General features: G+C 40.4%; 11 protein-coding genes, 2 long non-coding RNA genes and 1 pseudogene across 20 annotated transcripts; 4 read left to right on the top strand and 10 right to left on the bottom strand.

Moving 5' to 3' along the window:
- The first annotated feature begins 25569 nt into the window (after positions 1–25569).
- Positions 25570–27820, top strand: LOC115756947 (aluminum-activated malate transporter 12-like). Its single transcript, XM_030696942.2, has 6 exons — positions 25570–26061; positions 26161–26301; positions 26472–26744; positions 26851–26960; positions 27082–27225; positions 27356–27820. Exons 1-6 carry the CDS (start codon positions 25776–25778, stop codon positions 27686–27688), a joined length of 1287 nt encoding a protein of 428 aa, XP_030552802.1. The 5' UTR covers positions 25570–25775; the 3' UTR covers positions 27689–27820.
- Positions 27821–32975: 5155 nt separating this feature from the next.
- Positions 32976–39342, bottom strand: LOC115756936 (leucine--tRNA ligase, cytoplasmic). Of its 2 annotated transcripts, XM_030696921.2 has the most exons (4): positions 39133–39342; positions 38950–39047; positions 37605–37685; positions 32976–36498 (listed from the first exon to the last, which is right to left on the bottom strand). In XM_030696921.2, exons 3-4 carry the CDS (start codon positions 37652–37654, stop codon positions 33222–33224), a joined length of 3327 nt encoding a protein of 1108 aa, XP_030552781.1. In that variant the 5' UTR covers positions 37655–37685; positions 38950–39047; positions 39133–39342; the 3' UTR covers positions 32976–33221. The 2 variants fall into 2 exon arrangements, with proteins under 2 accessions (XP_030552781.1, XP_030552782.1); XM_030696922.2 differs by lacking the exon at positions 37605–37685 and having other exon boundaries at positions 39133–39341.
- Positions 39343–45915: 6573 nt separating this feature from the next.
- LOC125315589 lies at positions 45916–46512 on the bottom strand. Its single transcript, XR_007198770.1, has 2 exons — positions 46370–46512; positions 45916–46305 (listed from the first exon to the last, which is right to left on the bottom strand). It is a non-coding gene; the product is annotated as an uncharacterized LOC125315589 (long non-coding RNA).
- A 266-nt stretch (positions 46513–46778) lies between these two features.
- LOC115756951 (protein trichome birefringence-like 11) lies at positions 46779–52441 on the bottom strand. Its single transcript, XM_030696949.2, has 5 exons — positions 51982–52441; positions 51306–51898; positions 49149–49538; positions 48330–48488; positions 46779–47539 (listed from the first exon to the last, which is right to left on the bottom strand). The coding sequence occupies exons 2-5, from the start codon at positions 51752–51754 to the stop codon at positions 47182–47184; spliced, it is 1356 nt and encodes a 451-aa protein (XP_030552809.1). The 5' UTR covers positions 51755–51898; positions 51982–52441; the 3' UTR covers positions 46779–47181.
- A 3280-nt stretch (positions 52442–55721) lies between these two features.
- Positions 55722–58544, bottom strand: LOC115756965 (small nuclear ribonucleoprotein SmD1a). The gene is made up of 3 exons (XM_030696971.2): positions 58382–58544; positions 56135–56326; positions 55722–56019 (listed from the first exon to the last, which is right to left on the bottom strand). The coding sequence occupies exons 1-3, from the start codon at positions 58470–58472 to the stop codon at positions 55958–55960; spliced, it is 345 nt and encodes a 114-aa protein (XP_030552831.1). The 5' UTR covers positions 58473–58544; the 3' UTR covers positions 55722–55957.
- A 7663-nt stretch (positions 58545–66207) lies between these two features.
- On the top strand, positions 66208–68333 carry LOC115756937 (probable aspartic proteinase GIP1). Its single transcript, XM_048282016.1, has 2 exons — positions 66208–67595; positions 68321–68333. The coding sequence occupies exons 1-2, from the start codon at positions 66208–66210 to the stop codon at positions 68331–68333; spliced, it is 1401 nt and encodes a 466-aa protein (XP_048137973.1).
- A 14020-nt stretch (positions 68334–82353) lies between these two features.
- On the top strand, positions 82354–88001 carry LOC115756939. 4 transcript variants are annotated; one of them, XM_048279663.1, is made up of 9 exons: positions 82354–82424; positions 83227–83290; positions 83607–83772; positions 83934–84829; positions 84916–85089; positions 85172–85288; positions 86162–86341; positions 86440–86486; positions 87350–88001. In XM_048279663.1, exons 2-9 carry the CDS (start codon positions 83243–83245, stop codon positions 87738–87740), a joined length of 2019 nt encoding a protein of 672 aa, XP_048135620.1. In that variant the 5' UTR covers positions 82354–82424; positions 83227–83242; the 3' UTR covers positions 87741–88001. The 4 variants fall into 4 exon arrangements, with proteins under 4 accessions (XP_048135620.1, XP_048135624.1, XP_030552787.1 ...); XM_048279667.1 differs by lacking the exon at positions 87350–88001 and adding an exon at positions 86610–86727 and having other exon boundaries at positions 83925–84829; positions 86440–86539; XM_030696927.2 differs by having other exon boundaries at positions 82355–82424; positions 83925–84829.
- On the bottom strand, positions 87097–87394 carry LOC125315229. The gene is made up of 2 exons (XR_007198555.1): positions 87256–87394; positions 87097–87220 (listed from the first exon to the last, which is right to left on the bottom strand). It is a non-coding gene; the product is annotated as an uncharacterized LOC125315229 (long non-coding RNA).
- Positions 88002–89676: 1675 nt separating the features above from the next.
- LOC115756953 (small polypeptide DEVIL 14-like) lies at positions 89677–90286 on the bottom strand. The gene has a single exon (XM_030696951.2). It carries the CDS (start codon positions 90088–90090, stop codon positions 89935–89937), a length of 156 nt encoding a protein of 51 aa, XP_030552811.1. The 5' UTR covers positions 90091–90286; the 3' UTR covers positions 89677–89934.
- Positions 90287–97187: 6901 nt separating this feature from the next.
- On the bottom strand, positions 97188–101626 carry LOC115756949 (probable glutathione peroxidase 5). Its single transcript, XM_030696948.2, has 6 exons — positions 101427–101626; positions 101240–101316; positions 101049–101110; positions 99971–100089; positions 97710–97877; positions 97188–97590 (listed from the first exon to the last, which is right to left on the bottom strand). Exons 1-6 carry the CDS (start codon positions 101478–101480, stop codon positions 97558–97560), a joined length of 513 nt encoding a protein of 170 aa, XP_030552808.1. The 5' UTR covers positions 101481–101626; the 3' UTR covers positions 97188–97557.
- A 4631-nt stretch (positions 101627–106257) lies between these two features.
- On the top strand, positions 106258–107582 carry LOC115756966 (EID1-like F-box protein 3). The gene has a single exon (XM_030696973.2). The coding sequence runs from the start codon at positions 106390–106392 to the stop codon at positions 107293–107295; it is 906 nt and encodes a 301-aa protein (XP_030552833.1). The 5' UTR covers positions 106258–106389; the 3' UTR covers positions 107296–107582.
- A 4537-nt stretch (positions 107583–112119) lies between these two features.
- On the bottom strand, positions 112120–121907 carry LOC115731228 (mediator of RNA polymerase II transcription subunit 33A-like). Of its 4 annotated transcripts, XM_048274494.1 has the most exons (13): positions 121453–121907; positions 120393–120503; positions 119184–119260; positions 118913–119102; positions 118424–118743; positions 118228–118319; positions 117302–117659; positions 116807–117017; positions 115943–116057; positions 115672–115833; positions 114532–115192; positions 113819–114025; positions 112120–113511 (listed from the first exon to the last, which is right to left on the bottom strand). In XM_048274494.1, the coding sequence occupies exons 1-13, from the start codon at positions 121737–121739 to the stop codon at positions 112394–112396; spliced, it is 3909 nt and encodes a 1302-aa protein (XP_048130451.1). In that variant the 5' UTR covers positions 121740–121907; the 3' UTR covers positions 112120–112393. The 4 variants fall into 4 exon arrangements, with proteins under 4 accessions (XP_048130451.1, XP_030517729.1, XP_048130454.1 ...); XM_030661869.2 differs by having other exon boundaries at positions 118913–119260; XM_048274497.1 differs by lacking the exons at positions 120393–120503; positions 121453–121907 and having other exon boundaries at positions 118978–119102; positions 119184–119249.
- Positions 121908–124892: 2985 nt separating this feature from the next.
- Positions 124893–132193, bottom strand: LOC115756961. The gene is made up of 7 exons (XM_030696960.2): positions 132054–132193; positions 130184–130335; positions 129963–130096; positions 129595–129833; positions 129163–129369; positions 126314–126394; positions 124893–125669 (listed from the first exon to the last, which is right to left on the bottom strand). Exons 1-7 carry the CDS (start codon positions 132095–132097, stop codon positions 125414–125416), a joined length of 1113 nt encoding a protein of 370 aa, XP_030552820.1. The 5' UTR covers positions 132098–132193; the 3' UTR covers positions 124893–125413.
- A 1403-nt stretch (positions 132194–133596) lies between these two features.
- LOC115731024 lies at positions 133597–134947 on the bottom strand (annotated as a pseudogene).
- Between the last annotated feature and the right edge of the window lie 7045 nt (positions 134948–141992).

Raw genomic sequence — 141992 nt, 5'->3', positions numbered from 1 at the left:
TTTATAAAGTGCTTCAGTGAAACGAAATAAAGGATGAGGCTTAGAAGTGGCGTACCCGGAAATTTGTTGTTGCGTATTGTCGATCTCCGCTTGCGTTGGATGTTTTTTCGTCAAATGCCGACGGAATGTTTCGTAGCCGTCTCCTTTCGTGAATTTATATATTTGCGAACAATATTTACATTTTACATTATACTTACCTTCGACTTCATCACGTACCTTGTCGAAGTGTAGCCACAAGTCCGATGTATTATCTCGGCCCTTTCGTTCCGACTCATTTGCCGTTGACGTTTCTTCGACACCGGTGGGAGGATGAAGACTTTCTTGTGTTGGGATGTGCTCGACGTTCGGAATCGGGACATAGTTGATATTATCGTCGTCGTCTTCCCAACTTGCATACTCACGAGGATCGTATTCATGAATGGGATACTCGGAATCTCCCATAGCCATCTTGCCCTTGTCGGCATTTCTGCTTCCACTTGCCATTTTTGAGAGAATTGATCGGAAATCCGATTGAGAGAATTGAGTCGGGATTGAGAGAATTGGGAGAATTTGAGCGATTTGAGAGGATTTCGGAGAGAATTCGAGAGATTGTTCAGAGAATTTGTGACAAAAATGAAAGGGGAAGCATATGCATTTATAGGCAAGAATCATTTTTAATTCTTTTTTTTTAAATGTAAAGCAACGGCCCAAAGGAGGGGGGAGGGGGGAGGGGGGGGCCCAGGCCCACTTTTTTTTTTTTTTTTTGGGTTCGGAACCGTGGGCCGGTTCCGGGCCCACGGGCCCAAATGGCCCCCTCTAGGTGTGGAGCGATTAAGGGTGCGCATGAAAATACTTGAGAAATTGCATTTCTCTGCGGGAAGCTCATCTAGTAGAGAAATGTGTTTGATAAAAACTTAATCGAAGTAGAAATCCGTTTGGTAAAAAAATTGACTTATGGTAGGATTTTTCACTTACGGTAAGATTTTTCACTTCTAATATGATTTTTGGCCAATTTTGAGAAGTAAAAAATTTTAACTTCTCGGCTCCCGAGTCACTTCTTGGACCACACCCGCCTCCGTTGACCATCGTTGCTGTGACCGCTGGCCGTTGGCCGCCAACCACAACCGTCGTCGCCGTCGCCGACCACGCCGACCGCCGCCACCAACCACCGCCGACCGCGACCGCCGCCTTCGCCTACCACTATTCTTGTGACCGCCGGCCACCGACCACCGCCACTGTGGCCGCCGACCACCGCCACCGTCAACCATCGCCGCCGAAGATTTTGTTAATAATGTTTCAAAAGTAAAAATTTTCAACCGTTATTAAACGAATTTTTCTGATAAGAAGTCAATCTAGAGCAGAAATAGAAAAATCAACTTCTACTTTTGAGGAGAAGTAGAGAAATCAACTTCGGATCAGAAGTTGATTTCTCATGGAGAAGTGTTTTCATGCGCACCCTAATATACCATAGCTGGCCCATAATTATTGGCTTAAGTTTTTTAGTGAAGGTAGGTCTAATTGAATATGTTGACGGGCTTGAATTTGGGCTCCCTTTTAATGATTTCCCCGAGCGAATGTATCATAATTATGTTGCGCATTTCCCAATAAATGATATCAAAGTTGATGGTTGATTGGTGGACCCCCAATTTATTTAGGTACATGGCGAATATCTCAAAAAATGAATTTGTTGACCAATGTGATTATCGGGGTGTGAGTATTGTGGTGTAGTAATGCGAGCCGGATGGCAACTATCATGATTCGGTCCGAAAAAAGAGATCGGGGATGAGGGTAGGCGTTAATGGAGATTCAATTTGAGCTAAATTGATGCAGAATGATATTTGAATTAAGGTGGAGTAAATCTAATACTGAAGGTCATACGTGAGGGGGGATTATTGAAATACACATATGAGTTGTATTTGAGAAGTCTCATATCGAAGAATTGATATAGTATGGAGTAGTTAATATACCATAGTTGGCCCATAACTCATTGGCTTAAGCTTTTGAGTGAAGGTGAATCCAATTGAATATCTTGACGGGCTCATACTAGGGCAGCCTCTTGGTGATCTCTCTAGGTGAAGGCATCGAATTATGTTGCGTGCTACCCAACAAATGGTATCAAAGCCGATGGTTAATTGTGGACCCCCAATCTATTTCGATGCTTGGCAAATATCTTAAAGAATGAATCTAGTGACCAATACGATTTGCGAGGTGTGAGTATTGTGGTGTAGTAACGCGAGCCCGATGGCGGCGTTCATGATTCGATTTTGAGAAAGAGAAAGCTTTTGAGTGAAGGTGGGTCCGATTGAATATGTTGACGGGCTCGGATTTGAGCATTTTCTTAGAAATATCTTAGGTGAAGGTATCGGAATTATGTTGCGCGCTACCCAACAAATGCTGTCAAAGTCAATGGTTGATTGGTGAGCCTCCGATCTGTTTCGGTGCTTGGAGAATATCTCAAAGAATGAATCTGGTGGCCAATACGATTTTTGAGGTAAGAGTATTGTGGTGTAGTAACACGGGCTCGATGACAACCTTCATGATTCGGTCCGGAGAAAGAGACCAGGGATAAAGGTGGGCGTTGATGAAAATTTAAGTTGAAATATATTGGTATAGAAATATACTTGAATTAAGGGGGAGCAAACCCAATGCTGAAGGTCACACGTGATAGGGAGATTGTTGAGATACACATGTGAGTTGTGTTCAAAAAGTCAGACATTGAAAAATTGATATAGTGTGGAGCGGTTAATATACTTTTCATTAGCTTAAGTTTTTAAGTAAGGGTGGGTCCAACTTGCTATATTGATGGGCTCGATCTTGGGCTCTCTCTTGATGATATGTGAAGGTATCAAACTAATGTTGCGTGACCCAACATACTCCATAATAGTGCATTTTGTTCAAGATTCAATTCAAAATAAAGCACTTTCCTTTTGTTTTATGAAGAATAGTATTTTATCTCCAAAAATTATTAACAAATTGTAAGCAAGTTTATATCATCATTTATGGGATACATGAAAATTTAAGTTGTTTAATTTTTTTAAGAGTGCATGAGTAGTAAAATTAGCTTTCTAATTATATTAAAATGACTGATTTGACTCCTCATTAGGCATGCCGCCTCCCAAGCTCTCAACATGTGAGCGCAAGATGGCTCATGCACTTGTAGTGTCGAACTTAAGGGTCGGGTTTTCTCCAGATTGGAAAAAGTAGGGTGGATATATTTACGAGCCTTAGTTTTTCCTTTTGGATTGAGAGTGTCCATATGAGCTGAAGAACCTAATAAAAATAAGGCATTTCCTAGCATAATAATTTTTATGTGACTGTGAGAATAATTGTATATTGTGGGCCACAAATTCTTGAATGAGTGGACCCTACAATAATTTTTGATTGTTTGTTATTTCTTTTTATTTTTGTGGCCCAAAACATGCTATTATTCTTATAGTAAAGTAAGCACTGTTACATAATCATTTCTTTAAAAATAAAAGATGGGGAGAATTAGCAAAGTAGTGTTAATCATATTATAATTGTGCCAATTTAGTCCTTTTTTTTTCCAATTGAGTCCTTAATCTTTTACATTTATGTCAATTCAATATATCCGATCAATTTTGATCGGAAATCGTCGATAAGGATGCCGGTCATCCTACGTGACACAACCGGCTCCGACGTAGACAAGTTTTACTAATATTTTAATTTGTTCGATTTTTTTATCCTTTTTTTCTTTTTCTTTCTTCCCTTCTTCCTTTTTCCTTTAGCCGGCCACCGGACCTCTAGGACCGGCTAGAGGCAAGGGCCTCCTCGCCGGTGGCTAGATGAGGTCGACCTCGCCAAGGGCTAGGCGAGGTAACGACCGGCTAGAAGAAGAAGGAAAAAAAAATAAGTAAAAACTAAATTTTTATAAAAAATTGTCCACGTCGGTGCCGGTTGCTTCATGTAGGACTGCCGAGGTCCATGTTAGCAATTTTTGGTGAAAATTGGCTAGTTGGACCGAATTGAAACAAAGACAAAAAGTTTAGGACTCAATTGGCCAAAAAAAAAGTTTATGTCCGAATTGACATAATTGCAATATATTTAGGATCTTTTTGGTAATGTATTCATGAAAGAAGTTCCTGAAAAATAAAATAAAAATTTATGTCCGAATTGACATAATTGCAATATATTTAGGATCTTTTTGGTAATGTATTCATGAAAGAAGTTCCCGACAAATGGTACTTGTCGAGATTAGTTCTGTTTGCTTTAATCTGCTTAGCGAATACTCAGAAACATACCCACACCGCTGATGCTAAGATTAACTTCTCGTTAATAGGCATATGGCCCCGCTAGTAAAGACAATGAGGGTTGAGGATGCTAGTATTATATGTGCGGGGTCCGACCCCCATGCTCTGCAAAGAGGCAGAGTAAAAGTCAGAGAGATGAGAGTTAGAAATATGACCAAAAAAAAAAAAAAGATTAAGGCCTTTCTCGAGTGGTATGAAAGTGTTAATTGGTCAATTCTATACTTAAACTGGAGCTTTTTGGATGAATCACTTTGAGAGCTACATTTAGAAGAAATCCACTTTTCGGACCTTTGTTGAGTTCAAACCATGTTAAGTGCACTTCTTATATGTCGGTCACTAGTTAAGTATGCTACATCTCGATTCGTGTATTACTGGTAAACCTTATGTTGGTGTTAGAATATGTTGACCCAAGCACATACTTCTCCATATGAATAACATCATCATTCCATAATACCACTAAAACCAGAATAATTGGGAGTATCATAATTGCCACTTTGATAGTGAATCATGAGTTAAATTCCTTATTATATTACCAAATATTACACTTCATTACATCGAATAGTAATTTATTTTTGAAAATTACTTGTTTATGATTATAATTTCATGTTAAAAGCGTATCATGTTATTATCTTAGAATAATTACGAGAAAATCATGAGTGTAATACCCTGTTTATCTATTAAAAATTATGCTTGTGATTAAAAGTTGACCGTCTAGTGTGTAATTATAGTAGAATTCATGTCATACCATTACATAATTAACAGTATGATTGAAATGATAAATGCGAATCAATTTGGGCATTAACGGATATAATTAGCAATTGAGATAATCATCTTATTATGCAAAATTGCATTTAATTGAAAGTTTACAATAATCATACTTATCCATGAGCGACTAACGTTAATTATTGCACTTTGAATATCTTTCTAAGAATATATAATTTAGTTTTCTAAAGATAACATAGTCTAGTGAATTAGTTATTACCTATCATTAAATATATTACTCTCGATTTTTTTTGTCAAAAGAAAATTTTCATTTCACTTAAAAAAGAGGTACATAATTTCAAGATAAAACCAATCACAAAGTGTTATAATTCGGTGGAAATGTAAAAAAAATAGATCAACTTGGTGTAACCTACAGCAACTCTCTCCTTCCACAAGAACAAATTTATCATAGCTTCATAGCACAATCTGCGGCAGATTACCAAAACTTGCATTGTCATCGGTGATGAGCACATACTGAAATATTCATCTATAGTAACTATGGTTTTGCCAAATGACAGTGCATGCCTAAGTTCTATGTCTCCAGTACCATGAGCCTACAGAGATAATAAAACTAATAGGTTGAAAAGACACAAATAACTTCTTGTAAACTCCATATCTACATTTAGATCGAGATAGAAGAACTCCCAAATTTTGATCTAACTCTAACTAGAGAGAGAAGTGTAACAAAGCAGCTACAATTGATCAAAACACTCGGATAAATTTACCGTTGAATGTAGTGAGAAAGGAGTTTCGGAGACTTGCGGAACGCTTGAATGACGTTCACGAAATCACCGAAGAAGTCTTGAAGATTCTTAAAGATGAAGAATCGGAGAAATAGATAGGGATATATAGAGGAAGAGACAAGGAGGAAGAGGGAGTCTCCCTCTCCCTCTCCCTCAAGGACAATCGTCAATGGAGGAGGCTTGGGGTTGGCGGCTGAGAGAGAGAACCCTATATTACTCCCGATTCATGATTAGTTATTATATTGACTTTATAATATATGTTTATGTCAAAATAATTGCTGAGAGTGTCATTATCATTATTCAAATAATATAAATACACGAGCTATAATTAATATTGATCTCTTTATAGTTAGTATGATCTAACATTTGTAGGGTATGTAGGAGAGGGCCGGGTGTTTTTGGGATTAGATATTAGAGTTAGATTAAAACTATTGCAGATCCGGCGGAAACTGAGATTACATAGGAATGACAATTAATGTAGTTTGTAATAAACACGTAATATAATAGTCATTGTCGTCCCCAAGTGTGGATATTGCATTATATTTCTTTATGTAATTAACAAATTAGTAGTGGTCCCACTCTTCCACTCTCCTCATTCTCTCAATCCCTCTTCAATCTTCTTTTACTTTATTGAACTTCGGGCTTGCCAAAACCCAACCCAGAATTGGCCCAATCCAATTCGATTCGGGCCGATATATCTTGCTTTTGTTCGGGCTAGCCATCCATGTTGAGATACATGAGTCCGATGTGGTTAAGCCAGGCTAGACTTTTACCGGGAGCCCAAATTTTTTGTTTACTAACAGGCATTAATGGTAAACGCCTAAAGAATGTGTTGACTAAACCCTAAGACTACGCTTGAGTTATAGGACTACACTAACGAGAGGAGGAACCCCAATCGGAAGCTGAACTTGAATTCTATAGACTCTTGAGACTTCCAAAGACATTCCAAATCAAGCGGTAGACGGAACGAAGGGAGCTTCGGGATTTGGATGGAGTCGAGAGAGTAGATTCGGTTAAGACGTGTTGGTGTGAAAGAAAAATTGGAATTGAAGGAGGATAAGGTTACCGGATTAGGTTCACAAATGAGGAAGGGATTTGTTATCACGTATGCGTGAGTGTGTTAGTGGCACAAGAAATCTCTTTTTCTCATTGACGGGGAGTGGAGCGTTTAATAAATCTATTTGTCTTATAATTGATCGTAAACATAGGACTAATCGGATGTTTTGACAAGCTTGGCTTCAATCTTCCTTTCGGGTTTCTCTTCGAATAAGGTGTAGCCCCTCTATTGCTAGTCCCATCATAGTGCTTGGACGGGTTTTGCAGCTCACGTAGGTTGCTAAGAGCACAAATGAAATCATTATGTTTATCTTTCTTTGCTATTTTTCTATTCTCGAAAATATGTTCGGAACATAAATTTGTTTGGCAAAATAATTTTATGTTTCTGTTCTTAGACAAATTTTTAGCCTTGAAATGAGTTTGGAACATAAATGGACATTATAAATTTTATACTTTTCTATTTCTGGAATAGAAACAGAAATAATAATTCTTCTTATTGCTCACTCCATCTCTCTCGCATCCCCGTCACCCGTTAAGGCCCGGTGGCTGACAACCGTAGAAATTTTATGCCGTTATCAAACGAATTTCTATTATTGCAACAGAAATTTTATGTCGTCATCAAATACGTTTATTTGCTTAGAAACTCATCCAGAGAATATCAATAAAAAAATCTATTTCCGGCAACAAAAAAAAAATGCTCCCGAAAACAAAATGATTTTAATTCGCGCCTAATACTGGTCATGAGTTGTCCCCCGCTTGGTAAAGAAATGAAGCATCTATGTAAATTTGTTAAGCAAATAGTTTTTGATATTTTTAAGCATGTGGAACGCTTGTGAGGTTCTTCACTAGACAAAATACTCATGTCTAATTATAATTACTCCACAAATTCTAATTGGAAATATATTCAAGTTGCAATGTGTTAAGTTGTGAGGTAATTCGGGCGCACTTTTCCTCCTCCTATTTGTGCATATGAGTTGGATAATAGCAAAAGATGTCCATCAAATGAAACCCGTCAAACGGGTGAGTCGGGTTAGGTGGAAAACAGTCTAACCCAAATTGATCAATTTTCATATAATACAAATCTAGTGACTTATAGTCAACTCATCTCCGACCCTACCCATATTTCTAAAACACTTTTATATTTGATCAAATCTAGAAAAACTCATATACATAATAAGAAGAGCACACACGAGAGAGAGAGAGAGAGAGAGAGAGAGAGAGAGAGAGAGAGAGAGAGAGAGAGAGAGAGAGAGAGAGAGTGGATCTAAGTAAATTATCAACCCATTTAACACGTAGATTATTTTGGGCTTTACTATTCTAAACCCATTTATAACTCATTTACTAACCTATATAATGTCTACATCATATTCGTGGAGGGACAATTTTCTTACTCTATTAAATTTCCTGATGTGATAAAGAGAGAGAGGTCGACTGGATCTAAGTAAATTGTCAACCCATTTAACACGTAGATTATTTTGGGCTTTACTATTCTAAATCCATTTATAACTCATTTACTAACCTATATAATGTCTACATCATATTTGCGGATGGACAATTTTCTTACTCTATTAAATTTCCTGATGTGATAAAGTTGCCTCTAAAATATATTAAGGCTGGTTTCCTGGGACAATCCCATAAGTCAACATATGTTATTGGTAGACTTGTCAAATGGGTCCAAACCTCATTTAATAACAAACCAAGCATTTAAATAGGCTATAGATGAGTTATAACAAACTTAGCACATCATAATAGGTATACAAAATAAAGAGATTAAAATAAGTGGATTATATATGGGTATATTATGGACCTATTTACAACCCACTTAAGATAATTTATTTAAGAGGCCTCTACCCTTTCACTATTAAATGGACTTCACCCATTTAAGAGACCCAACAATTATGTATTTGTATCGAAGTGTAAATTATAATAGAAATAAGTTTTCTTAGGTTGTGATAAATATGAAAGTATATTACCAATATGGGTCGGGTTGGATATCCGTTGGGTATAGGTCGGGTCGAGTATGTGTCAATAAATTTACACTATTAATAAATGTGTCACAAACGGATTAACGAGTTAATTTGCGTCGGACCATTTATGACCCAACCCAAACCCGATCTGATCCATCTATTTGACAGGCCTAGTTGTCTATATTGATAACTTTCGACTTATTAAACTTAGAGATCATGTCCCCCCCAAAAAAAAAACAACAACTTAAGAGATCAAGAGCAAGTCCACATGTGTCATAAGCCCACGAGTGATCACCATATCATCTTATTTCCACCAGAAGATGAGGCCCATCAACTGAGCCCATTAAATCTTTTGTATACAACTAGGAATTACGGGTGAGCACTGAACATGGACTGGGCTGATAGGGCCTGAATGGTTTGTTGGCCCCAGTCGGATAGACCAGGCCTGGTCTGAAGGTGTAGTAGCCTGGTCCTTGAAAATTTGGCTCGGACCGAATTAAATCGGTCTAGGCTGAGCCGCTTCATACCCAGACAACCCCTTATCCGGGGACCTCGGATCCGAGGTTGTTTTGTGTTGGACCGTGCAGTCCGATATCTTTACTCGTGAAGATCGTCAAGAGAGGAGCTTTTGATATTTTTCGCATAGCCAACAGAGTTGTGAAAGAGCAACTATGTTGCACGGACACGGCCCGAAAGGCAATTTTTTTTTTTCGCGTGTTGACCACATGTCGATGTCTGACACACTAAGACACAGTCAGGTAGACACAGCCGGACACCGGCCGACACGTGGTCAACGCGTGTCCGAATGGACACACGGTCAATGAATGGGACACGCTGCAACTCGCCTGTCCCAAAATTAACTTAGACAATTTTTATACTTTAAAACCAAAATCTGCCATAGCATCAAAGGCCTTTCCATGGTCCATCGAGCCCACCACGCTACTCCAGTCACTGAGCCGCACCTTTATACAATGCTTTCTCTCTTTTTCTCTCTTATTGGCCAACGTGGGACATGTTTTGCTGGTCCTGACACTAATAACAGCCCCAGTAGATTTTAAGCCTTGGGCGACAGATTGCAAACATTGGATTAAGAACTTCCTCTGCCACTAATTAGAATTCGCGCTGCTGCTCCAATTTATATGCCCTAGACTCGTGAATATTAAAATCAAAAACTCATCATAAACATATTACACAGAACCAAATTTTCCAAACCAAAAAGGACTCAACAACACCCCCAACATGAAATCTCTCATCAGTCACCACCAACCATACACCGTCCGTGTGTACCTATCCTTAAGCCACCTGAAGCTCTTCCTGAAAGACCCTTTCACCTTGCCTTCAACCCCATACATCTTGTAGCTGGCCACCCTCTTCTTCCTCGGCAATTCAGGGTCAGTGACGCCCCATGACTTTTGGGGTTGACCCACATGTGCTCTTCCCTTTCTTCAACTTCAAGTCCATGGTGAAGTTGTCGTCGCTGTAAGTCCCTATGGGATACATAGAAATATACATTTAATATACAACGTGTCGCAATGTGTCGGAATTATCTATGTTTTGAGAAATCGCGTGTCGGCGTGTCTTGTTGTGTCGTGTCCCGTGTCCTATGTCGTGTTGGTGCAATATAGGAGAGCGATACAAGCGTCATGCTGTCAAGCGAAGCAGTGGAATGCTGCACTTGTGTATTTTTCCTCGGTGGATGGCGATGGTGAAATTCCAATACATTGGCAATTTTCTTTTGCTGCGATAAGGCAGTGGAAGCATTTGTTTTCAAAGCAGCAACTACCCAAAGTTGTCTTGAGCAAAAAAGGGTAAGTGGCGAGAGCAACTTATCTAATAAGTTTAATCACCGCTGATAAAGGTGCACGAATACGTAGTGGTGTCGCCACTTATGACTTGTCCTCACTTCACCTATTTTAAAGGCTTGGTCACAAGAATAGCTGCATCTATAAAAGAAAAGAAAAGGAAACAAGACTAGCTGCTCTTGTTTAAAGTGCATCTTGGGATCGAGCTAAAATAGGAAGTTACATGTTTTGGATGTAAGAAATTTGTTACTCTTTCTTTTTTGGGCGGTGCTATTTCCACACCCGTTTTGTCTAATACACTCCTTTTTCTTGTTAAATTACCCAAATATCCTCTTCTTCCTCTTCAATTTATTGTTTTTTTTATATGGTTAATACATAAAACTGCCTTTATTTTTGTCATCTCTCTCGTTCATTTCACAATACAAATATTCCATTACACTCATCAATATACTAATTTACCACATCTCATTAACAATATCTTACCTTTCTTTTCTTCTTCTTTTTTTCCTCAATTTTACTAAAAGAAAAATTTACCCACATCCCTTCTAAACAAATTTTGTCAGCTGATTCTTCCATACCCATTACATTTCAATGTTTCTTTCTTGTTTTAACTTATTCTTTATTTTTGTAATCTAAGCAAGCACTAATCCCATATCATAATAGAGAAATGTCAATTTTATCTACGAAATGCTTACTTCTTTTCCCTAGATTATCCTCAAGATCGTGATTTTTTTTTTTTACTTTGGCTTCTAGTACAAATTTGCAAGAATTTAGTCAACGATTCAATATTGTGGTTTATGTATGCACTGTACACAATTTACTCAAAGATTATCTTCTTAGTTGTCCTTAAATTATTTTTTGAATAATAGTTTCCTCATAAAAAAATATAAGTAATTAGATTTTTTTTTGTTAGAAACACAATAATTGGTTCCAAACGGAGAACGAAAACCAAAAAACCAAAAAAGAAGGCAAGAATTAGTCTTAAATCAAGAGTGAACCCTAAATTTAATCTCAATAAATGTTGTTTCAAAGGAGTATAATAGTTTCATCTCTAGCAAAATTAAAACAAAAGAAAAGGAGAAAAAAGGCAAGAAAAAATATCGTAAATCAAGAATGAGACCCATTAAGAATGATATAGTCAATTCAATGTATAAGGGGTGTCAGAATTATCGGAGAATACTCTGAAATACAGATGTGCATGATTCTAAGATTATCTTCATGAAAGTCCTAGGGTTTGGTAATTTACCCTAGATATAAGAAGGATCTAGGCATTCGTGGGTTATTCCGTCGCAAGAATGCTCCGGTCATTTGTGCTCGACCGTGAACCTCCCCCCTCCATGACGAATGCACCTTCTGATCTGCCCTTCCTTAGCACTGTGTTTGCATAATATCTCTTTCCTCTAGGTCTGATAATTTCTTTATTGGATCCTCTAGGTCTTGTGAATGTGATGCATCCAGCAGCATTCGTGCCCTCGACTATCCGTGTAAGAGACGTGTGGATCCACCATGGCATGCTTTCCACGTTTCTTCAGGTCTCTCAACAAGAACATGGTGTGTGATTTTAAACTTGAACAATAAAATCTAGAGAGAGAGAGAGAGAGAGAGAGAGAGAGAGAGAGTACAGTTCCCGTACTGTTGGAATCTGGATGATGACTGTGAAATCAACTAAAGATTGGACCCGACATGAATGGGCCATGAAAAAAGCTGTTTTTTTTTCGGACAGAATCAAGAGCTCAAAATTAAAAGAAAAGGGGTACGGACCAGAAATTTCCGTGCCACGGACTTGGGAAAATTAAAACTGGCTGGGGTCTCAAATTGGCTCGTCCGCGGAATCATCCAAGTGCGCCTTTACGCACGATGACGTCGATAATTAAAGCAAGAGGAGGCAAAAATGTGTTTGTCCTTGTGTTTTGTAAGACTTCTAAAATGGAAGGGTATAATTTTATTTTTATGGCGGCTATCATTTTTTTTTATCTCATTGGATTTTAATAATTAGATGAATTCTTAAAAAATTGTGTCACCCGTGGTTACGTAAAAATAAGATGCACAATCAGTGCACCTAAAAATTATTTTACAAGACAATGAATTCTAACAAGTAAACTGCGTCACTGCAAAGTGTGAATTCTAATGACATGTGAATGTTTACACTGGAGAGTGTGAGAACACCAGCTTGTACAGTCACCTAATAAACAACAATGTAATCCTTTAGCATTGTATAGCATCAGCTGTACCTATTATAGAGACATCAATGTTACTGTTAAGCAAGATGCAGTATATGTTGAGTTAAGAGATAAGCAATATTGAATCGACTCGATCACGAGTTAGAAAAGTTCCCATACTTGTTGTGCTAAGGGCGCAAATAACAACCATTATCTTCTCGGGCAAATTTTATTTCTATTTCTATTGCAAAAATAGATTTTTATAATTATATTCCATGGACGTGTTTCTGAGTAGAGACACGAGTTTGATAACGCACAAAATTTTCGGAATAGAAATCCGTTTGATAATAACATAGAAATTCTACGGATTTTGACTGTTGGGCCTCAGCGGGTGACTGGCGGATTGGAGACCGATAGCCGACGATCTGCAGATGGACGGAGACCGGCAACGGGGATGTGAGAGAGGCAAATGGCGGCGTCAATAGGGACGCGAGATAGAGGGAGACTACATGCGAGAGAGATGGAGTGAAAAATGAGAAAAATTTTATTTTTATTTCATTGCGAGAAATAGAAAAGTAGAAACTTTCTACTTATTGTTTATGTTTCAAATCTATTTCTCGAACAAAAATTTATCCCGAAACTAGAAAAATGAAATTGCGTTGCCAAGCGATTTATCATTCAAAACCTGTTTCGATACGAAAAAAGAGAAAAAGAGGAAAATAAAACTGTTGTCATACAAAGGTCGAATTGAAAAGTTCTCTAATGCCGAATCTTCTTTTTTATATAGAAATTCGACAGAATGAAAAAATTCCATACAGAGCTTGCTCGTAACTTATTTCAAGTAAATATGATGCTATGAACTAAAATACATATGGATGCTATAGCCCGTCTCCGTAACACTTGGCCAATAACATCAAATACTATGAACTATTTTCTTATACCAAGGTTTGTTTGTTTCATGAAAATTGAATGATTTGACAAATATTTTTTTCAAAAAAGATCGCTTATATCACTTAAACAAATGGATAAACGAAAAATATTTTTTTCATTTACGAAAATGTTTAGACATAAATTGTTGTCGGTAGCAGAGGTATTTTCCATTCACCAGAGGTAGAAGGAGAAATTCATTGTAGAGAGGAGATTTGTCAACACTATGGATGAAGGAAACCTCTGGAGTCCTTTTCTGGAAGTTAAAAGTGTGCCAACCGTTCGTTAAGAAAATTTAAAGCGTCTAGAGAACGAAGGAAGCATACTTTACATCTTGATATTTCTAATAATCCTTGATGTATAAGCAAGAGAAGAACTATTCACTTTTCCCTTTCTAATCCTAGGCAGGAATTTAGAAAGTCAGGCTACCGAGAAGGGTAGTGACACCTTATAAGGCTCGTAAATTTAGGCCTTTGGGATGTGCAAGTGATTTTGACATAAAAAAGTCTGCATGTTATTCATGGATTCATGGTACCGTTTAGTTCTCGAGCTGGGAATTCCCTAACACGTTGAGAAACCATTGATAGATTAATGAAAGTAAAATCAAATTTGAGACAGCTAAATCCTATGTCATATTGCATGCAGAAATATTTTCAAAATAAAGAGAGAGGTACCAAGGCGCTAGATCAATCTAGCATAACCAAGTTCCCATATTCAGAATATCTGATTCGCAAAGATAAGATGGACTCTAGTGTCTTACTTGGGTGTCTAATCAATCTATAAATGCTTTTAGTGGCAGCTTCAAAAGGTAAGTTTAATTATGAGATTGAGTTGAGATCTCAAGTTGCGATTGGTATGTGCTTGGGAGAGTCCATTCTAGAAAACATCACTCTCTCTTTAATGAGCAACCGTTTGTGTCCGTCTTCTAATTTGCTTTCCCTTGGTGATTCACCTCGAAGAAGGTTGCGACAATATGCACTTGATGGAATTACTACATAAGTGTGGAGTAGGAATAAACTAGACACGCACATGGCCTATTAGTACAAAGCTAATTCACAAAAAAAAAAAAAATCTTGGTTCATTGAAACTTCAAACTTCACCAATAATTCTGTGAAGTATATTTCATTCTTTCTAAGTCTAGTTCATAACCCAAAAGACACTAACTTTGAGGCAATACATTAAATTGAGCTTAACCCATCATAATTATTCCCTTTCTTTTCAAAACCTTATGAAATATGTGGGGGATTGTTACATATTTGAACAATTATGAAAATTGAAATACATTATTTTGTAGTGATTTTGAAATGCTGCCAACCACAAACTTGTGGCTGGCAAATAAAAAAAAAGAAAAAAAATATATTGTGATAAATTTGTATGGCAAGCATATCACAATTATAGCCATATGACCGTCGACTTATCTTTTCCCATTTTGAAACCTTTCTGACAGCCATTAATATGATAACTATAAATTATTTTGTAGCAGTTTTGTAATGGTTTTGATAGCTATCAATTTGATGAAAAACTGTTTGATTTTTACACTTGGTAAATAAAAGATGATGCAAGAATTGATGAAGGACAAACGGCTCGATTTTTAAATATCATAGCCAACTGATTTTTTTTTTCGCCAATCCTCTCTCTCATTTGCCAATAAATAAAAACCCCAAATCCTACTCTAAATAAAACACAACTCAAAAAGAAAATTTCCTCTTCTTCTTTCGTTTCTTTCTCCCTTTGCTGGATTTTACACGTACTTTTATTGTTCCTGCCTTCTCTATCATTCCGTGCAGAGTAGCATGGAAGGTTTATTATATTTTGGGAGGATAGTGGATAGAGCCAGTTGCATCGAGTTTCATATTTTGAGGGACAGAATCATCGTTAAGGATAATGGTTATATTTCTTAGACAGTTGATCTTATTTTCATTTTCTCTAAATTTTTCCACTAAACAAGTCGGGCTTGCGAGAGAGTGGACTTATAGTTTGGATGTATTCGAAGGGTAGTTTGGTCTTTGTAGCTCGTGGATTTTGTTCCGACATGCAAATGAAAGAGTTTTAAAGCTGAAAATGTAAGTAGATATGCAAAGTAAAATCAGTGAAGATTCTCGAAATTTTTTCTAAAAGGAAAGTGCCCCTCTTTTGACAAATTCCCCAAAGAAATTGCCATTAGACTTTTCGAAAAACGGGTTCCTGTCAACATCAAAAGATGATCTCTCCCGGATTTCGGGTAGGACAAAGCACCTCTCGAAAAAGTTTTAGAGCAATTCACACATGTCACTCCCCAAATTAGGACGAATTGACTACTCGATCGCGAATGAAGATATGATTACTTTACCTAATAAATTTGACTATTCTCCAACCTCCTCCATCGAAATGGGTGGTTTGAGTACCACATCAGTTCGTACCATTTTCGTACCCAACAAACGTTGATGATGATGAATCGTGCTTAAATAAAATATGTAAGAGTCCGGAGCCATTGCATTCCACTTGCCTCGTTCACACTCGATGGCTAGACTCGTGGAAATAACACTCGATGGCTAGACTCGTGGAAATAACACTCGATGGTTGGAATAGACCTCAATTTTTTTTTTAATGAGATGAAGGTTCATCTTTGCAAAGTGGAGAGTACACCTTCGATGAAAAGGGTCTTTTTCGTTTATTCATGATAATATGAGATTCATTTGCTAGTCTAGGAGGAACTCCCGCATGGTACACATCATTTTCATGCATAAGTTGAAGGTAGGTACACGACTAGTTTTGTGATTGTTAAACGTGCATTTCAAGCATAATTCGAGTCAGAAGGAAATCAATATCTAGATTAAGCTTAATTGCTCGCATCTTGAGGTCTTTTCAAATTAGATTAATTGAATTGACGCGATCTACCCATCCATCGGGACACATAATCATGGGAGAAAAAGGTCACAGGAGGATTGGGTATGTGCATGGGCGCACATAGAAGTACAGAAGTTGGTTATGGAGCAATAGGCGTGGTAATGGCATGGTGGTCGCATTGCTCAAGGAAGAAGGAGGAGAGAACAAGAAGAAAAAAAAAGCAAATGCATCTCCGCCGTTGAAATCCAATGTGCTGAAGAATCATATTTTCAAAAAGATTGGATTTTTTTTTAATAAAACCATTAACTTAGAGGACCTAAATCAATTATAAACGACTTTGCTTCACGCAAATTTAGTTTAGGATAGCCAGATTTCTCTAGAAAAGGAAAGAAATTTCTTCAGCAATTTGTCTGGCGATGATAAGTGGGTAGATGATATTTACATTGGGTTTATGCAAAGACAGCACACCACTAAAGAGATTCCATACAAGAAAAAGCAGCAGCAAACATGATCACGTAAGGACAGTAGCGAGTGGCCTATCTGGAGATAGCGACAGCCCACTAAAGATTGCAAGTGCTGTAACTAAGTCGCTATTGGCCTCATCACAATTTTAACTATCTATATAAACTAATGATTAATTAATTCATCAGTATTATTCATCTTAAGATACCATTTATTTGGCGAAAAATAAATAATATGAAAAATATTTTCCTAAAAATGCTCGTTTGTATCACTTAAAATAATTATCAATGAAAATATTTTTATTATCGATAACAATTTATGTCTAAACATTTTCGTGAATGATAAAAATATTTTTCGTTTATTCATTCTGTAGGCGATATAAGGAATCATTTTTGGGAACTTTTTTTTTTTTTCAATTCATTCATTTTTCGCTAAACAAACGAAACTTTAAAGGTCATTCAACATTTAGTAACTTTTGTCCCTTGACTTGCTTTCAGGTACTTTCCAAGGTTAATATCATAAATGATTACAAGCATGAAGAGCTTAATTTACATTTTGACTTGTGAGATTTCTTTGTTGATATGGCATGATCGTAAATGACAGAAATTAAGGCAATAACAGTCAAATCACTTTCGCCACAAGATGAATTACTTCAGATCTGCAAGGAAATACCGTCCTAGAAGCATTCTTGGCATATTTTTGTAATTAAAAACACAGTACATGAAGATGATGGACATGCATGAACTGTGGTAAGATAGACACCACATCGGACACATGATCATTTAGGTTTTCTAATCCAATCGAACCAGCGACTCCAATGCCGATCTGCTTTTTTCTTTTTGTGAAATGGATAACATCAAGTTTTGCATTTTCGTGTGGTCATCGTGACATTAGAAGGGTAAGATCGGAGACTATAGTGGACAAGATAAGTGGTTAATACTGATGCTTAAGATCCAAAACGAGCAGGGACCGATCGTGGAATAATAATATCAGGAGGATAAAAGTTAAAGAACTAGTTGATGCCAGCCCAAGGATAGCACAAGCAGAAGAAACTAAAAAGAATAAACCTTCAACTAATGAGCATAGCAAGTAATAAGTTACGGGGGTGATTGATTTCAAGGTAAATAAATTCCGGTCTGTCAGATACGATTCTCTTAAGAATTGAACAGGCTAGTTCCAAGTTTGACCTTTCGAGCTGGGCCTACATTTTAGGAGAACGACTTTAAGTAATATCACTATTGTTTTACGAAAATATACAATGTATCCAATAAATAGCATAATTGTTAAGACGTTGATGAGTTTTAGGCTTCCCACGTACGAAATGCCTCTCCAGCATATTTTTTCTTTTATTAATTAACGCAGTATGCTTTACAATGGACAAGGTTGGAAAGTGACTAATGAGACGGTTGAGGTATAAGATTTTTCCTCATGTGGACTATATTAAGTAATATTGAAAATTTTCATTTTAGGAGATTGATCTAATAAATTTAGATTTGAAGATTCTTAATTAGTCTAATACGACTTGACAAAAAAAAAAGTCTAATATGGAACTGGCTAGTGTGGACCCACTAAAACTCAGCCATTGATGAGAGGGTTTATGCTTGAAAACTCTATAAATAGTTCTCAAGTGTCTCCTCTATCTTGCCAATAATGTAGTGGGTAATAGAGAAAAAACACTTGAGTCTTAGATTGTTACTATTCCGCATTAAGAATTATGGATTCCAAATTAGATTTGCACATCCCATTTTCTTCCATTATTGTGTTCTGGATGCTAGCTATGGAGATCTTGGGAAGCCGTTTTCGCATCTTAAATGTGGTATCGGAGCAGCCATGCTCTAAGTTTCAAACTTTCGTATTCGGAATGTTTTGTCTAGTAAAAATTAATATAGGTCACATAGACGGAAAGATCTTGTCAAGAAGAGAAATTTGATGGGTGGTGCACATTTAGGGGATGCCGCACGCATAGCTACACGTGGCCATGCGTCACTGCGGTGTTGGCGTGCATAGGCGACGCACTAGGGCTGACATCATCACTGACATCAGCTATCCACCGACGTGGCTTGGTTGGGGATCCGACCCAATTGACTGCTGACCTATCAAATCAATTGGACTAGTCAATGGTTGGACCGGTGACACAAGCCGAATAAGGTCATTGAGCGAGCACTTCATGTGTACTTAGGCAAAGCATGAAGGAGCAGGGCAGCTCCTATTGGAGCATGCTTCATACCAGCATGTTCATATTGCCATGCTCTACAGTGTGGTAGATTTATTCTTCATGCTTTTAATGATATGAAAGTGCATACAAGACCATATATATGAGTATTTTTAGGATATTTTGCTTTTTTCACATATAGAATGTGTAGAGCGTGATTCGGTGATGGCATGTTTAAGGTATAACATGCATCAAGGAATGAAATAATATAATTGTCATAACATGTGATTTTAGTAACAATTTGTCCCGGTCTTCGAGCGTAAAATTACATGTATATGGTAAGTTAGAGACATAAAGTTTATATTTCTAGTATGAGAGAGTTTTCAAGATTCAATTGAGTTGTGACCGCTAAAGTGGCACACTTGATTGGGTTATTGAAATATCGGTTTCATATTATGGTGGAATGTCTCCTGTTTCAATGCGTGATCATGCTTCGAAAGGATATGATTGTATATTGATTCATCGAGGGACTCATATACAATATATTTGTGAGGAGTGACCGATCATTGTGGCTCATAAACCAAAAGGTGGTGAACTCATGAAGGTCGGAATATATTCTCTTGACCGCTGTCGTGTGGAGAGTATACAAATGCATGTAATATATTTTGTCCAAACGTGATTATATGATAATGCATGTAATTATCAGATTGTGTACTTATACGGTTTCAAGTTACACAATATCACATTATGCGAATTGTATACATTGTTCTTTTTCAATTACATTCTCTATAAATGGAAACTCCATTATGATTGAGGTTCTTCTTGGTTCAAACTTTAAGAAATGGAGAGGATTTTCTGTTTCGAATGTAGCTTGTGGATGTTCATATTTCTCTTATGGATAATAAGCTGACAAATCTTAATGATGCTAGTACGGACCCGAAGAAGTCGCATTTTGCTACATGGAAAAAGAGCAACCGAATTTGCCTGTTATATGTGAAGCAATCCATTCAGGAACACTTGAAGAGTGATTTACCAACTAACTACACCGCTAAATAAATGATGACAGTGTTGGTGGCTAGGAAACGTATCTTGCCTAATGCTGAGATTGTGACAAATTTGCAAAGACTCTTTAACAAGAGGTATGATGGTTCGTGGGGTTAGGGATCACGTCCTAAGGATGGTAGACCTGCAAATATAACTTCAGGCTCTTCATGTTTCTATTTCTGCATTATGCATCAAGTTCTAAACACAATTCCACATGATTTTGGGATTATCAAGACTAATTACAACTCCCAAGACGAGACCCGATCAATTAATGACACGATAACTGGGGTGGTGGAAAAGGAAGTGAAACTAAAGAAAGAAAGAGAGAAACTTCACGGTATGTCTCTAGTTCCAGCAATAAGAGTATAAGAGGTCCAAAATTGTGCTTATAAAGAAACTCATGATACCATCGGTCATTCCGATAGTTTGAGTCACAAGAAAGCATCATTCAAGAAGGATGGTGACCGTTACTTCTTTTGTAAGAAGAAAAGCCACGTAAAGAAATACTATGCAAATATAAAAATTAATTGTCTAAGCATGAGATTGAAGGGATTCATAAATTAGGGGCAGAGAAATCATGATGAATTAAAGCTCACCATGGGAAACAATAATAAAGTTGACGTTAAGTTTGTGGGAGATGTCATTACATTTTTAGATTATGGTTTTGAGTTGATATTAAGAAACACATTTTATGTTTCTTCCTTCAGATGAAACTTAGTTTCCGTTCTGCTCTTTCGAAATAAAGAACAATATGACTCTATGCTTTTTTAATTCAAATAAGGTTGAATGCCACAATATATTCAACGGATTTTTAAGATCATGTTTAACTCCCGATAATATGAATGTTGCTTCTACGGTTGAAAATATTATTTCCAAAAGACCTCTACCTAAGTAACAATCTTATGCATTGTGCTATAAATGACTTGGTCACATCTCTAGGGAAAGAATAGAAATTTTATAATCTTGCCTACTCTTAAACCGACCTAGAGACTTGCGTAGACCGTTATAGGGGTAAGATGACTTAGATAAAGAAGAAAATTGCAGTCCGTAGCTACGGCTTGCTAGAGGTCATTCACATTGATATTAGTGGACTCTATACAACAATCTTGTGTAGAAATTTTCATTTCATTACATTTATTGAGGACTTCCCTATATGGTTATATGTACTTGATTAAGGAAAAGTCCGAGTCTCTTGAAAAGTTCAAGATTTATTGGACTAAAGTCGAGAAATAGTCGTGAAAAGTCATAAAGGTTATTGGATTTGATCGGGGTGGTGAGTATTTTGGAAGACATATAACGCTGAACAGTTTAAGGGATCATTTGCTAAATATTTGGAGAATTTTGGGATAGTAGCTCAATTTACTATGCCTAGGAGTCTTCAACAAAATGGTATGGTCAAAAGGCACAATTGCACCCTTATGAAAATGATGAGGACTATGATTAGTAGAAACAATTTACCTCATTTTCTATGGGGTGGAGCTTTGATAACATTCATTTACATGGTAAATTGCGTTCCTACCAAAGCTGTCTTATTGACTCCATTCGCCTTATGAACTGGATGTAAACGTAGTTTGAATAATCTTAAGGTTTGGGGATGCCCTGTAGAAGATATGTTATATAGTCCAGCATTAAGTAAGTTTGGACTCTTGAACCACTTGGTGTTATTTCTATCTTGTCTAGATTATTTGAAAGGGTATCGATTTTATAATCTAAATGGAGGCATAAGAATTGATGAATCCTAGATAACGGCATTTTTGCAGTTTGAAGTGGCCGAAAAAGGTAGCTGCTCACGGACTATTGAGGATAACAGTATAGTGGGGACTATCGTGTCTTTTTCTCTACATATACATTCAATTGTGAAGACTCCCACAACTTAGATTGAAACTGTTGAGGTCCAGGCTCCTATTATTGAGATAGCTCCTGATGAAGTTCCTTAAGCCCCTTAGGTGTAGGATGAGGTTGAAATAGCTCTACCCGGGAGATTTATCAAGTAGAGATGATCAACTATACCACAAGATTATATAGTCTCTCCGGGAGGGCATGACTACGCTATTGGCTATGTGGTTGATCTAGTAACTTAGACAGATGTTGTTTTTTATCCCCAGTTAGATCCGTGGTTGGATACAATAAAAGAGGAGATGTAGTCTCAGAAATATAACGATGTTTGGGAGCTTGTTAAATCACCTAAAAGTTACAAGCCCATCGACTAAAAATGGGTGTATAAGACTAAAATGGATTCCAACGAAAAGATATAATTTTAAAGGCAGAATGGTAACTAAAGGTTTCAATCAAAAAGAAGAAGTATGCTATCAAACAACTTTTTCTCCAATCTCTTTCAAAAGATTCTTTTAGAGTAATCATGGCATCGGTAGCTCATTTTGATGCAAAGTTTCACCGGATGGATGTTAAAACTGTCTTCTAAATAGAGAGCTTGATAATGAGGTCCATATGGTGCAACCCGAAGGATTGCAATAGATGATTCAAGTAAGTTTGTGTGTAGACCGAGAAAGTCAATTTATGGCCTCAAGCAAGCTTCTAGACAATGGTACTTAATGTTTCATAGAATTGTTACTTCATTTGGTTTTGTTGAGAACAAAATGGACCACTGCATATATTGCAAGGTCAGTGGGAGGGAATTAATTTTTCTTGTACTTTATGTAGATAATATCTTGCTTGCAAGTAGTGACCTTGGATTATTGCATGAGACAAAGCAGATGTTGTTGAAAAATTTTGATATGAAGGACTTTGGCGAGGCATTATTTGTCCTTAGTACTAAGATCCGTAGGTATCATTCTCGCTGTATATTAGGTTGTTTCACAGGACATATATTGATCATATTTTGAAAGATTTAGAAAGCAACATTGCAAGCTATGAATTACTCGTCATTAAGGATCATAATATTGAGAAAGACCAGATGAAGAATGTACCTAATACTAGAGCACTTAAAAGTATCATGGACGCTCAAGTTTGCACCAAACTAGACATTACTTTTGCAATAGGACTTCAAGGTAGATATTAGTCAAATCTAGGATACGATCACTAAATTATTGCCAAGAAGGTTTTGAGGTACTTAAATAAGACTAGAGACTATAAGTTGATTTACAGACATGTTTAGGACCTGCAGCTAGGCGATATTCCAATGTAGATTTTGCTGGCTATCATAATGACGTGAAGTCGATAACAAGATACGTCTATATGTTTGCAAGATGTGTTATCCTGAAAAAGTGAGAAACGGAAATCTATATCATCCTCTATCATGCAAGCAGAGTTCGTAACATGCTTTTCGGCCACTCCTTGGGCTATTTGGCTCTAGAACCTCATTAGGGAGTTAATTGTATTTGACTTCGTGGATAGGCTCATACAATTGTATTGTGACAATAACTCTATAATTTTGTTTATCAACAACAACAAAGATATCAAGGGTCTAAGCATTTGGTGGTCAAGTTTTTGACCATAAAAGAAACAATTCAGAATTGTGACATTGCGGTAGAGCATATTTTCACAAATGATATGGTTGTAGATCTACTAACTAAATGTCTTCGTTCTTGTGTGTTTGAATGACATATTATTATCATGGGATAAAAGCATCATAAGATGTTGTTTAGTGAGAGTTATTTTGTTTTTGCTCTAATAAAATTTACATCCGTGTTTCTTAGACTTTGTAACATTTAGACATGTATCAACTCTTTTGCACTCAATAAAGTGTTTATGAATGTACTGTTATTATATTGAATACATTTGCCCGATGAAAATCCCAAGGTATTGTGCAAACCTTAACTAAATGTTATGGCTTCGATTATCAGCCTTAAAGATGTGCCTTGTTACACATAAAGTAAAGTTAACTATGAGGCTAAGACATATGTGGGTTCATTGAAACCATAATGAAATTATCTGGTGATGCATTAGGTTTTGTGACACTTAAGGAGAGAGAATGTGGACTAACAAAGGGGATGACGAATAATTATCTCTCTCTATGAGGTGTTATCTATTTGCCACACTTTCATATGGAATTCATATTAATATAGTTAAAAGCACTCATGACCATGGACGACTCTATGTCTATTGATACAGTTACTACTATTATTCGATGTTTGAGATTTTATGGGGTCGGATTTACTGTTAAGAATAATCTCTAGACCAACATTAGGTGCACATATACGGTACAATTTTTAATATAGCCTAAGTGGGAGAATGTAAGAGTTTTTCTAGGGTGGGCTATATTAAGTGACATTGTGATTTATCGTTTTACAGGATTTGTCTAATAAAGTAAAATATAAAGATTCTTAATTACTCTAATATAAGACTAGCTAGTGTAGGCCGAGTAAAGCCCATCCTGTAAGTAGAAGGTCTGTAGCTGAAAGCTCTATAAATAGTACTCAAGTTTTTAATTTAACATTGATGCACAAATAACCTAACGTAAGGAGCAATTATAGAACACTATTCGTGAGAGGGAGTCTCATTGAGCCAGTGATACAAAAGGTAATAGAGGAGAAGCATTTGAGTCTTGGATGGTCGCTATTCCGCATCAAGAACGATAAATTATAAATCATGTGCACAAATCCCTTTTTCCTCCATTAGTGTGTTCTAGATGCTATTTATAGAAATCTTGGAGTGTCAATTTCCTCCATTTTCGCGACTTACATAATGCATATTCACAGTGTTGATGACGAAACCACGAGACTAAAATTCGCTTAATTTGGTAGATTATTACATGAAGCGGACATAGATTGATAAGTGCAATTCATATCGTTATGCTTTTAGCTGTACACTTATGAATATTTTCAATGAAGATGGTACAAGAACCTCAAACAAAGAAAAAGCAAACGACAAATCTAGTGGACTCATTATATAACATTTCGATGTGGGATATTACAAAAAATTGGTGCACACAAGTACTCTCTGATGTCCCTCTTCCATCTTCGGTCCTTCGTACTAGCGCAATCCACATAATCGCGCACGTACTAAGACATCTCGCATGACGCAACACCGCATGCCACTCATGCAACCCTTAGCGCACACAAGCCGATTGCAATTTAGAGTTGGCTCATCTTTTGAAACACCTTAGTGTAGTTGCGTCAGTCGGGTCATGGTCCCTGCTTGCGAGACCAAAATCATAGCTCAATGGACCGAAATGCTCCCGCGGGGTCTATCTTGAAACCCTACTTGCAGTAGTTCGGCAAACGTGAAATCCAACTCCTCGAACCAAAAGCTCAATTGCGATTGGACGCTATTTGAGCAAATTGGAACATTTCGTGTGTGTGGTGTGAGTGTTGCGAAAAGACAATCGTCCACGCAAGCGTGTTCCACTACGTTTCTGTCACTAAAAGCTTCGCGAATAATCAGATAAATTTATGGGGACACGAAGAATTTGCTTCCGTGATTCATGTTATTGGGCTATTTCCGGTGGAGAGAAGTGCAATGCAGGCCTGCGTCCACTATGGAGTTCGAGATATAAAGTCATATTATCTTTCTTGATTTTTCCTTTGGATATTTGTCCATGGGAGCCCAAGCTTTGTGTGTATATAAATGGACGATCACCAACTCAAAATCTCATCACCGTCAGCCAAGTGAGCATTGCATCATAGAGGAAAAAGAGTGCAGAAAGTTACGAGAGGGTTGCGTTGCGCGATGAGCTCTTCCGTGGTTGTCCCGATTCAAGATGGAGGAGAAGGGGCCACTCCGAAGACGGCGGTGAAAAAGGGGAGCCTTGAGAATAGTCTCTCGGTCGCCGTGAGTTCCCTGAGAGGAATGAAGGGCGACCACGATGTGAGAAGAGTGGTGCACAGTGTCAAGGTCGGGGTCGCGCTCGTTTTGGTTTCGCTTTTCTACCTTCTCGATCCCCTCTACGAACGAGTCGGGGAAAATGCCATGTGGGCTATCATGACAGTCGTCGTCATCTTCGAGTTCTTCGCAGGTTCGGTAACCATTATTTTGCTTATGTGTTTGATGAACTCCGCGCTCATGATGTTTGATTGGTGTAGGTTCTAATGAGATTGATTGTATGATTTATCAGGTGCGACATTGAGCAAGGGATTGAATCGCGGGCTGGGGACTATACTGGGTGGCGGGTTGGGGTGCATAGCGGCGGTCTTGGCTCAAGAGATTGGCGGGGTCGGGAACGCCATTGTCATCGGCACTGCAGTTTTCATCTTTGGTAAGACTGTTCAGAATATTGAAATAAACGTGACGACGTACCACAATTTGTTAGCAAGAAAGTCACATAACATTAGTCCTACGTACTCTTATTGTACGTAAGTATGCATCTGCAATATTTTGAGAGTTTTAACAGCTTTGTTTATGGTTCAATAAAATGCTAAATCTCAGGTGCTGCGGCTACGTATGCTCGGTCGGTTCCTAGCATAAAGAAGAAGTACGACTACGGTGCCATGATCTTCATCCTCACCTTCAATCTGGTGGTTGTGTCCGGCTTACGAGCCGGAGAGGTCATGGGAATAGCCCGCCAGCGCCTCTTGACGATTGTGATGGGGTTCGTGATCTGCATTTTCACGAACTTGCTCGTCCTCCCTAATTGGGCTAGCGATGATCTTCACATATCTACTGCCTCCAAATTCGAACACCTTGCCTGTTCAATTGAAGGTAATCAAATCGTGACTACATTCGCGATGCGAGTTTAAAAAATCTAGTAGCATGGGGCTCGTAACGTCACATATGACTGACTATTACCTGTCGACTTTAATGGCAGGACTATTGGATAAGTACTTCGAGGCGGTGGCGGATAAGGAAAACGAGGCTGACAGAAGCTTCAAAATCTGCAAATCGGTTCTGCATTCGAAAGCAAAGGACGAGACCCTGGTAAGCCTTCTTTCGCCTCTTTAATTTCGCAATCTGTTGTAGCTGGGTCAATTCATCGCAAGCTTACTCTAGCACGCTCGCTCGAACTTGAGGATTTGGCAAATTCGTGATGCTATTGCAGGCGAATTTTGCGAAATGGGAACCGTGGCATGGGAAGTTCGGGCTATGTTATCCATGGGACAAGTATCTGCAGATTGGAGAGGTTCTTAGGGAGTTAGCAGCCACCATCGTTTCACTTGAAGTTTGTATTCGGTCTCCTAGGCAGGTACTTCACCTAACCCTCAACTATCTTCTTCTTCTTCTTCTTCTTCTTCTTCTTCTTCTTCTTCCCATGCATTGACCCCATATTTCTCGAAAGTTTCTCGTCTTGTTGAACCAATCGTTCATGTCATCAGCCGACCGCCAATCTAAGACAGTTGATCAAGGAACCTTGCGAGACGGCGGCGGCATCCCTCACGTGGACTCTCCGAGAGCTTGGGGAGAGCCTCCTGAAGATGAGAAGATGCCAACCAGAAGCACTACTCTTGCCACAGCTCAAGTCGGCAAGGCATGAGCTGAGGCATCTCGTGTCTCCCTCCGAGCTCGGGCATGTGTGCAACTTGGGCGAGGACCTCGCCGTCTCGACCTTCGTGTTTTTGCTCGCAGAGATAGTGGAGAAGCTGGAGGGGCTGGCGAAGGAGGTGAAAGAGCTCGGCGAGCTCGCAGAATTCAAGACTAACGATCTGTAGTCGGGATATATTCTATAAGGATCTAATACCCGATTAACTATGACGATTCAAACGAGCATTTTGCCAATCGTTTGCGCCGTGTTTCCCTAGGTATATGCATACATACGAGGAAGATGATTAGAAGGAGAAAAACCAAGTGTACGGTGGAAACTCTTCGTAGTTTTTTGTGAGTGCGCGAAGACGCCCGAATATAAATTCTAACCTTGTAATCTCACCAATGATGATGTGATACTAGTGGTTGTTATATGCAATCTTAATTGCAGCCAAGCAGGCTGTAGCTTTCGCTACAAACTTAGGGCCTATTTGATAATCCTATCTGGTGCTGAAAATGAAAAATTCAGCCATAACCTCATTTCCCCTTAAGTTGGCGAAATTGGTCGGAGTGTTGTCGGTAAAATTTTCAGGTTAAAGAGTCGGAGGTCATCTATTTAAATCTCATCAATTACGTGGAAACTACTTAGGATCATGGCTACATGCACGGGCTAACGTAACCGAACTTAACCAATTCATGGGGCTTTGAGGGTGTTTCGTAAGCCTTTGGATAAACGGGTCTCTACGCTCGTATCCCTAGGTCATCAAAAGAAAAGCTCAGTGGTTAATGAATTTGAGTTTCTCCGACAACCCTATTCATCATATTCGCTTGGAAGATTCAAGTAAGAGAGAAATTCACTTAATGTGTTAATTATATGAAAAATGGCTTTCTAATTCGTTCACTTAAAAGACAACTTGATGATAATTAGACTCTTCCCGATTGTATTGTCAAACCTATCGACAGGAACCACCATTCTATGTTTGGTAGTAAATGAATGACATTCAGTGACAAATTTTCAATTACACAAAAGTTTTAATGCCTAATCCTCAAGGAAACTTTGTGAAAATTAGCCAAACCACAAAACTTCCTTAATAAATTTTAAAAAAATGAATTTTTTAATGTTGACAATCTTAAGTGCGTAAAAGTCACCAGTTTTAATGTCATCAAAAAGGCGATTGTCCCAAATTACTAATCTAATCAAAAGGAGAAAATAACATTGAAGGAGCACGTCATGCAAATCGGACTGTAACATTCGAACCATGACTTTCAACCTTCGACAGTTCTAGACTGAGAATCACCGAAGCATCTAAAAACCCAGCTTTCTTGCACCAACTGGGGCTTCATGGTCATTTTCCTTTTTTCCCCCCACTTCTTATTACACAATTTCTTTTTTCTAGAGTGAAATAAAAAGTTAATCTTAATTGCTCCAGTGATTAGTCGTTAGATAGTACTAATGTTCTGCTAATAGATTCATTCGTAATTCGCTTACGGAGAACTCAGGAACTCTAATCAAATTAGGATTTTTGTTAGGTGAATATTAATAAGACAATTAGCTTTGGGGGCTTTAAAAAGAGAAATTCTCATGCAAATAAATATAATGGACCGTACGATTTAAAGTACCATTCTGTACGGTTTTTGTCTATATCAAAAGCCAAGAAATATTGATATTTCTTCTTACATATGGTAATTAAACTCGTCAGTAATGAAAATCAAGTAATCCTTTAGGACTAGGTATGCGAAGAAGTACGTACCCTTCAGTAGGATTCTAGCTCTTTCATTAGAATAGATTAAGGAGTTACATATTCGAGAAGGAAAATTAGATAATACACCATCAGTGTCATAAACACTTTGTACGGGTGATATAATCCATCATTAATTTGTGGGTTTTAATGCCATGAGTATATGATGTACCACCTTTTCACTGAAAACGATGTTCATTAGGGAGATCTTCAGGAGATATGGTGATTAAAATTCAATGATCTTAAACGATCCTTCCTTGGTTCTTGCCATCATGGACAAATGTTGGTTGACGAAGGCACGCCCTCACCTGCGGTCGATGAAGATGGGCAAGCGACCTTGCCGACTCAGAATTCGAAAATAAAAAGAAAATAAAATAAAAGTAAAATATCAAAAATTTGAAATTAAAAAAAAAATCAAAATTATTCACGTCGGCGCCGGTTGTGCCATGTAAGACAGCTAATAAGGATAATCAATTCCAGAGTGGGTCGATTCACATCCTAAAACCTAGAACCGAACCAGGCAGAGTTGATTCCCAATTTGTGGAACCAAGAACTAGCCCACCCGGTCTCAATCCGGTCCGGTTCCTTAGTCGGCCCGAGAACCGATGATATTCTTCTTTTTTGTTTTCTTGTATTCCCTACAAGTGGATCAAGAGAGAAAGAGGAGCTGTGCTAAGTCTTTATTTAATCCATTCCCATGAAAGCAAATTTAGCCATGACCATGACAGCCAAGTAAAAGACCGCCTTTCATTATTTTAGATGCCTTCGCTAGTTAAAAGGAAAGGTTCCCTTTTTATATTCATTCGGATACGCAATAAATCTAACAATTCTTATTTATACTTTTACTTGTGGACAACCAATTTTGATCTTGCCAAATTTTGAGTCTCTTTTTTGACTTTTCTGCCTCCCATATTGAGACTGCACTGGTTTATGAAATATTGGGTTAGTTATTCTAAGATTGCTTGACTCGGATTATTCATTACATCACCGACCTTTAGTATTAGCCATACTATTTACCTATCCTTTTATACCCCCCATATATTAAAAGAAAAGAAAATTCTAGTTAAGATTTGGTTCGTTCTCTTCTATGCCAATGCTTTCAACTTTAGGGTTCCGTTTTGTTTCGCTTTTCCCCAAACAAGCGAAGCCTAGTTCTATGAGACATGTTTGTTAGCGTGCAGTTACCGACCTTTTTTCCCTTTTGATTACGACTTTTCCAACAATGGAAAAAAAAAAAAAAAGATTGGCATCAGGTTCCAAAAAATTAATAGAAACTATCGTTTTACATGTCCAAATTTGAACATTTTAAGTGGTTTTATTTAGTGTTTCACCCCAAATAAAATTTAAAAAAAAAAATCAAATAAAAGTATAAAAAAAAAGTGATTTTACTGCTAGCAACATTGCAAATCAAAAGCACCGCACTTGTTATGCGCCCATTTGTTGCCTTGTTTTTGTGTCTGTAGCAACTCAACGCTTAGCTATCTTAAAGTCATTCTTCTTGTAATTATCTCCATAAATAGCCAAATTACATTAGTCAGCTAAATCCTACTGCCATTATTTTCCTTTTTCTGTTCTTCTATTCTATTGATTTTAAATCACTGGCACTAACCACATATTCGGAATGCTTCCTTAACTCTATCGAAGTTTTTTTTTTTTTTTTGGTCGAACTCTATCGAAGTTGAACTCTAACTTATCGCCAATCATTTGGCTGGAAAATATAATTGATTAATTTTGCTTGGGCTTGAGAAAGTTAGATACACTTGTGACCATCCATGCACTTGGCTTTTCGTAACGTTCATTTCGATCACGACAAGAATCGCGACCTTGTGTCAAGGTTGTTTCGTGGTCGCAAACCGGGCTACCTCAGATTGATCAAGGTTTGAGGTGTAGTGTGGATTCTCACTTATACGGTTTTTTTTTTTTCTTTTTCATACTTGTGACATAAACCATTCTTCAGACGTGAATGGAGGCATAACTGCTGACCCTTTTCACATGCATTTTTCTTTTATTGCCGGGAACGATGCTTATTAGGGTTTTAAGGTTGTGACTTCAAACACAAATTGGTTTCCCTATTGGTTGAAACGGCGATTGTCTTAACTGGGGATTTCAAATTTAATTGCGGGTACCAAAAGGACGGAAACAATTGCATTGGCACGCCCTATTAGAGCAAGAATCACGATGACAATACCACCTACTCATGACGACTTCCCAATTAAAAATAATACAATCATAGAGTCTTATTTCTATGTATGAAAGTGCATAACTGCTCACCTCTCCCATTTGGGGGACAAAGCCATCCATACGTATGAGGACGAGGGAGCTTACCTCTATCCGCCAGACGGATAATGCTCGTATCTCATCCTGCAATCCGTGAACTGGACCTGAACCCCGATGCTGGTGCTGCAGTTATAATAGATCCATTCCTGCGCCCCCGTCAGACAGTCAGCGCCAATCGGATGCCGAAATCTTCCCATTGCACGCCGCGTGGCCGTAACAGGCATCGGGACCAGGTTTGGGAGTGTCGTCATGAGGGCCATAGGAATGGCAATATGAATTGTAGCCCATATACGGTGTCTTCTTAATCAAACAAGCCTCGACGTTGCTGACTGTAGTATCATAGCCACTCCATACCCCGTACCTTTCTCCATTGCATGTGCTGCTCACGTATTTCGTGCCCGGATCACTTCTCCCATCGTTGCAAATCAAAAGAATCATCACACTTGTCGTGGCAGCAATTCTTTGAAATCTGGCCATTTTGTTGCCTTTGAATCTTGTATGTCTTTTTCAATCAACTTGGCTATATATACGATGGTCAGCGTTATGCCCAGAGACATTATTTGTAGTTTCCAACGTAATTTGATATTTTCTATCGTAGCATCTAGCTAGCACTTGAGGAACTCACATACACTAACGACAACTGCATATCCTCTATCTCACCGCCTATATTAGTTCATTCATCTCAGTCCGTTATTTCCCTCCCCTCGTGTGTTCCCTTTTGATAAAGGTGATGAGGCACAATTTTAGCTCTATAAAATTTTGTTTGCTAGTGTCCACTTTTCAACATTTTTCATACACTTCTGATTATGACATCTATCAAAATAAGATAATGTATATATCATCTATCTTGCCAGCCTAGGTTGGAATAAAAAAGAAACAAAGAAAAGAAGAAAAAAAAAAAGGAGAAAGAACAAGAAAATTAATGATAAAAAACTACATTAGCGTTGGTTGTGATACGAAGGACGGTTGGAGGACAATCGACGCTAACTAGACTTCCACATAAGCTAGTTCGTGTCAAAATCGGTCAAAATTAATTGTTGTCTTTATTAAACCAAGAACGTCAATTCCCATAATATCATGCCCACCCCCAATTTATCGTTGTATGAGAAAACAAAAATAATCTATAATTACTCTTTTTCTCACCACAAATATTGTAAGCTTTACTACCATGAGCCTTTGGCATTTGACCCTCTTGTGAAAAAACTTTCCGACTTCTAATACAACGACGAACGAGCTCGTCAGCCTCGGACCTTTGGTGTCACCAGCAGACTTAATGTAGACATGCCGCGAAGCGCGTGAGACCTTTTAGACAAAGAGGACTCAAAACACCGAAAGCTTGGGAAAATCCATCGCTTCAGTGAAAAAAACTTGCGAATTAGGTTTGTGTTTTTTTTTAATCCAAAAAAAAGAACTTGGGTGTTTGGAGAGAGAGAGAGAGAGAGATGGCAAACTACAATCATGGAGAAATTTCGGTCGCATTGCTGTTTGAGGATAATAAGGACAACCATCAGAACTATGAGTATGTAGTTTATACCAAGGGAAAATCAATAAACCCAATACAAAAAGAGGAGGGGGAAGTTCAGAACCTATGATTTTCTCTTGTAAATGCATAAAACACAAATATTCAAATCCCAATCCATCACTACTTTAAAACAAATTGGAACTGCTCAATCTAACATTGTATCACAATATTCAAAGCGCGGCTTTATCTAGCCAAAAAGATGGCGGTAGGATTTCCAGGAGTTGGCGGATTCTGTTGCAGCAGCGAGACAAGATTACCAGCCATTGTTAGAGCATTGGGGTCCGTCGCCGACAAAACTTCCACTTCTTCAAGACCAAGCTGCCTTCTGATTAAGTCCAGATTTTCTTGAAGAACTTCAATCTCTCCAAAGGGAAGCTTCAGATCCAGTGCTTGAGCACCAAGAGTTATTGCTTCATCTTTCTTGTACTTCAAAAAGGGCATGCAAAGCTTTTGGATTTTCTTGAAATCGCTGGACTGGCCTACGCTGCTCTGCTTCAAAGCATCCATTATCTCGCCATCGGGTGCAAAGGAACGTGTTGTCCTGTTGTACTTGTTCTGCAGTATCCTTAGGCACTCAGCTTTCCATCCATCATACTGCTCGTTTACGTAAATCAAACCTCTCAGCTTTTCTTCAGTTAGTGGGGTCACTGGGGCTCCCTTATTTGCCTTCTTCGAGCCAAAAATCTGTTTCTGAAGCAGCTTCCTCATCAAGACAATCGAGTCTTGCAGATACTTATTAGCACTCTTGAGTGTTAGATCCGGAAACTCGGCAAGAGGCCAGCCCGCTTTCACCACGAAACCATCCTTTTTGAGAAGTACCCTCCACACATACTCTGCATAATGAGGACAAATAGGAGCGATAAGCCGTGTTTGCACATCCATAAACCTCCAGAGCAGATCTCGGTTCATGCCACCGGTACCACAAGACAGTCTGTATTCATCTCTTGCAGCCTGAAGATCATAAAAGCCAGACTTTAGAGCTTCACGGAACATATAATCCTGGTAATGCTGCTCAGTCAGTTTGACAGCAATATTCATTTCATTTGCAAAAACTCTATCTGCATAAGTAGATGCCTGACCAGTCCTCAAAGAGGATTCTACATCGAGAACTTCTTCCATCCATGAAAGTTCCTTCGTAAGCCTCAAAATTGCAGCATTTGCGGTCTCAGACACAAAGTTGGCATCATCAACACCGTCACCAGCATCAGCCAGAGAAAACCGTGTGGCATCTGCAGAAAATTCCTCAATGGACTGGCGCAATGTTTTGAAATTCCCTGTAGACTTCGACATCTTTTCAGAATTGAGCATGAGGTGGCCGTTGCACCTGAATCCACGAGGCCAATGTCGCTTAGACATGATTGCTGTGTGATTGTAAATGCAGAATGTCAAATGATTCTGGATGAGGTCCTTGCCAGATACTCTTAGGTCAAAAGGATACCAATATTCAAACTCCTGCTTCATCTGGTTAAGCAAAGATGATGGAATATCGGATGATTGAGGGTATGGACCACCACAGAAAACAAACTCCCACACCTCATCGGTCATTTGTTCAGGTTTCATTGAAGTGCTAGAACCACACATGTCATTTTCATGTAAGAGGTGGGCTATCGTGTAGTAAGCCATGTAAATAGTAGAGTCGGATAATGACTCCACAAGGAATTGCTCGTCCCAAGGGATGCGAGTGCCAAGGCCAAAAGATCGTGAGCAAGCCCACTGGTTAAGCCAGCTCAATGTATGCTCAAAGCCGTGTCGTGTCTCATCAGAATACAGATTCATGTTAGATAGGCATTCCTCAGCCAACTTCTTCCATTCAGATTCCCCATAAGTGATGTACCACTGATCTGTAAGAGCAACAACACATTCATCACCTGACCTCGACATGACCCTTTTTTCAGGTTCACTGTACATAATGGCCTGTCCAGTCTCTATAAGCATGCTTCTGATCAATGGCTTTGCTTCTTGCACTTTCATTCCTGCATATTCCCCCACAAGCATAGTTCCTTCAGTAAATCCTTTCAAATATGTCTTCTGCTTTGCTTCTGCAAGCTTATCTTTTTCATTCTGACTCTTAATTTTCATATCTTTGCAGACTTTTTCCGCAGCTTTATCTCCATATTCTGGAATATTAATGATTGGCACAATCTCAAAGGGCAATACCCAGTCATCCTTCACACCGAACTTCTCCCTGAGACCTGGCTTTGCTTTCAAATCATGCAACGCCATGTAATCGTCAGGAGCATCACTGGGTACACTGGTCACAATCCCTGTTCCTTTGTCCATAAGGATAGTCAACATCGGTAAAGCATGGATAATCTCATTAAATGAAAGTGGCGACTTCAAGGGAAGACCAATAAGATCATAACCAGTCAGCTCTACCAAGCAAGTAGGCTTCTCTGGAATCTTGGAGAATCTCTGGTAGGCCAAGTTAAGGGCTGCCCTCTGTGCAACAATGAACACATCAGTATCATTGATTTCAAAAGCTCCGTATTTTCCTTCTGGCAATACCCATGCATTTGTTTGCCCATACATGGTCTCCGGTCTCAAAGTTGCAGCAGCCAGGAACACTCTTTTCCCTTCTAAAACTCCCATTTTTGGTGGAAATGGCGGAACTACCTCCATCTTGATAAGAGTGTAATCCTGAGGCTGAACTCCTTCACCAGTTGCCCGGTCATGATCTGCACATGGTTGGCCATCTAGAGGAGAGTAAATTGTGTACCGCAGATCTTTCACAATTTTACCCATAGATTTCAACTTCCTCATCTGCCACCTCACAAAGGAGTCAAAAAACGGGTTCATATCTGTGGTGATGAAGGAACGTCTCCAATCACAACTCAACCCAAAAGCCTTGAGATCATCCACAGCAAATGGAGGAAAGAAACTCAACCAGTTATAAGGATCCTGAAATTTTGATATTTCACTATCTGAGAGGCCAAGACTACGCATAATCTCCCACTGATACATCTGCCCACCCGATTTTGATGCAGCCTTAGATTTCTTCCCCTTGAACTTATCTTTCATGCCTGGTTCAGATGCATTTTGGTCCGTTGTTTCCAATTCTTGGTTGACCTGATTCTCTACTTCACTTGGAAATGCTGGAGGATCACCGAACTGTTGGATCTCCCTGGCAAGTTTGTCAGCCGATGCCTTGATGGGCATACCAGTGCAGTGAAAAGCAAATGGCAAAAGCACATTTGCCCCTCTTAGTCTGTGATAGGCTGCAGCAAATTCGAGCTTTGAAAGCGAAAATGCATGTCCAAGATGCAGAAACCCATTCATATATGGAAAAGGAAAATTGCCAAAAAACTTTTCACCCTGTTCAGGAGGTTTTTCACAAGATTCAGCCCTGAAAACATCCTTTTCTATCCACCAGGTTCGCACCGTAGCCTCAATCTCCAACAGACGATCCCTTCTTGCGAAGCTTTTCCCTCCCTCAGTAGCCATCCCAATAAAACGAGAGAACCTATACAGTTTACATGGCAAATTAGATTAAGTAATTCAGGTTCTAAAATGCTCTTCAAATGGAAAACACAAAATAGCCTGGTAGTCCACAAGAATCAGGCCTAATGAAGAAACAGAAGAAACATGTCAACTTGAAAAGCAGAGAGAGAGAGAGAGAGAGAGAGAGAGAGAGAGAGAGAGAGAGAGAGAATCGGTCATTGGAAAAGAACAGTGGCTTGTACATGGTGCTCTAGTAAAGACGCCACTATATTAGTGTCTATGGAGAGAGAGCGAGAGAGAGATCCACACAGAAATGAAAACTAAAAGAGAAAATGCAAACAATTTGGCATCAGCAACCATCAGAGTGAATTTCAATACATACAACATAAAAAAGGATAAATTTTACAGAGACTGGACAAACAAAATTGAAAAATTGGCAGGAATAATTAGGCAACATTAAACATGAGAGTGATTTTCAAAATATACAACTTAATAAAACAAGAAAAATTGCCAAAAAGCTAAAGCTAAAAGAGCTTTGCACTTTCCTGTCAACCTATTTTATGACAAACAAAAGGAGATTTATATCCTTTAAGCAAACACCACACACACTACCATGACCACTCAATTCCTCAATATGAAAAGCTTACAACTAAAGACAGACTGAAGATACAATAGAAGATGAAGGCGAGTTCAGAAAGTCCATCTCTTAGATGAAAAATGAAGAGGAACATGCAGAAAGTAGTGAGTGGGGGGAACATGATGAGTAGATATTTGGGAAGGAAAGATAACCTTTATAGGTCTTCATAACAGCTTGATCATCTTTTATTAAGACAACTATAGTTTGATGCTAATTTATTTTTTAGCGGCCCTCCAATTTTGTTTCCTTTAAAAATAAATGGGCTTTAATGACTTTACCATGGGGCTTTATAAAATATAGAGTTTATATTCAGCAAATTCCATTTTTCATCTTAGCCAACAAGAAAACATTTCTGTGTGGTAAAACCAGTCAAGATTACATATTATACCATGATATGAGGTTCATCGAGTAAATGTATCATCATCCAAACCAAACAATCAGATGCAAAAGAAAATAAGAAAAAGAAAAGAAAAGAACATGAAACAACTCACCGAAAATAAATACGGGGAGACAAAAGGATAGGGCTCCTTCTATAATGCATGTAATTACCAAACCCACTCTACCATCTTCTCCTAGAATACCAAAATGAAGGGAGAAAAAACATCTTATATGACTAATATAGAATAAACGAAAAAAAAAAAATTGCTGAAGCACAAAAGCAACTCATCGTCACAATCAACCTTGATCTTGAGTGAAGAGAGAAGCTTGAAGTTAAGGAATGCAGACAATTAATAATTGAAAGAGAGATTTACTGCAGTTGAGGAAGAAATAAGAAATGCTCTAAAGTGGAAATGGTGTTTGAGAATGAAAAAAATAATTTGGTAATCACTATAGTTAATTACTCAAGCCTCATGTAAAGACTTGTCAACAAGAGGAAAAAATTGGACCACTACGGAAGCATCTTGCAGCATCTCAATGAGTTTCTTAGACTAGCTACAGCAGGGACGCATTGATGCAAGGGAAAAATTAGAGCTTTAACTCAGATGTTCGACGAAAAGTTTAAAGATCGAATATTTGCATCTGAAAAAGATGATATTGTCAGTTGAGTATTTTGCCCAGTACCACATAGCCAGTGTATCAAGCTCTCTACATGAGATCCACTAGACTACCTTATTCAAGGAAAAGCACTCTACTGCATTAGGAATGACCAATTCCCACAAGTACCAAGAGAAAAAAGGCATTATTCTAATAACACAGTGAAACATTGTGCGCTACGCTACAAAGAATGTGTTGTGCCTGCATTACCTACACATCCAATATCCGTGCATAGTGGGTAATTATTTTACTGAAATAGGTTTAAACAGTTAGACATAACACTCGTTTGTTCATGAAAATGCCATATTTCTTCCAGCTGGCTCAAGGATTTAAAAGCAGAAAAAACCAAACTTGTTAAGCAGATCAGCAGAAAAAAACCAATAATGTGAAAACTGTGATAAAAACTATAAAAAAAAAAGTATGGGAATTTGTAAAAGTGACTAAGTTATTTTTTAATTCACAACAAAATTGAAATTTTTGACATAACAGTAGCTGCAAAAAGTCCAAGAACACGAACCACTTTCCAATTTCTCTAATAAATGAACATCTTCCATAGCGATAAGCTACAAATACATGCGAACGCTCTTAAGCCACTTACTATTGCTACATTCGATCTCGAATTGGACGGCTCTGTTTCAATCAACCCGTTTCCAACCAAAAACGATTAGCAGTAGCTTATCTCAAACTGAATCGCAAATTGAACGGCATCAACAATGTTTTTGCTCGCCTCCTAACATGCAACCTCTAACGGCAACAAGCTCGAATGGCAGATTTTGAAGAGGAACAGCAATCCAATTTTACCTGACAAACCCTCTACAGAGACAACTCCACGCACCTCACGGTCCCAGCCTCACAGCTTCCGACAACGTTGAATACGTCACCGACCGCTGCTTCTTCCCCTACACAAAAACGGCCGGAAGCTCGTCAATTTCGCGCCACAGCTCGAGGCCAAACCCGAGAGGGAGTAAAACGGGGAGGACCTACCGGCGAGCTCGCCCGCTAGTCTGCCACCCGGTCGCTGATAGCGGCAGTGGAGCGGAGGAAGGACGAGCGGCGCTACGAAAAATGGAGATGAGAGACCGACGAGATGTTTGCCCTCAGCGAACGGCTGTGAAGAAAAGCCGTAGAGGACGAGATGCTGCGTGAAGAACGCGAGACGAGAAACCCTGGGCAGGACTTAAACCTGATCCAACGGCTGGCAGAAGACGGGGGATGTGTGAGACGCTACAGATTTGACGGCCCATCGGCTTTGTAAGTTTTACCCCAAAACTTTCACTTTATTTCAATTTTGCCTCTCCAATTTCTGTCCTTTTCGGCGAAAACTTATTTCTCTTGGGGTAATCACTTCCCAGGTGGGTCGATTCCAAGACCAAAAGGGTCGGTTTTCAATTTGTGAAAGACGGGAACAAAACCACCTAGTCTTAGAATCGGATCGAACGTCGGTCTAAGATTCGATGGTGAAATCTTTTTGTTTTTTTCCTATTTCCTACAAGATTACAAATGTTGCTACATAGTATAAACTACCCTTCTTTAGTATATTGGATATGTAATCAATGACAATCTCGGTAAAAAGACGCTAAAGATATGATAAAATGTGATCAAGTCTCATTAATTTGCTAATAATTAAATAAAAATAACGCTCCGATTCGGGTGGTTCGGTCTATACCTGGAATTGAGAACCGGACAATAATCACCGACTTCAAATTTTGGGAACCGGAACCAGCCAATTTGGTCCAATTATGGTATGCACCCACATAATTTCTCCAAATTAACTGAGTGATAAAATATCTGAATAAGGATAATATCATATTCATTGTGATTTATTTATGTAACTTTCTCTTCCTCAATTGGGTCCTCTAATTTGAGACCCCGAAAATCATCATTGAAGTTCGATTGCAATCAAAGTCACTAAAGTCTTACAAATTCCTAAATTGCCAAATTGAGTTGGGGATCGTGCCATAAGATCCCTTTAATCGAATTCTTTAAGAAGGGGAAAGAATTCGAGAGATTTTTTTACCGAATAACAGTTAAGGTTCACTTTGAATCTGTAATTCATGACTTGAATTGCAACTAAATATTTTCACTTGAATTTATTTGTAAACAAATCTTTGGTATGGCCGTAAATTAATTTATCTTTCTTGTCTTTTTTTTGTTCCAAATTTGGAAAGATACCATTAGATCGCGAACTTTGGCCAAATGTGCAATATAGTTTTTTAACTTTAAATTCGGTACCTAAAATTGAGTTCAATGTGCAATATCATCCTTAAATTTTTTTTTTTTTTGTATATGTTTAATTTAGTCCATGACTGTATGAAGATATTCAACGCCGCCTCTCAATTTGAATAAATATTGGGACAACATTGAACATTTTCATATAATACGGGGACAACATTGCATATTTAGTTAAAGTTTGAGAAATCATATTAAATAAATTCAAAGTTCATAAATTACGTTGCATATTAAGCTAAAATTCAAGAATTACTTGCGTCGTTATCCCTATTTAGATATGCATAGAATCGTGGGCACACGGTCTTTTTTCTTCTTTTTTCCGGCAATCTTCTAGGTTGAAGTTGAGCTCGAACAAATCCGTTTGCATAGAGTCAGCAAAAGCATCAGAATCAACGGGCGAGGGGAGTAGTGATCTGTTGTCTGGTCCTCCAAATCCGGAAGCGAATCAGAGTATTTTGTGGGCGCACCGAGTTCGCATCCCCGAATGCATTCCACGACGTTCCAAATAGTGTATGTCATAAGTTGGTTGATTTAAGTTTTAAAATTAAGTTCAATTGGATCATAAATACGTTAATTAATAACTTAATAGGTTGGGGGTCCGAATCCCATTTGAAAAAAGGGAGGTGAGAGGTTCGAATTCCCACTTTCGAGGGAAGTGAAGTGGGGACGCGTGAGGAGGAAGAGCAGGATTTCATAATCTGCACATAACGCATACAGTGTTGCTTATATAGTAGAATAGGATAAGATAGGATCAGACAAAAAAAATAACTTAATAGGTATTAAATGGATTTGTTATCTAATAAGTTTAAATGAGTCGTAAACAAATCATTGTTTTTTTTTAAATTTTCTGATTTTTCATAACCTTTTTATTGTTTCTTTCTTTTCCTTTTTTTTTCCCGAGAAATTCGGCAATGGTCGCCGGTGGTCGCCCGGACACCGATGGCCACCTGTTGCCGGCCGACCGCCTCTCGTCGCCGGTCGCCGCATGCGCAGAAGAATGTGCACCTCTCGAAGCATTGCCATCCAATAAATACCGCAATCCATCGTATTTCTCTAGTTTTGGGTTCGATGAAGCGGCGCTCGATCGACTTGGAATCACAAATGAATGCCACCATCGCATGAACTTTTTCTTTTTTATCACATCCGACCACGTTGCATATGAATGCGGAATGCCGACCGTTTTCTCTTCGTCGTGTCACACTATGTTTTATGAGAGGTGTTAAATGGGTGGGTCGGGTCAAATTTGAGTCAAATCGAACATCGTCCGACCCATATTGACCTATTTAATCCATTTTGACCTATTTTCATACGGTACAAATTTAACGACCAATACCTATACCCGTATTACAAATCATGGAATATTTATTTTTTTATAATTTATTAAGAAAATAATATTGCTAAAATACTCTCATGCATGCAATTAAAATTTTTCTAAGTTTTCTAAAAAAAATTTATAAAAAATAATTTTTTATTATTACCCGCCACCTGCACCCGCAACCTCCGGTCGACGGACGCGTACGGAATAAGTTCAGACTGACACGAGTCGACATATTTCCTCTGATTATGCGGGAAAACGAGGGGAGAGATGGTCGGCCGAAGCCGTCAAAGGTGCGCACCGTTGTCCCCACTTCGCCGGCGAGTTAGTTTTTCACGAGGAAATTTTAATTTTAGAAGACGGCGTGGATAAATATCGTCGTCCCAATAACAGTCCGACTGGCCAAACGTAAGGAATGAAGCCGGATAGGATTTGGCACAAATGTATGATGTGTACAGTATCAACTTTTCCACCTGGATTTTTTCTCATTTTGTTCTCGTTCCAAAATAGTTTTACTTTAAAAAAAAATTTATTTTATAAAAAAATGAAAAATATAAATTAACAAAAATATAAATATAAATATATGTGTCAAAGACCCCATATCGACACATCTATTCATATAGGAAAGTAACAAGCAGCAAACGAAAACAGGGGACATAACGTAAACAGCAGTCCTATTTGAAGAGGGAGAATCCAAAGATAGAACTGCCCTATTTGTAGCCCAACCCGTTTGGAATTTGGGATTTCCCAGTGCATCACAATTCGAAATATGGCTGTTCTTTCGCAACTCGCGTTTTACGCCATTGCCCTCTGCTCGACGTCCGGCACTGCGAGGGGCGACCTGGACACGACCCCGGTATCCTTGATTTGCAACGAGTTTGATTGCCCGGATGGCTATGGGAACAGCGCGGCCTATGTCCTTGGCGATTTAGTAACCGGGACCCCGAGCCATGACAACTACGATTACTATACCTCGTCCCCGTACCTTACCTTGAACGCCTACGGCCACGCCACCTGCAGCACCACACTCGGAAGTCGGATTGTGCAACGTGCCTGGAGGTCGCCCGAGCCCTGGTGCTGCACGACTGTCCTAATAGTCTGGGAGTCCGATTCAGGCTCCGTGATTGCAGGATGAGGTACGGACCATACAAATTCAGCGACTAACCGGCATTGGGAGGTCTTTTGTGAAATTCGTAGTTGTACTTCATTAGAATCAAGCGGAGTGCTAGTTCGGCACTCTGTAGATGTTCTGCTTCTCATGCTAAGTGTCTGCACAATTAGATTCGGTAATAATTTGCTGTGGACATATATGTTGCCAAAGGATATGTTTTCCGAAGCGGATTTTCCGTGAAATACCAAACAATTATCTAGCGAGAGGCGGTCCTATGCTGGTGTGCACTAAAATCACGAGGCATTTGTCAAATCTCGCGGCCGCTGGGAGTTGCGCTCGAGGAATACAGCATAGACAAGTTCATTCCACATATCCGGAACACCGGGGCAAGCGCCAATGGCTACAATCCTGCTTATGGAGTGAAGCAGGAGTCGACTCAGGCCCCGGGCAATGTAAAGAGGATTGGCCAATCTTTTCTGCTTGCCATCACAGTCGTGATATTCAGCACGTTGAGGTCGTCCTTTACCGTTCGGTTGGAGCGAGATCGGTTAACGAGTCCGCTAGAAAACTTTAAGATGGACCGACGAAACAGGGGAGGAGACAGGGGAGGAGACAGAGCCGGGTAGAGTCTCCAAGTGACATGTTCCTCCGGACATCCAGTCTCCACCTCGTTTCCATCTAGCATAATGGGAGCAAACGCCATTAGAAAGGATCAAATTGCTCCTAAACCCCCTTGCATTGTCACGACGATGATGTTGCCTTCAATAGCCAGAGGTCAAATTGAAATTCGCCCGCACGCAATATTCTTCGACTTTTGATTGAGGGAGAGTTGGTGAAAATGGGGCGAGCTCACGAATAAGAGGGAATATCTGCATCTCTCCAAGCATTACGATCTACAAATACCGCAATCCGTCATATATTTTGCGTTCTGGGTTCGAGTGAGTAACCATTCAACGAATCCGGAATCACGATGGAGTGGAAGTGTTGCTTGAATCGAGTCGAGCACATGGTTTGATTGTCTTGCTGATACCTACTACCATGCAATGGTCGACCACAAAATCCTTCATGTAACAGGGGACAAGCACCGACTTGTTGCCAGGTCCCTCCGTGAACTTACGAAGAGAAAAGTGCAGGGAAGAAAAGCAATCTCGGACGAACGAGGAACAACTCAACGCGCAGCCTTTCTACGTGACAACAGATGGGAACAAGGGAAGGGCGGCAACAGATGACTCTTTGTATATGTACCCCTCGGATGATCCAGAGAAGAAATCCAGTAAATCGGGCCATCCTCATTCACCGTTTTTGTCCGGTCTTGAGGCGAGATAATATCTTGAAAAGTATGAAAAAAAAGTCATAAATGTATTATATTGGTGACAATTCAGTTCTAAACCTTTTAGTTGTGCCAATTCAATACTAAATCTTTTGCATTTGTGCCGATTAAGTCCACCCGACCAATTTTAGCCGGAAATTGCAGACGTAAATGTCGGTCGTCCTACATGACACAACCAGCGTGGACATTTTTCTCATAACTTTTTAATATTTTTTTCTTTTCTTATTTGTTTATTCTTTTTTCTTTATTGAGGACCAACGACATTCACCGAGACCGAGCGAGGTCATCGCGGCCTCGCCCGACCCCAGGCAAGGGCGGCAGGCGAGGTTGCAATGCCCTTAGCCCAGCCCCGATGACGTTCTCGCCTCGCCGGCCCTCCATGAAGAAACAAGAAGTATAGAAAAGAAAAGGATATAAAAGAGAAACATAACCAAAAAAAATATTAATAAATTATTAATAAAAAAAATATTCACGTCGGCACTAGCCGTGCTACGTAAGATGACCGGTGTCCACATCAGAGTTTTCCCAGCCAAAATTGATCGGATGGGCTTAATTGACACAAATGCAAAAGGTTTAGGACAAACCGACACAATTAAAAGATCTAGGATAATTAAAAGATTTATAACTGAAATAACACTAATATAATAGGTTTATAACTTTTTTGGCATTCTTCCCCATCTTCAAAGTCATATTTCGCTTCGACCAAAAAAATTAAAAAAGTCATCGTTCGCGCGCCAAACCAAATCCATCTTTTTAAGTCAGATAAAAGGTTGAATCGTCAATGTTTGCATGACTTTGAGAATTCTTTTTCGTGGCTTGCATCAAAATATCAAGCAGGATTCGAACTTGAAACTGGAGAATTGAGAGACTAAAGTTGACAAATCTATCTAATTTAAGTGGACAATTTCATGTAAGGGTTAGTAGGTTCGATCCAACATTGGTAAATGGAGCAAGTAAAATTTGATGATAAGTTGGTACAAAATTTGGTAAAAAGTTTGTGAACTACAATAAAAGTCGGTCATTTCAAAAGAGTGTTGGTAAGTTGCCAACTAATTACATGAAAAAAAAACAATGATTGTTGATATTACCTTAATAATTAATTTTTATGATCATTTTTTTTTTTTTTTGCTTATTGACACTGATTGAAATTTAGTAGCATGAAAAAAATAATCTGAATTTTTAGATGTGGAACTAGGTGACACCCGAAACCGATGAATTGCAACCAATTATTCAGTGATCTAGCAAATATACCATATCGAATTCGAATGGTCATCCGATGGAACTTGCAAGATACACAAACGATCGGAAATTACTTCATCAGACATAAATCTATTGCATGGATGTCAATTCATATATAAACTTTTTTAATTTTGCCAATGTAGTCCTAAATATTTGCCCGAAATTCCAATCTTATCCTTATGATCAATTTTGGCTCGAAATCGCCGACGTGACGGTTCAATCATCATTGGCCGTCCTACATAGCACACTGCCATCATTTGGATTTCCCTCAAATATTGATCGGAAAGATTATATTGGAATTCGATGATAATTTCTTGCGTACCGGAGTAGAACTTCATTTTCAAGTGCCATTCTACACGCAGTGTCATGATTAGCAAAGCAAACATTTCTCTCCATGGACTTACCACGAAATACAAATGGAAACGGAAGAAACGAGCAAATGAAAAACTATAGGAGATAACATGGAAAAAAAACAGTCAATTTGAAGACAGAGAACCCGAAGAGAGAACTGCCTATTTATAGCCGTTAATATTTTGGGATTCCTAGCACATCGAATTCGAAAGAAAATTAAGAGGGAGATAAGACGAAACGAGAATATCTATGGCTGTTCTTCCGCGATTCTTCCTACTTTACGCCGTCGCCCTCTGCTCGGCGTGCGGCATCGCCAGAGGCTACCCGGACACGACCCCGTTAGAGGGGGACTGTAACTTGTTCAGTTACCTGCCCGGCGACCCCGTTTGGAGACGGCGTGGCTCATCTCCTCGAGGATCTAGTGACCGTGACCCCGAACCCGAACCACGACTACTACAATTACTACACCTCGTCCACGTACTTTAACTCGGTCGCGTACGGCCACGCCCTTTGCAACACCTTGCTCGAGAATTCGGACTGCGCCATCTGCCTTGAGGCCGCCAAAGCCCGCGTGCTGAGCGACTGTCCAGAGAAAATCGGAGCCAAATACATGCTCCGAGATTGCATGACAAGGTACGAGAAGTACTAGTTCAGCGACTAGCCAGCTGATAAAAAAAATCCAAAGTGGTGGGAGGTTGGGTGTGAATTTCATCATTGTACTTCCATCAGAATCATAGAGAACCGCTACTTGGGCACTCCGTTAGATGTTTTCTTCTTATCATGCTAAGTGTCTGTAAATATATGCTGCACAAGAATATATTTGATGGGAAATGGATTTTCTGCGAAATGCCGAACGGTTATGTAGTTTCGACGCCTGAAGTCCCAAGAGCGATCCTATGCCGGTATGCACAGTACTAGGTTACGAACAACTCATCATCGAAGACGGACTGAATCTACCCGGAAGTGACCTCTGGGCTCTGATGCATACTCTTGTACATGTTAAACATGTATGGGTATTTGAAAACCAGTACAGCACAGGAAAGATCAAAGCACAGTTGATATCCCAAAGCTCTAACAAAAAACACTCCTTTCACCATCTCCTTTCAATCATGTATAACTATGGCATGTACAATGAAAATGTGTGTATCTACTTTCTTAGCCTCTGTACTGCTTTTTGACATCCATGGTGTCAAATCCGAACACCCGAAAAGAGAAAGCTAAAAAAAATGTAATGGATGAAAGGGAAAACAAGAAAGGTAAAAACTTTCCACCTGGGGTCGAATCCTGTCCGATTGCGAGCTTCTCATCGACTTCCATAAATTCTGGTACGCACGGGGCAATCGAGAACAAAGAGTGAACTAAAAGCTATGTCATCAATTTGCTGTTGCAACTCCTAGGACGTAAAGCTCTTCATGTTGGTGTAAACACCACCGCATTATACTCGTTTCAGCACGAGACTCATGAAGCATTTGTCAAATCTCGCAACCGCACGGAGTCATGCTTCAGGAAAAAGGCAAAAAGAAGCTCATTCCACACATCCGGAACGCCAGGCAAGCACCAATGGCTACAATCCTGCCTATGGAGCGAAGCAGGACCCAACTCAGTCCCCAGGTAATATAAAGAGGAATGGCCGTCTTTTCTGCGTGCCGTCATGGCTGTGATATTCAGCACGCCAGGGTTATTCTTTACTGTTTGGTTGGACCGATCAGTTAGCAAATCGGTAAGAATTTTTAGATGGACCGATGAAACTGGGGAGGAGCTCAATTCGGGTAGAGTCTCCAAGTGACATGTTCCCCCGGACCTCCAGTCTCCACCTCTGTCAAGAACTTACACGCCATGGTCACTTTGAATAATAAGAAATGCGGTACTTATTGATAAGCAATAACGGATAACTGACTATAAAATGAAGTTTGATACGCTCAAGAGTGTAGAAAATTTTCTTCCCCCATCTTCCAAACCAAGTGACTTGCATCTCAACCACCTTTTAAAGCAATGCAGTATCCGAGGGGCACAATATAACAATTATAAAAAGATTATAAACCTTATCACTTCAGACGCTTGAAACGAGTCCAATTTTGCTTAAAGTTTTAAGAAAAAAAGATGCTTCTAACTATAGAGAATCTGCTGCGCTATTTCAAACATGAGGAGGAAGCTGCAGATAAGCCATGTTCCAAAAGAGACATATCACATCCAAGAGAAAAGAAACTGTCATATTGCTTACATGGAACCACATAGCCTTGTTTCCATCTAGCCTAATGGGAATAAATGCCATGGGAAAGGATCAAATTGCTCGTGATAAAATTGAAAGGTTTAAAATAGTCAACAGAAAATATTTTTCTGGAGTACAAATTTGTTCTTTAACGATGAAAGTCAGATGAAATATCACAAGAGAAACATGTTGCTCCATCTTTCAAAAGAAATATCATAGAACAATATCTAGTTGAAAAATTTGTCAAAGAATCCTGTACCAGTGGTCATCAGCTTAAATGCAGCTTCTAAGCAACAGAAAGAGGGAGAAATATTCAATGTCCACATGAAAGGAAATTACGCTCCTCTGATGCAAAGAAGGTGAGTGAAATCACCGAGGTTAGTGGAAATAAACTTACCTAAAATGTACAGGTGCATAAGACCGAAAATAGACCTGACTCTTGCTCATATTCACATGACCACTGATCCAGTCAAGTACCGTCTCTAGCGATCTCTGATATGCATCTTCAACAGTCATATTCATCTTGACCTCATTTCCAACCTGGAAATAAGAGCCCCTGTCATAGACATTCAAAGAGGTCAGATCTAAGTTGATAAAATTCATCGTGGAAAATGAAACTTTTTCTCATACAAACATAGGGCAAAAGGAAGGCGAAAGACCCGAGGTTGCATCCAACAAAGGTGACCACAGCAACCGGAAGTTTGCATATCAGGGAGAATGGGGCTTCCTTAGCTAATGGCTGGACAATGAGTTCCACGACTTATTGTAAAAGAACTAGGAAAACATGGTCTGTGAAGGAAACAGTAAATACTTTCGGCAAGCATAGAAACAATATCTATGAAAAGCCCTTGAACTTCTTATATCACACTCATAACTGACAATCCAAATTAAGAGGGATTGAGTACATTCGTAGAATATATCCTTAACGAAAACATAGCCAAACGACCTAATATATAATGCAGCCATAAGCAATGACTTCCTGTCTGAATCAGAGGCCATGCTTGTAAAGGTGGCGCAGGGGAAGAGATTGAAGGGAACCTTGTCAGTGTTCAATCTAGACAAAAATATCATTCAGCCATATGATCAACCTGCCTAAAGAAGCAAGTGAAGTGTCATTTTGCAGTTTGCAATTCCAAAAGTAGTGCTTGGCACAAAGTCTCTATATTAATTGGGGCGGGACAAAATATGAGCTTACAACGAAATAGAACATCTTTACCCGCGTACAGTCTTCTCATAATTCCACCAATGCCCGGTATTGAAAACCAGCAGATCAGCGTCTACCCACAGGTTAGAAGTCCAGTCAATCTGATCCAACTTGAGGGTAACCTTCACCTCTTCTGGAGATCCAACCGGAGCTCGGCCCTGGACCACTAGAAATGGAGATCTGAAATATTCAACTGTGCAGTTGAAATCCCTGAACTTGTACACCAAGAACCCAGTGTGCTTGGTGATTGGACTACCATTCACTTCGTAGACTGCGGCCTTATCAGAAAGAGCGGAGGAAAGCATGCAGAGGAGGGATTCCCATTGGTTCCGACCAATTGAGTCACCGACAAATACGACCCTTCGATTGTGCAACCTTTCCAGCATCATCTTTGCATCAAATCTGTACTCAATTAGACACAGAAATGTCGGTATATTTGCTTTCTAGTGGGAAGTTAACGACAAGATACATGTAAGAAACAACAAGATTCTCTGACAATGGATATTTGGTTCATCCCCATTTAATTAAAGCAAGAGGAAAGGAACTAATCAAAGACAATTCTGATCATGTAAAACTAACCTCAGACTATATTGCCAAACAAAAAAATTAAATATTTGATCCATCATCATCAAATTAGAACAAGGAATAAAATTAATCCAACATAAAACATGAGGAATTTAATAAAAGATGACATAGTATCAACAAATGAATTAGAGGTTCTAATCATCATAAAACTTAAGATGGACCCCTTACTGCCTCAAGTTCGTTTAATGGCCTTTTGTCAATCTCGACTTTCCAATTGGAACAATTTGATCAAGCAGTTTTCAATTTCATGGGTTGAACTGGAATTATGCAGCATCAGTAGAGGAGATCTGTTACAGGCTCTGCAGTTGACAGACAGATCAAGGAAATTCAAGGGCAAAAGAGAATCTCCTACCAGATGCCTAAATTGGGCATATTGTAAATAACCATCGTAATTACATCCACTAGGTCATCCAAAAGATGGTGGAAAAAGAACAAACAGAGAGCGCGACAATGACATACCTTACCACATGCTAAAGACACCTTCATCATGTTTCAACATCTAAATAGGATTATGTGTAATTTGTCCAAAAATAATAAATTTGATTACCCACAGGACTCTGCATGCACTGGCCCTGTGTAGCAGCAATTCTACTTGAAGTCTTGATTCTTCATATAAAAATGGAACTTGAGCATAGTATTTATTTTTGAACTATAGTTTTGTCTGATGGTATTCTATAGCTCTGCATAGCATCAAAGCAAATGTCTCATGCTCAAATCTCCCTATACCTATCTGCATCAATATGATCAATTTCCACGTTTCAATCTTAAGACAAACAAACTTCAGACCACAAGAAAACAAAAAATCTTAAGACAAACCCTTCAACTGACAGAATGGGGTGACTGCTAGCATTCTATTTTGAACCCATGCCTTCACCAAAAAGTCCCCACTAATCATCGAACGAGATGAACATCAATCTTCATTTCCTCAAGCTCTAGCGTGACGCACTCCCTTTAGGACACCATATAAGTAATTTGGAAGAAAGCATATCTTTCTTTTCCTTTATTTGCTCCTCGATTACTTTTTGCTCATAGTCTTTCCTCTGAATCAAAGCTAAGTAACCATCCCACATGGACAAACTAGTTAAAAAAAGGGGATTGAATCATTTCTCTTCTTCAAAATTAGGATTGAATAAATTCCATTACACAAGTGGAAAAAAAATAACTTTGAAACATCGTTGGCCAAGATTAATCCACCGAGCTAGAATTCCTATGAAGCTAGAAACTACAAAGCATGAACTAAAACATATTTCATACCACTTCACGAGAACATCCATACTCACAAGTTCACAACCTATCAAATGACTGGACGGGGGGGAATTCAAAACCTGCCTTACCGTATAAAATTTCAAACAACCCCAAATGGAGACAAAAGCACCAATCAAGAAAACTAACACATCAATAATAAATGCAATCACTCTTCAAACAAGCAATACACAGCATGAGACAGATATACATAATACAAACTCATCCAACAATTAAGGCGAAAAATAAAAAGTACTACAGTGGGAAAATGACAAATCAAATATTACAAAATCATTCAAAAATAGAAGCAACTACAACATCAAAAGATGCGAGTGAAGAAACCTGGGCAAGTCACACATCTTAGGTTGCCATCTCCACTTGGTGTAGAAACTATCAGGCCTCCCATTCTCAGAACACCTGAAACCTTCATCCATCAAGGCACAGTCTCTGCTCTCATACAGAGGATACCTCTCATCCCACACCCAATTCCCATCAAACACGTCACACCCGCCACCGCCCTCCTCGAGAAACCCGGGACGCCCGCCCGCCGCCGCCTCCTCATCCGGCGGCACCCGGCCACCGCCAAGCCAGGACTGCCTGGTGTTTCGCAGCCTCTGAGTCACGGCCCCGTAGTCCAAGTAAAAACAAGAGCCGATGAAGAGGACAGCTACAAATAGGAACCCAACTATTCCTAAAGAAGGCTCAAGAGGGTTCTTCAGACGCTTGAATTTGTTCAATACGCCCAAGTGGGTCACCATTTCTGAGCACCCTGATGATTTGTTCTTGGACATTTGAAAGACTCATGGGAGCTGCAAAAAGACAAGGTGCAAAAAAGAGGCCTAAAAAGTGGATTCAGAGAGAGAGAGGGGGGGAATGTGCGGGTATGTATATGTGCTTGCTGCAGCTGCTTCTCGAGTGGTGGGTCTCACAAGCAACTGCGACCAGAAAGAGCATTAATTGCAGATGCTGCGTTAAAATTATGGGATTTCATGCTTATCTGGTTCGCGTATTAATATACCAAGAAAGAGAAGTAGCTCTCGAGCATTTAACCTTCCTTTCTTGCCGATTCTCTTCTTCTTCTTCTTCTTGTGAGAGAGAAGAATTCGGAAGAACCAGAAAGAAAACGAAACAGAATTCAAATATCTGGCGTCAAAAAGAAAGGAACCCAAGAAAATACAGGAACAACCGGCCTACCATGTCAAGTTTGTCTCCCAAATCTTGAAGTGGGATTCAAAAGCTAATATTCACAGATAGAGAGGGGAAACAAAAAAACAAAACAAAACTACCCCAATAACCAGACTCATCGACCCAAAAACGAAAAAAGAAAACTTTTTTGGGGCCATCCCGTTAGATTGGGTGAGTCAAAATTCAAGAACAGATGTAGGAGAGACGTGGTGCTCGTGTCGACGTGGGGTCTTGTAATGCGCGCGTGATTGAGATAGTGCGGCTGTGAGACTTGGAGAATGCAATGATTGAGTTCCTGGGACATCTATTCTTAAATTTGTTTGCTTTTCCTTTGATTAAAAAAACGGGGTGGAGTAGAAATCCCTGTTTTCCGACAGCGACAAAGATACTGCATTGAGCGAGCAAGAGGGAGAGAGAAAGATCAGAAAATTACAGTAACGGTCGTAATTACATGATTGGGAATGGAACACCAGAAATGAAAATTGTCATTTGATTGAGACGGCGGACTGATCACTCCGCGATTTCAGGGGACGTGGTTCGACGTGCGCACTGGTCTGGATTCTGGGTCAAAGCACAGAGTTTTAAAAAAAAACCCCGACCCGACCCGACCCAGTTAATTGCCGGGCTTTTTTTTTTTTTAATATATATTGGAAAATTTTCTTTGAGGAATGGACGAGAATGGAACGAGTATGTTAGTTTGATGAAATGAAAATTGTTTTTATGTCCCTACAGGTCAGCACATTCTGATTTTTAAACTCTGTTTGTTAGCGAAAAATGTAACGCTTTTGAAAATATTTTTCGAGAAGTCATTTTTTAAAAAGATGATAATATTTTTTGGTGTTTGGTTAAGACCTGAATACAGAGCAGGGAAGAAGGAAAAAAGAAAGGAAAGGAAAGAGTGAATAATAAAAAAAAGAAGTGCATGAAAATAAAAAGAAAATAATTAATCAACATTAAAATTTTTAAAAAAAATTAGCCTCAATGAATGCAAGCATAGGTGCTAAGGACCCAAGGCTCGGCCTCGATATTACCGGGCTTGGCGTCCCAAGCACAACTATTGGCGTCTCACCGGCCTTGATGGACCTCGACGTGGCGAGGTCTCGGATGTAGCTTAGATGAACATGGACCAAGGCACCGGGGACTTGACCCTGCTGCCTATGATTCGAGAATGAGCATTAGGGTTTTTGTACCCATGCACAGAGTTTCTAGTTCAAGTTCAGAAAGTGATTTTCGATTCTCTAGAGAGAAAATCATTTTCCTGTTAAGTTTGACCCATTTTTCTAAGGGATTCAAATACTAGAAAATAAGAAAAATCTTTCTTTATAAATATTTTTTGTGAAACAAACAAAGCCTTATTAATGATTCTCCCTTTACATTTTTCACTTATGATAAGAAGCTCGTTTCAAATAAGTGAATCTCGAAGTCTTGTGGTACGATGCCATTGCTAATCTCACATACTAGTTTTTCATCTAATTTTTTTTACAATTTGAAGTATATTGTTTATGTGTCGATTTTGAAAAAAAAAGAAAAAAGAAAAGAGTTGCGAGAAAAATCTATATGATTCAAAGTTTGAACATCCTCGGAAGTTTTAAGTGTCTAAAGTTAAATAAATATGGCGAGTTTTGCGAAATTTACAAACGAGTAGTAATCGCCCTTAAAAGGTTAGAATCTAGAGGTAAAAAAAAAAACCCCTCTCTATAATAATAAAGCAAACCTTTAGGTTTTAGGGTTTAGGGTGAAAATGTAAAATAGTATCGGGATATAAGTGCGAAGGAGAAAATTTTATTTGTTAAATACATTAATCCCTATGTATTTGGGCGGATTGGAGGGATTTTAAAAGAAATACATAACACTCGCTACATCAACTGAAGAACCTCTCTCTCCTCTCACAATATTCTCAAACATGCATGACGTGAATCTCTAACAATTCCCAAAATGAAATGGAAAATTTTCTTTGGTAAGTTCAATCTCTCGTCAAGGCTAATCCTGATGGTGGATTCCTTTTCCCAGTTCCATTTCATTCTTTGGGTGTCGTGTTAAGATCAAGAATCAGCATTTAAACGAGAGTGATGATACTGTCGATGGAACGAAACTTGCAGCCAAGCGGCGGTTGTTTCGCGGCAGTCGGCCGACCATTCGGTCATATGGTCCAAGTCTAGAGGGGAAGAAGAGAGCGAGACAGAGATAAAAATGACATAAAGAAAAAGGAAGGAGCGTGTCTCGGCCATGAGCATTCGATGGTTCAGATGTGCTATTCCCTTGAGGCTTCAATCTGAAGAATCTTGTCCTAACATTTTAGTCATTCGAAGAACTGGGACTTCGCCAGATCAAGCGATCGAATCGCGGTACAACTATACCGAGTTCATATTAGATTTTCCCTCAAAGGGAAGGAGGTTCCTATTCAGAATTTTCATTGAACTAGATACCACGAATATAAATATATTAGTCCTCCATTTTCAAAAATTGAATGAAACTGATAGATCCTATAGACGCAGTCAAACATTCTTTCACATTTATTTTGCTCCTGTAGGTCATGTAGAGAATTAGAGATCTTTCATTTTCTAATTTTTTTCCCCTTTTTTTTTTGGCTAACACTGTATCCACAAACACAACACGCTAGAGGACTTCAATTGAGAGGAGATCCTAGGAGGAGGTCCCTCCAAACCCCTCTGATTTTATGCAAGAGACAGTCCACCTAACCAAACATCATCTGTCCAGTTCAAGATTGTTTCGGCCATGACCCTTAGAACTGACTCCTCACCAACAACCTGATCATGAACGATTTTCCTCCCTCGGTCCTTTCTAGGTTGCTTGCATCTACATCAACAGCTCTCTCGCATGCATGCAAATTATGAAAATGACGCAGTGGTGGGGACCGACCAATGTTTCTCCATCTTATGATAAAGAAATTTTTCACACCATTTTAGTAAAAGGGGAAACTTTAGCGAGGCCATATTCTGTTAGATTTGTCTAATGAACTAGTTGCAGTGAGCTACTATTCATTTCATTGCCCTTTATCGTATACTGAAAGAAAACGATACAAGTCGGCAGAAGCTACTAACATGCAGCTTGGTAATATAGAGAAATGAAGGACTAAGAATTAGAAACCATGACACTGGACCTAGTGGAAATCAACTGAATTTTCTCAGTATTCAACGATCTGGATGTATTGGGTCCATGCAAACCAGAGTCAAGTAAGAATTCTTTTGAACCCCGTGGGAATTGCATAGCCATTGGACCCGAGATCTCTAGCCTAATCTATGCAACCAAAAAAGGATCTAAGTCAGCTAGGCTACTCACCAATCTAGCTGCGGAAAACAAAAGAAGAATTTTGAAAATCCTCACCAGTGGCTACAATATTGCGCCTAAAAAATTCAAGGTTTCAACATCCGACTGAAGTATGCCCACTGCCTTCGTAATTGACCAAATGATCGACCTGTAGACCGTTATCATTATCAGTATAGGCAACATAATCAAGAAAACACTTAAGCCAATTGTCTTCACTGTACCATTAATATGGAAACTTCAATCTGGCGAGAGAGGCATGCGCACAAGAAGAACGAGCTGCAACAGATTTAGAATCCTTGTCTGTCATAGCTAATTGTTGCGCAAAAGAGACTAAGTACAGTACTCTATATTACAAGCTTCAGAATATTAAGATCCACATTCGAGGGAGACTACAGTTTCAATGAAGTAGAGCAATGAAATGAATTTCAACTCCAAACTCTTCATCCCTAAATCAACAACCAAGATACCTTCAAACCACTAAGGCAATGTAAACACAATTTGCTTGCTCACACAGGGACGAGTTAACGTCCACGCCCCCGTCCACGGCCTCGGCCTCGGCCTCGACCACGTCCCAAAGCCCTCCCTGACATAGCGAGCAGCACAATGGTTAATAACATGGCAGAATGTAAAAAGAAAGGAGGATTAAAGCACATAAAGTAAAGAATGATTTCAACAAATTAAAAATGTAGCTCACATACCTGCAGTTGGCTTCTTGGGCTTGACCCTTGGTGTCTCTTCTACCAATAGGGTCTCTAGATTCAAACTGTCAGGAAGGATGTAGTAGCGAATGTTGTTACCCCTCACACTCAAGTGATCAAGAGTCACAGGATTTTTCCCCTTCAGAGTAAGTTTCACAGTCTTCAGATGAGTGTTCATGCTGATATCAACACCTGTGACGAGACAACACTGTATTCTGGTCAGAACAGTCTTGCATCTCATGACTTTTAGAAGCAGGTTCTTTTTTACAAGTAATATTCACAAATAGGACGTTATTGAAGACAAATCTCTTTACTTCTATATAGGTTCTTTTTTACAAGTAATATTGACAAATAGGACGTTATTGAAGACGAATCTCTTTACTTCTATACAACCATCAGTACACGATTGCATACTTCTTGAAGCAAATAGTGTTAACTACAAGAACTTAAGACAAATAGTATTAACGACAAGAAATTAAGTCATTTGATAACAAGTGAAGTTAAGGCATGACACAGTATCACCATTACAAAATTTCATCAACTTCTTCAATCTAGAGGAGCAGAAACAGTAATGCTTCAAACAAATGCCACAACTTCAGCATGCTCGAGTGATCTAAGCCAATACCATCCAGCATAACTCCTTGTAGAAACATATGAAACAAAGACCTTAATAACCGAAATGAACAAATTCTTTGGCCAAATCCACTCCCTTTCAATTATGGTCCTTTCACTTTGTAGAGTGTCAATTTAGTTTGCTCGGTTAAAACATGGAGGTTTTAACTTCAACGTACCCCTGTTTCATCACCCCATTACATATTGAGGTTTTGATAATTAGAGAAAAGGTCCAGCAAGAAAGGAGCCCCAGCTTAACTTAGGTAGAGTAGAGGTCATCGAAATTGTATCCTCCATCAAACATCCAGCTAGGCATTCAACCAATCACACCACCGCAAGAGATAATAACTGGAATGTTTCTTAGTCTGAGATTGTATGATTCCCAATAAAATTTCTTCCAGGTGCCATAGAAATTAATCGAGAACTAACATATCTCAGAGATCACATCCACTTAAACAACTTTCGCTATACTAATGATCCCAAGGCCAAAGAAGTTGTATAACTTCATGTCTCACTACCAAGGAGTAGTACTCTAACATCTTCAACTCGACTCATAGGTAAAGCAACCAAATGGCAGTCCATTTTATTTGGCGTACTAAATGGTGAACCATAATAATTCATGCACGGACATGTGCATCCTTGGTTGTAGGATTCTCAAAAAAGGAATGGACATGTTCCTATACACCCAACAGTAGTCTTGATGTATGTTTATCATGCTTCTTAAAGTTCCATGAAGACATATTATCATCGGCGTCCAACATCACAGAGAGGGCCTTTTCTGATCCACAAAATCAAGTAGAAAAAGAATTTCACCCAATTGCGCCCAGGGCAATCGTGCTGAAATATGACCATATAAACTGGAACTACTACATTGACAAATCGAGCATATCCATGCTTTTTGGACCAATCGTCCTACAAATCTATACACAGAATCCAGGATGGCAACAACTAGTACCAGAAATCCAATTACACAACAACAAGACAACTCACTTACAAACGCCTGAAAGAAAAGGATAACTCTTGAATGCAACACCTACACATACACAAACTGTTCCATAAGGCTCAGAGATCTTAAACAATGAGCATTTGCATACATTTTCTAAACACTAAAACATGACAGCACGGCACACATCATGAGTCATTATTAGGGAGAAATATGTTGCAAGAGGAAGCGAAGCAACATAAAGAACATGAAAAGAGCATTTTTCCATTTCCTTGGAACGAGCAGTAGCTAGTGTAGCTGTAGCCAAAAATAGCACGTGCTATATCTTGCTGGTAGGAAATTGGGAAAAAACTCAACCTATCCATGACACTCCCTTCAAACGTAAAGACATGAACCGGTCGCTTGTGAATGCAATTCAAAGGCCACTGAGGACCTCTTCCACAGAAGGAAGAACTAAACCCTGCAACTTTAACAGTCACCCTCACCCCCATTCACACCATCGGCGCACTGTTCCTAGGAAGTACCCGAACCTACTTGCTGATACGTCTAAGTTAATGTGAATTACAAATTGTTTCGCTTCTTCCCTCTAGTGACGCAAGTTAAACACTTCTTTAGGCTTTCTCTCTGAATGCAGAGCTATGTCTTGAACTATACGGGGAAAAAGTCGATCGAGAGAGAGAGAGAGAATAGACCTGTGATGGTGCCATGAACGACGGTCCCGTTCTTGAGCTCGATGGAGACAGTCTCGTTGTTCAACTTCATCAAAAACCTGACGAGCTTCATGGTCGCCTGTTCGCGAGCAAGACAATGACTTAGGGATTACTCACTAGTTTCTCTACTCACTAGCCGCGGGAGGGAGAGAGAGAGCGAGAGGAAGGCGGGTCTCAGAGACTTAGTTAAGGTTTGGGCTTGAACATGGTCTTGGGCTTGGGCTTGGGCTTGGGCTTGGATTAGAACTTCATGTGTCAATGCAATTATATGTTATTGCTTCCGTGTGTAGATATCGATCGAACGATCAGCCTCTTGATCCCGAGGGTGACTCTTAAGGTGGAAAAAAAAAAAAGGAAAGGGAAAGAAAATAAAAAAATTCAAATACAAGCTTAGGAAACTTAAAAAAAAAAAAATGTTCACGTTAGTGCGCGGTTAAGCCATGTAAGACGGTTAAGACCGACTAAACCGCCACGTCGGTAATTTCCGGTCAAAATTAGCCATAATAACTACATTGGTAATTCATTAAAATGTTTAGGACTAAATCAACAAATATTCGAAATGTTAAGGACAAAATTGGCACAATCAAAATGTTTAGGACTGAATTGACGAATTGTCAAAAGATTTGTAACTAAATTAACACGTTCAAAAAGTTTGGAACCGAATTTTCCACCGCACAATATGTTTAGCTTTTTTTTTTTTTTTTTGGGACAACTCTCCCGATTTGGAACCACGAGTATTGGAATCATGCTTTTATCATGAGAACTTGGTTAAAGATGATTGTATGTGGTTTATCAAGATTCCACCCATGCTTCCCACTTACGAGGGGGGAGATTTCGGGTGAATTTATAGACTGAACACTATTCCTAGTCAATGAAGTACCTCTGGCTGTATGGTCAATTCACTTAATAAAAAGATCCGAGACAGTTCTTGGGGCAATGTTACGTATACCGGGATTGGTCTATCAAATTGATATGTTAAATGGTACGACAAACTGCAAGTTGGGTCATATCTCTAACACTCAAAAATATTAAGTCACATCACTTTGGATACTTAATGAGTAATAATATTATTGAAGGATCCCCATGGTTATCCAAATGTTAGTATCCCTAAGCACTATTACTAGCTAAGGGTTAATATTGGCCATACAAGTTGGCGTAACATAAATTCTCCATGTCCCGCATCTATTACAATTTAATAAGGGCAAATAAACTGCTCATATAAACGACACACAACGTGGGATTTTTTTTATTTTTTATTTTTTGTAGATTACAATCGTTTAAATTTATAGATCTTGTCCGTGCTAGACTAAACTCGCATGAATCCGGCTACCCCGAGGTGGAAATTTAACTTCACACTTGTTTAAAGTCAACGCTCCATTGGTACCGCTCAAAACCCTAGTGAATTAGCTCATCCTCAAACTCAACCGGGCACCAACGTCACCCATTTGACCCGTCCACTTCTCTCTACTCCATCACCCTCGGCCCGAACGACGGCGGCTTCGTCGTCGACCTCTTGTCCCCGTTTTCATGACGTCACTGCAACCCGCAAGATCCTCTCCTTCCCCGTGCCTCCCGTCAATGCGTCGCCGCAATACGCCACCGGCCTCATCCCCGAGTCTTGTGCTCATCCGAGTAGGCTCCAAATCGATGGTAAGAGTAACTCGAGCTCCGGTGATCGATAATGCGCATGTACGGTGACAGCATCGAACCCAAGTCATGTGTGTTATCGAATCTGTCAGCCCACGACGTGGTGATTCCTTCGGCGGATGGCCGTGTCCGGAAAGCAAATATTTTCGCGAATGGCGTCCTTCTCGCATGCGCTCCAGAATCGTTGTTTCGTTCTTTCCCGTCTGGATCTTCAGGAATGGCAAGCCTCTCGTGCAGTTCGTTCTCTCTTCCCTCACGATTCAAGAAGGCTATAGGAGCCACCACGGTCAGCAAGCGGTTCGCAATTTGCTTGCCGAGCAGTTCTTCATCCCCGGGAGCAAGCTTTTTCTGAGACGAGACGCTTTACTTGCTTCCGCCGCCGGGTAGAGATGTAACACAGTTCCTCTCCTTCACTTCATTGCTAAAGAACCCCGTGACCAAGAACAATCTCGACTACTGCATTGACGTCCGATCCATCTGCATCAACGGTGAGCCGGCTTCGTTCTTGCGGCGCGTGCTAGAGTTCGACCCTCTTGGCCACGGTGGGATCAAGCTAAGCACGGTGGTTCCGTACACAATGCGCTGGAGCCACGTGATATGGCCCATCCTCAGGCTCTTTGCATCGTCGACACGACGGATATCACGTTCGAAGAAGGTGAAGCCTTTCGATTTGTGCCTCAACTCAAGTGCACCAAGGCCAATGATATCCATGACAAATATACCCCAAACTATTTTACGGTAAAAAAATAGTTTGGGGCATATTTATTCAAAGTGTATCAGTTTAGGATTTTTCATGATATCAACCTTGTTGACACCTAAATTTTCGTTTTCCTTAAATCAATCATATTTCGAGAATTAACTTTAGTTCTCGCCAAAAATAATTTTCATGCATAACATATTTAATGTTTCTCAATTTTATGTTCACGCATTTGCATTAGCATTTATCTGCATCGGCGGTGCGAGATTGACTTGATTTGATAGGCAATGGGCCGAATCCATCATGAGATTTTCACTAGCAATAGGGATCATTTGCATTAATCCTCACTTTATTGGATCGGCGGCGATCGATTGAATTTGATTATATGTTCTTAATTTAATTAAGTGGATGTAGCCCACATGAATTGGAAATGTGGCCTAACCAGTTGCTTTTCTCTCATGGCCAAAGGTTATATTGCAAATCTTCATTGAATCATATACAAATAACATATATTCGGCCAAGAAAAGGAAAGGTGAGACAAATATATTCTTTGATGAGACAAAAGGAAATATGGGCTGAATAAATATTGGGTTATTGGCGTGTAAAGCGACAAAAGATTTATATCTTCGCTGAATTTTTGGTGAGGGCAAGCAATTGACTATATTTTCAGCAATTCATGCAGAAAAACGGAGGCCTATACACGTGACTTAATGGCTAGAGGAGGCAAAACAGGAAACCAAGAGAATGAAGAGATAGGTTGGAATATTTGCACGATCATGGAAGAAAGGAAAGAAAATATTCGAAGCCTTCGAGAGGAAGTCAGTGAGCCGACCTATATAAGATAATGTTCGTACAAGGGTTTAAGGGGGGGATTCTTATTATTTTTTAGCACACGTAGAGCTAGCATAACGTGAGAAAATCTAAGAGTTTGATTGTCTCCCCCACCGATCGAGACAATCCTCTTCGATTCGAGCTAGATTTGGGCTCTTCGATCTCTCCTCTTTTCGCCAACGCATCGCTACCGACCTCTCTTCCGTTGTGAAACAACCACGATCCTCGCCGACCAACAGCCCTTCTGCGTATTGGCCGCTTATCCCCGAAGTCTCCAACCATTGCCATTCGGTTCCGGTGAAACCAGAAATTTCTGTTTGATAAAAAACGCCAGACCACGGTTGCCGCTCAATCTCTTCGCTGCTGTCCAGATCTGATTGTTTGAAATATATTGGTGGTGAATCGGACTCAAAAGCACAAGTCTTTGGGCATGGATCCTAGTTTGAAAGTTTGCTGAAAATTTGCTAAAGAGGTAATTTTTCTGGACTTTTAATTGCTAATCTATGCATATTTGCTTGGAAATTTGCATTGTCATTCTTGGATCCCTTTGAACACGTGTGATTTGCAATTAAAGCAAAGGAAAAATTAAACCTTTTTATTGAATTCTTGCTTGAACCGGAAATTGATTTTTTTTTTATACAAGAACCTGTTTGTTTTCTTTAGACGAATTGATCCATGAATTGAATTCTATGGGTAATAGATTGAACTTGAAAATATGTCTTTCCTCCAAATAATAAGCTATTCAATCGGCCCAACACAAAAAAAAGAGACAAAACTTTGGTAAAACAGATTCTTGGCGTGCATATATCCTCATGATCAGATTTGTTATGTGTAATAGAGATAATTCTTGCCTTGAGCCATCACGTTCGTTTGGATTATATTATCTCGTAGTTGTTTGAGATTATCTCATGTGCTACGGATGTGCTCTCCGATCTTAAGAATTATCTCTAACATGTGATTTATTGCGGATATTTATCTATTGGTCGAACAAGTTTCATCTTGTGATTTTTTTTTTGTTATGACACTTGATTGTTAGAGATAAAGTTTGAGCTCATTGAATATTTGCCCAATTTTTTTGAGAATTATCTGAAAATTAATTTTTCCGATCCTCAAAGATAATTTTCTAAAATTAAAATTGAATGAATTTTCGATGAGGAAAGGTGGGCTCTCACTTCACAATTTCGGCCACCCCTCTTTGAATTTTCAAAAATTCAAGCTCAATGGACTTATTTTTACTTTATTTTTTTCGTGTTGTTTGTTTTTTTTTACTGTTATAAAGTTTGCACATCTTTAAACAAACTTGCCCATAACACATGCTCCCCAATTGTGCTTTGTCCCTCGGAAAACGTACATTAAAGGCAACATATGACTTTGATCTCGAAGTACGATCGTGCCCGTACGTGTGAATTAGATATCAAATCCTCGATCTCGAGGAGCGGATCGCTAATTCCTAAATAGAATTTCAAGGTTTGCCCTATGTATATATGGACGACGGTAATTCTATACTATATTCACTCGCTAACCCTAATATCGGGGGATGTTGTGAATAAAAATCGGAATTTCGGATTTAAAGGTGTTTTATGGGCAATATTGTTTATTTTTGTTCAAATTCACTGTTTTCATGGTTTAAATAATTTCCTAAAAAATCCCAAAAAAGATGTCACGTTTTCTTAAGCTAAATCACATTTCTCTTCACTTCTTGCATGAAAATAATGTCTAATAAAATTAGGACTTTGAGAAATCAATTTCTTAAGTTAAATTAGATGTTACTTCACGTTAGGGTAGTTTTTACCTTTATTTTTTCATGAATCCGAAAATACACAAAAATATACCAAAAAATACCATTCACGTTGCATAGCATTATAGTTTAGTTTGCATTATTATATTTTCCTTGTCATGCATATTTGCCACGTCATTATGCCATGTCACGTATTTTTGCCATGTTATTTCATCTCACATGTCATATAGGTAGATTGCATTAGCATTGCATTTAATAAAAGAAAACCCAAAAAAAAAAATTTAATTCAAATCATCAAACTAAGGTTTTTTCATGAAAATCGGGTACCGAAAGGGCATTAATTGTAAAGTTAATGTAACCAAGTCCCCGAATCCATTTAATCTCCGGTTCGTATGAAATAAAATATTTTCTCCCCGAATACTTTATTTAGGTTTCTAATCTACCTACCATAAAAGATTAGTGGCGGCTCCAATTTAAAATCTTGACGTGTAATTGAACTTAAGTTGCGATTCGGTAGGACTTGGGAGAGTCCGAATTAGGTTAGTTAATCTAATTAACCTAATAATCCGTTAACCTGAAAAAAACTAATTTTTAGGTCGCGACAAACCTAATTTATTATAATGTTCCAATACAATTTCAGTAGTAGTAGTCTCAATAAATGTCCCATGTACATGGCCGGTTTGAGATAGATAAATAAACAATGCATGTCTCGGACGACGGAACTGCTGTCAGGGTTAATTATGGCCATCCCTTCACCCTTTTGATTAATAGAGTACAATCATTGATATCATTCAAATTTTTACTCAATTGATTTCGCAATGGATGATGTTTTCCTCGAATTTTGATCAGAGAACCGCCGATCACCATTTTAATTGTTGGTTATAGCCATGAATATCCCGTACATTTATAATTAGTTAATTTTACCTAGGCTTAAGAATATCGCAAAAAATTCCAAACTAATACGCATATGATAAATATACTCCAAATGATTTTTTTATCATAAAAAAATCCCAAACTAGTATATTTGTGACAAATTTACCATAAACTATTTTTTTTATCGGGAAAAACCCTAATTCGATACATTTGTGATAAATTTACCATAAACTAATATTTTTGACAATGAAAACTCCAAACTGGTACACATGTAAGAAAGTTACCTCCCGTTAAATTGGGTTAGTACCACGAACAATCCCAAATTGATACACATATGACAAACAAAGGGTAAAAATCCTAAATTAGTACTCATATCAACTATCATGTGTCATATAACCTAGCAATTTGATGGTTATATTAACAAAAATTAATGGAGGGTAAATTTATCACACGTGTATTAGTTATGGTAAATTTGTTACAAGTGTACAAGTTTAGAGTTTTTTTAGGTCAAAAAAATAGTCTGGAGTAAATTTGTTAGGTTTAGGGTTTTCTGTGGTATTTGTAACGTATTGCATTAGTGTCAATTCAGTCTTAAACCTTTTTTTGGTAACAATTCAGTTCTAAATATTTTGCATTAGTGTCAATTTAGTCATAAACCTTTTGCATTTGTGCCACTTCAATCCTAAATATTTTGTATAATGCCAATTAAGTCAATTCGATCAATTTCATTAGAAATCATTGACGTGGATATCGATTGTCTTACATGACATGGCTGGCGCCGACGTGAACATTTTTTATACCATTTTAATATTTTTTTAAAAAAATTAATTATATTTTTCAAAATATTTTAAAAAAATCAAAAAATGCTTAAAAATATTAAAATAATATTAAGAAATGTTCACATCAACGTCGGTCATACCACGTAGGATAATCGACGTCCACGTTAGGGATTTCAAGCTAAAATTGATCGGATTGACTTAATTGATATCAATGCAAGAAATTTAGAACTGAATTGGTACAAAAAAAAAAGGTTTAAAATTGAATTGGCACAAACGCAAAAGGTTTAGGACCGAATGGCACCAATGTAATAGGTTTATGACTGCTTTGACACTTATTGATGTCCACAATCCATCACTCACCAATCAGAATATTGGTCGGAGAAAAATACAACGTACTACTTCATTAACCCTAGTAAAAATACTAAAATTTAAAAGAAAATCTTGAATTGGAACTTCAATTGTCGGTGGGCTTTTTTCCCATCCTTGATTGGAGAAAACGGTTGGGATGATAGGTCAGCCATAAAAATCGATATAGTTACATTTATGTTTAGTTAAGTTTCACGTTTGGATCACGTGAATATACGTAATCCGCCAAATGAAAAATTGTTCCCTCTAACTAGAGATAGGAAGAAACACACGACTTCCATTACAACTTACAGGTAGGGTTACAATTGAAAAATTGAAAGGTTATATTTCCCTCTATTCGTGTATCTAATTAGCTCTATATCACCTACATACAAATTAACTAAACAAACATAATGTGGCCGGTGTATAAAATTTCCTCCGACCAAGAATCGAGGAAACACGGCTCAAAATAAAACAGGGCAGTCTTCTCCCCAACTCAATGGGTGCGATCGTCCTTCTATTTACACAATCTATCTCTTTGACATGCGCATGGACTCGATTCTTCATGGATACAGCACGTCGAGCGGTCGAGCATGAACATCGAATGCATTATCGCCCCCGGGTACACATCGGACCGGCGATTCAAGTGAGTGACTTTTATGGTTGTGCCCTCGTGCTTGGTCAAAGAATTCATGCCACAACTAGGCGATTCGATCCGAAAGTCCAAAGCCAGAGATAAAGATCCCGATCATGTTGCCGATCCGGTGGGTCAGTGCGGCGCACAATGAAGTGGACTTCGGCATTTCGCGCATGGCATCATGCTCTTTCAATGGAACGCTTTTCCTCTCACAGACAAAAACTCACCCCATCGAACCCCACTCCCAACCCCACGAGCACAATGCCACTCCACGTCCTCGCCCTCTTCCTCCTCCCCATCATCTCTCTCGCTCCTCCTCCAACACTCTCGCTCTTCACCGTGGCGCCGCCTCCGCCGGCGCTGCGGTCCTTGCTCTTACTCTCGCCAATCCAAAAGGACCACACAACCCTCCGGTACACCCTCTCCATTTACCCGAGGACCCCTCCCCAACGCCTCGACCTCCTCCTCCACCTCGGCGGCCGCTTCTCCCGGGTCGATCGCTACTCCGGCGGCTACTCCTCCGCCACCTACCGCCACATCCCTTGCAACTTCTCCGTCTGCATCCCCCTCGACTCCCTCGCCTGCGGCTACCGCTACGACCGCCCACCGGGCCCCACCTGCTCCAACGACACCTGCGAGTACTTCCCCGAGAACCCCCTCACCGGGAAGGTGGGCCTTGAGAACGCCCTTCTCGACGCCCTCGGCCTCCCTTCCACCGACGGGTCGAGCCTCGGGCGCGTGGACGTCATTCCCGACTTCCCCTTCTCCCGCGCCAAGCCCGACCTGCTCGCCCAATTCCCAAAGGGGACCTCCGGCCTCGCCGCACTCGGGTTCTCCAATGTCTCCCTTCCCGTGCAGGTCACCGAGGCCCCGTCCCCGCCGCGGTGCTTTGCGTTGTGCCTGTCTGGTTCGCGAACAGCCTCCGGCGTGACCTTCGTGGGCACGGCCGGGCCGTACAACTTCATCCCCGGGATAGACCTCTCCAAGGGCCTCACTTATACGCCGATCCTCCCGAACCCACCGGGAGACACCGTGATCACATACGCGCGGCGCCCGGCGGCCGAGTACTACGTCGGCGTGACAGCTGTCGTGGTCAACGGGAAGGCCGTACCGCCGAACGCCACTCTGCTGGCGATTGACCCGGAGAGCGGTTACGGCGGGACATTGATCGGCACCGTCCCGCCGTACACCGCACTCCGGACCTCCATCTACAGGGGCGTCGCCGAGGCGTTCGAACAGGAGGCCTCCACCGCATTCAACCTCACCGGGACACAGCCGGTGAAGCCGTTCAGCTTGTGTTACTCTGCCACATATGTGGCCGGCACCCGCGCAGGCCCGGCCGTGCCGGCGATCGACCCGGTGATGCAGAGCGAGGATGTGTTACGGAGCGTGCTGGGGGCGAATTCAATGGTGAGGATCAAGAGGAAGGAGACGGATGTGTGGTGCCTGGGACTCGTGGACGGCGGGGCCGAGGCGCGGGCCGCGATTGCGATTGGAGGGCACCGGATGGAGGACAACCTGTTGCGGTTCGACCTCAAGTCGATGAGGCTGGGGTTTAGTTCGTCGGTGCTGTTGCAGGGGACCGCCTGTGCCAATTTCAACTTCACGACGGACGGAGACGGTCATTTGTGGGCTTTTTTCCAAACCAGGTGTAAAAAACAAAATAATTACCAAATCGGGGGTTGACTTTTTTTATTTACCAAATCAGGTGTCGCTCGGCAGTCATAATGCCGAGCGACACCCGGCTCGGCAGTCACACTGCCGAGCGGCGGGGCGAGTCATGGCCCGCCATCCGCTCGGCACTTATAGTGCCGAACGGATCGCCGCTCGGCGATATTAGTGCCGATCGGCGATCCGTTCGGCACTATAAGTGCCGACCGGCTTCACGAAATAAAAGAAATCATAAATAATTATATATTTGGATTCGTTCAATGGTAGAAACAGGACTTGTATTATAGAGTGAATGATTAGGAAATAATTTATCCGACACATGAAAGCGGTCAAGGTTGGGGAAGAAAAAGGCATCGGCTAAATGGTCAATGGGTTTTCATTTTACAAATTGTGGACGAATTAGATTGTAAAATGTACAACACTACACTCCTATCATTTTCATATTGCCTATAATTGGATTGACTTCGCATGGCATGCGCTAATTTCATTTGATCCAAATGACAGAGTTGTTGGAAGAGTATGTATTAATCATAATTAATTAAGTAGGCAAATTGGGTTGATCACGAAATTGATAACGATTATTCAGTACATTGTAATTAAGAAGGTGCAAACGAATTGGAGTTTTAAGTATCGAGCATACGGGACCTCAAACACCTAGTCGGTTCTTTGTAAGCTAAGTACTTAACGATTTATTCTTTTGTAGAATAAATTGTTAGTTGAGGTGTCATATACTATCCAAATAATGATAGTACGGACACCAATTATTTTAGAAATAAAGAGCATGTTGCTTTTTGACGGTTGACGTTTTCCCTCCTTAGTTTTCACGTATCAAATTAAGGAATAATAAATTACGCGCATACTAAGAAAATAGAAAGAGGATTTCCTTCGTATTTATTTATTGACATCACACCATTCTCAAAATACTGAAAACAACGGAACGATCTCGGAGACTTGCTACAGGGCGGGCCCGAGGCTCCTTAATCTGAATATAAACCCAAGATTAAAAATGAACAACCATGAAGAGACACACACCCTTTAGGAGAGACATCATGATAAGATCGACAATCTTGTGGTAATAGACGGTGATCACCTCATACGTTTGACATTCTTAGCAAGCATTACGGTTGGCCTAGAGATAACCCTCAAGAGTGTTGAACAAGCCCAAGACCTTCTCCTTGCCTTCGTTGATTTGCTCCTCAGTGAACCGAATGTTACCAGTGGCGTAGTACTTGCTTCTGTTCTTGCATATGGACCCTCCCTCGGGGTTGGCCTCGATCTCGATGTCATACGAGATCTTCTCGAATATGTTCATCAAGGCGTCGCCCTCGATCCAATCGTAGCTGTATGTGAGTTTGTCCCGGTCCGGAGCGCCAACCCCGTGTTTCGCGTACTTGAAATGGCTAGCTGCAATTGTTATCGTTGAATCAAATATAAGAGAGCGTTACTTGCAAATATATTGATGATGAGTCAAAATTATTTGTATGCAAATTGTGATACCAATTCACAAGAAGCACTGGACACAAGATGGTGCGGCGTAACTTGACGGTTGTAACTTTCCGGCTAAGGATTTTCCCTCTTTGCTCTAGTAAGTTACTTAGTATATCTGTACACTCTCTATGCATTTTGTAAGTTACTTTGAACTATCATCTACCAATGTTTATATGAGTAGGCATTATATTTTTTTTAAGGGATCGATTGGTTTTTTTAATTTATTATTTTTATTGGTCAAAGCATTCATCCTATGAAGTTGCTGGAAAGATGCAAGTTGAGCTCATATATGTGGCTGCACGATATGTTGTCTTTAGCTCTTTTTGGAATAATTATGAGAGAACGAATCGACCGGATTCATAATTTTTTTTAAGGATAAATTGTATCAGGACATTTCATCAAAATTATCTCGAACATTGATTGGGAAACAAAATAGGAATTTGACTTCGCCGGGGTAGTTGGATCGGTGATTTCATCTTGGATAGAAACATGCATAGAATCTTTTGAGGGTTGACCCCCTATATATATATATATATACTACTTTAAAGGAAATACGGACTGATAATATCTCTGCAAAAATGAGAGTTCATTTCTTTTTCCGCTGATCAAGTTAATTTGAAGCTATTCATACGGTTGTTTCAAAAAAAGGAAAAAAAAAAAAAGCAATCGAACACAATAATAAAAAAACAAGAAAATATATTGGACATTGGATTTACGCGATCCGATTGGCGACACATACTCCATGAGGAGCAGCACATGATTCACCATTAATCAAGTGACAAAACGAAAATTACAACTACACTTGAGTCATTAAAATACTGTCACTTCTTTATAGTCCTCACAATTCATCGCGAGACAATCTGATGACAGAATTCACATAATTTTCCACAAGATTTACTAACTTGATCACCAAAAGCTCCTTTTGGATGAAATTTAAAAGGAGAAAATGCTCAAGCCACGTATTAATTTTGACCGAAAATTTTTTGCCGGAGGTACCAAACCGTTGTCTCCGACTTAGTATTAAAGTAATCCGTTTGAAATTTTTTGCACTAAAGTAATCTTCATACACAACTATGACACTAAAAGTGTACTTTTGCCAGGGTAAAAGTGAACATGAAATTTGCATGTTGGAAAACTTCTGACGTGTGTTTAAACCGGGGAGAAACGTAGAAAAGTAGCTTCTCCAATAATCATATGATCTTCTTGAATAATTATATGATCTTCTTGAATGGAGATTAGTGTTTTAAAATTGCTCCATCTAATGCTTTTCTTCCACCATCCCCTTTTGATGCACAGGGTTTACGGTTTTTGGTGGTAGGTCAATTTTTAAGGTTTTAGTGATGAACAAAAAAATTGTGTATTTGTGTTACCATGGGCACCGTTTCCGTGGTTTTTTATTTTTAATTTTTTGGTGTTTTCTTCAAATAAATAAAAATGGATACGTGTCGAAACACGACATATAATTGCATAAGATATACAAAAACACGAAATCTTCATAATAGATATCAAGTTAATTGCAATTACATGTACTAACGATGTCGTCTTCCTACATGACCTCCTGTTCCGCAATGAGGTTGTCTCCGTTGATCGGGAAGCCTAGTGTCATACCGACGAGAACGAGGGTCCGACCGAGTAGGATGTCTCGATGACGAAGGCATATCTTGTGAAAATATGTCATACCCTTCCGTAGGAGGGACTGGATAAGAATGAGAGAAATCGGGTCCATACTCGAAGGAGAACTAGCCGAGTCTCACGGATGTTGATCATCAAATGTTCCGGCGAACCGGGTGAACCCCGCATCGAAATGTTGGCTGAACCCCGGAGTGAACTCGGGAGCAAAATCCGTTGTATGATATTCCATGGAATACGGGACGACATCATCATATGTATCAGCTCGAGGACTTCTCCGGGTTGGGTGAACAGTCTCGGGGGGGTCATCCTCCTCGTCCGGCCCAACGGGTGTTGCCGTAGTTGCTGGTTGAGGTGCTGGCATCATTGTTAGCCGCCGTTCCTCATTCCGGGCATATAACATTGCCCTAGCTATTGTCCTTACTTTTTCCCAAGCCTGAGGAGATGGACCGACCGAATCCATGATATGTACGATCTGCTCAACCCCGTCACCCTAGTAATGATATTAAAATTAACAAAAGTTATCAATATATCAATAATTTATGTTACTTAAAATAAGTAGTGAAATAAATTGAAATTAAAATGCACGAACCGTTGAACCCATTGCAGCTCCCGCAACAGAAATCAACTTCCTTGTATGTCGACGAAACCACTCCATATATCCGGAATGAAAGTGGAGTGTTTCCGTTGAATGTCTACCCCGCACTATACGTTCGACACGTCCTTTCCACAAATCGATCCACCGTCCGTGCTTATTCTCCCAATCGGTCCTTGGGTGGCGTGTTATCAAGACCATGCAAGGCACTATGATCGTGAGGATTCTTAGGTATTGGCTGCCGCAACCGAAACCGCCGAAGTACACGGTGCGGATAGTGCCACTCAACTATCCAAAGGACGGATGAGTGGGACTTTCGCCCTCCAATAGTTTTGTCCGTGAAAGCAAGAATCTGGTACATCTTCTTCAATTTCGTCATACGGCTCCCAAATAATCCGTTATCGTAATGAAATATATCAAATTACACCAAAGCTAAATTTAAAGATTAACATTATATTAAACCCACTCGTTGCTATCATTACTTACATCATCGGTCCCCATTCGATCAAATTGGTAGCGCAGATGTGTCACAAGATGCGTGGGGACGTCGGTTGTAGTTCGGCCTCGACTCAAGCTTGAGAAACATACGACTTTAGATTTCATGTACTATACGCGCTGCAAAAAAATTAATGACGCACGAAATGAAAAAAGGCAATACATGACATACCGACTACCGAAAGGTGCATCCGGGAAAGGAGCAATGGAAGTCGGACCAGGGGAGACACATTTGAAACGTTCCCACACCCAAATCTGGAGTACATGTAGGGCACCGCCCATTTGCCTCGCGTTTGGATCGGTTGCACGGCATAGCTCCCGATACAACCATGCTAGTGCTTCTGAACCCCAACCGTACTGTGTAGGGGCCTCGATGTTCGTTAATAGTGGGAGAAATAGCAAACTAACTCGAGCACCCGATTTGTCCGCGAAAATATATCCTCCAATCAAGCGAAGAACGAATGCCCTAGCATGATATAGTACAGTGTCCTCATCGGCATCTTCCGGAAGATGGTGAAAGTTTTCACTCAACCATCTTAAATTTATTTGTGTGCCGCGCGATTGAGGTGGCCGAGCACCAAGCGGATGATCACATAGATTGCCCCAATTCCAATCGGAGGGCCAAGAATGTACAAGTCCCTCGATAGGAAGCCCCGTAATCATCGCAATGTCCTGCAGCCGTGATCGTAACTTCACCTTCCAAAGATATGAAAAGTATGGGTCTCGGGCCTCCATCGCTCGACCAATGCCGTAATCAAATGCCAATCAAGCCGGACAAACCCCATTTTATAAACACCGTAAAATCCCGAATCTTGCGGATAAGGGAGTATTCACGGATCAAGTTCACCTACGTGTTGCGCCGCTCTTTGACATCTAAGAACCTGCAGGTTGCGGGTATCCGCAAAATTGTCACATCAACTATTAGTGACTATTTTCATAATGTCGTGACAAATGACAGTTAACATGCTAAATTCCGCAATTACCTCGGTGTCCCATAAAGCTTGTGATCCGTGTCGCGCCCGTCCACTAAGTAGTGAATCATTCTCGGGCCCCGGCTGAATGTGACTCCTCCGTGCCATTTCAACGTAATTGTGAAGAATGCTAAAATTTCGTAACTTCAGTAAGTAATCGAGGAAGAGCACGAGAGTTGAGTAATCAATCGAAGAAATATAGTCGATGATGAGAAATGAGAGCACTCGCCTCTACTTAAAAAAGCAGAGCTGAAAGACACTCTGCAACGCCCGTGAAGGCGCCGCAGACGCCCCCCATGGCCGCAGTACCATTATTGGCGCTGCAGCTCATGTGGAGGGGCAGCCCCCTCCCCTTATGGCCTGCAGCGCCATTATTGGCGCCGCAAGATTAGGGGGTGGGGGGCAACCCACTCCCTAGGGCTGCGCGCCATGCTGCAGCCTAGGGGGGCCCTCCCCCTACCTCTGCGGCGCCATAATGGCTGCCGAGCGGGGCCTCGCGCTCCGGCGCCCAAGGCGGCGCAGCAGCGGGCAGGAGGGGGGGGGCCGGCCACCCCATCCCCCGCAGCGCCATTATGGCGCTGCAGGGGTAGGGAGGGGAGGGCCCCCAGGGCGCAAGCATGGGCTGCGGCCCTAGGGAGTGGGGAGGGCCCCCATTTCCGGCGCTAATAGCGCCGGAAATGGGGGGCCCTCCCCTGCGCCATTATTGTGGCCGTAGGAGGGGTGCCTCCCACCCCCTATTTTTGCAACGTCATTATTGCCGTCCTACCTCCTTCACGGGTGCTACAGCCTCTCTTCGATCGTGTTTAAAGCACGACTAAAGCTCCCCTTTCTCTTACTCTCGCATTCTCATATCACTCTTGCACTTTTCCTTTCTCGTGTTTCAATTCTCGCACTTCCTCTATTTCACACTAACACCCTCTCGGTTGCCCGGGCTTAGAAATTTTTGCCCTCTCTGTTGCTTCAGTAAGTGTATATTACAGTGTGTGTTTTTTATATTTTTTATTAATATCTACGTCATATTGAAATTAATTTCTGAAATTTTTTTCCCCAGAAGTTGTGATTTTGTCCCAAGCCAACGTTGTTGCTCGGTGCATTGTCTTGGGAGTTAAGAAATATTCATTCGGCACGTGCTCTCCATCGATATTTCGAGGTTAATTTTGTTGTACCTATTTTTTACAGTTTCTCAAGTATAGATTTATTTTTTTGGATTGTTATTTATACGTGAAATAATTACAATATTTAAAATTCATTGAATTTTAATTTTGTAAACATTTCTTTAGCAGAATTTTTATGGCTATAGAAGGATGTTTATTTCATTTGATATATTGGTTGTTGTAATGTTTCGTAAAATGTAGCCGCCAAATAATTTATAATTTCTTTAGCGTAATGGCGTCTATATCTGTTGCGATTTTGCCTTGGGGAGGTAGAATAGTGCAAAAAGATTATGGAGCTGATTACGAAGGCGGAGAATCCATCCGGTTCGCGTTTGCAAACATATGGACATTAGATGCATTACGTGCTACGATTGAGAGCGCGTTGAATATTACCGGAAATCAGTATATTCATAGCATCATCTATAGATGCCTAAATGTCACACAAGGGTTTGTCGTGTATGATATAATGGACGTGCGTGATGATAATACTGTTCGGATGATCCAGCAATTTGCCAATCAGATCATTGAAATGGGGTTTCTAGTGTTTTATGTCATTGTAGATGAACACCAGGTGATACATGATTATCATACGGGGGAATGGTCCAATGTTTGTGAAGAAGAAGAAGAACAAGAAGGAGCAGAAGAAGAAGAACAAGAAGGAGAAGAAGAAGAACAAGAAGGAGCAGAAGAAGAAGAACAAGCGGGACAAGATGTCATTGTGCGTAATCGACCGGGTGAGTCCGATGATAATAACCATAATAATGATGATGATGGTGATAATGATGATAATGACCATGATGAGGCTAGCGATGAAGACGATGATAGTTGGATGGACAGTGATGATAGTGATGTTGAAGCCGTTGAATCTGCCAATATGGAGAGTTACTATAACACGCAAGATAGTAACCCCATTCAGCCATTGGTACATCCACCGCCCTACTCGGAGATCGATTTTGATATGATGCAAGACGATACAAGAGCAAAGCCGGGCGGCACGGTATTTGATCCGTCGAAAGAATTTGCTGTTGGGCGACTTTTTCCATCACGGGATGCGGTACGACTAGTCGCCAAGGAGTACTCAATGAGAAGAAATCATAGGTTTTACTATGATACCACGAAGAAGAGAGAATATGTCATCAAGTGTGGTAATCCGAATGGACCATGTGGCCGGAGGCTCCGCGCGATCACAAAAGTGGGTGGCATGTTTTGGAAAATAAGTAAGTATAATGGCCCACATACATGCAAGAATATACATGCATCTGCAGATCATCCGCACCTCGATCAAATGTACATATGCAGCTTCATCCAACAAATGGTCTCCGCCCAACCGGATATCAAAATCAAGGCGATCATGGCGGAGATTCAAGACAAGCTTAACTTCCAACCTACTTACCGTAAAATCTGGAATGCCAAACAATTGGCGATTGCCAAAGAATTTGGCGGATGGGATGAGTCATATGGTAAGTTGATGAGGTACATGAACGCAATGATGAAAGAGAATCCAGGTTCTCATTTCGTGATCGAGGAACGCATGGCCGAGGATGAGAGCCGCACGGTTTTCGACCGCATGTTTTGGACTTTTAGGCAAACAATTGAAGGTTTCAAAAGTTGTCGGCCTGTTATATTTGTCGACGGTACTTTCTTGTATGGAAAATACCGAGGAACGCTCCTTTGTGCGGCCTCACTTGATGGGAATAATCATAATTTCCCATTGGCATTTGCTGTGGTTGATAGGGAAAATGTTGACAACTGGCGGTGGTTTATGAATATGCTGCGGAGATATGTCACCGTAAGGGATGATATTTGTGTGATATCAGACAGACATATCGGGATTCAACAAGCAATGCAGACAGCACGGTGGCGTCCTCCACATGCCCACCATAGATATTGCATTCTTCATATTGTCAGCAACTACAAAAAATATTTCAAAAATGCCGACGGGATAAAACATGTTCAAATGGCAGGTAAATGTTAAATTTTGTGAATTCCCACCTCAAAACTTTTTACAAAATTTTACTATAATGTATTGTACCGATTATTGTTGTAATGTGCAGCTTACGCGAATCAACGACGGAAGTTCGATTTCATCATGAGCCGAATTAGGGAGGTCGATCAACCCACAAAGGAATGGTGTGATCAGATTCCAAGGGAGAAATGGACAAAGGCTTATGATGGAGGGAAGAGATATGGGTCGATGACCACAAATTTGGTTGAATCGGTCAACGGGATGCTGAAACCCGTTCGTGGTTTGCCAATAACAGCCATGGTGGAAAAGATATTTTACCAGTTGTCTCATTATTTTGACACGAGGAGAACGATGTACACAATGCAGAAGGCCAACCAATGGCAATTTACGCAAATTGCGGGTGAAACGCTCCACAAAAATAGCGAAAAGGCAAAGAGGCATCGGGTAAGATGTTTCGACTCTGAAAGAGGGATTTACGAAGTGAAAACTGCACGTCATAGAACTAGAGGATCTGGGGGCAACAAATACAAAGTGCATCTACACGAGCGAACATGCACATGTGGGAAATTTGAACAGTTGAAAATTCCTTGTTCCCACGTAATTGCAGTATGCCAACTACATGCAATTGATTACACTGGGTTCGTAGATGAATGCTATACGTTGGACAAAACCCTTCGATGCTATCGGTACATGTTTCATCCGTTAGGGCATCATGACTACCGGGATAAAGCTAATGAGTTGCCATTAGTTCCGGATCCAAGGCGTATTAGGAAGAAAGGAAGGCCTCGTGCATCTCGGATACGTAATGAGATGGACTGGAGAACCCCGAGCGATGGCGATTCGCGTAACCATTGCACGAATTGCGGGAAATCAGGGCACAACAGGCAAACATGTGCGCACAGATCGGCCCGGGATTAGATGCCGGTTGTGCCAATTATGTAAAATAGTTTGCTGACACTTTTGTAATGTTATAATACCGCTCAACGATCATATTTATTACGTTCATTTTTTTAGTTGATTTTTATATTACATATGTAATTTTTTTTTTGTGACATTACCATATCTCAATTGCGCGATATTTCATCATTTATGTGTACATATAATTACTTAATTAATCTACGGCCAATAGTTTCCTACTTTGTGCACATATAATTACTACATGTAATTGCACACATACACGTCGTCGGAGTATCCCTTCCCACCTCGTATGGAGCCAAAAAACTTGGGCATCATGAACTTTTCAAATGCAAAAAGAGAATAATTCAAACTAAATTAATCAAACCCGTGAATGGCGCCGCAACGCCCCGTGTGCAGACGCAATAGAAGCTACGTCCGCACACAATAAGGTGTAGGGCGGGCCTCCCATAAGTCTGCAGTGCCATTATTGGCACCGCAACGCACTGCTTTTTTTTCTTTATTTTTTTTCATGCGGTGCCATTATTGGCACCGCAACGTACTTGGTTGAGGGAGGCCCCCCAAACCACGTACTCGGTTCCGTGCCAATAATGTAACATGACCTCTCCCTCTCACTCTCTCTCTCTCTCTCACTCTCTCAAATTTGAAGTGACATGACCTCTCACTCTCACTCTCACTCTCTCTCTCTCTCTCTCTCTCTCTCTCTCGCCCGTATTTGGGGAGGGCCCCCCGGCCGCGGCTCCCTGCGCAAGACCCCACGGGTCCCGCAGGGAGCCGCGGCCGGGGGGGCCCTCCCCCAAATACGGGCTGCAAAGCCGGGAGGGCCTCCCCCAAATCTCGCAATATAAATTGGACGGGAAGGAATTCAAAGTTGGAGCGCAAAAACGAAGTTAGTCCCGGTTATTTTTCTCTCATTCTTAAGTGCTTCGTGAAAAAAAGGAAGGACAGGATGGATTCTCTCGTCCAACAAGACCGACCCGCCGAGCGTGGCGAGTACCCCTCCCGCCACGGCCAGGACGGGGATTCTACGTTCGTGGCGGTGAATCCGGCTAAGGAAATGGTACGCATACTCTGGCCGTCCTAGACTTTTCATCGTTAATTTCTCGTAAAGGTTCATTCATTATCGCTGTTTTTCACAACCATCACAATTTTGGTTTCCATTTTGTGAGAATTAGGTTGATCGGTTTTAAAGGCCGTACATTTTTAAATGCCTAAAAATCCAAATAAGGTTTGAGGTCTACCCCGATTTTATGTTCATGCGGGCGATTGTCCGCCTCCAATGTGGAGATACTGGTTTTGAGGAGACTTTGATCTACCGTAACGATCGTAAGGCATACGCTGTCCACCGGTAAGTTCGCCCCTCACACCCTCTATAATTACATCACGTAATGATACATGTGCATTCTCGTATGCATGCATGCAAGAGAATGTTCGCTGTTAAAAATTTGGAATGTCGGCCTCATTTTTTTTTATCTGTTTTTCAGTTATTGCCTAGAGACCGTAGTTTTCCATGGGGACGTTCTTTGGTTCTGCGAGGATTGTCAACCCGAGATTGGAAAACCCGACACGAATGGGGAAGGCTTTACTCCCACGGGGCAGAAGAAGAAGAATAGAAGGACTAAGAACCGTAAGTGGACGAGGGTGAAGAATGAAAGAAATAAGAAAATGCTCAAACCATGAGCATAAAAGGGATGAGGAAAGAGACGACCTCAATAGCCCCAAATCATTATTGTCTATCTACCTCGGGACTTTTCTTGTCCCCGCTTTCATATATTCCAACCATCAACTGAAAGCATTTCTCTAACAATTTCTCTAACAACATCTATTTTGTTCTACCCACCCTACGCTTTCTAATCAATTTTAAGTGGGAAGAAGAGCGGTTCTAGTCGTTCTGCGGTCACTAATCTCCTCAAGATTCTTCCTAAAACGTAGCAAACATCGTATTCGGAATCCATCTTATATCGCTCCACACCCCGATCTGTTGTTTAATACGAGATTACTCCAATCCACGTAAGCTAGACAATGACTTGAACCCTAATGAGCTTTCGGGTCTACTCAAAAAGTCAACATCGGCTCGCGAAATTTGCCTCTTTCCAAGTACTAAAATGAACTTCGACCAACCCCCCAAAAAGATAAAAGACTGCCTTAATGTCCTTTCGATGTAAATTAATATCTTCAATATCATGTACATTGAACTTTTCAGTTTGTTCACCAGCCATGTTTTTTTTGCTCCACTTACACAAGAAAGCACTTCGGTAACTATTGATTGACAAAACATGATTAAAATAAAATAAAAAATTGCAAATTGCATGTTCCAAGAAGCCATTCTTTGAATAGCCTAAGAGGCATCTTAGTTTCTGCACCATCTTTGATTTTCATGCATAGTCAAAAGCCAATCGTCTTGATGACCTTTTTTTTTCTTTTTCCTTTTTTTTTGGGTAATCCTTTGCTTGGTTTCTCGGAGGCTCGTGCAAGTGATGAGAGTCTCATTCGACAAGAGAATGCCTTTTTATTTTTTTATTTTTTTGCGCCCCTCCTCATTCAAACATGAGGCATGAATATCATATGCTTTCGTGTGATATCGGTGGCTACATACACATACATAATTATAAGAATTCTCGCGACGCGCCGAAATCGCTATCCCCTTAATCCACGGGTTGTTAAATCAGCCGATTGCTTATGAGACTTCTTAGTTTGTCGCGTGATTTTTTTTTTTGTTCGGATGAATTCAAGCTTCAGCCCTAGCTAAGAGTTTGGTTCCCTAAGATTAGTCAATTACACGTGAATTTTCGTAATCACCTAGCCCTTTGGAGTGCCAGGATACCCCCGACCCACTCCAAATGCATGCACATACGAAAATTACCTTTGCCCATTTAGCTTCCATCATTCACATATCAACCCAAGCTCACTTCTCGGGAATGACCCCCTTTTCGTCTTTTTACTCTCGAATCATTCCCTCTCTGTGAGAGAGACGTTTTCCGTAAACAGGGGATATTTCCATATCATCCACTGTCAGCACAATTGCACCCCCTAAAATTTGTCCCAAAGCACCAACATATGTTACATTGTGTGTCCAATGTGTGGGGTGGTGCGGGGTGGATCAGGCACCCGCTCGGCACCAAAAATGCCGAACGGCGGCCGTTCGGCATCCATAATGCCGAGTGGGAGCCGCTCGGCATTTTTGGTGCCGAGCGGCACACCTGTTCGGCACTATAAGTGCCGAGCGTGTGGCGGCCCAATCTTGCCCCCGCCGCTCGGCAAATGTAATTGCCGAGCGGGTGTCGCTTCGGCATTATGATCGCCGAGCGACACCTGATTTGGTAAATAAAAAAAGTCAACACCCGATTTGGTATTTACTTTGTTTTGTCCACCTGGTTTGGAAAAAAGCCCGTCATTTGTGAGGTCACAAACTGGATTGGAATGAACCCTTTTGGCGGGTCGGAAGGCCAACCTCAACCATGAACGACATTTTGACCATAAAAAAAAAAAAAAACATGAGTGACAGTGGCGGATGATTGTGAAATAACAAGCGATACTATCTTTTGCGTCTTTTATGTCCCCCAAAGAGTGGAGAAAGTTGATGGACCAAACAAGTTTGGTACATAATAAAATTGGTACATTATAACAGGAAAAGTGTCCGAAAAGTGAAAAGTCCGAAACTTATTGTATTAGTACCAATTTAATCCTAAATATTTTAATTGTGTCAATTTAGTCTTAAACCTTTTGACATAGAGCCAATTCAATCCTTACGGCTAATTTCGGCCGGTTATTACTTAGGTGGATATTTAATATGAATTTTTTAAATTTTTATTTCTTTATTTCTTTTCTTTTTTTTCGATAGGCGACACGGCCGTGATCGACAAAGGTTGGCCTCGCTTGAGCAAGGGTGGCCCTCGCTACCACAAGTGACCATCGGCCTCGCTAGGGCAAGGGTGAATGTCGGCGAGGCCAAGCATTGAGTGGGCGAGGGCAACCTCACTAGGCCTCGCCCTGGCCTTGACGATGCTCAACGGTGCTACCTTGGCTTAGGTGACATATGAAGAGGCTGCTCATTGCCTAGGCAAGGCCAATGGTCACCTATGGCGGTGCCCGAGCAAGAGCGACCTCATTGAGCGTCGCCAAGGCGACAATTGGCCTCACCGACATTCACCCTCGCTCCGGTGAGGTTGACAATCACCCGTGGCCGCAAGGGCCACCCTCGCTCAAGCGATGCCATCCCTTGTCAACCATGGCCATCCCTTGTCAACCATGGCCATCCCGACCACCGAAAAAAAAAAAAAAAGAGAGAGAAAGAAAAGAAAAGAATAAAACAAATAAAATATATATTTAAAAAATGTCCACATCACATAAGTAATGTCTAAACAAAATTAGCCAAAAAGACAGAATTGATTCAAAGTCAAAATTTTTAGGACTAAATTGACACCAATGCTATATGTTTAATACTTTTCTTATAGTTTTCCCCGTTATAATGATGTGATAAATTTGTTATTAGGCAATTGGACTTTGCTAGCATAGCAGTATTTGGATAATTTGTGAGAATAACGGTAGGTTGTGAGCCACAAAATCTTCAAAAAGTAGATCCCGCAATAATTTTTTAATTAATTATTATTTTTGTCTCGTGACTCAAAACAGATCGTTAGTATAACAGTTACCCAAAGTCTATTATATAATTATTTCCCTAGGCAATTAGATAAATGTAACATTGTTAGTGTGCAATTAAACCAATATAACATTATTTAAGGATAGTTTATATATGTACCAACTACCAACTAAGGTTCTCATCTCCACAAGAGCTCTAATGAGGTGAGGGCAGCTTCAAAGATTATATGCCCGAGTAGTTTGTTATATGCAGAGTAGATCGGGTTCTCCTAAGAGTTTTTTATAATTACAAAAAAAAAAATCATAGCGTAATTGTACATATGTCAATTCATTCATAAATCTTTTAGTTTGACCTATTTAATTCTAAACTTTTTGACAATTTGTCAAGGTAATCTTTCCGGCCAATTTTGATCATCGACGTGGCCGGCCTAGCATCCGTACATTTATGATATTTTTTGGTAATTTTCTCAATAAAAAGAATACGACCGAAAATGAACAAACCGACATACTTGAGGAAAACAAATCGTTCGAGATACGGTGTATTTTCAATCGCGATTTCGTCCCTCGATCAATGCCCCGCTTTTATGAGTCGGCTGTCGGGATCGTTCGAATCCATGACATCATCATGACGTGGGAGCCGCGAGCCGAAGGCGGGACAATTTACGAGCGCCGCGTGTTAAAACACTACTAACGACGGCGGATGCCTAGGATTTCGTGTTGCGTTGACCAGGAAGCCGACTCGTAGGTCGACGAGACCAGGCAAACCCTTAATCCGCAAGCAAAAGGCCATGGATGGAAAACGAAGGGTCGATCTCAGCCGAACATCCCGTCTGACGAAAATGCCCTCGGAGTGACTCCGTAATTACAAAGACGGACCGAATTCCTTAGCTACGTGACTCTCCTACGCTAGACGAAAGCAACGGCCCCGACCCGATCATCACAATACAAACTCTCTCTCTCTCTACCGGAGACTGTTCTGTGTGTGGCTGTCGAAGGTCTGTACGATTTCTCTCGCTTTCCATGCACTTTCGCTTTCCCCCGTTCGTCCCTTTTTGTGCGACCGATGATGGTGATGCAGAGGGGAAAAGCACACGGTGCGCTAGAATTTTGAGTGTGAAAGGGCGAAAGTGAGGACTGGAATTCGTTGTCGCCTCTTATCTCGTCTGTGGTTTGATCGTTTCGGAGGATTGCTTTGATTGTTTGTATCCTTTTCTTTCTTTTTCTGCTGGGTTTATGAGGTTGTTTTGTTTCTGATCTTCGAATCGAACGGAGCGTGATCGTTGATCTCTTTCTCTATTTGTGATTATGGTTGTCGGTGTGGGTGAGTGGATTTTGGTGTTTCAAAGGTCAATTTGTTTATCCAATGCGGTTTGCTTGAGTTTGCTGTTGACTGCTTTTGGTACCCTGGGCTGGTAGATTCGCATGGGGTTTTTTTTTTTTTGGTTGCCACAGAGAGGATTAGGGTTTTATTTTACTTTATGTATTGAATGGAATTCTTTGTCATTGAAAATTATGGGCGTGTAGAATTATGTTACTTTTCCCCTTATGGGTTGTGTGTAATATGTTCTTGTGTGTCCGAGGGACGAGTAGAAATTCTTGAATTGCCTTGCTCTCCTTTGTGCTTACTTTTGCCTTTTGCACTGTATTTCTTTCTTACATTTTTTTGGGATCAGACACTTTTTTTTTTAATAGTTGTTCTGTTGCTATGGTTTAACACTTTCAGCTTGTTGCTTGCTATATGTTTCTCAATCTTTTGTTTGTCAATTCTCATTACGATCTTGATTTCGTATAATGCAGGCAGTAGCTTTTGAAGATGGGTTTTGCTGCTGTTTACCAATGCCTACAGGAACTATTCCCACAGGTGTGTATTGCAGTTATGTAGTTAGGAGCGTTTATACTTTTAGATATCTGTAGACTCTTCTGTTATTGTGCAAACAGGTTACGGATGAGTTCATTGAAATATTGATCAGCTCAAATGTCGATTTTCTTGATGTTTGGATGTTTGTGTTTTCCTTATGCAATGAAATTTTTTATGCAGTCAAATATTGCACTTCAGACATTTCTTTTAGTTAAATCATTTTGTCCATGCTGTTTACTGGATAAAATTTTGGTGGGAGCATTGTGTTTCTCACGTCCTTGTTCAATATTCCTGATCTTTTTCACTCTTCTATCCATAGCTCGATGCGCGCTTGCTGAAAGCGGTTGCTATTGAGCATCCTAAAGATGCTGATGCAGCTGTGGAAGTCATTCTTTCTGAAGTTCTTCCTCATATGGTACAAAAGGAAAAAATTGCTGATTCTCGCTCTGAGAATATGAGTTCACTTGGCCATTCAGATGGAGAAGGTGACAGAATTTTCCTTTCCAACATGGCAATAAGTTGTCACTAAAATGTTCTAAAACAATGGGCCAGTTCTCTGCTCCGCTTTTCCAATCTTTCTGTGTGTTTTAATCCCATATAATGCCTAACTTGTACTTCTGTGCTTATCTTGGTGAAGTTGAATCTGATGAGCAAGCTTCATTATCAAGGCGCCGACATATGTCTAAGAGGGTAACTGTGAGTTCTTTGGAGACGAAAGACGTGTCTAATGGAATTGGTAATGCTGCTAACAGTGCAGGCAATTCTGTGGATGCTGATTCTACATTTGGTGATGAGTGTCCTTTCTACGATGCAAATGATGGGAATGATCATCCAGGTAGAGCTGTTGATAATGAAGCCTTGATTGTATCTGAAAGTAGTCAAGAAATGAGTGTTGTTCAAGCAGATAAAAGTTCTGAAGTCTGGAAACATTCTGGTTTGCATCCATGTGATGCTATTGACGACAATGAGGAATGTGGAAATGCTGATGGTGAAGAGTTAATTTTGTTAGGTATGGAGAAAGTTCTGGAGCCTATGCCAGTGTCCAAAAATGTTCTGGAGCCTATGCCAGTGTCCAAAAAAGTTCTGGAGCCTGGCCCTACTAATGGCACATCTTCAAGTTCTTATCTGGTGTCACTCCCTTCAAACTGTGAAAGTGGCTGGTTGAGCAGCAGTTGGCATATTGATTCGAAAGGTTCTAGTTATTCTGATGCTGGTGTTGGAGAAAAGAGCTCTGACTTGGAAACATTTTTGTCTGAGGTTGAGAATGCTGATGTTGAACTGGCGTTGCTTTCTCCTCAAGAGCATTCCTCAGAGGCTCCAAGCTGCGTATCTGACATTGATACTGATGCTCACGGAAATAACTGTGCTGATGGGAATGTAGAATTTGAATTTGAATCTAGTGCTGTTGCTCAGAAGCTAGGACTCAGTTGCACTGACACTGTTGAGGTGGATGATGATCCTCCGCTGAACATGACTCGCTCTGGACAGATTTGCAGTGTTGAACTTCTTGAAGAGATCATCGAGGATGCGAAGAATAATAAGGTGCTTAACATTGTCTAAACCAAATTGGTAGTATTTTGCTCTATGTTAATTGAAAGCACTAATCGGAAGCTCTACTGCTGTTGCAGAAAACTTTGTTCTCAGCAATGGAATCGGTTATGAACATGATGAAGGAAGTTGAAGAGCAGGAGAGAGCTGCAGAAGTAGCCAAAGAGGAAGCTGCTATGGGAGGTCTTGATATTTTAAGCAAGGTGGAAGAACTGACAAAGATGCTGGCACATGCCAAGGAAACTAACGATATGGTTGCGCCTTCTTTAAATTGCAGTATGTGAAACGATTATTCTCAGAGTGGATAGAATTGCTTATCATATCTTATATTTGCAGCATGCTGGAGAAGTGTATGGGGAGAAGGCAGTTTTAGCAACTGAAGTCAGGGAGCTACAGTCTCGTTTGCGCAGCTTGTCAGATGAAAGAGACAAGTCTCTTGCTATTCTTGATGAGGTACTTCCTACATCCCCTATTAATTCATCATGTGCAAAGCTAATCATCTATGGGGAATTAACAGATCTAAGTTTACCACACTGTCGTGATTTGTGAAGCCAAGCTTCTGTCGCAGAATCTAATGGACAAAGGTGGAAAATAAATTTCTATCACATATTCTGCTAATCGATGAAGTTAATATCTCTGCATATAAATTGGGTGTGCTTTAGATAAATTCACGTATGCCTCTCATTGGTTTCGTGTAGGATTTGACGAGTGAATATGCTTCTTAAAGCAGCTATCTTGCTTAAAATTAGAAGTTTTCAAGATTCAAATTTTGGGATGTGAAGATCATAACATCTCTTTCTGGATCACAACAATGTAGGAGACACAGAAATATGATGTTGTGTGTGTGTATATATATAATTTGGTTGACTAGCATGATAGATTCAGAAACTGTTTGGTATAGGTTTTCCGCAGCAATTTCAATTGTGAAAACGATTGTTGTAGCTTTACTAAGGTGTTTGGCAAACATCTCATGTCTGCAACATCTTCAAAATTCCAATAGTTTAACATCTATAGAAAACTCCCTCATATAGCTTTAGGTTTTGTAGCTTTAAATACTATTGCCAAACATTTAGTGTTTCATAGCATATTTACAATGTAATGCAGTTATAATTTAGCCACAGTTATGCAAAAAAGGTTTTGGATAATTGTATAGAACTTGCTGGTCTGTGGCCTACGACTTGCCTTATATTCTTGCCACATGGTTGTAATACACATTTATTCAAGGATAACATATTCTGCCCTATCAGTTTAATGCAATCCTGATGTTTTTCATATCATGGGCATCATATTGGCATGTCCGCTGTCTTCATTTGTTTTGTTTTGAAGATGCATGAAGCTCTTGAATCTAGACTTGCTGCTGCTGAGGAGGTGATGAAAGCTGCTGAGAATGAAAAGCAGGAAAAAGAAGAGGAGGCACAAAGCGCTCTAGCCGAACAAGAAGCCATAATGGAGGTGGTGGTTCAAGAATCAAAAGTACTACAAGAAGAGGCGGAGGAGAATTCCAAGGTAACTTCTTTTTTGTGAACTGTTGATTGTGTTCTGAATTTCAATGTTAGACTGATAAATAAACTACTGATTGCACCGATTTCATCTGATCACTGCAGCTAAGGGAGTTTCTTATGGAGAAGGGGCGAATTGTTGACATATTGCAGTAAGCATTTAATACTTAAGTTCATGCGCGGATGGGTCTTAAGTTGTGAACTTTGCTTGTGAATGTGGGTGTGATATTTTCATTGCTCTCTGGACTCTATCAGCTGTCAGTTCATTAGGCCAATACTTGTATAGATCCCTCAATTGAACCTTCTGCCTTGAATCAGCACCTTATATACGGGAATTTGTGAAGACAGATTGAGAATCCGGACTTACAATCGATTTCCTAAAATGCTGTATGAGCACTTGTGAATTTCTGTAGCTGTTATCTGGAGGTTGTTCTATCCTCGATTATATAAAAAAGACTGTTACGGTGTTACAGTTGGTTATGGGGTCTTTCTTACATCTTTCACTTTCTGTCTTGGTCTCCTACGGGCGTATGCATTCACATAAGTACTTATATTGGGTGCCAGCTTAACATTCCTGGTTTTTAAGTGCTCTGCCTATCTTCTGATATTGAATAATATATATGAATAATGTACTTCTTTGGCATGGGTAGCTTTAGGATTGACGTTATCTGTGAAAGAGTAACTTTTAGTGTGCACTTTTGATAAATGCCTGTGATGATATTGCTTCCAAGTCTCTGTTCATCTTCAAATATATGTTTTTTAAGTTCATGAAGTCAAGTGATGCTTGTTTCTCTGTTTTTACATTTACCTATTTTGCCTTGGTGGGGGACTCAAGTCATACTCGAATTTTGTGTGCTCATTTGATGGATTGAGTTGAGCTTAGGAACTAGGATGTTGATGTGCATAAATATTATTAGCCACACATCCCTTAGATGCCTGCATCTCCTCATGTTGTGATCATTATCATATAACCAAAAATTTAGAGTTTCGAAAACTCATTGAGTCATATCTGCAGAGGCGAAATATCGGTTATTTGTCTGGACGTGAAGTTCCTTAAAGAGAAGTTTGATGAGCGGGTTCCCCTAAGTAAATCTGTTTCCTCTAGCCAAACTAGTTGCCTTTTGGCCTCATCTAGCTCTTCTCGGAAAAGCACGTCCTCGAATCCAATTCTTGACGAAGCTGAAACATGCGGGACACCAAACAAGATTGCCGAGACAGCCATGATCAAGGACCTATTGCCCGAGACAACTTTCGAAGAGGAGAAAAGCAGAGTCGATCTGAAAGAGCTTACAGATTTAGGGTGGGAGTTCTTTGATAAGGACACTGAATTCGGCAATGGGATTCTGAGCCCAACTGCTAATGGAGAATTTAGGGGCTTCAAATCGGACATCCATGGTTGCCATTGATGAACTCGGAGAGCTTTTTCAATTGTTTATTTTTCAGTCCCTTTTGCTGAATAATTGGAGAATCTGGGTTGTTTTGGATATACTGGTAGAAATCTTAGCAGTTAGCACCCTGCGATTAAATCATATTTTGGGACTTTAGGTGCAGCTCTTTTACTCTTTTATGTATAGCTTAAATAAGGACGACTACTCTGAATATTGCTGTACAGCGTTCCTATTGTTACTATTCGGTAATCCCAGCACTACTAAAACTTTTGGAAAGCATGCCATGGTGCTCTATCTTCTCTTCATTCTTTTGAAGTTTTAATAGTCAATTCTATTGCTCTGATAATTCTTCTTGGTACGTGTTTATGATCATGACATGTGTACTAGAGAGTATTTCACGCATCGATCCTCTTTAGGAAAAGTCGGTTTGTTTTGCGAGGTTAGTCGATGCTGCTCTGAATTTTTCTTCTAAATCGGGTGTGTTTAAATTGATGGAAGTGCTATTCTCGTCTACCATGCCGGAGTGTAGAAAATAATTTGAAGCTAGAAAAGCTATGATCTTTGCCATAAGGGGAGCCAAAGTTGAAAGCCAGAAAGAGGTTAGAACCTCGGCATTGTTGTGGTATAGAAAAAAGGTGATAACCTTCCGAGTCTCCTAATCGATGCGAATTTGTTCCCTTTTTTCGGGTCATTTGAAGCGTGGATGTAGAAGTGCGGGTACTCTTCATGCGGCGGAGCAGAGTAGATCCTTGAGGAACCCTAAGACACGAAGTTTGCAGTGAACAATAGCAAGCAACTTAGGATGTTATGTTTCAGAAGGAAACAAGCTGCGTTGCTGCATGAACTCTCTTTCGTGTTCTTGCGTGCAGCTGTTATGTGCTCGGGTGGGTTGGACCGTTGACATCATGGGATCGGTTCCTTAAGTCGAGAACCCATGAGAATACGCGCATCGCAAGGGAAGCTCTAGGGTAGTAAAAGCGATGAGTTGTCAACTCATCTTTTTCCCCGCTGGCTGTCTCGATTGAATTGGTCGAGTCGGTCTAAAGTTCGGGACAGAAATCGGATTTTCTTTTCTGGCCCAGCCGATATCCGATGGAACCGGTGGCTAGTTTGGTATGGTTTTCATGGCATTGGATCACTAGTCGGTGAAACCTAGTCCCATCTGTTTTATTAGGCTTCAACATTTTTTTTTTTTGGTGCAAACTATTAAGCAGACTGAATTATGGCCGGGACAGAAGAACAAATACCCCCATTGATCTCAATGATTATGTCTGAGAGGGAGATAAGTAAACAGGATGACAAGCAATGATCGAAATTTCATCAACTAAAAAGAGTACATTCATTAAACATCATAAAGTAAAATTTAGCACGCACCAAACGTTGGTGCGGACAAGGTGGGGACAAGGATAGATCCACCGAGTGATGGGATCTAAAGGACTTATAGAGCTTGTTCATATTTGGTTTGAGTGAAAATAAAATTCATGCTGTATGCCAAATCACACACGAGAACCCTCTGTTTCAATCCCTTTGGGTCGATCGCCGCATGCTCTTTATGTATCGGAATTAGAATCAAGTACACTAAGAATGATTGAGGGAGGATTAATCCCTCAAGGGCCCTAGAAGCTCCCCCAAATAATCAAACTACGATTTCCGTCGGTTCTTTTTTTCTTTATGACATTTGGATTTTAACCTTTTATATGATGTCAACCGCTCGATAATTTTTAAATTAGAACCTCACGAGTCACGGTTACCGATTCGATTTTCCATCGGACTTTCAATACTTATATATTGAGATACAAAGCCATGATTTCTTTCATAATTTTCTGAGATTTAGTATGCTCCTTATTTATTTTCGAAATTCTGTGAAGATAGTAAGAATTTTTTCTCTCTCTCAAAGGTTTGCTCGACTCTGTATCAGCAAAAATACAATAAAAATGACAATGAAGAAAGAGAAGAAAAGGAAGAATAAGCTTAAGTCGCACCTCTCTGTTTAGCCTGCGATAATTTATTTAATCGTGTTACCATCGAGTCAACCTTAACCAACTACACTTTATAAACAGAAAACAGAGGCTGTACATTCGTTGGAACTTTCAGAGCTTTCTGCGCTTGAGAAGAAAAGCCTTCCCCGGCTCAACAGCTTCACTTCGTCTCTCTATCTAGTTAGTATCTACGGATTCGGATTCGTTTTCGTTTTTCTTCTTCTTTTTCCCAATCAATCTTGCCAGCAGATGAGGATGACCGTACACCTCCACACGAGGTAGAGACGAGCCCGCTGCTCTCTGATGTGCTCCGAGCAGCACCTCTGCCATGAACGCGGCTTCAAGCTCGTCCTCACTGTGTTTGTTGCGCTTGAGTTAGTCCCTCCCATTCTCTCTCTCTCTCTCTCTCTCTCTCTCTCTCACACACACCCCAACAGCCGAACACCCACAGAGATTTAAAGGGAGAAAGAAGATGGGTTTCGATTCTTTTTCTGAACAAAAGTTGGTTTGCTCTGCTTGTGCTGTGCTGAGGCAGTGAGCAATGGAGGCTTTTGGGTCAATATATATAGAGAGGGTGACAGAGAGAGAGAGAGGAGATATGAAGGAGAAGACCCCTGTGGTGGGCGATGAAAGAGGGCCCACCGAACCGGACCGGCGAGTTGGATCCGAGTCAGGAAATTTTGCAGGAGCTCAATCGGCCAAATGGAGGTGGCAATGGCATTGCTGGAGGTGGTTCAAAGATTTGATCTTTTGCCCGCTGGTCTTGTCCCTATGAAAAGGACTGGTCATCTTCTCTAATAGCGGCTCGTCTCTGTCGAGGGCCATCCTCTGTCTCTCCCCCGAAACTTGGATAAGACCTCGCCGCCTGATCATTACGGGCGGCATTTGTCATTTCCGTTTCCAAAGATAGCACGATGGTTGCTGTTATCCACCTGGTGTAGGGAAAAAGAAGAACAATCCTTTCTTTCATTTTAGGATGAGAGACTTCTAATTCGGTTGTCTTGTTTCTAGGCGTGTGGTAAATCTTATTCTCGTTGTGGCAACCTCTAGGAGTGTGCAAAAGAAACCGACCGGACTGGTAACAGACTGAATCGGGCCAAACTGGCCGGTTTGAAGCCCCCCTCATCACGGGTTCGAATCCTCCTATCGCTCCTTGGTCTCAAAAAGCCTTGGTTTGCTCGCAATGTAGATTCGACCGTGCCATTGCGTATGATAATCTTAGCTCTATGTCTATTAACAAGTGGTGGGGGTGGCGGTGACGGGCTCGCTAAAAAATGAGTGGTACTTGTAAAACACATCAAACTTTCGATTGTCGGCATGAGACTTTTACGGTAGGGTGCTCATATTGGCCACCACTTCTCGCCACCACTTCTCTCCCTTTTAATTGATAAAAAAAACCGTCTCCCGTCGATTAAATTTTGGTACATGTCTTACTTATGTAACTTGACTTGTGCTAATTTCATCCCTAATTTCTCACATATAAATGAATAAGAGTTTTATGGTCGTTTTCTCCCCAACATATACACGTGAAGTTACTTAATGTCAATTTATTCCTATAACTAGGAATAGCTAAACACATGTTTTAAAAACTCGACATCGGGGAGAGAGAGAGAGAGAGAGAGAGAGAGCTTGGGACGAACAACACTATTGCCGGCAACCAAGACGAGTGCGGAGGCGGCACAACAAGTTGGCAATGGCATGGCCTAGAGACAGGCGACGACCTCTTTGCCGGAGGTAACTGTGGTAGAGAAGAGTAAGGCTGCGCATGGTAACTATTCTGTTCTTGAAAACCGATTTTGATTGAAATGATTTTTTCCGATTTTGTTTCCGGATAAGTTTTAGAGAATCAGAACGCATTTGATAACCGCCCAAAATTTTTGTTCCTGGAATAGAAACGTGTTTGATAACTGTACAAAATTTCGGTTTCGAAAAACTGTTTCTCTTCCTAATTTTTTTCATTTAAGTCAAATAACTATGTAGTTACTTAGTAAAATTTCATCCTAAATTGAAGACTAATTTCCAATGCACACTAAAATAATTTAAAATACATTTTTTTTGGCACATCATAAATGAAATACAAATTTTAATATATGACGCTTGAAGTTTGATTAAAGCATGTGACAGTTCCAATATTAAGAACTCATTTTTTTTCTTTAAATGTTGCGTTGTCCAAAATACATACAAACATAGTAGTTGAATAACCAAATTATCCTCCTTGATATGAAGTACAAGTCTTTCACTATCATTTTGCAGCTTCTATCCTAAATCCAAGTGGGTGTTTGGCTCCGGCTCCACGTACAGATGGTCATATTTTGTATCGCACGGCTACGAGTATATGTGCTATCATCCGCATGTTGGATGTCCTCATCTTCTTTGACATTTTTTGCGAAAGAGTGAAATGTATGAAATTCAGGAAATTTAGGTTCAAAATTATGAAAATAAGGTCAAACTAGCAAAATCTAAGCTTCTTCTATTTTTAGGGATTTTCTAAATTTTTTGTGATTTTTTTTGAAATTTTTTATTTTTATTTTATTTTATTTTTATTAGGTTGAGGGAAAAGTGACGAGAGAACATGAGAGATGTGAGATTTCATTATGTTTTGTGTTTCTCAAAACTGATTTTTTTTTCCCAGAACAAGGTTTTTTTTTTTTTTTTTTTCTGGATTTTGATTTAAAACCGATTCGATTTTTCTAAAACCGATTCTAAAAGCAGAATCAGAATTAGAATCATTTACGTTACCAAATAGAGTTCTCATCTTTTTTTGTTCCAGGGAACAAAATCGGAGAACCAGAATGGTTATCATGCGGGCCTAAGAGACAGAAATTTGATTGAGTTTTGTGGGATGCAAATGGGTGTGAGGAAGAGTAATCTAAAGATGAACACTTATCACAATCTCATGAAGGTAACCGTGGATGAGGAGAAAATTATCAAAAAAGTCTTAAATTTATTGCGGTTGTGTCAATTCGGTGCTAAATATTTTTTTGCCAATTTAATTCTAAATCGTTTACATTTGTACCAATTCAATCATCTATCCGGCGCTAAGATAATTTTTAATTATATTTTAATCTTTTTAAAATTATTAATTTTTTTTTCTTTTTCTTCTTTCTTTTTCTTCTCCTTCTTCCTTGAGCCGGTCTCCATATCGATGACTAGCCAAAGGCGAGGGCTGGCGAGGTTGATCTCACCCTCACCGTCGCTGGGCGAGGCTAACCTCGAAATTGCCGGAGTCGATAGATACATATCAGATCATAAATTCTCTTATGAATCGGTAGATTCGCCTGCTATTTAGGATATTATCGATACACCTAATAAATATGTGTCACTTAGATTTGGAATCGACTGAAAGATTGTATGATGTGAATCGAAAATCCCCCAATTCTGATAACTATGTTGACATTACGCAATCAAGTCATTCAGGCAGATCCTAAGCTTTCAACATCATCTCTCCCTTTTCAAGTATACGAAGGAAAACCATATTAACCTATAAGGCGTGGTTTAGAATAGCACCATCTAATTGCAAAATCCTACATTACATGAATTTGTCATCCATATGACAGCTCCATTTGATACTGGTGCAGACCTTAATTGCATTGAACAAGGTTTAAAACCAACCAGATATAGGAAAATAACCTGAAGCCACTGTGGTAATGAAAAAATTAGACATCCGACAAAACATCTTTTCTCTTGGTCAACGATATGAGATAAAATGTGGCATTGAATCAAGTGTTCTCGACAATCAAGTGTTATCGTTTTCGAGACGTATATAGTTAGTACTATCTAATATACAATCGAGAGACATCGAATCAATCGATATCGTCGTGATAGCTCGCATTATGCACACGTGGCGCGCATTATTGAGACATTGCACAGTACCCTTGACATTTGAAATCGGAAGCCTAACCTTCAGCATTAACCCAACATAGTCCATCAATGCGACCTCCAATTGGGGGGGACAAACGGGTCAACCCACTTTGGAGTTGATCGTTTCACACATTGCCAACCAAGCTCTGCTGGAGGAACTGAGTTTTCACCATGGGGGCCCAAAGCCCACGTGCACAGCCCTGGCCCATCTGTTGCAGTAGAGTTTGGCAAGAGGGAAAGATCCTTCACCTCGCATCTCAACCACAAGTTGTGGTGGGGGGTTGAAGAAAATGAAAAATCATGGGGAATGGCCAGTGTCATTCAGTTTCATCTATGCAAAAAAAAAAACAAAAAGGGACTACCACGACATGACACGTGAACTCAAGTCACTCGTTGTCCATATATGGTCGCGGTTATGCATGTCGCCTATCCAGCGCTGTACCGGTTCATCGAATTCTTGTGGTTCTGCTTCGAAGTTGGTTTAAGAAGGATCATGTCAATTTGGATAAAATGGGAATATATGTGTAGTGAAGTCGTGCAAAGTAGGTTTAAGTTTTGAAAGCTCGAGCAAAGTACTTTGCTGCGGCGAGCAGCCAATTCTTATTGTATTCACCAGGATAGTCTCACTCGCTCCCGAACTCTGTGGCGAGTTTAGTCACCACCTCCGGGCCCGAGCTTTACTCAAGCTTAGTCAGTCAGCTTCGTAACTTTGCTTAGCTTCTAGTGTTGCAAAGGGATAACCTTTAACTATCTAGGCGCCCTAAAAGGAGGGGTCCCACGGAGTTCTTCCTCGAAGGTCTGATTCCTCTTGTTGTTCGGATCTTGACCGGGTCTGAGCTTGGAAAGCTCTATGTTGTTGGGGAACTTTGAAAGAGTCTTACCATCTTCTGGATTTACTATATTTGAGTCTTTGGAGTACTTTAGTAGTACATTTCGCGCCGAGAATTTATGCTCTTTAACTACTCATAAGATAGAGTGGAAACATTTTGTTATGGTGGAGAGTGGGGAGTGGAATCACCAATGAAGCAGAGAACGACCATTTTTCCATTCTATCATTTGTTTGACGACAACAACTAGGCTCTACTTTAGATAAGATAGCTTTTCGGTTTTAATCAAAATGGGCCGGATGTGTGTCGGAACGGTCGGTGGTTGCTTAGTCTCATTCGAGGGTCCGACCTCTTTGTACTCTGCTTTTCTAATGGAATCTTTGCTTTCATATTTTTGGGGAAAATGAAAGATTATTATCTTGTGTCGGAATTATTATTTTATGGGATGTCTGTCACTTGAAATAAAGAGAAAAATCCATGGGGTGCTGTCGGGTGAGAATGTTGTTCTCTTTTGATGAGAGAGTCTCACAAGTACAACTCGTGCTCGTGCGGATTCGTGAGAGAGATTGATCAACCATTTCACTGCACAATGTGTCGGCACCCCTATTGATTTTCTTCCTGGGGTTAATGGGTAACGGCTCGAGGAAACGGGTCTATAGTTAACAATAAAATACTAGAGAAAGCTCACATACGGCGAAGATTTACTGTATGTCATCTTTCTAATTGCATTAACCATGTCTTACCTTTTTAAATAGCATTAACAATGTGATAAGGAGGTTAACACTTTAGCAATGACCAGACGGAAAACTAGTGGATGCACACACAAAAAAAAATCAAATTGAAGGGCTATTATGCACCGATGCCGAAGTTTAGGAGGATAAATTGTAAATTGTCAAAATTAGGGATGTAAGGGTATCAATGTTACGGTGTGGTTCATACTCTCCATTGATAGAAGGCACGTGGGTCTCTCTCCACGGTGGAGCAGGCGGGGGTTGCGGGGGCGGTGCCCCCGAGTTGCCATATGGCTTTTATAGTTGAGCCCATATTTTTTTTCATTGGTAGTTTGTACTTTAGCCCATGAATAGTTATTATTATACACACTCTATTTCGCTTGTAATTTAACAATGTAACGAAAGTTGCGAAATTCTAAATATAATGGAATCATATGCTAGACGTAGCCCTTGAACCAAGATAAATATTGTGTCGATTTTTCTTTCTCATTTTTACGTTTTATTTCGCTGTGGTTGTGCGCCGAATCCTAACGACCGAGAGGATTTTGAACAATTATCCCATTTATTTATTTGTTTTGTTTTTCTTCTTAAATCTTTTTAGTATCGTGACATATTCAGGGGATATTTCCTCTTCTCTCTTCCCAAAATTCTCCAATCAAACTCTCTGTAAATAATTTTTTTTTTCCCCTTGATGAGATAGTTTTCCTCTTCCCCCAATATACTTGTCAGAAACTCTTAAATTAAATTGCCAAAAATCAGGATAGATGCATGATTAGAAATCTTTGACCAAATCATATGAAAGTAATCATCTTTCTTTCTTATAAATCCGATCTTTTCATTTTTCACACGACATTTGATATCTATATGACCACAAGTGAATCACCGTCTTGTAAAATAGTAAAACAAAAAAACCGTAGTGAATTGTGCGCATGTATTCTCTCCCAAGAGTAAAAGATCAAACCACCCGTGTTGAGATTTCAAATTCGATTCTTACTCGGTGCAGCGCAATTCCCCTTTGATCGAGGTCACGATGGATTACTTACTTATGGATTTCCTATTCTAGCATAGCGGCATGCCTGTAGGCGGATCGGAGAGGTGGCATTGAATTGGTGCGCCGAATCGATCCAGACGTGCTACCCAACCTTTGTTCTGTTCGCATGATACATACATTGCCTTCCCGGAAAGCGCTTTTAATCTCAGATTCCAGAGTCTCTCCAAGTTTTACTTAATCGAAAGCTTAACCAAATCGAAAAAGAACCGCCAAATTTTTGTTTTTTAGTGTGTGTGTTTGTGTTTTTTTCAATCAATTATTGCTCCTTCTGGCTGGAGTTTCAGAGGTATCCAAAATTGTCATGCCCCTTAAGGATGCAAGAGATCAAAAAGAAACAAGAAAAATAACTGTAATTAGAATTAACCAGATCCGCACGTCGGCCTTAATGGAGCTTCGTCATTAGCTTCTTCTATACTACTATGCAAGACACGCCTTGTTATTCATCGTCGTGCTATCCTGGACTAAAGCCGATTCAAACTGATAAATTTCTCTTACACCTGAAAAAACGAGGCAACAAACCCTGAGAGCTGATCCATCTAGAAATGAATGGACACAGAGCTTTTGCATGCATGTATGAGCGAATTCGAGCATTTATGGACTGCATAGGAAATATCAGGCTGAACTTCACCATTGATGCCGCAAAGCGACACAGTTAAGCAAGATTCCACATCCCGACTCATGAGTTGGTCGAGCACTTATTGCAGTATTAAGCTCAGAAGCCATGTCCATGTAAACTCGAGGTGAACAGGATCCAAACAATTTTCAATTCAGCAATTACTTGCCAGGGCCAAAATCTGACCAGGATGCCGTCCAGCGCATGAACTTCTCAGCTGACTCTTGATGGTCCGATGACTAGATTTTCTCAAGTTCTTCAAAGAATGGGACCATCACAGCACAAACACTGTCCCCCATGATAACAAACATTTGGAAACACAGTGTCCCCACTCCTAGCAAAATCTAAAACAGCACAAGAGCTCAACTTGTTGAAGGAATTTGTCATTATGAGCATCCTGACTTTCGTGTATCTAGCACATTGAACTGCAGGCCACAATGATCAATTCAACAATAATGAGCTATAAAATATCTTCATCTGCTTCAACCATATTCAGAATTGTCGAATCTCAAAGAACAAATGAATTTCGCCTAACAACGGGTCCTTCTTTCCACATCTAAAACATGCTTAACCAAAAAATTCATGGTCATCCTGATCAGGTAATGTTAACAGAAAAAAGCTTTGTGAGAACTAACTTAGACAATAAGCACTTAGTATGGAGATAATCAGTCACAGCAACAGAAACTTCTGTTGCTTTCATATACTTTATTCCGTCTCCTAGTCAAGACATGTTAAACCAACTTCTGTAACTTTGATAGGCCACAGAATGACAATCATGCCACTCCCAATGCTTTCTGGATGTGTTCCTGCATAGCACATATCCATGAATGTCGATGAATTCCTAGGAAAAGTATCTTGCGAAGCTAAGTGAAATGAGTGGTTCAGTGAGGTGAGCACTTGAGAGCCAGAAGTGAATGTCGGTTACCTCGATGGCAAGTGGAGGCGTAGTTGTCCCGTAGCGGTTGATGACTCGCCCTTCCTTGTCTACTAGAAACTTGGTGAAGTTCCATTTTATTCTTGAACCCAAAAATCCAGTTTTACGTGCTTTCAGGTACTTGTACAGGGGCGCTGTTTCTTGCCCATTGACACAAACCTACATCCACAGGCCCCGACTGAAAACTTCAAACAAACCAACTAGTCATATGAAATGAGCAAACAAGTCGTATCAGATAACCAATATTAACCACAGAGCTATTACATCTATTATAAGCCGTGCTATGTAGAGTGCAAGGAAAACTATCCAAGAAATCATAAGAAGTAAATATGTCTCTACATAGATATAGTTCTTAAAATTGGTACTTTGGAGTTACTATAAACAACTGGAAAAATCTTCCGACAAACACTCATAATGCGATCGAATGCGACTTGTCCCCAGATAAGGGTAGGCCCTGCAATGTGGTAGCTCTGTGGTCACACTCCATAAGAGGTGGATCGTGAATTTTGTACCACTGAGAGTTGTACAGCCTTTAATAATATGAGAAGCCAAACACATAAAGTGTTTTTCTCATTACAACTACATTGCCAAACATACAAGCAGACCAGACTCTCTTCATGTGAGAAGTTAACTACTGGCTGATCTTATCTGAGAATTCAAGTAATGGTCTTCTTCTACTGAAAATATCCTGAAAAGAATCTAAGAATTGAAACCTTATGAAATTTTTTGAATTATTTTTCCCTAAGAATTTTCTAAAAGATCATCTGAGTTTTACCTGTAGTGACAGAAAATTAATGATGCGTTTGGGTCATATTCTCAACTGAAACTCATTTCTGAATGAACAAAGAAAATAGACGCGTTATCCTGATGGAAATCAGGTTATGGACTTCTTTGTACATTACTGTACCGAAAGGAAAATCATAATCTTTGAAAACTTGCAGTCCAAGCAAAAAAATTCACAGTATTTCTCCTGAAAGACTTTCTAATATGCCAGCTGAATCCTTCATTCTTGACGTGAGTTAGTAACCACTGACTAAAAATTAGAGTACAAGATTCGGAACAAGGTTTCCAGCTGGTGGTGACCAACTTATATCAAGAACTGTGTCTTGGGTTTGTTCCTTATTTCCTCCCTCCACATAATTTGCCCAGTGTAGAAACTGTACTGACAAAAAACAAGAATAACAAGCTTTCGTGCAATGTCCCCATAAATTGGTAAAGCTTGGTGACTTTCAGTAAGTCAAAAGAATTTCAAAGTTATAGGACAATTGAATTTTCCATTATTCTTGTGATCCTAACCCCCAGCAAAGGTTCAAGAACTCTTAACAGTTCGATTTTCTACGTCCCTTGTGGTCCTAACCTCCAGTCACGGTATTAGACCTCTTAAGCTTCTATTGAGAGATTTTCCTTCAAGAGTCCAAGAAAATTCTGTAATTAATTCTAGTAACATTTTTCACAGCTGATTGCAAAATGTGATGACAAAACTTTTAACTACTACAATGATGGTTGAGTCAATTTGGACAATGGTCAGACCTATTAGACAAAGCTTATTCAACATTTTAACCAGTCCCGATATGATGTGACAAAAGAACAAGATCAGAGCATGTACATTTCCCGGAAAATTGAAAACACTATCTGTGTAGCCCATGTTTATATAGTTCAGGGAACTCAGGGGAAAAAACTATCCAGCATGTATTACAAAGGCTGCCAAAACCATCTGATATTGCCTCGGTAACTCGAACCATGTGCGAACTTTGAAGCAGGTATGCTTCACAGGTTAGAAGCAACCACTTTCCAATTTCCCGGGGGTGTCAATGCAACATATTTCCTCATGTCTTGATGATGTTCTACAACCAACCTAACCAAATGGGATAAAGAAATGAGCAGCCAACCACAATCTGTTTAGAATTCCAACTAAAATGGCTACAAGTCCTATGACTACAAACATTTCGACCTGCTTATTAACTGTTGATAAATATCAAAGACCACATTAGGTAAGTTATGATTTCTTAGAGTTTCCACCCTCAGAGAAGCAACAAAAAGAAGTAATTATTCAGAGATAAAAGCATCAGTTCAGTCACAGGCCACAGGTACCAATTAGGGCCCAAAAGAAAAGATCCTGGAAAACCTATATAGCTGCCCGGCAAAAACATACGAGAGAAGGGGAAGACATGGACCTATTTGACGAAAAAACAATTCAAATAATCAATTTTAAAAAGCTAAAACAGTTGCAAGAGAGCAGCTAAGAAGCGTACCTTTTGGAAAATGGGAAATTCGACTTTGTATGTGTTACAAGCAAATTCTTCCACCTCCTGGCTAGTTGCTGGCTCTTGTCTGAGAAATTGGTTGCATGGAAATGCCAAGATTTCAAATCCTGAGAAGAAACCGGGAGCAGCAATTTCCTTCAATTTCTAACTCATTAAACTCATCTTGGGAGGGGTAAAGAAGGACAGGTCAACGGTGCATTTTATAATCTTTGGAATAATCCATAGAGAAAATGAGTAAATGACTACTCTCTAGGGGAAAATTTCCAGTGCAGACAACTTTGCATGGCAATGCACAGCATGAGGGGCAAAATTTACAAATGCTCACGAATATCCAAACAGACGATGAACAAAGCGAAATAAATGATTGCGACATCAGACGAAGAACAAGTGCTGTGCAGATTGAGAGTGGACAGTGATTTCCAAGAGGAAATGAAGCTCAAAATCCGTCTGCAATCATTTAGGTCGACTTGATCATCCCAAGTCATCTGATTCTTACTTGCATGCATGGCCAACCTCCTAAAAGTGACCGCAACCCCAGCCAAGATGCCGAGGCAGGGTAGTGCATCATCAACCATCGGATCAGTTACAAAGGCAACTCGTTAAAATCTCAGAAAAATGGAAAAACCACTTAGTGAACAAATGTAGAAGACAAAATTCGATTCGAGCTCGATTCATTGTCATGAGCTTGTCGTACAATGTTCCACAGACAAAAGCAGTATTAAGACAAGTTATGCAACCCCTGGCCAACATTTACAGTACCAGACTACTTAGCTTCTCATGTAGATGTTTGAGTACCCCAACACTAGTTAATTTTACAGTATTCCTTTTTGTTTGGGTAAAAACACAGTATATCTCTGGTTTTCTTTCCCCACTCACAAGATCACCTGATGGTTGCTAATCACTCATCGCCATACTTACGTCCACTGAACAGTAGAAAAATGCAGGAATTCCCATGACAATCACCACGGATACATGCCCATTATTATGAACACGACATCCACGAAAGAGCCCATTCTCACAGACAGCAAAATGCAGCGGAACAGAGAAAAATGGCGAAAGAACCGACCTTTATCCTTGTACCTGTTGTGAAGTTCAGTCAGCTGAGTGTAATTCTGTTCGGTGAACCCACTGTTTCCAAACCCACAAACACGCACAGATCAATCTCGTTAGTTAGAGAGCGAATGCATCGGAATATTCACAATGCGGGAAAAAAAGGAAGAAACTTGATTGAGAAGAGAGAGAGGAGGGGCGAGTGACCATTTGGAAGCGACGTTAACGACGAGAAGAACCTTCCCTTCGTAAGCACCGAGATTCACCTCATTGCCTTTGCTGTCCTGCATCACCATCATCAAGCATTGATACGGTCGCGATTCGATGTGAATTCCGAGCGCGAGAAACGAGAGATTTCACCGACATTTCGCGAGCGATTTGTGTAGCGACGCACCTTGACGGTGAACTCGTGGAGTGATTTCTCATCGGCGGATTGGCCGGAACCCATTTCCCACTTCTTCCTCGCCTGATCGCAAACTGAGCGGAATGGGTTTTCACGTCTGTTTGCGAAGAATCGAAATGCAATGGGCTCGATGATGGCGACGGCGACGACCGACGACAATGGAAGTGCACGAGCGCGCGGAAAGGATGGTCTTTGTGCCACGTCAGAATTCAAAAATTTGGATGTAATTGCGCAATCTCTTTGCTAGTTCAAGACGCGCCACGTGCGATTTCGTGACACTACAATAGTCACTACGGCGCGGGGGCGGAGATCCGATACCTTCCGCATCGTCTTCTAAAGGATTACAAAAGAAATTCTTCCGATAAAAATATGAAATTGAAAGAATTAATCGTGATCGCATACTAAATCTCGATATAACTAGGTACAATATTTTTTTATTTTATTGCCTCTAGATGTATTGATAGTCATGGATCATTTGATTGGATGCGCAAAACCCATTAATTTAGTAACGGGATGGTGTTACAAAAGTAATGAATCCGTGAAAATATATAAAGAGAGAGAGAGGATGAGGTCAATGATATCGATGCATAGATTTAAATTTATTGATTCGTCATTCTTGAAACTTCAATTCTTTCGATTTAAAAAAAAAATTAAATAAATAAGGATTACTCGGTCTTCCGCCGGTGGTGCAGCAATTCCCTACTTTACCTCTGGGCTTTTATGCTTTGCCAGTGTCACTTGGGATAGTTTTGCCACGTGACACCATAAGCTTGATGTTCTGACTTATATGATTTATAATTGGAATGCTAATATCTAAGATTTTATATCTTTTAGACATTTTTCATGTTGTTTTAAATCATTTCGGTCGGGCCAGGTTAAGTTGGCCTTCGGCATCCCGGAACCCGAACCGGGTTTACCCGGAACCCGGATCGGCGCACCTAAAAAATAGGGTCGGGAATTAGTTCCTGCTCAAACCGGTTCGGGAATCGGTTCCAATTTTTGGGAACCGGATGAAACCGGTCCAATTTTCTGTTCTAGGTGAAGACTCACTCGCATCGATTTTGGAACCGATTTTTTGTTACTATTTTTTTTTTTAAAGAAACCCTAGTATCCAATCCAAAGTCGCTTGCCCTTTGGTTGCCTCACGGCCCTCACCTTCTCTCGATCCTCTGTTTCTTCCCATTTCGTCGTATTATCTATTATTATATTTTGGACTTTTGCTTTTGGTGAATTGTAATTTTTATTGCTCATTTCATCGATACTCATATTATTTTGATAAAAAAAAAAAGGAAAACAGGTTAAGGGGTAGACCTTGGAACCAGATTGAAAAATAGGGTCGATTTCAAAATAGGTTCTAAGACAAACATAGTCGGTTCTCGGTTCTAAAAATTGGAAATCAATTATAACATGGTTGGTTTCAAGGTCTAGGTCTGGACTCGACCCATACTCACCCCTAATAGATGCCACCAGTTTCGATATGTGTCGGTGCTACTGCCCTTCATTCTAGAGAGAAGTTCCGATTCTTCAGAAATCCCAAATTTATTGATTCTTTGTTTTGGTGCTAACATTTTTTTTTTTTGCCGGTTTGATTCCGGGAAAGCTTCCCGACAGTTCTCATTAATTGGATTTCAACGTTTCGTTACTTTATCTCCGGATTTTTTTTTATTTTTTGCTCCCCCTTCTCACTCTCTCGGAGCTCGAGCAATGTGGCCGATCAAGTTTACCTGTGCATGGATTAACTCCCAAAATCTTTGATGAAATTGACAAATCACAATGTTTAGGAAGGGCTTTCCCTAAGCACTTGCTTTCCATCTATCAAGTTGAAATTGACAGTTCTCATTTGACGTGTTATGCATCAAATGGTCTCTTTTAGATCACATTGGTGACGTGAGAGACGGAATTTGGCCAGACGTGAGAGATGGAATTTGGTCCCTAAATGCAAGAATGATAGAGCAGAAAATGTATTTCTAAATTTAGAAGGTGCAAAGTTGGGATGAAAACTCGGGAAATTTTTCTGAATTTTCTCGTTTTCAAAATTTATTGGAATTGTAATTGTAATTGTATGACGAGTCTTTAGAACGACTGCCCTTTGAGCATTATTTGGACATTTTAAATGTACAATCATAACAATCACGAGCAATATATGCGTTAATCGGACATGAGTAACCCAAAATTGGCACCGGTCGACGAAACAGGTGGATTCCATGCGGGTCTCATATGGTCGGACAGCTCGAGTCAATCGGGTCTCCGCGCACTCGAAGCACCTAACATTTTTTTCTACAATTACATTCACGATGTAAGTGCAACAAAACGATCGAAGGCATCCATCCCGCCAAGTTTCGAATCACCACGTGTCCTAGACAAGGAACCATTGGGCCCTAATCGTGCGCCACGTGTAAAGCCAGAACAAATTCCGTTAATCATCCCTTTTTTGTTTTTGTGTTTTAATCTCGTCCAGCAGCCGGCGACAATCATCAAAGCCGCGTTGAACGGACGTAGAAATGCAGGGAAAAGGCAACGGAGGGTCGCATCGCGTGCACTTTTTAGCCAACGGATCCGGACACGTGGCTGTTTCTAAGAGGGCGAAACGTGTGTTGGTAGCGAAGGCTGCACCGTTGCAACGCACGACGTGCCAAAGGGGCCGTTGCTGGACACGTGTCCGGAGTCTTCCAACTTTGACTGAACATCAACCGATCTACCTGTCTCTGATTCCTCATCCCAGAAACTTGTTAGGGTCACATCATCGGATGAACGACACCAAAAAAAAAAAAAAAACATTCCTGAGTCGAGATAAGCTGCAGAGGAATCATGGGAAAGCATTTCCCGGACCAACATTTTAATCAACTTGAATTCGTGTCGAGTTAATAATACTTTGTATCGCGAATCAGTACAATCTTGCCCCCGGCTTCACGGGAAATTAATTTTTATCGAATTCGATACAAGCTTGTGTGTATCTACTATTCTGCGACTTCTGCAAATCGCCCATTGCTCTTAAATATGTGAGCTTGCTCAATTTGCTAACGAAGTCATTGATGAGATTTAGTACGGCGAGATTACCGAAAATATGCTTGCAAAGTTTGACAGAGCGAAATGAGAATGAGGTGAACAATTCTTGATATGAAAGATTGATATTGTGCCAAGGAACTGGTTTTCCATATGTTGAAAGTGTTGGGATTAAATCATGTCCTCTACTTTTGTGAATAATGTGATTATTGAAGTCTTTTAGATTATGTGAGTTTATGCCTCCGGACGCATAAAAAAAAATTCGTATTGGTAACGAGCAGAGTTAAAGGAATGGTTATTCCCATAGGTTAATTGATCTCCACCTTTGTTGCATGTATAAATATAACATAGAGAAAAGGAGATTCTAAGGAAATACTTGTGCGATGAATTTTATAGGTGAACTTTTTTGGACCAACAACATCAAAAGTGAAATCCTTCAACACATTGTTTGTAGGCTTCGTGTCTTTGGCAAAATTAGATGGTATCACAAACTAACTTGGAGTAAAAAATTTCCTAATTGTGGATATTTGTGCATGTTGTAGTTACAATTATAATACACTAAATTTCCCAAACTCTCTCTCTCTCTCTCAAAACGTGTTGTTACTTATTAACGTGATATGTCACCAACCAAAGAATGGACTTTTAGTCAAAAGGAAAGCCTATATTCCCGACTTTTAGACATGATTAATCCGATGGCCTCACTATTTCAGTGTTCGTTTTGCATCGTAATTTAGTGTTATTCCTTTGTTAAACTAGAATCGAGTTGGCATGCAAGCGCGTTAGATTCTCTTGCGCACAAAATTGCCATAATTCGCCACTTTCAATGAGCTAGAGTTATTCGATTAACAATGCTTAACGAGAATTCAACTTGTAATGAATTCAATGCACTACGCGATTCCTCTGCTGAAATCAAGGACCATTTTTATAGATTTTGAGGCTTCTTCGAAGGTTTCAGATCAATTTAAAAAAAAATAAAGTGCAACAAAAAAGGGTGGCCTGATTTATGGATTGATGCTAAAATCGAGTGATTCGGTTCCTGGCTCGACCAATTCAATTCTCCATTCTAAAAGTTAAGAATCGAATCTGATGGGATAAATATGAAGTTCATAATTTGGAACGCAATCCTTCCGAAATCCGATCCCCCTGTCAAATTCAGTTTGCATAATGTGAATGCAAGAATGACATTTGTCTGACAAAGTTCTTACGATTAAATACGAAAACGGGGTTTTGCTCTCATCATGTTAGTTGGGTTGGACCGGTCGGTTCCTGTCCCTCACCCAAAATGGACAGAATAATAACTAAATAAATAACTGAAAGCACCCCATGATTGGCCCATTCCTTCCCAAAAAGGCAAAGCTTTCGGAACTTCCACATTGCTTCGGCCCACCACGTGGCGACCCCTCAAATGACAAAAGCCACCGTCAAATTCCACCGGGAACACACGTGTCGCTCCTGGGCTCTTACACGTGCTTCCCCCGCTTTGTCAGATAGGGTACAGGAATTATTGTCCTTATTTTTATTTTCCCACGCGGGATTTTGATTGTAGTAAGGAAAAAGTACTCGCAGATATTTCTAGCGCCCCCCCCAAAGCTCCGTCAGGATCTGACACATCGGACCTCAGATATTTTTCGGAGCCGCGATAAAAGATATGTCCGAATCTGGGATCCGCGGACACGTGGCGGCCGATGCTCAACTCTGTCGCTCCGGTGATGTATCGCCTCGATTCTCCCTCACGGCACCTCGGCAATGCCTACCGTACACGTGTCCTACTCCCAATATCGACTGTCCACGTGCCCCCTCAATTTCCAAGAGTATCTATGGCAGTTTTTGGCCCATTTCGGCAGGACACGTGTCCTCCCATTAGAGATCGGCCCCTACTTCCGATGTATATAACCCCCCGCAGACACGGGGCGCCACCGTCGCCGTAGACAACTTCCCCAGCAGACAAAGAATGGATGCGAACCAGCGACTCAGACAGACCCACCCCCACGCCGCCGACTCGCCGGTGCCTGGCATCGTCAACGAGCGCGTGCTTCTGCTCGTCTTCGAGTCCATCCAGTGGGACCTCCGTGTGCTCTGCCTCGTGTCCTCTGTGAACCGGAAGCTCCGCGCCATAGCGAAGAGGCTGCTGTGGCGCGAGCTCTGCGCCCACCGCGCGCCACGCATGGTGGCGGCATTGACTGGCGGCACACCGGGCGGGGCCCGGATCGGTGGGGGATGGCCGGCGGTGGCGAAACTCATGTTCTTCTGCTGCGGCGCGGAGCAGAGCAGGAACTTCCGGATGGGGCAGCATCTGCCGGGGCACTTTGCGAGCTCGTCACGGTTCTCGAAGACGTCGGGGCGGAGCTTCCTACCGAGGCGGTGCCGGGGCGACGTGCTGTACATGAGCGACCCCTGCGAGCACCAAATGGGGATGGAAGGGCATCAAGACGACGTCGGGGTGTACCGAGGGGTGTTTAAGGGATTTAGCTGCTCCATGACGCGCGCCTGCCTGATTGGACGGCGGGCAGAGCTCGAGGACCGGGCGTGCCCGTACTGCGGGGCTCGCGTGTGGAGCATGACCACGGCGCGGCTGGTGCCGCGGAGTGCGGCAAGGAGGCTCGGCTCACGGAATGGGCGGCTCGAGTACTTTGTGTGCGTGAACGGGCACTTGCACGGCACGTGCTGGCTGGCTCCGCTGTCATCCGACGAGGACGACGGTTGCGAGTTCGATGACGACGAGGACGACGACCGGGATAAGGACGGAGACCAGAACGGCCAAGATGCGGTCAACGGGAGTGATGATCGGGCGGGCACGGATGGGAGCACGAGCTCCACGGGCGAAGAGATTGTCGGAGAATGGGGGCCCACAGAGTGACGACCACAATTTCTCGGCCGTTGATTGGTGTCGGGATGCATCAGATTTGGCGGTGTCTGGCTTGCGTGGCGTATATTCTATTCTTAGTCTCGACCTTTACACGGGCGCGGCGAGTTTCCCGAAGGTCGAGTCCACTCTCTCTCTCTCTCTGTGTCTGACTTTGGCTTCTATAGCGGTGGAAGCGATTCTGTGAGGTAGCGACCACCATATTGATTTTTCGATCCCTCAGATCGTACGGACACGATTTCTTTGTAGTGTTTCTGGTCTCTCTTTTCACCGACGGGTTTCCATTAGTGTTGCAATTCGTGGGGCCATTGTAATAAAACTTCGTCTGTTGCCTCATCGCCATTCTCGTCACGAAGGACGTTTAGAAAATTTAGCAAACGTGAAAATCACCTCGAAGTGGACGCGCAAAACTCCAGCTCAGCATTCAGTCCGTAGCGTCAGAAACCGCGTATCGTCCATCCGCCCCTCCATCCCCTGCGATTCTGGTAGTGAAAGCCCGAAGGCGCATGTGCACCTGGACGTGACATCATATTGACGATTTAGCCGGTCAAATGAGCGGGTCGGGTTGAAAATGGCCCAACCCAAATAAATTTATTTAATCCGTCTTAACCTAATTACATACAATATAAATCTAACGGTTCATAATTGACCCGATCTATTATGTTCTATTTTTGAAGGTCAGTTCATTGATTTTTTTTTTTGGTGAACACCACTTTCGAGATTGTTTGCATAATATTTGTGCCGGATTTTCGTGCACTCTTGGATCATATTCCGTTCATGGGTTCAAATGTAATCATATTTCAACAATTCTCACTTCGACTCATTGTTTGAGTCGAGTCGCAACACCTTCGTTGAAATCTTCAAAATCTTCATTGCTCCTCTCCTATTAGCTCCTCACGAGCTTCTCAACCACAAACATATTCAAAATCTAAGTTGCGTTTAAAATTTGTTACAACCGTGGATCCTAACGGAAATCCAATTTCACTTGCACTTGATGCAATCTACTCTTATCACAAATAAAGCAAAATCACTTTTGCAGTAGTGGTACTTATTAGGAGATTGAACTCCCAACTTTTTAAACTCAGCAACTATAGCAATTGTTAGCTCTGCAGGATCCATCCTCTACAAGCACCATATGTGTCAATTGGAGACTCGTCAATGTAACTTCGCTGACAAAAATTGAATTTAATTCTAAGTATTTTAGCCGATAGCGCAGCTCGCATTATTCCTAACCTAGGAAAATGCACATTTCTTTTTGCCTTCCATTGAGTTTATCATCACTCACTCGAACATAAATTGAGTAATTAAATATTCTAAGATTTTTACCCGACAAAGCTCCCTTCAAGAACTTTCCTAGGTGTCAAACATGTAGACGATGTCGATCAACTCATAAAGTTGATCTGTTAGTAAGCACATCCATCAAGAATCTTGTAGCCATACCAAAACAAAAGAGTATTTATGTAACGTTTTTAATAACATTTTGCTCATCAACTCTACATTATACTGTATAGTTCATTGGCATTAGTGCGGTTTCTCACTAGACCCTCTTTCTTGCATAATTCATTAAACAACTCTAGAGAAGTCAATGCTACTATCAATCCGCACGTGTTTGATCATCCTACTAGTCTCTATTTTGATTGAAGCTTTTAATTGCTTGATCCTGGAAACAACATGAAATTTGTGTCTCGGCACAATCATCCAGGTCCTCATTTCATAATCTAAGTATAGCTGTTAACCTAAACCTAGCTCTTCTCCCGGAAAGAAATCGCGACAACCAACAAACATTCACGTGAACCAAATTCGCAAACTCTATGGTTTGTCTAACAGTTGTACTAAACTACAATTTCCACAATTTCCTAGGTTACAACATATGCATATCGGTTCCTTAGCGACATAACTACACAACAGTTTCATTCACTCATATGCCACATTCTGACTCTCGAAGAAATGGGCATTCGATATCTTAGCAGCAAATTCTGTCACTATCTTTCTAGGAGTTCATACAAGCCACTGTGCCTAATTCGTTTTACCATCACAAGGGCACCTCGAACCACTTTTGCAGCTCTACCAACCGAACTAAACCAACGCTCAACTAAATCTAGATCCCTCAAGGATGTCAATCTTCTTCAACTCCAAAACATGCCTCACACTAGTCAATCTTCTCGCTATAATGCCTTGTATTTTGATTTTGACATCATCGACACACAAAACGACACACAAAACATCACACTTAGCGTTGTTCCTCAACAACACTTTTCCACTATTAGTGCATTAATAATTAGTGTTAGAACGTGAGGGGGAGATTGTTAGAATGCACGTGTGAGTTGTGTTAAAGAAGTCCCACATTGGAGAATTAATATGGTGTGGAGCGGTTAATATATCCAAGTTGGCCCATAACTCATTAGCTTAAGTTTTTGAGTGAAGGTGGGTCCAACTAGATATGTTAACAAGCTCGGACTTGGGCTCCCTTTTGGCGATCTCCCCGGGTAAAGGTATCGGACTTCTACTGCGCGCTCCCACCCAACAAATGGTATTAGAGTCGATGGTTGATCGGTGTTTGGTGAATATCTCAATGAAGGAATCTAGTGACTAACGCGGTTTCCGGGCCGGTGTGGCGTTGTGGTGTAGCAATGCGGGCCCGATGGGCGTTGATGGAGATTCAAGTTGAGACATGTTGATGCAAAATGATACTTGAATTAAGGGGGAGCAGACCTAATCTTGGAGCTCACACGTGGAGATTGTTAGAATGCACGTGTGAGTTGTGTTAGAGAAGTCCCACATTGGAGAATTAATGTGGTGTGGAGCGGTTAATATATCCAAGTTAGCCCATAACTCATTAGCTTAAGTTTTTGAATGAAGGTGGGTCCAACTAGATATGTTAACAAGCTCGGACTTGGGCTCCCTCTTGGCGATCTCCCCGGGTAAAGGTATCGGACTTCTGCTGCGCGCTCCCAACAATTAGTAAACGAATTATTGTTCCGTGTAAAGTCAAAACGACATTTGAAATATTGTAGCCACCGTCAAATGACGAATGCTTATTGGCAAATAGGACATATTAGTACTATCTAAATTACAATAAGTTACAACCGTAACATCATTTGTAAATTCAATTTTAATTCCAATAACCTTTTCGTGCCTCAATTTAAGACAATCACATCTCTCTATTGCAACTCACAATTACAAAATAAAGTAATTACATATAACGGTAGCTATCATGGGTCAAAGTCCAAACTACCAATTAAATACGGGCTCAAACTATCGGGGGCTCTACCCTCTTAGACCCTTGCCGGGGCGGCTTCCCCGCACCCCTGCCTGCTCATCTGCGAGCAGGACCTTGTGTTTTTCTGTCAATAGCAAGTGTGAATCACACCCCCACACAGGACATGAACTGCTCATTAATTCAAGGTCGCAAGGTTTGGTTTATGCGACATTGCCATCCTGGTGGTTGACATCAAGCATGGCCGGTGGTCATGGAATCGTTAAATCTTTTCTGTAGATGAGGAATACAAGGGCACTTAACTCAGTTAAAGGAGTCTCAGGGTCTGAACACTGAACTATATTACGAAAATCAAGCAGTCGACGAACTCTTCGGTACTGCGAACCGTGTGATTCTAATCCTATGTTCCTCATTTGTCAAGCTTAACTTTCTGGTGTATCTAGTAACTTCTCGAGATGGTACAGCGGCAAATAAGTCCCTCATCTGCTGCTATGTCCAGACGCTCCATTGACAAAGAAGATGATGTTCGAAGAATTAACGTTCAGAAATGAAGTTCTGGTGCGTTTGATCTCCTGATTCTCTATCTTTAGCGCTTCCCACAAGTGTCAGACATAAACTACCTAAAACTCTTCCTCATAAAGCATACTTATGTCGAGGATTGATGTCTCGAGAGAGAGTAGTAGGGGAAAGTGGGCTGAAGATGACCGGAGCTTCAAAGCTGAAAGTTCATCTGCAATTACTAAGTCGGAACTGGTTGCTTTTTTTGCCCAACCACAGGATCTCCAGACTCCTCCACCCGAGTAGTCAATCCAAATGATTTTCTCAACTCCTCGTTGCAAACAAAGACCCAGTTGTCGAATTTCTAGCACTCGACACCACACTCCTGTCTAAAAAGTTGAAACCAAGAATGCTACTAGCTGGAGCCGCCTAGCCAGGGATAGAAAGGTTTCGGGGTGTCTCTGCACTGATTACAGAAGTTGCTGCTGCCTCAATTTCGGCGGATTTGGCTGAACAAGAAGCATGGAGCCGTGGAAAGTGAGTTTCTGAAGTAGAATCCCGGACAACGAACAAGATATCACAGCAATCTCAAAAGCTGTTCATCGGGCATCCTCATCTATCATTGGGGATGTCTTGTTCGAAGCGGCGCTCCTGAAGCCCGTTTCTTGAGTTGACAGTTCGCTTCATCTCAGGCTTTTGATTTATTTGATGTAAATGACTCACTTGATTCGGAATCAGTCAATGGAAGTGTCGGTTGTCCACAGGACACCAGTTCTAGGTCCAGGAGGAGTTTCCACTGGTGCTATCATCCAGTGATTGTAATGAACATGAAACTCTAGGGTGTAAAGCCCTAACCAAGATCGGATGTTGGAGTTCTTTCTCCTCCACTCGGCCTATACAATTCGAGAATAACAAGTAATCAAAGCCAAATTAGCTTTCTTGAGATCGGCTGGAACATGCCTCCCAACCGGAAAGATACACAAACTCATCTCACTACCTCCTATACCATTGAAGGGTACATTAACTCATCTTGCTGCTTCTCTACGTGCAATGACGAGGCTATCTTATCCAATGAACTTCACTCGATATGTTTGCACAAAAACTAGCACAATGAACCAAACTAGCGGTCTATACTTAGTTAATCAAGTGTAAAATATCGTTACGGGAGACAAGAATACAATCTGATTGACTTAACATACCTTTGATTACAAGATACAGAAGAATACAATCTTCCTATACTTCCTAGTTCAGACTATACAAAAGATATCACCCTAAGGAAGCTCTACTAACTGCAAATTTGATGCAAAATTGCCATCTCTACAGATTAACGGAACCAGCCATTCTATAGACAACAAGTCACCCTGGCTGCGCCAAGAATTAGCAGCCAATTTCGATTATCAGTTCGGTAGCTGAGCCTAGTGCCTTGATCCCACCCTGTCCCAGCAGGGCTACCGCCAATTCCTCTTCATTCCAGTGCCTCAACCCATTGCTCAGTCTCTTCAAGACATCCACATCAACCTCCAGCACCCATTTAGGCGCACACGTCACCATCAGGCCCACAAAACCGGACACATAAGCACGCCAAGTGGCGGAATCACAGCCAAGCGAAATTTTACCATCTAATGCGCTAGCAAGGAATTCCAAGTGGGCTCCTAGAACCTTCGGTCGCCGCCTCGATGCTGGCGATGCTGAATCTGTACCCCAAGCGAATGCTCCACAAAGAAGGGCAAAGTATGCAAGGGCATAACCTCTGAGCATGGCAACCATACCACCCATATCGCCTGCTTCCTGGTCCAACTTGTGACCCGATATGAACCAAGAGGGTAAAGTTTCTTTGATCAAGGACTGCACCAAACTCACCCCACCAGATATCCACACGAATGAAGCTCCCAAGGAAGCAGCAACCTTGACACGTGTCATTGCCGCAGCGAGAGAGACTTGCCCATATCTCATTCCGTACTTGGTCTTCCTCAGTTTCTCCACTCTCTCTCGCGGCAACCCACTATTTGCAATCTCCCTAACAAAGTGCATCAAAAGAGAGAGAATCACTTCAGACATGAACATGACATCCCTGACATACCGATGTACTCTTAAATAGAGGATTCCCGGGGCAACTGGGGAAATTCCCCCGGAGTAGTGGGAACCGAGTCCTTGGCCAAGAAGAGCACCAACACCACCACTAGAGATTTGTGAGACGCTTAGACCTAGAGTTGACGAGAAGCAGCTTTTAAGGAGGTGCACAACAGCATCACTATTATGGTGGAAGACAGTCTGAGAAGCTCGGAAGATTAGGAAGTCGTTCCAGCGCTTCACCTTTTGGGCCCACAAGGAGGCTATGATGGGCATGCAAGGCCAGGGGCAGCCAGCAGCCAGGGAATTCAAGGCTGGACCAATAAACGTGAGGAAACGTTCAGAGGCTTTATCAAGCTTGTAAGTTATTGTAAGGCTCACTAGCGCAGCCAATGGCAAAGGTAGTGTAGCTGGAGCGCTACCCCCTGCAAAATTTTAAGTATGAGCATCAATGAAGAATTTCTTTAGTGGCTAATACATTAGATATCCATGAAGAATTTATGTCATAGCCCAACGAACTAGTAACTCATTCTAAAAGGTTAAATGGTTACTCGAACAGCATGAGTTTTACCCTTCACACTTCAGATTAAAGTTGCCGAACAACACACAAACAAACCACCCCCCCCAAACCAAAAAAAAATAAAAGATAAAAAAAAAAAAGTCAAAAGTACAAAAAAGTAAATTAGTCAATGCCCAAGCAGATGCAATTAAGACTAAAGTGCGAATACATACCCACAGCAAGACTCGGAACATCAACACCAATAGCAGCAATATTTTTTTTTATTTGCTGCTCAACTGTCAACAAATTTGCAGCAGGGCTAGGCCAATCAGTTCCATTCATAAAAACTGGTTTCCATATACCCCTGGTTACTTCTGCAGAAAAGTAGCTCACTATTGTTGCCAAGGAGGCGGGAAGAAAATCAGCAAGATCCTTTAGACCTGAAACAGAGCAGTGAAAACATTAGCAAGAGAAAAGGATTGGGGTTTCTTCCACATTCTGCTCTTGCATCAGCACTACCTTGATTGAACTATAGCCCCAGAGAGGAGTCAAACATAATGAGACTAGAGTTTAACTGAGGACGTTCAATCATGAGGGCACAGAGAGAGATCGTACTAAATCACGTTCAATCATGAGGGCGCAGTGACACTAGTGTGAACATCCAGAAAAAGGAGTCTCAGTTAAGGAATGTGAATAGAAGATCCAAGATTAGCTGGAAAAGGGACCATATCTAAAGAACGTGAAGATAGACTTGACTTCACCACTCTGGAAGCAAAGGCTAAAGTCAGGTCCCCTTATGCTTTGCATTATCAAGGCTTTAACTTATCAGACTGTCATACAATGACTACATGTAATTACATATGACCATGCATTCACACTTTTAACTCAGGTCATGGTTATCGAATAAGGAAGTGTAGAATAGACGTTGTACAAGTAGAAGACAAACCTGTAGCCAACTCGCGAGGGGAGACCCTCCCGTGGGCACAGGCTGTCAGCGCAGCATCAAGGACGAATGGAGTTGCCTCCAGAATATCCCAAGCAGGAACTTTGAGTCTGATTGCTAATTCCTCTGCTGCAGACCCAGATGAATTACTACTTCCCGAAGTTGTAGGAGTCAGAGGACCTCCTCTACCTATCTTTCTGAACATCCTACTGAGGAGAGCTTCTACAATCTGATGTACATTGGTGCCTTGTACAAGACCAGATAGGGTGGATGTAATACATTTCTGATGTTGCCTATACCAGCGTTTAAGTTTTGGAAAGGAATCCATAAAAAGAGGTTCCACAGGTGATGAGGCAAGAGTGCCAGAGAGGCTTTTGCTTCTAATCTGATCGCTGATGGAATTTCTAGAACATGCTAATTGGGAGTTTCGAACCAGCAGGAGAAATTCGGGACTTAAATGGGTTCCTACAGGTGGCACATCTCCCATCACATACTCAAGAGGTGGGTGATCAAATTTCCAGAGCCTCAGCAGGAGTGTAAATGCATTTGAGAACACCGCATGAGAGGACAGTTCCTCCCCTGATGTACCAGCCCATGACATACTCGGAACAGTTGACCCAAAAATTTCACAGATTGGCATCAATGCTGCGGCAAGCTGTGGAACCTGAATAGATGTGAAAATAGACTACTTGATCACAAATGGGAGTTGTACAAAATATACATAAGATGCCAACTCCAAACTTGAAGCATTGTTGCAAGAGAATCAAGTTTAATTGACATGAGTTCCTGATACCATAAGAAAGCAGATGCTCCCAAGTACATGCAAATGCTGTGCTTTCAACATCATATCTCACATATCATGAAGATGCTCAAAATACCCTATCCTAACTGGAGTATGCCTCGTCGGCACATGGAGTGATGGGCCAAATCTTTTATCTAGAAAGCTGAAAGTGGCTAACTCCCTGCTAAATGCACACTAATAATTATCAGCTTCATGTTTTCAATCACTCAGCCTAACATTCAATGGATCATTTTCTGACATGATATTATTAGCTTTTCAAGTCCAATTTACTATTTGACTTCAACATAATTTTCTTTTTCACACACTAGCATAAAAGAACGCAAGTTTCTTGTTTAGCTTACCAAGCCATGCAGAGAGAATATCTGAACGCAATCCACTGATGATATTCCGACAAGAACAACATTAAGAAACGGAGCATAACCAATCAAATGGCTCTCAGGTCCTGAATAATCTGGAGGAACTGGAGGCGACAGCAATCTTGTAATTTGAACGACAGTGTGTTCCTGCAGGCAACAAGGACAGACATTAACCTTGATTTAGTACAGAAAAGTACACGATTATGTGCTCTAATGTAATTCCCTGACGAGACAGAAAAAGACTGCCAGCATGTACCTGTATATTCCAACCACGAACAAGAGATGCTCCACAGAGAATGGTAGCAGCAGATATCTTCTCCTCTTCAGAGCCATTGAGAGCAATCTCATATATTTTCTCAATCTCTGCTAAGCTTCCATCAAATCCATGAGCTAATATCAGTTTTCATAATCCATACCACTGGATAATAACTTGTAAATCCGCTTTACCAAAATAAGGGCTTGACTGAAGACCATGTCACAGTGAAACCGAGGTGCGGCCAAACTCTCATTGCATATCGTGTTTAATTCAATTCTTCTCCACCCCAACCCCTCAAAGATGACACACACCCCCCTTTCTTTCTAGTTGCTATCACTTTTCATACAACTTGTGCTAAAGAAGGAAGCAAAGAAAAGGAAAGGTATACCTGCCACTCACAAATTTTTTCCACATCCTCAACCCAACTATTCATGAGTTTCTCAAGTAAACAGATACCAAATGGACCAATGAGTTGAGGTTGACAATGACAACCAGAAAGAGTATAACCTATTTGTTATGTGTTTTTTGAGTATAAGACAATACTTCCAAGTCCTAGTTCCACCCTTTAAATATACCGTTTTCATCAAGCATCTGTGCAAAAGCATTCAAAATGGAACTCAATATTTAATAGGGGATTGTCAACCCAAACTGAGGTAACTGACAATTGGCCGCTTAATTATTTTATAATGGAGGACCATACAATTTCTTCTGCCAAAAGGGAAACTGTTAGCTCATTCTGGAACAATACAAACACTTCAGGAGACTAAATCAGAAAATCTATGTACATACGTACTTGCAACAATAAAAAAATGTATCTATAAAAAGTTGACCATGAAAAGGTATATACATGTATCAGTAGCATACCTTGAAGCAGGAACTGAAACCAAAGTACTTATCAATGAGGGAGTCAGAGGTGACCCCTTCATCAATGATGACCAGCCAGGCGTTTGACTTGGAATATTTCGAGGTATTTGACTGCTGCGAGTATTCACATAACCTGGCCAGAGATATGCGGACGTATCGAGTAGATTTCTTGCTATACAAGCCTCAACAATCAGATGCCGCATGTTTCCGGCTGCAAGCAATACGAATTTCAGAAGTAGTAGATCAAGAAGGGATGCTAATCAGCCATAAAACATAGATTTCCCGGTGTGCCAGAATGGATAATACTAAGAAATTGGTCAGCCTCAGACACCAAGAATTTCATCATGATCTCTGTAAGGTGTTAATTCAGAAAATGAAGCTCTATAATCAATTATTCGATCTGCTCCATCTATGTCAGCCGAATTCATTAGGACCACATACAATATAACCCTACTAATGACGCCAAGACATTAGAGAAATAAGTTTAATACTTACAACAGTTCATTGCCATGTCATTCATGCTTATGCACTCATAGAATCCATTCCCCGCAGTAAGACCTGAAATATACATCATCGCTTTGGCAGCAGCCTGATTGGCTACAGAACAAACAGACTGAGGAGGTGTCATCAATCCCTCATAGTCACCCAACTGTTGTAAACTTGAAATCAAATCTTTACGACGTTTTCCCTGAGAATGCCTCTCTTTCCTTTGATAACTAACTACTACATCAGTTTGTTCCATCGTTCTTTCCTCTTCCTCAATGATACTAGCAATTGCTAGAGTTGTGACAGACAATAACATGCACAAACAGGTGTCCACGCGAGGTACAAAACCCTCACTGGGATCCCTTTCCTGAAAAAGAATAGCAATAAAGACAAATCAAACGAGAGAACTGAAGGAGCATATTTGTTATTTCTTGAGACTAGAAGCACGTGAAGTTCTTAATGTCTTGTGAATGATGCTTCCTTCGCTTATTTCACAGTAAAGCCTATGCTTCACCCAGATATGTAAATCAGAAAAGATAATAGCATGTCGAAAGAATCAACTTATTTAACTTCTCTTATCATATTAAATTATAATCTCTCAACAGTTCCCTGTACTAAGCATGGATAGACCGAATTGCCCATCTCAGTTCCATAGAATTTTAAATATTGGTGACCATTTGCATAAATCATATAGATAATGGTTCCTTCCATCAAAAGATCCTCCTATGCCACAATGATGCTGCAAAATCAGATTATACCCTCCACAAGACTTGTAGACCAGATCAGCTGAAAGCAAAATTAGAAGAAATGAAACAGTAGGCCAAAGTGACACTCAGTAATAAAGGTAGGCTTCAAGTGTCAGTTTTCCCTTAAAACATCTTTTCTGCCGGAATATCACACCAGCGACAAATAATGAAAAGGCACTATATACCTACCCTTTGAACAAGGCGTAATGCCGAAATCCATAAACCTAGAAATGTATCATGCCATGTTGTACTGTTAGCTGACCGAAGAGCCTTCGCTAAAACTGCAAAGCGACAACGCCATATAAGTGAAATACCGATAAAGGCTTTAAGATGCCTGAATTCCAAAAATAATTAGTAATGCTAACAGTAAATTTGCGATTTGCACCTGTAAGCATTTCAACCGCACTAGTAGCTGTAACTTGTGAACCATCCATGGCATCCTCCAGAAAAAGATCAATAGTAAGCCAAAGAGCAGATTGGCTAGCCCCATGGCATTGTCCTGCGGAAGATATCAGAGAACCAGCAGCAGTGACCGCATGAAATTCTTGCTGTGATACGGTCTTGCCTTCCCGAGTTAAGACGTTACGGTTATTGGACGTCAACTGCAAAAGTGCTTCTGGAGTTATATGTTTCAAACTCCTCAGCACTACCGAATTTGCTGCTAGTAGTTGCAAGCGCTGAATAAAACCGACCCAATGTGATGGCCTACAGAGACAGAACATGTGAAGAAGAATTACTTCTGGTTTAATCATCACAGCTCACAATCTTCTGACACAATATAATTCTAACATCACATGATAATGACTTCATTTTGTGGTGAATAACATTGTGATGCACGATGAGAAATAGATGAGTTGCACTAATAGATCAGTACATGTTCCGTCGTGCCAAGTAAAGTATCCTTGCAGTTACTGTGTTCTGGAGAAACGCTACAATCACCTCAATAGCCATTGAAGTATTTGCTTTGTGCAACATCTCCTGCCGTTCTGTTTCCTTTCCACTAAAGGTCTCTTGACCATCGATATCCATTTCCGGCGGTTTGGTTGCCCATCTAGACTTCTTTTCTGGAGTCATTTCAATCAATCCTTCGTCATCTAATGATGCATCAAGTAACTGCCATACAAGTGAAAAGACAAATTCCACAACTAGGATCCCAGGTTCACAAGCTTCAAGACCAAATATCTGGGAAAGATCAAGAACGTTGTCAATTGATTTCATGACCCTGAAATAACATGTAAGAAACGATGTAAGAGAGAAAATTCTCAACCATGAATTTGGAGTAAACTGCAAGATCACAGGATATTAAAACTCAATTACTTCACACATAGGAACAAGACTAGCAAGAAAAAGGAGACCTATCGCACGAATCAAGACCCAGCAAATGTAAACAACTTCAAAATTGCAGTGCAAGAAATCTTGAAAATGCAGATAACACCCTTAATTTGCCAATTGTGTGCAATCGAACTCACCTTGACAACCATATTAACTGAAAATTTGCATAGAACATATTTCTTTCAACATTTGCTCAGTTAAGGAGTCGATTATTAGATTGAACCAAAGATAGCAACCTTCCTTAAAACAATAAATTCTTGTAGTATCACTCTCAAACCTAGTCCAAGATATATCTTATCATCGAAGAGAGTATCCATAAAGGCCCATGATGATACAAACAGCGAGATCTCTCACAAGTTCGACGAAGCCTAATCCATGAAGGATGCGAACATGATCACATTATACAGTTGTGCTAAGGATGTGAACTTTATCAAGTTATAAAGTTGTATTGACAATCACGGCCACATTTCCGCACATAAAGCTTCACATTGGATACTTAAGTGAGTATGAAACTTGAGCAGGAAATCCATATTTTTTCCAATTTCCACGACTGCCAAAGATTTCCAAAGGAACGGGGTGTTATTTGATCCCCAGGAATTAGATTGACGTGAATAGCCATTATTGTGTGAAAATGACCCTAAACTATGAGACAAAAAGTAAAATTTTCCAGAGGAAAAACTGTAGTGTGATGCATAGACAACATGTTAAACAAATAAAATGCATGGTGACGAGATTGAAAAGAAAAGTGTCTATACTTTCTGCAATGGAACAGGGAGTGGGGAGGCAGATCATCTGCGTTTAACCTTCAAAAGAGAGATTTCTCGTATTATATCCTTTATTTTTCTAGGTCAATAGCATGTTCATTATAATTTCAGAAGTGCTCGACTTAAAAACCATTTCAATGCTTAATTGCCACAGTAAGAAGAGAATACGAGAATTCTTCAGTGACCTCAACTACAGTGTACCAGAAATATGTCAAAGTAGATGTAATATAGAACCTACGTAAGATAGTATCCACTTACTTCTCATAATATGGCCCGTTTATTAGAGAGCCAAATGAAAAGGCATGTCTCTTAAGGAGCTCCATATAGAGCCTATAAGCTGTAGGATAGGTGTGCCGACTGGGAATCACCCTGTAGTTATTGGGAAAAATAATAATAATGAAATAAGGTGATTTAATATGATCTGTCCAGACCTATAACATTAACACAGAAAAACTCATCATGCTCACAACGAAATATGAGAATGAAGATGCAGGTCGTTCAAGTAGACTCTTATGCATGTGCACAGTGAGTGAACCCACCCTCAAATTGTAAATAGAGCAACAGGCAGCAGAAAACAAAATTCCGTTACCCTTCTACACAATAAGCACATGAATTGACATAATCATAAAGCTCAGACTTCAACCCAATTGTTAGTAACCTGCAGGATTCTAGAAATGCTATCCAAGCTCTTAACATCACAGAGGAGCGTAGACTTGTCTAGGAAAATTTCTTCTTATTATTGTGTTTAAGGACTCTTCTTGAATTCGCGGTCACGCCAGAAACTCGTTTCTACTTGTTTCCACTTTTGCATCCTCTAAAATTCGAAAAATGAAATGCAGATATGCAAACTTGAGAACTCTGACTACCAAGTTTGTGGATTTCTTTTACCAGGATGAACCGCTATTGCGTCCCTTGCAATAACAAGTCCTCAAATATATAAACGAGTTTCAAGTTTCTATATTTAGCGTTATTGAACGTCGCCCCGCGAGGACCCACTTGGAAAAGTTATGCATATTGAAGCTCATCACTACCAAGCTTTAACCGCTACTCAAGAGACTCCCCACGCGTGACATGCCCTAAACCTGTCATCAATCGCTACATCAGAAACTCTACCTATACTAGAAAAGAAGAAGCGACGAAAGGTGACACTACAAAAAATTGGCCGCTTTCCCAATAACCACGCTCCGACGACCTACTCCAAACTCTAAGCCGAAACAGCTAACTGAGCACGTGACACTCGCAAATTCCACAAAAGCAAAAAAAAAAAAAAAAAAAGGAAGAAAGAAGAGGAGAGAGAGAGAGAGGGAGAAACGAGGACCTGGAAGAGAGAACGGCGAGGACGAGCATGGGAGGGACGATCCCGACGGCGAGGGCCCTCTCGAGGAACTTCCAGGCGATCGGGACGTGGTTGTCCCAGCATATGTGGGAGACGAGGAGGTGGGCGAGGTCGACGGAGGGGAGGGAGACGCCGGCGGAGCCGAGGCTGGAGCTGAGCCGGATCGCCCAGTGGATCGGGTCGCTGTTCTTCTCCTGCGCCGACCTCGTCATCTCCAGCATCGCGTCCCACAGCTCCTCCTGCCGGCGCTGAGCCGACACGGCGGCCATCTGGCGGCGGCGATCGATTCCCCCCACCTTTCTAATTCCCCTTATTCTTCAGGCGAGGGATCTGCGGCGGAGGACGGAGGAGGACAGAGAAAGCATGAGAGAGAGAACGGAGCAAGAATGTCTTCGGGGTCTTCTTGGGGAGGAAGAGTGAGAAAGCTTGGCGTTGGGAGTGAGAGAGAGAATAAGAATAAGACAAGAAAGGAAGGTCAGTCTTGAGGGGCGGGGGATTTTCTTTTTCTTTTTCTTTTTTATTTTATTTTATTTTGTTTCTGTGACGGTTTGACTGGTCATTAATGGAGGTCTCTTTCAAAGGCCTGCTTTTTTCTTGGCTTTAATTAATTAAATCGCGTCTTCAAATGTGAAGGTTTGACTTTTCATTAAGGCTTAACCCTCCACCGTTTACGTACGCTCCCTGCCTTTTTTTTTTTTTCCTCGTCAAAATAACTTTCATTCGCTCCCCGCTTGTCGAAATAAAAAAAGAAATATTTCAATTTAAATAGCATAACTTCAAATCAAGATAAATCTCAGATAATATCAAAACAAAATAAATTTTAAATAACGAGAGAGATCATTAGAACAAAATTATAGATCGCACGCTCAAAGAATATATCTATGATTTCTTCAAATCAATATCGACGGCCAATCACCGAATCCGTCTTCAATAACGAGCGCATGTCGAGAACTTCATCTAATGCTACGGTTTTATTTCTCGGCATGCGCGCTTATGTTTGGCGTCTCCAATGCCATTGCTGAGCAGAATAAAAAGTTTGAACGAATATAGAACCGATACCTGTGAGAGCGAAACCTTCACGTAGCTCTTATGATCCTCTTCAAAATTAAGCTTATTCACCGGCGAAACTTGAGGAAAGCGAAATCACGAAAACATACGAGCAAAAACCTTAAATCTAAACTAGATTGGGATAAATTAGGAGAGAGAAGCTTTCAGATGTAGGCTAAATCGGAAGTAAAAAAACTGACGTGCGAGAGGAAAATATGGAAAGGAAATTTAGAAAAAAAAAAAAAAGGAGGAGTGAGACATCGAAAGGGTGGAGGAGAGGAAGAGAGTCTCCCTCAACTGCAGTGCTTGGCTGCTGCTTTTTTTTTTTTTTTTTTTTACAGAAACCCTATGAGACTTTTTTTGTTTGGGGGGTATATCCCCGTCAAAACTTATATCCTTAATTGAATGTAGAAAAATTTAGGAAAGTCGCACGCGCAAGTGCTATACATGCCAACATTTGATTTTGGAATGGCTCATTTGAGTTTAAATGCCCGTCAAAACTTCTATCCTTAATCGAATTTCAAAAAAATTAGGAAAGTCACGCGCGCGATTACTATAGGCGCCAAGATTTGATTCCCAATAATGATTCGACGTGTTCCGGCTTTTTAAGATCCTAATACATGAGCGGCAAAGATAATCTGATTCGGTTATGCACAATGAAACGAAATGGAGAAATTTACTATCTGGTCTAAAGTTGTGGTATGCTTTTCATAGATAACCATAAACTTCAACAACCAAAAAAAAAAAAAAAAAAAAAAAAATTAGAAGTCGAAAAACTTGGAAGGGTAGGCGACAGAGAACTCTTGGTCAAGGGAACACACGGATTGAGCACCTCCGGTCCAATGCTTTGTTTTTTATCCTTTTGACCATTCTCACACGGTTTGGACTTTTGGGTACCTCTCCGGGTCCGCTCGATCGGGTGCATCATCGCCGTTGATTTGGTCTACTCGACCTGGATCCAAGTAAGTATTTCCCTCCTCGAATATCCGACGTGCACGAAACAAATATTTGACTGGCAAATCAAATAGGTAACTCCCGCTTGCTTGCATCGTTACTTTTTTAGGCTCTAATCTAAGATCAGATACAAATTGACCTTGACTAAGCCTTTGAAGTATAAAACCTAAGCTCCACAGTTTCTTATAAAAAAAATAAAAAATTGAAGATTGTCTTGGGCGTGCGAGCACTGCCCACAAAGATAATCTCCTCCTTCTAGAGAATGGAGAAGATAGATACACGGCTATCCACTAAGACAGACCATAGAAAAGAGTTTTTTCGTATTTCGGTTTCTAGTGTGTAATACAACCAAAACAAGGTTAGTTTTTTTATAGAAGAAGTAGGCTAACCGAAAATTGAAAAGTAAAGACAGTTTGGTTTATTCTAAAATAGGCTTTCCTGGATAAAGACAAACGATGCAACTCGACGCTTGGTTCGGCTCAAGCTCCTGCGTGCATGACTGGCTTTCTTGTTCTTGGTAACTAAACTAGTAGAGTAGCCCATTAATGAAGTGAACAAGATAGAGCTTTTCGTGCAATGCCGGGCAAGTAAAATTGAGGGCAGCAAGCTTTATGAAATACTTTTCTAAAACATAATTATCCGGTGTGTATAGGACGGAGGAAACGGCCGCAGCCTATGGAAATTGCTCGCGGGTTCGACAATCTCGTGACCCTCCATTGCTAATGCTTAAAAAAAGATTGATAAACAGCGGGAGTTCAAGTTGGTTCATAAATCAAGTAGTTCTCTATCAAGGGATTGAATCTCCATTTCAACCATGGAGCTTCTTCTGTCCATTCTAAATTCAGATACTACAATACCCAACTTGATTCTAGTACCCGCAACCACTAGCTCTGGCCATCGTGCTCAATTGGATGCTCTAAATGTGAACTCATCGGCGCTCTCCGAGCACTCCATATAAGTTCATCTCCAACATGACCACCAAGGTTTGAGAAGTCAAGCTACGGAATAGGGACTTCAACCCGGAGTCCACGGCACTGGCGATGAAGTTCCTTCCATTGCGCTCTAGCACGTCTTCCAAAACATAAGGATGCTCTCACAATGTTGCATTATTATCCAAACGCAAGATGCTCTAGTTTTTGACCAAAAAAACGAAAAAGAGATGCTCTAGTTACTAAACCAGGGTCCAAACAATTGTAAGTTATAAAGATATTCTTTTCTATCCATATTCCTCAGGTCAAAAGTTGGCCACGGTATGAGGAAAATATTTTGAGACCTTCAGTCACATGGTGGTACAACTTGCAATTGCAATAGCGGTGACAAGAAACAGAATAAGGTTCCGTTAAACCCTGGTGAAAGTAAATAGCAACAGAGATTACTGAATTGTCAAACAAAGTGACAGGAGAGGAGAGAAGGTCCGGCAATATTGTAAGACTCTGCATGAATTTTTTCTCATTAATTCTATAGTCAGTGACCAGAAACAATACCATACCATAAGCCACACAGGTAAGGACAGAGGCGAGGCTCATGATGCTATTTATCAATTCGCTTTCTCCCTTCCCGCTCTTAATGGATAACCCACAATGTGAAGCAGCTAAAGCCTCTGTTGCAACCTTCTCTTCTCAGTGCATGGTACATAACCAGACATCTCTGAGACCAATCAGAGATCTCAAACCATGGTTAACGACAGATTGCAGTGCAGAATGGATACAAAACACGAATCATAGGAGAGAACGGAATACAGTTATTTACACCTCTAATCCTTAAGATCTTAAAACTTTCCCCTTGAAATCTGTTCCTATTTGAAGCCTTATGCCTATAGTGAACAGATATGTACTAAACCGCATGGATTCAATCCATTTGAAAGGAAATATATGGCAAAAACATATATGACGCGATGCCAATGACCAAAGTATCCTTGTAGAAACTGAAGAGGAGCACTTTGTCATAGCGCACATTTAAAATCCAGACACCAACATCTATAATTTGATCTTGATATCTCATATAGCTCATCTGGTGACATACTCTCAAGTTCCTTATTTGAAAACTCGAAGTTTCTGAGTAAGTTGTGCCCATCATCAAGCCAAGTAGATACTTTAGCTCCTTCCAGTTGATGATCTTGAGCACGCATTCTCTTGTAAATCCTCATCACAGAGACACAATCTTCATATGGATCATGGAAACCGCACTGAATGTCGTACCTTTTAAGTGCAAAGCAAGATAATCACGGACAAAACCACAAGAAGAATAATCAGAACCCAAGAAAGATTACATGATGAAGAGAACAGAACCCTAAAACTATATGACAAAGCAACTTTTTGATACTTGCCAGAGTCCATGAATAGAATACTCCTGTAATCAAGCAGATAACATATTCATTTTGTGGTGTGTGATGTCGAATTGCATAATGCACGGTTAATTTCCAGAGCAAATATTGCATTACAATATGAATATCTGTTGATCTCCCTTCTTCTACAACCATCTAGATGCAGAATAATTTCACCAATGATATCAATCGCTATGACTCAAAGAGGTAACTGCATATTCTAGATAGAAAGCTCGAAAGCTCTAAAGCCAAATAAATCACAAAGGTTAGAAAAAGGATTATTTGATAGTATATGCACACTGTTCTGAGCATGATGATAATGTAAGAAGTCAAGACCACCTTGCAGAAAAAATAAGATTTAACGCCACCACAACCAGGGCGCTTAAACAAAGAACTCACCCTAGATCTGGCAACAGGCATTTGGTTCTGTTGCTGAGTGTGGAGGGGGTCAGGGGCATATGCTGGGTTCCAAAACCAGTATAAGCAAAAACTAAAAAGGAAAGTAAAAGAAAAACTTACCCCAGATATTTCTTGGTGAGGTACTTGAGCGAGTGGCTAACCAAATTTGTTTTCATTAATGGACGATATTTGGCAGTATCCCTATGTTTTGAAGAAGTAACTGTAAGATAAATATGGTACAACAAAAAGGAATTGCAAAGCTCACTTTGCAAGGAAAGGAAAATTCATATAATCAGGCAAATGGTGTTCTTAATTCTCCCGTTTAGGGGGAAGAGACTCCAATATACCTTCTGTAAATCAAAATAAAGTATGTTCATTTATCATAGTGCAGTTAAGAGAAAGCCAAGGGATGGGACTCAGTTTGTTTTTCGTGCACAAAACAGATGCTCTAAAACAGCCACCAGGTTGCTAACATTTGATAAGCATACTAGTTTTTATTTCCTCTTAACTGCACAACATCAACAAATATGTTCCCACTGCTTGTTATTGAAGCATAGGGCCGTCGTGATTGCTAGACCAAATAATCATAACTGTCAGAAGAGTGAAGAAAAATCACTCTTTGCTTACTCAAAAAGTGACACAAGTTCCAGAGATGTTATTTTGGCTTTCTCAAGTGATTTACAGTTTTTTAAAATTAGTTGAGAAAAGTGAAATACTACGTACCACTTAGGCAGTCTAAGCATCGGAAACTTAACCAAAAAGCAAGTGATGCAAGTGCACTGGCTCGTCAGCAAGCTAAGATATTTGTAACCTTTTGGAATAATGTTTCCATCGATTAAAAAAAAAGCATCAGCACACTGATCACACGAGAACCCAAATAATATTTCCATTTTTCAGATGGCCCAGCACGTAAAGAACATGCAGCACACTGCTGATTGATTTAAGAAAAGCCGTCATATAACAAGTACTGGGCAATGTAGATTATACAACAGAAATATAAGTTACTAGTATGAAGGTCAAATGTAAATTATGTATCGCAATTGGTACCAAATACAGAAACAGCAGCAACAAGGTATCCTGTGGCTTCAGCTACACGGGGTTCACTACAAGTCAACAAATCTGATTTCGGGACTGTATTTCGACTATCAGATTCAAATAGATGCAGGGAACAAGTAAATTAATCCAGCTTGAATAGAAAATGTTGAGAATATTTGGCTGATGGGGGCATATTTGTCTATTTTCTTTATTATTTTTTGAATAACAGCAATAAGGGCAATATTGTAATTCTTGGCCTTTTGGCTTTATTATAAATAGATAGCTTCGGGTCACATTGACCTAACCAAACGTTCAGTTCAGTTTTTTTCTCTTCAAAGGGTATATTTCTATTCCAAAGGAAGTATGTCCTTGATCTTTTGACAGAAGTTGGGTTATTGGGATGTCACCCCTCCGATAGGCCCATTGAGGCCAATACTTGTCTTCGAGAAAAAGATGGTGATCCAGTGGATAAGGGTTGTTATCGGCGGTTAGTGGGCAAGTTGATTTATTTGTCCCACACCCGATCTAATATTGCTTTTGATGTGAGCCTGGTAAGTCAATTTATGCATGATTCATACTCTACTCATATGAATGCTATTCTTCGGATCTTTCGATATTTGAAATTTGCTCCTAGGAAAGGGATTCTTTTATCTCCTCATAATGGCTTGAAGGTTGAAGCTTATACGGATGCTGATCGGGCTGGATCTCCGGACCAGAAATCTATTTCTGAGTATTGTACTTTCTTAGGAGGGAATCTTGTAACTTGGCGCAGCAAAAAGCAGAATGTGGTTGTTCGGTCTAGTGCTGAAGCAGAATTTCGTGCTATGGCACAAGGAGTTTGTGAGCTGTTATGGCTTAAAGGATTACATGAAGATCTTGGTGTATCCGTTCATCCTCCTATGATGCTATATTGTGATAATAAGACCGCCATTAATATTGCTCACAATCCTGTACAACATGACCGTACAAAACATGTGGAGATTGACATACGCTTTATCAAGGAGAAGTTAGAGAGTGGATTGATTTGTATGCCCTTTGTTCAATCCGGTGATCAACTTGCTGATGTGTTCACTAAAGGACTAGAGAGTAAATCGTTTCATCCTGTTTTAGTTAAGTTGAGCATGTGTGATATTTATGCTCCAACTTGAGGGGGAGTGTTGAGAATATTTGGCTGATGGGGGCATATTTATCTATTTTCTTTATTATTTTCTGAATAACAGCAATAAGGTCAATATTGTAATTCTTAGCCTTTTGGCTTTATTATAAATAGATAGCTTGGGGTCACATTGATCTAACCAAGCATTCAGTTTAGTTTTTTTCTCTCAACAGAAAATGATTTCATTATCTTTAGACAATTCAGCTAAGAATCTGGTCTAAGTTCCCATAAGACTCGCATATCAAACAATTGTCTCAAATAGAGAAATGAGTTCTGCAATAGTCTCCACATGCAATTCTGCAGTCCAGTATGTCAGCAGACTAAAGTTTACATATTTTGGCTAAAATGGTTAGCAAATTCTCTCTTTGACGTTAATTCCATGAATTGACCCCGCACTGCAAATGCATGTGTCCAAAGACACAATCCAAGAGAAAAGTGCACTTGCATATATGCCAAATATAAATACTCTGATGAGCAGCTACCACTAAGTCCACTCAATCTCTCTATAAAGAAAGGTTACACTAACAACAAACGGCATCTCACACTGGTTCGTAGTGAGTATCTAGCAGCCGTGACAGAAAGATATTATCAGCCTGAGGACCACAAACACAGTTTTCCGTGGAAGAGACATCCTAGCAATACCTAAAACAAAGAAAAGTAAAGGTAACAAGATGCATGTGTCACCGCATTCTCATTTATGTTTGCCCCGCAGCTTCCTCCATATGGAAACTGATGATCTTTTTTATCCATTAATTAAACTAAAGAGAACACCTCATACCTCAGCAAGTGATCAGGGTAGTTCATTCTCAAGCAGTCCAGGTCATGCTCGACGTCATGACCTACCAGTAGACTGGCCTTTCCTCCATCTAACCTTAATTTCCCAACAGACTCGCCGTTGTACAAAATTTCCAATATTCTTTCTTGGACTTCCTTTAGTGGCATGGCGTCTCTAAGTTGCCCTTCTGTTAACCCAGTTACTTCGTACCTGAAAACACTCATCATACCCAGAGGATTAGACACTTGGGATTGGGGAACTTTAGGAGGGGAAGGAAAAGTTAAGATAGTCCCTCTCTTGTCCTCTCACACAAGTTATGAAAGTCTTCTCCATTTTCTGAACCCACCTCCCATTTTCCTCACCTCCACCTACTTCCCAAATAAAGTCCCAGTAAACCAAATCAGAAAAATCACAAGATCTCAAGTGCAGATGTACCTATAATCAGTAACAGGAATTTGGGGCTGTACATAACTGTGGAAAGTCACATTTTCATCTTCATCAACAAGGCATACCCGAGCACAAAGGTCAAGAGATCCATCACTACCACCACCCACCATCTCGCAATCCAGGGCAACTGCCTTAGGTCTTCCTTGTTGCCAATCATCATAGTTGCATCCCTCAATTGGATCAGAAATATGGACTTGAGAGTATATAGAAGAAATAGAAATTGTTTCCTGCAGATGGTCAACAAATTTAATGATCAATGGACTAATCGCATTTGACGTAATTTGTAGTAAAATCATAACTACTAAAGCCACCCTCATTCTAAGTTTCAAAGTTCACCAGCTAATAATAATACTTACAAATGGATGAGGTGCAGGAAGACAACATGTTTCTCTATGTTCAGTAAGGGCACTCGGACTATCCAAAAGTTTCAGACAAAGATCACATCCTCGGTCAGAGAAAATGCTCGAACAACTTGCTTTGGCCAAAGGACCTATGCCACAAATGATAGAAAGCAATATAGCAATTAGAAAATGAATCCTTCACCGCTGGATGATGGAAAGTGACAAACGATATTCACCAGTGAGATGTTCTCTTAATGACTCTAGAGATTTGCAGTGCTTATAGCAAACGGGACATTTGGGCTGATGAACAGAGTGGTAGGAGGCCTTCATGTGGGCAATAAGATGCTCCTTCTTCTTGTATTGCTTGTAGCATGCTGAGCACTTGTGTCTGTCAATATTTTAGCAGCAAAAATCATCGTCAGTAAAGAGATTAATTTTCAGGGGTGTAATTAGAATTTACTTCTTGTTGGTTTTAACTTGGATAATCCTAGTGGTGTAATGACACCATGAGAATCAGTGCAACTCCGTTCAAGATAATTGCGTATTAATTCAAGTGGCAAGAGGAAATAACAATGTCAACACGTGAACTCATTATATCTCATCGAGGTAAAAATAATCAAGTATGGAATAGACTTGGTGGTAGATGGAAATATGAGAGCTTGATTTGCTTTGACAAAGAAACTTGTATAAAGATCAGGACAATATATGGAAATTTCAGCCTGAAAAACGATGGAATCGTCCATTGCAATAATACCCCGTAGGCGAAGGAGCAAAAGGTTCCAGCTCTAGGCCTTTTACTAGATAGTTCTGGTAATGGAAGATAATCAGTACTACCATGAGTTTGAAGAAAGCTTTTTATTTATTGATTGTGTTATTTATTGTAATGCCAACCGGAAGTAATTTACTTACGATATTTAGTTGACATTCATAAAAGTGAATGAGCAACGTCCATAAATGCAGATGTCATCATGTCAAGAGTAAAACCGTGACAATGAAATACATCTTAATTTCTCAAGTTTTAAAATTGATCTGGGAAAGTCAAAAGACCTCAACTCAACCACAAGCAAAGCAAACCAGCAAAACCAAAAAGACAATCAAGGTAGAAGCTGTATCCATCAGTTCCTTCCATATGTAACTTAATTGCGGCAGCTGGCAATAGGAATCACTTAACAGCAGGTCAACTAGGGGACAAAAGGAAGGTTTTCTTTCATTCTTCTATATGTACCTCCACTTCTAGACATTGCCATTGCCACCAAAATTGCCTAATCCTGCCGTTCGATGCATAAAATATGTAATCGTGTTGGCACCAGAATTTCACACGGTTTGGCATAGGTACAATATCGACGGTTTGCATCAGCAGCAGGATGAATCGGCACAAAAGTGTTGGCATCTGAAACTGAGTGATACCAGACCATCGTGATGTCAAACTGAGAAACAACAGAAACAGTCAGGGGATAGTACTAGATTCTCGGACAAGAGGAAGTGTTGCTAATGCACAATGCCAAACCATGAAAGCAAACAGTTTAAACCATAATCTGGTAAAAAAAATTGGGTAGGCCTTAATGGTTAATCCTGGGAAGACTTCTGTCCAGAGGTTCACGGAGGTTGTGGTTAATTACTTGAGACGTGGAGACATTAGTGTGACTACTTCATAGCATCTAGTTTCTGTTCATTTTCTTCTTACAAATTGCTCTTGTGGATGTGTTTGAAATAATGCTGAAAATCGTTTCGTAATTCATAGAAACGCTGTCGGGTAGCCTCGTATTGCCAATTTGCAATGGTTCATATTGTTTTGGACAAGCTCGGTATCAAAATTGCTGATTTTGGGAAAACAAGTCCATCGTTAAGAGCCAAGACTACATGCATTCAAACTCGAAAAATCCGTCCGGGGAAGTGTCGAAATCCCCGATAAAGGGTCTCTAGCGATCAATTTCAAAGAGCGACAAAAGAGCAGCGAACCCAGAAGGGCACTGTGATTATCGGACATTTTCACGGGTCACTGGCTATGCCCTGCGTTACCAAAGGAACCACACAGTAGAACCAGCGACAAGAAAAGTAAAAAAAACAACAAAAAAAAACACCTCGCAGCCAGAGAGAGAGAGAGACCTTGTGGTAAGGGACTTGGCAGGGCTTGCTTCCTGGGGTTCCATGGGGAAGAGAGAAGCGACGGCCTTGATCACTTAAAGCTGCAATGGCGGGAGGCACAGTGCTGACCTGTATCAGCAGAGGAAACTGGAAGGAAACGAGAGAACGCGACTTCAGAGTTTGACGACAGACACTGGAGAGAAAACGAAGCTTTCAAGCGAAGAAATTCGCGGGGGACCGGGGAGTCCTAGTCCTACTACTGGATTTCTACAATTTTTTTCGCGAATGCGGAAATCACAACCATCAAAGTAAACCGTCTCCATCGTAAAAATTGGATTTTTAACCTTTTTGAAAGCTGGGTAGAGTGGCAAAACCAAGGGCTTCTTCTCGCTTAACCTTCCTAGGTACGGGCTCATATAAGACCCGACATGGGTCAGGCGGCCCTTTGGAACAAAATTACGTATTTAAACAAAGCGTGGAGAAAGAAAATCTGAACAACCTAAATATACAAAATCGAGTAATTAAATAATAGAGCTTTTATAGACAATGTTAGATTACGTAGTTTTATTTGATGCCTTTGCAATTTCATCTAATTCAAAGTATAGTTTTGTTTCGCTTGGAATTCAATCCGTAACGAAATATAAAAGTAAATATTTGGCTTTTAATTGAAGAAGTCTGGGTTTTGTGGTGATTCCGAACAGGAAATATCCAAGCGATAGGTAGCTGGAAAAGCTACGAGCCATCACCCAAGTTCCGTTCCGTCTTTTCTTTCTTGAGGAGCGAGTATAGAAATCAATATAGAATCGTACAAACATAAATTGAATTGGAGTTTGACTTGACGGAAAGGTTTAGAAAGTTTAACTATAATAACTAAACTGAGGTAAACAAACTCCGACGGAATTTGACTCAATGACGAAGCTTGAAAACGAAAGTACAACTATCGTAAAACAAATTTCACCGAAGTTTGACATGAAGATGAAGCTTCGAAACGCGACGGTACTACGCCGGAGTTTGACTCAACGACAAAGCACCAAGGATAAAGATTCACATCGGAGTTTGACTCACCGGCAGGAATCTGAGAGTTATAGCTACGACTAAGGAAATCTAAAATGCATTAAAATAAAGATAATTGAAAGATAGATTTGATTTTTGCGGGCTTTCTTGAAATGCCGCCTTTGCTATAGCTACCCTGCACGGCGACCTGAACTTTTGCTGCACATGGGATTTTTCTATTGTTCCTCTCATTCGTTCATCTCGTAATTCGGTAAAATGTGATATTCAGAAGCACATTTATCTCAGATTGTTATTTCACCACAATTTTTCCACACAAACCACTTGGAAATAGCAACATTATTAGCCGATATACGACCTTTTCATTCAAGTGTTCACAATCCGCGCTACCAAAGGCTCAAGTTAAGTAGATAAGTAGCGCCACGTATTCCAAGTCTTCGCAAAAACTATATTTAGACGGTGGTGTGAACCGCTTGTTATGAGGAATTCATCATCCCAGAATAAGCTAAAGAGACTAACCTTACCATTGGTTACCTGCGTATACAAATGTAATTCACCTTCCAGGACCCTCCCAGTCCTGAACATAGAAGGTCGGGCAAAAATGATGGCAAAAATGCCTGCCAACCCTCATATTTGATTCGGCAAAACAGAAAAATTTTGACATTAACTTTTTCGATGGAAAAAAGGTAACACATCTTCCCTGAATAAAAAAAAAGAGGCCACGAGGGACTACAATTTCTCAATACAGATTGTAATCTCTCTCTCTCACAAGCAGTGTCCTCCATCTCTTCGTTGCTCAAATCAAGATTCACCAACAACTCTTCCGGTGGAACAGAGGGCACATCTCTGTCCGTTACAGATGCTGCCTCGGATGGCTGGTAATCTCTGTTTCGGTACAGTGATATGTTGAACCTGATTCCGGATTTTCCACAAGATCTCTTCATACTCAGTATTCACCTTCTCCTTATTGGCCCTGACGAGTCTTGCCACGTTTCCTCTGGCGCTTCCCTTCATAGCTCTTCTTTATCAGAATTGCCTCAGGAAGTACGAGGCCTCTGTGTTTGTCCAGCCCCATGTCATTTATATTTGCACCATAAAGGTCATAACCGAGGGCATAGTCACCAGGGGTCAAAAGATGACCCAGATGTGTCCTAATGGAGAAAATCAGGTCGTTCTTCTCAAAATCTGATACATGAGCCACCTGCGCATCGGTTAAGGTATACCTCGAGCCACCAATGATAACCTCAGATGAAACCGACTCCACATAACACAATACACTCAACAAGCTGTCAACTAGTAAGCAGGGACTTAAATGGCATTTAAGAAACTTTGCCTCATAGTAAATGGATAGAGTAAAGCAATGATGTTGGTAACTCTTGAGCATATAGCAAGAGGATCAAAATTTCCCCACTCACTCTAACTTTAGGAGGCAGGCAGATAAGGTCCTCACGACAGATCGGACTTATCTCAACCGAGAAAGTGTACTTGTAGTTATTGCTCTTTGGATCATGACACACAAGTCGCTTGTCATTGTGACTCCTTATCGGAGCAACTTCACCAATAAATTCAACAAACTTCACACCATGGCTGCAATAGGCAAAGAAAAAGTCAATTCCTTGATCCATATGCTTGACTTTTATGGCATGAGCTGCAGCGTCATGCTTGAGTATCAGTTGGTCCAGGTGAAAGAATGTCCTCCTATGAGAAACATGCTGCCTTACTTGAACAGCATCAGCCAACTGATCGGGGTTAGCCTGAACCCTGGACTAGGACTCACATATGTGCTCTTGCTGAACATACTCAATGACATAGGCTTGCTCGAGGATTAGGAGACGACTGAAGACATTTCTCAGAATGATCAAGCACGAAAATGATGTACTCACTGCCCTTCCAGTTTTGGCCATTTTGGTCCCCCAATAAGCAGGTGTTCTGTGCGATGATGATTGATGATAATAACTTCTGATTCGGTCAAAGGAAAAGACAGGCTTTTTCACATGCAAGACAATATGAGTCCGGGTTTATTCTTATTCTTCCCGAATAGAGCATGCTTTCATTTTCTACTTTTGACAGCATATAAGCAGGTCATGTAATGACTCAACTTGATCATAAGCCCGATATGATGGTTACTGTGGATTCATGTGAATTAGGCAAATTGAAGACATTTTTTACAACTATCAAGCACGAAGAAGATGTTCCCGCTGCCCTCCCGATTTGGCCATTCCAGTGTCACAAGCATGCTATGTGTGCGACGCCGATTGATGATGGTGACCTACAATTTGCTCGGAGGAAAAGATAGGCTTTTTCACATGCAAGACAAGATTAGTTTGTGTTTATTCTCCTTCTACCACATAGAGCATGTTTTCATTTCCGGCTTTTGACAGCGTTTAAGCATGTTATGTAATGACTCAACCTCAGCCTGATGATTATAAGCTTGACATGGTAGGTGTTGTGGGTGCATGTGAATTAGGCGAATACCGAAGACATATATCAAAACGATAAAGTACGAAAAGGATGTACCCACCACCCTCTCAATTTCAGCTCCACGCTTTCATGTCCCCAAGCATGAAAAAGCCTGTCTATTCCTTTGAGCGAATCGTAGGTCATTATCATCAATCAGCATCGCGCATAGCGCGTGCTTGGGGCATAATAAACAAAACTGGAAGGGCAGTGGGAACATCCTTTTCATGTTTGATCGTTTTGAGAATTGCCTTCTGTCCTCGCCTAGTTCACATGAACCCACGAAAACCATCATGTCGAGCTTAAAAGTTGAGTCATTACATGACCTGCTCATATGCGGTCACAAGCGAAAAACAAAAGCATGCTCAATTCCGGTGAAAGAAGAATAAATACAAACTTATCTTGTCTTGCTTGTAAAAAAGCTTTTTTTTTTTTTGTGTTCTTTTAAGTGAATCACGGGTCATCATCATCAATCAACATCGCATATATCATGCCCGGGGGACTAGAATGGCCAAAATTGGGTGTGCGGTGGGGTATCCTCTTCGTGCTTTATCAATTTGAGAATTCACGTTAACCCACAACCACCACCATGCCAAGCTTATAATAAGCGAGTTGAGTTATTATATGACCTGCTCACATGTTGTTAAAAGCCAGAAATGAAATCATGCTCAATTTGGGGAGAAGAACAAACACAAACTCATTTTGTCTTGCATATGAAAAAGCACATCTCTTCCTTTGAGCGAATCGCATGTCATTGTCATCCAATCGGCATTGCATACACAACGTGCTTTGGGAGACCAGAATAGCTAAAACTGGGAAGGCAGGAGGACATCCTCTTCGTACTTGATCGTTTTGAGAAATCTCTTCAACCTTCGTCTAATTCACATTAACCCATAACAATCACCATATCAAGCTTATAATCATCAAGTTGAGTCATTACATAACCTGCTCATATTTTGCCAAAAGTAAAAAATCAAAGCGAGTTCAATTTGCGGAAAAGAATAAACACAATCTCATCTTGTGTTGCATGTAAAAAAACACGTCTTTTCCTTTGACCGAGTCGTAGGTCAGTATTATCAATCAGCATTGTACATATAGCGTGCTTGGGGGAGGGGGGCCAAAATGGCCAAAACTAGGAGGCCGTGGGAAGATCACTTTGTGCTTGATTGTCCTAGGAAATGTCTTTAGTCTTTGCCTAATTCACATGAACCCACAGCAACATCATGTGAGACTTATAATTATCAAATTGAGTAATTATATGACCTTCTCATATGCCATCTAAAGCCAAGAATAAAAGCACGCTCAATTGGGGGAAAGAATAAAGATAGGACAGTCTTGCAAGTGAAAAAGCCTGTCTTTTCCTTTGAGGGAAATCGGAGGTCTCCACGATCAATCAGCATCGCACACATAGCATGCTTAGGGGACCAGAATGACCAAAACTGGGAGGGCAATGGCGACATCCTTTTCGTGCTTGATCGTTCCGAGAAATGTCTTCAACTAACTCACATGAACCCATGGTAACCATCATATCAAGCTTATAATTATCAAGTTGAGCAATTACATGACCTGTTCATATGCTATCAAAAGCAAAAAATGAACGCATGCTCAATTCGGGGAGAAGAAAAATAAACACAAATTCATCTTGTCCCGCATGTGAAAAAGCCTGTGTTTTTCCTTTGACCGAATCGCAGGTAATCGTCATCACATACACAATATGCTAGGGGAACCAGAACGGCCAACACCGGGAAGGTATTGTGTACATCCTGTTCGTGATTGATCGTTCTAAGTAATGTCTTCAATCTTCGCCTAATTAACATGAACCCACATCAATTATTATGTTAGGCTTAAAATCGTCAAGTTGAGTCATTGCATGAATTGCTCATATGTTGTCAAAAGCCAAAAATGAAAACATGCTCAATTCGAAGAGAAGAAGAATAAACACACTCGTATTGTGTTTCATGTGAAAAAGCCCTTCTTTACCTTTTGAGAAAATTGTAGATCATCATCAATTAGCATCGCGCACACAGCATGTTTGGGGTAGGGGAACCGTAATGGCCCAAATTATAGGGCATTGGGAACATTTTCTTCGTCCTTTGCTTATTTTGAGGAATACCTTCAATCTTTCGCCTAACTCACATGAACCCATAGAAACCACCATACTAGGCTTACAATTATCAAGTCAAGTCATTACACGATCTCCTCATATGCTAAAAAAAACAGGAAATGAAAGCATGCTCAATTTAGGGAGAAGAAGTATAGACACGGCATCTTGTCTTGCATTTGAGCATGCTTTCATTTTTAGTTTTTAACAACATATGAGTAGGTCATATAATGAGTCAACTATAAGATGATAAGCCTCACATGGTGGTTGTTGTGGGTTCATTAGGTGAAGATCGAAGATATTTCTCAGAACAATCAAGCACGAAGATGATGTCTCCACCGTCCTCCCAGTTTTGGCCATTCCGGTTCCTTATCCAAGCATGTTGTATGTGCGATGCCATCGATGATGATTACTCACTATTCACCCAAAGGAAAAGTTAGGCTTTTTCACATGAAAGACAAAATGAGTATGTGTTTATTCTTCTCCTCTTTGAATTGAGCATGCTTTCATTTCTAGCTTTTGACAACATATGAGCAAGTCATGTAATGACTCAACTTGATGATTATAAGCCTAACATGGTGGTTGCTATGGGTTCATGTTAATTAGGCAAAGACTAAAGATATTTCTTAGAACAATCAAGCACGAAGAGGATGTCCCCACCACCCTCCCGGTTTTGGCCATTCCGGTCCCCTCTAGCTTGTGTGTGCGATGTTGATTGATGATGACCTGTGATTCATTCAAAGGAAAAGACAAACTTTTTCACAAGCAAGGCAAGATGAGTTTGTGTTTATTCTCCTTCGCTCCAATTTGAGCTTGCTTTCATTTCCTGTATTTTACAGCGTATGAACATGTCATTTAATTACTCAATTTCATGATTATAAGCCTGACATGGTGCTTGCTATGGGCTCATGTGAATTAGGTGAAGATTGAAGACATTTCTCAAAATGATCAAACAAAAAGAGTATGTGCACCGCCTTCCTAGTTTTGGCCATTTTGATCTCCCTAATCATGTTGTGTGTGATGCCAAATGATGATGATTACATGTAATTCACTCAAAGGAAAAGACAAACTTTTTCACATGCAAGATAAGATAAGTCTGTGTTTGTTCTTCTTCTCCCCGAATTGAGCATGCTTTCATTTCTGGCTTTTAACAGGATATGCGCAGGTCATGTAATGACTCGACGATTATAAGCGTGACATGGTGGATGCTATGGGTTCATGTTAATTTGGCAAAGACTGGAGGCATTTCTCAGAATAATCAAGCACAAAGAGGATGTCCCCATCGCCCTCCCGGTTTTTGCCATTCTGTCCCCTCTAGCACATTGGGTGTGCGATGTTGATTGATGATGATGACTTGCGATCTGTTCAAAGGAAAAGACAGGTTTCTTCACAAAAAACACAAGATGAGTCTTATGTCTATTCTTCTCCTCTCCAAATTGAGCATGCTTTCATTTCCAGTTTTTGACATCATATGAACAAGTCATGTAATGACTCAATTTCATGATGTTCTTCATGATTATAAGCTTGACATGGTGGTTGCTATGCGTTCATGTGAATTACACGCAACAATTCACACATTTTATACCTCACAATTCGTCACGACACAATCATCAATCTCATACGGCAATTCACAAATTTGACCACAAGATTTATTGGTTTAAATACACTGCTAATTTTTTCATGGTGTAGTTCACAAGTAATTGAACATCCAAAAGTTCGGGCAAATTAGATAGGGTCACTCAAATTAGAAGTGCTCTCAACAGATGGTGGGGCCGGCCAAGTCGGACAAAATGTCGAACCCAACTTTTGGACACCAGACTCATGTTCATCTCCACGGTCAGTAAAAGAAGGACAATGACAACAAACACTAGGATTAGGAAAATTCATGGCGACTCATTTCCTTATTCTCTAGCTAGCTTCGGTATGCCACGTCAAGCAAGATTCAAAAGTGAGTCGCCATGAATTCCCTAACCCTATGGGTATGCTTAAGATCAACTGAAAACGTTCTGTTCCTTTTTATCTTTTCGGCTATGATAGGATTAAGGTCAACCCAACTGAAAAGAACGGTGAAGGCAATGGACCATCAATGCTAGAGGGACTGTTCAGACAATTAACTAACTGCTCATCATCAACCCATTTGCCAAAAGATAAAATGCACGCTCTGAAAGAAGAACAAGGGTGGGTATTCCACTTTTTGAATCCAATAAAGCTAACGTTGAGTGAAGAAACAGCTCAACATGATAATCGGCGAAGCAATTATCAGAGCAGATGTGTGTATTGCAGGAGGAACCCACTTCAGTAAAGACCTCATTCCTAGATCTAAGACCAACTTGTTATGATTACAAGCAATGGCTCAGCAAAGCTCATCGACCTTCAAAATCAGTAACTAGGGCTCATAAACTACTCTAAAAGAAACGAAAGATGAGAGGTATTACCTGACCTTTCAGGGGAGAGAGCTTACCTTCAAAATGGCAGCTTTGTTAATGGAAAAGACGGGTTCTTTTTGGAGCAGAGACTCAAACTCAGAGCCCTCTGATGAAGAAGAAGGGACCAAACCAAACCGCTCTCTTGGATATCAGAGTGCCCCCCACGAAACCTAAAGTGAAGTGAGAGAAGAGAGTAAAGGGCAGGGGGAAAAAGAAAAAAGGAACAAAATTTGAAATTTCTAGAGAGTGAGCTCCACGCCACTGTACATGTGCCGATCAACCAATGTGTTTAATATATATTACTTGGCACCCAATTTTTTCTCAGAATCTCTTAGTTGAGAAAAATTTCCCTAATTTTGTTTAAGATAACAACATAATGTGAAAGAACATTTTAAAGATTAATATCTATCTATTTAAGGAGAAAGTCTGTCCAGTCTCACTTTTGGGAACCTTCCAAATATAGCCCAATTCCAAAAAACTCCTACAAATAAGATTATGATTAAGATATGAAATCAAATTCATCTCATGACTCTCCATCCAAAACCTCCTAAAAATTCTCAAAAATTTTTATAGGTCGTTTTTCTATTTTTTTTGTCTATATTGTGCCGTGTCCTATCCCGTTTTGGGATGTCTAAATTTTGTTTGGATATGCTTAGTGAATAGTTAAGCAGTTTTTCACAAATTATACATCATTCATTAAAAATGGAAAAATTATACCAACAGTAGACCTGTCTAAGGCTTCATGACTATATAAGTATTCTTGTCTCTCTTTATTATATAACAAAGCAAACCCAAAAGATTATCTCAAACTTTTCCCCATGTAAAATTAGGAACAAAATATTAATTCAAAATTGAACTAAATCCTAACATTTGAAATCACGATTACATTAATCCCTATTACTTCCTAATGCTTAAAAAAGTCCTTCTTGTCTTTTTGTAGATTAATATCTTCATATCTCACAAAATTTTGGGTTCATCTTGCTAAACAGACCAAACCTTTATAAACTAAACAGACCAAACCTTTATAAACTACTTTGGTTGTCATATCAATTTTTTTTTCTTATTTCTTCACACGCAATAAACAAAGAAGGCTTCCTTCTGACTCAAACCATGTGATGGGCCTCCTCTTATCCGGTTCCATTATGCATTGTGCACCGTCATTCTATTTCAAAATAATTACACAAATCATTTTTAAATTTTTGCCCAATATGCAATACGTCCCTAAACTATTAATTTGCACAATACAATCTCTGAAGTTTTGATAAATGTCCAATCTAGTCGCTATACTATATGAAGAATTTTCAATTTGTTTCCTTTAATTAACTCAAGTTAACTTGGTTTCCACTTCGGTAAGTTTGCACGATGGACAAGAGCACAAGGGAAGCTATAGGGTGCAAAAAAAAAAAAAAAATTATTTGTATAACGGTAAGAGATAGCTAATTGGTTAGGAAATTTGTTAAATCTATCCTATATAAAGTTAACTTTTAAATTCATATATTTAGAACACTCTTATCTCATGTCGCCTCACCTCAATATAGAAAGGTAAAAGGAACATTATATACCATTAATCAATAGTTCGATATCTTCGGCTGATTACCCAACAAAACTCCTATTCTTACGAGCACATAACCTTGCCTTTCAAATTCATATCCTTACCCTCCGCTAAAAATCATCCAATTCCATCTCAAATCAAGCACGCGCGTACCGTGTGCCAGGGAGCTAGTTTGCTATATGTGTGGAGCATGAAAGATTCACACGAAAAGGAAGAAAAGATTGGAAGTATCACCACACGGCTTAATTTCAACCATCCAATCGTTACAATAGTTGTCAACGGTTTGCTCACAGGCTTTGTAACAATAATTAAAAAATAAAAAAGATAGTGCCCTCACACAAACATAAAGTACGTCATAGAGTGAGCTTTCTTGAGTTCACTGAGAGCTAAGCTTATCAAATGGGTAGATTAAG

The sequence above is a fragment of the Rhodamnia argentea genome, chromosome 1 (genome assembly GCF_020921035.1).
Source record: "Rhodamnia argentea isolate NSW1041297 chromosome 1, ASM2092103v1, whole genome shotgun sequence".
NCBI classification, from domain to species: Eukaryota; Viridiplantae; Streptophyta; class Magnoliopsida; order Myrtales; family Myrtaceae; genus Rhodamnia; species Rhodamnia argentea.
This window is presented reverse-complemented; position numbering and strand designations above follow the sequence as displayed.

What these genes read in the sequence shown, in the direction of transcription:
- LOC115756937 (XM_048282016.1), top strand. Translation starts at nt 66,208, where the DNA reads ATGCCACTCCACGTCCTCGCCCTCTTCCTCCTCCCCATCATCTCTCTC.
- LOC115756936 (XM_030696921.2), bottom strand. Translation starts at nt 37,654, where the DNA reads ATGCATTATAGAAGGAGCCCTATCCTTTTGTCTCCCCGTATTTATTTT. An exon ending in TCTCCCCGTATTTATTTTCG is followed by an intron (nt 36,499 to 37,604) that starts GTGAGTTGTTTC and finishes TAAACTGTATAG; the next exon opens with GTTCTCTCGTTTTATTGGGA.
- LOC115756939 (XM_030696927.2), top strand. Translation starts at nt 83,243, where the DNA reads ATGGGTTTTGCTGCTGTTTACCAATGCCTACAGGAACTATTCCCACAG. An exon ending in AGGATGCGAAGAATAATAAG is followed by an intron (nt 84,830 to 84,915) that starts GTGCTTAACATT and finishes CTGCTGTTGCAG; the next exon opens with AAAACTTTGTTCTCAGCAAT. An exon ending in CTCTTGCTATTCTTGATGAG is followed by an intron (nt 85,289 to 86,161) that starts GTACTTCCTACA and finishes TTTGTTTTGAAG; the next exon opens with ATGCATGAAGCTCTTGAATC.
- LOC115756947 (XM_030696942.2), top strand. Translation starts at nt 25,776, where the DNA reads ATGAGCTCTTCCGTGGTTGTCCCGATTCAAGATGGAGGAGAAGGGGCC. An exon ending in CCTTGCCTGTTCAATTGAAG is followed by an intron (nt 26,745 to 26,850) that starts GTAATCAAATCG and finishes CTTTAATGGCAG; the next exon opens with GACTATTGGATAAGTACTTC. An exon ending in GTATTCGGTCTCCTAGGCAG is followed by an intron (nt 27,226 to 27,355) that starts GTACTTCACCTA and finishes TCATGTCATCAG; the next exon opens with CCGACCGCCAATCTAAGACA.
- LOC115756961 (XM_030696960.2), bottom strand. Translation starts at nt 132,097, where the DNA reads ATGGAACCCCAGGAAGCAAGCCCTGCCAAGTCCCTTACCACAAG. An exon ending in GCCAAGTCCCTTACCACAAG is followed by an intron (nt 130,336 to 132,053) that starts GTCTCTCTCTCT and finishes AAATATTGACAG; the next exon opens with ACACAAGTGCTCAGCATGCT. An exon ending in ATTAAGAGAACATCTCACTG is followed by an intron (nt 130,097 to 130,183) that starts GTGAATATCGTT and finishes TTTGTGGCATAG; the next exon opens with GTCCTTTGGCCAAAGCAAGT.
- LOC115756949 (XM_030696948.2), bottom strand. Translation starts at nt 101,480, where the DNA reads ATGGGTTCCGGCCAATCCGCCGATGAGAAATCACTCCACGAGTTCACC. An exon ending in TCCACGAGTTCACCGTCAAG is followed by an intron (nt 101,317 to 101,426) that starts GTGCGTCGCTAC and finishes ATGGTGATGCAG; the next exon opens with GACAGCAAAGGCAATGAGGT. An exon ending in GTTAACGTCGCTTCCAAATG is followed by an intron (nt 101,111 to 101,239) that starts GTCACTCGCCCC and finishes GTTTGGAAACAG; the next exon opens with TGGGTTCACCGAACAGAATT.
- LOC115756953 (XM_030696951.2), bottom strand. Translation starts at nt 90,090, where the DNA reads ATGGGAGGGACTAACTCAAGCGCAACAAACACAGTGAGGACGAGCTTG.
- LOC115756965 (XM_030696971.2), bottom strand. Translation starts at nt 58,472, where the DNA reads ATGAAGCTCGTCAGGTTTTTGATGAAGTTGAACAACGAGACTGTCTCC. An exon ending in CGTTCATGGCACCATCACAG is followed by an intron (nt 56,327 to 58,381) that starts GTCTATTCTCTC and finishes GTCTCGTCACAG; the next exon opens with GTGTTGATATCAGCATGAAC. An exon ending in GCCCAAGAAGCCAACTGCAG is followed by an intron (nt 56,020 to 56,134) that starts GTATGTGAGCTA and finishes TCGCTATGTCAG; the next exon opens with GGAGGGCTTTGGGACGTGGT.
- LOC115731228 (XM_030661869.2), bottom strand. Translation starts at nt 121,739, where the DNA reads ATGGCCGCCGTGTCGGCTCAGCGCCGGCAGGAGGAGCTGTGGGACGCG. An exon ending in CTCGCCGTTCTCTCTTCCAG is followed by an intron (nt 120,504 to 121,452) that starts GTCCTCGTTTCT and finishes CAATAACTACAG; the next exon opens with GGTGATTCCCAGTCGGCACA. An exon ending in CATTACGCCTTGTTCAAAGG is followed by an intron (nt 117,660 to 118,227) that starts GTAGGTATATAG and finishes ATTCTTTTTCAG; the next exon opens with GAAAGGGATCCCAGTGAGGG.
- LOC115756951 (XM_030696949.2), bottom strand. Translation starts at nt 51,754, where the DNA reads ATGTCCAAGAACAAATCATCAGGGTGCTCAGAAATGGTGACCCACTTG. An exon ending in TATGAGAAGACTGTACGCGG is followed by an intron (nt 48,489 to 49,148) that starts GTAAAGATGTTC and finishes TGTCTATGACAG; the next exon opens with GGGCTCTTATTTCCAGGTTG. An exon ending in TATGCACCTGTACATTTTAG is followed by an intron (nt 47,540 to 48,329) that starts GTAAGTTTATTT and finishes AGTTCTTGACAG; the next exon opens with AGGTGGAGACTGGAGGTCCG.
- LOC115756966 (XM_030696973.2), top strand. Translation starts at nt 106,390, where the DNA reads ATGGATGCGAACCAGCGACTCAGACAGACCCACCCCCACGCCGCCGAC.